The sequence below is a fragment of the Nyctereutes procyonoides genome, unplaced genomic scaffold, assembly GCF_905146905.1.
Source record: "Nyctereutes procyonoides isolate TBG_1078 unplaced genomic scaffold, NYPRO_anot_genome, whole genome shotgun sequence".
In the NCBI taxonomy this organism is placed as follows: Eukaryota; Metazoa; Chordata; class Mammalia; order Carnivora; family Canidae; genus Nyctereutes; species Nyctereutes procyonoides.
In genome coordinates, this window is record NW_026575125.1 from 104,085,611 (window position 1) to 104,223,352 (window position 137,742).

General features: G+C 42.9%; 1 protein-coding gene and 1 pseudogene across 1 annotated transcript; one reads left to right on the forward strand and one right to left on the reverse strand.

The window, feature by feature from the left end:
• Nucleotides 1–46,737: 46,737 nt before the first annotated feature.
• LOC129518098 (alpha-1,6-mannosyl-glycoprotein 2-beta-N-acetylglucosaminyltransferase-like) lies at nucleotides 46,738–97,413 on the forward strand (annotated as a pseudogene).
• Nucleotides 97,414–120,202: 22,789 nt separating this feature from the next.
• Nucleotides 120,203–130,853, reverse strand: MMGT1 (membrane magnesium transporter 1). Its single transcript, XM_055338863.1, has 4 exons — nucleotides 130,548–130,853; nucleotides 126,695–126,747; nucleotides 124,638–124,741; nucleotides 120,203–123,161 (listed from the first exon to the last, which is right to left on the reverse strand). Exons 1-4 carry the CDS (start codon nucleotides 130,624–130,626, stop codon nucleotides 123,002–123,004), a joined length of 396 nt encoding a protein of 131 aa, XP_055194838.1. The 5' UTR covers nucleotides 130,627–130,853; the 3' UTR covers nucleotides 120,203–123,001.
• Nucleotides 130,854–137,742: the final 6,889 nt, after the last annotated feature.

Consider the following 137,742-nt stretch of genomic DNA (forward strand, 5'->3'; position numbering starts at 1 on the left):
CACCCGGGTTGAAATTCTCTGCTTTTCGAAATAAATGCATTTTGGTGGCAACATAAGTGAGTTTTATTTTTAAGATTAACTATTTTCACCTGGCAAGACAACGTCCTCCCACTTTTTAGTCTGTAGGATGCAATTTAGTAAGGAATCGTTTCCTTTGGTTCTCAAGAGTGCAAGCCATGGACTGAAGATCAGCCCAGGATTAACTCTGCTTCGTGTCCCGCCCAGCTGTCCCACCTAGAGGAACGATATGCTCTCTGGAGACTCGGTTTTCTCAGGTGTTAAGTGGAAATCTAGACCCTGCCTCATAAGGTAGCTGTGGGGTGGAGATGAGCAGGAAGGCAGGTAGTCAAAGCTCACCCTGACACGTTTTCCGTGTTCTGTAAATGTTCTGCTCAGGCTTGGTCCTGCCTAGAGGAGGCAGTCATGGCACAGCACCTGGGAGAGGCTACAGGCTCTGGGGCAGAAAGAAGTTCGCGGTGGGTCATTCGCTGATTGTCAGTGATCTAATGACAGTGACACTACCAAGGGGTCAGGCTGGATGGATCCTCTCCTTCAATCATGAGGTGTACATGGGGCTCCTGCACAGTTTTGGGTGATGGAACCTGACGGGGAAGGACATAGGACTGCAACTACACAAGACAGCGAGGAGGATTATGTACCCAAGGTTTGGCTTTTTCCCAGCACTCTCGTGATTTTTATTAAAGCCAAAGGAAAACTTTACAAGTCAGTTCAGGCAGGACATCTAATGGTGGGTCCATAGTAAGTAAGGTGGGAATCACCCGCTCGGGCCGAGCCCTATGACCAGCTCACAGGCTATGTCATGCAAAATGAATAAGAAACGGAGAGTGCATAGGATGCTGACTGGCTAGACAGTGGAGACCATGACTCTGGATCTCTGGGTTGTGACTTCAGGCCCCTCACTGAGTGTAGACATTACTTAAAAAATAAGATTTATTAAAAAAAAAAAAAGGTGTTGCCCGGGTATGTAGGTCACTTAAGCGGCCCACTCTTGACTTCAGCACAGGTCATGATATCAGGGTTGTAACACTGAGCATCTCATCAGGCTCTGTGCCAGATGTGGACCTGCTTAAGAATATCTCTCTCCTCCTTCTGCCACTTCATGCTCACCCTCTCTTAAAAAAAGCGGGAGGGGGGGGGCTCGTTTCTGTAGAAGACAATTATAAATACCAGCTACAGGCCTGTGACATGCTGAGGAGCCAAGATATAGTATAACCTGATGAATTAATAGTGCTGTCCCACTTCAGAAGGAAAAAAATAAACCGCAACCCATTCAAACTAAATACTTAGGGCAAAAGCCCATGTTTTAATAACAGAAACTTACTACATTCAAGTTGCAAGGCTTTTTCTCAGCCACAAGAAGGCAATTTTCTTAGCAAACTCCTGCTAGGAAGCATCAACAATATCTGGTTGCATCCCAGGACAGCCCTGCTTTCTCATTGATCACTTCCTTGAGGGGAGTTCAAATTTGGGGTGTGAATATCTTTGTTGAGGAAGTGGTCTGACTCAAGTGTGTCGAGTACGTCTTGATTCTCAAGGTGACTGATTACGTCTTGTCTTTGAAATCTGAAATTAAAGAGACAAATCATTAGCCAAGGGAAACCCAAAGAACCTATGAAGCAGAACTCTCTGTAGAAAATTCAAGGAGAAGTCCCATTTACATGAGAACAGGTAAGGGACATCTTCAAGGTTAGGGACAATCCAGCAAATACAAGGAGTACCGGTTATGGGTCTAGGCCCACCTCAACTTTGGTGTGAAGAGCAGACCCATGGAGCTTGGAAGAAAGAGTGAGACTCAGGTAATATCAATCTAAAACTGGAAACAACATGAACTCTGAGTGAGGACCAGAGTTTCAGAAATGCCAGGTGGGCATGACCCTACCCCTCACCCAGCACCATACTGGGCCCGCTGGGAAAAACACTGGACAATTCCTCCTACACTCACCTCGCTGCTTCCTTCATGGCATATACGACATATTTTCTCCACAGTTCTGGAGGAACTTGCGCTCCTTCAAGCAATTTGAGCATTTTTTTCATATTAAGAATATATATTCTTTTAAAAAAAGACCTTCAGCATTGCAAAGTACAAAGAGGATGTAGAACTCAATCCTGGTATCTCAGGAATCGTTCAAGTGGTAAAATGTTACAGAGCATGTGGGTTTTCGTTGGTTGCATCCTGATACCCGAACACAGCCACCAATAGAACTCTGACACCCAGTAACCAATTAAGGAATACAGAACAGCAACAACAAAATGTTTACTGGGACATTTTAGTCCAAATAAAGAGGAACCATTCTAATTGTGAAAACCCACTTCTGGCAAAGGTTGAGCCTCAAGAGGTCAGTTGAATGTAGTCTAAATCATAGGATGAGAAAGATTTCCTCTGCTTTCATGGAGAGAAATTCTTATCCTACTTATGTCCTCCAAACTGTTGAATCGCCTTCTTTAATTGCTCTTTGATTTCGATATTGATTTCCATTGGCATTGGCAGTTTATCTGGCAGAACTTCTGACACAGACATTGCTCTCACCCTGGGGTCATCTGCAGAGAGACAACTGGTAATGATTCCTCCCACCAGTGCATTACTACCAGGTTTGTGAAGCAGCCCACCCTTGCCGTCACTGGTTAAGTCACGAGACAAAGAATCCAACGGACTGTGTGGAATACCATCTCCTGCCATATGCATAAGTTCTGGAGGAAACAGATTTTGACAAACAGCCATGAGTGGAGTTTGACCACTTTCCCTCCCCTCCCCGTGGATACTGTGAAAGACAGATGCATCTGGAGACCAGGTCCAATATGGAGCTGCAATCTCATGGAATTCAACAAACCCACACGTGCTCCACGTCTCTAAAGTTTTCATTTCATAGGACGATGCTATAACAGATAGACGTATCAGACTTGAAAAGTTGCCTCAGGAAAAATAATAGAACAAGGAAACCTCTTATATTCCTGGCACTGTGCATACACACAGAAACCTGATGGAACACTATAACCAATTAAGAAACATTCACAGAGCCCTGGCGCTCATGATGTAATGTCCGCTTGATTCCCTCAACAAAGGGAAGAGCTGAATGTGTCACTCGATGTCAGGATGTCTGATATTGGCACTATATCACCAAAAATCCCAGGCAGTAAATGATGCTCCTCATCTCTCTATTCTGTCTCAGGAGATCAATTGATTTCTACACCTAGTGCAACACCTCTACTTCATTTCTTCATCCTCCTGTGTGCCGAGCATCAAGCCAAAACTGGCAGTCGGCAGTGAACGAGACAGAAGAACAAGTGAACAAGAAGAAACCCACCTTTTTGGAATGTATAGACCCATGCGGAAGTCAGGTGGTAGGTGTAAAGCGAGCAAAGGGAGTAATGCAGTTTGAGTTTCTGTCAGGGAGTAAGTAAGCAGAGATGTGACAGATAGCAGGAGGGGAAAGCCCCCATGAGCACGTGGTCAGGCAGGGCACTCTGAGGAGGTGACCCCTAGACAGAGCCAGGAGCAGGAGACATAGCCGACCTATGCACACGCAGAGCAGGACTTCCAGCTGCAGTGGGGGATATGCAGGGACCCTAGGATGGAATGAGCCAGGGTTCTTTTTTTTTTTTTTTATTTACGATAGTCACACAGAGAGAGAGCTAGAGAGAGAGGCAGAGACACAGGCAGAGGGAGAAGCAGGCTCCACGCACCGGGAGCCCGACGTGGGATTCGATCCCGGGTCTCCAGGATCGCGCCCTGGGCCAAAGGCAGGCGCCAAACTGCTGCGCCACCCAGGGATCCCGAGCCAGGGTTCTGAAACATAGGACAGAGAGAGAAACAGCAAGAAGGACACAGAGAGGACAGGTGAATAAAGGAAAGGATGGAAGGGCCATATCCTGCAGCGCAGGCGGACCGGTGTTGGGGCCTCAGATTCTGTTTTGAGTGCAGGGGGGAGCTGATGACAGACTAAGGATACACATGTCATCATCTAATTTCTGTGTGGACATGGTGACTCTGGTCACATGGCAACAGATGGGCTCCTAGGGTCAAGTGGGAAAGCAGGACATAAGCTCAGAAGCTAGTGGAGCATGTGGCTGAGGGAGGAGGCAGTGTGGAATGAGGGGCAGTGTAACATGGGAATCAAGGGTAATAACAGTATTAAGAGTCTTGATAGAAAGAGAGCACAAAGAAGAATGAAAAGGCATGTTCAATAAGGAGAAGGAAACACGTAGACTGTGGAGTTTGGGAAGCCAGGAAACTTTCCAGGAAGGGCACAATGAACACCTGGTCCAGTGGGGCTGAGAAACTGATGGCACATCACCCAGGGCTGGTGACCTTGATGGGAAGTGTTCCCATGGTGTGGAGGAGCTAGGACAGAACTCCCCCGGGTCGGGAAGGAAGGGGAGGGGACGACAGGCATCCTCACCATCTTCCAAGGACATGGCTGAGCCCCTGGGGTGGGATGCTCCCTCGCTTCCCTTTTTTGCTGACAGCAGCGTCATCCTCAGTGTTCTCTTACATGGAGGTGGAATGATGGGTTTTCCAGGACGTTTCATTTGGCTTCGAGCCCCGACAGCAGACTCCTCTGCTTTATCAGTCATCAGTTCCTGAGGAGCATCAAGAAACATGTTCCAGATACATAAAAGATGGCGGAAGAGTAGGGTCCCCAAGTCACCTGTCCCCACCAAATAACCTAGATAACCTTCAAATCATCCTGAAAATCTACGAATTCGGCCTGAGGTTTAAAGAGACCAGCTGGACTGCTACAGTGAGAAGAGTTCACGCTTCTATAAGGAAGGAAGACGGGGGAAAAAAGAAATAAAGAAACAAAAGGCATCCAAGGGGGAAGGGCCCCGCGAGGAGCCAAGCTAAGGCCGGGGCGAGTGCCCCCAGAACAGGAAAGCACCGTCCCGGAGAAGCAGGAGCTGCACCAATCTCGCCGGCGGAAAGGCACTTGCAGGGAATTAGAGCAGGACCCCAGGAGGTCGGGGATGCCCTCAGGCTCCCTGGGACACTAAAAGACACCTGCGCCCCGGGGAGAATGCGCTGAGCTCCCTAAAGGGCTGCAGCGCGCACACGACTAGACCCGGGAGCAGCTTGGTGGGGCTTCGGCGGCGGCGCCTCGGAGAGGGGGCTGTGCGGCCCCGGGAACAGCTCGGAGGGGCTCGGGCCGAGGCTTCGTGGAGAGGGGGCTGCCCGGCCGGGAGCGCGAATCCAACAGCGCAGGCCCCGGGCACAGGGCGCCGGGGACACAGCCCAATATCCGACCTCCCCCCGGGACAGGCAGAGGCCGGGAGGGCCCAGGACAGCAAGGACGCTCCTGCCCCAAGCTGAGCAGATCGGCGGCCCGGCTCCTGGAGCATGCAGGCCCCCGCAGACGGAGAGCTCTGGAGCATTCACTGCAGGAGCTGAATCCAGGGCTTCAGAGCTGGCCGCCGCCACAGGGGTTTTTCCTCCTGGGGCCTCACGGGGTAAACAACCCCCACTGAACCCTGTACCAGGCAGGGGGCAAAGCAGCTCCCCCAAGTGCTAACACCTGAAAATCAGCACAACAGGCCTCTCCCCCAGAAGACCAGCTAGACAGAAAAGGTCCAGGGGAAGTCAAGTGACTTAAAGTATACAGAATCAGAAGATTCTGCCCCGTGTTTTTGTTTTTGTTTTGTTTTGTTTTGTTTTTTTTGATTTTTGATTTCTGTTTGCTTCCCCCACCTTTTTTTCTTTCTCTTTTTCTTCTTTTTTTCTTCCTTTTTTCTTTTTTCATTTTCTCTTTTCTTTCCTTCTTTCTCTCCTCTCTTTTTCTCCTTTTCCCAATACAACTTGTTTTTGGCCACTCTGCACTGAGCAAACTGACTAGAAGGAAAACCTCACCTCAAAAGAAAGAATCAGAAACAGTCCTCTCTCCCACAGAGTTACAACATCTGGATTACAATTCAATGTCAGAAAGCCAATTCAGAAGCACTATTATAAAGCTACTGGTGGATCTAGAAAAAAGCATAAAGGACTCACGAGACTTCATGACTGCAGAATTTAGATCCAATCAGGCAGAAATGAAAGATCAATTGAATGAGATGCAATCCTAACTAGAAGTCTTAACGACGAGGGTTAACAAGGTGGAAGAACGAGTGAGTGACATAGAAGACAAGTTGATGGCAAAGAGGGAAACTGAGGAAAAAAGAGACAAACTATTAAAATACCATGAGGATACATTAAGGGAAATAAATGACAGCCTAAGGAAGAAAAACCTACGTTTAATTGGGGTTCCCGAGGGCGCGGAAAGGGACAGAGGGCCAGAATATGTATTTGAACAAATCATAGCTGAAAACGTTCCTAATCTGTGAAGGGAAACAGGCATTCAGATCCAGGAAATAGATCCCCCTTAAAATCAATAAAAACCGTTCAACACCTCGACATTTAATAGTGAAGCTTGCAAATTCCAAAGATAAAGAGAAGATCCTTAAGGCAGCAAGAGACAAGAAATCCCTGACTTTTATGGGGAGGAGTATTAGGGTAACAGCAGACCTCTCCACAGAGACCTGGCAGGCCAGAAAGGGCTGGCAGGATATATTCAGGGTCCTAAATGAGAAAAATATGCAACCAAGAATACTTTATCCACCAAAGCTCTCATTCAGAATGGAAGGAGAGATAAAGAGCTTCCAAGACAGGCAGGAACTGAAAGAATATGTGACCTCCAAACCAGCTCTGCAAGAAATTTTAAGGGGGACTCTTAAAATTCCCCTTTAAGAAGAAGTCCGGTGGAACAATCCACAAAAACAAGGACTGAATAGATACCATGATGACACGAAACTCATATCTTTCAATAGTAACTCTGAACGTCAACGGGCTTAATGACCCCTTCAACAGGCGCAGGGTTTCAGACTAGACAAAAAAGCAGGACCCATCTATTTGCTGTCTACAAGAGACTCATTTTAGACAGCAGGACACCTACAGTCTGAAAATAAAAGGTTGGAGAACCATTTACCATTCAAATGGTCCTCAAAAGAAAGCAGGGGTAGCCATCCTTATATCAGATAAACTAAAATTTACCCCGAAGACTGTAGTGAGAGATGAAGAGGGACACTATATCATACTTAAAGGATCTATCCAACAAGAGGACTTAACAATCCTCAATATATATGCCCCGAATGTGGGAGCTGCCAAATACTATCAATCAATTAATAACCAAAGTGAAGAAATACTTAGATAATAATACACTTATACTTGGTGACTTCAATCTAGCGCTTTCTACACTCGATAGGTCTTCTAAACACAACATCTCCAAAGAAACGAGAGCTTTAAATGATACACTGGACCAGATGGATTTCACAGATATCTACAGAACTTTACATCCAAACTCAACTGAATACACATTCTTCTCAAGTGCACATGGAACTTTCTCCAGAATAGACCACATCCTGGGTCACAAATCAGGTCTGAACCGATACCAAAAGATTGGGATCGTCCCCTGCATATTCTCAGACCATAATGCCTTGAAATTAGAACTAAATCACAACAAGAAGTTTGGAAGGACCTCAAACACGTGGAGGTTAAGGACCATCCTGCTAAAAGATGAAAGGGTCAACCAGGAAATTAAGGAAGAATTAAAAAGATTCATGGAAACTAATGAGAATGAAGATACAACCGTTCAAAATCTTTGGGATGCAGCAAAAGCAGTCCTGAGGGGGAAATACATCGCAATACAAGCATCCATTCAAAAACTGGAAAGAACTCAAATACAAAAGCTAACCTTACACCTAAAGGAGCTAGAGAAAAAACAGCAAATAGATCCTACACCCAGCAGAAGAGGAAAGTTAATAAAGATTTGAGCAGAACTCAATGAAATCGAGACCAGAAGAACTGTGCAACAGATCAAGAAAACCAGGTGTTGGTTCTCTGAAAGAATTTAGAGATAGATAAACCATTAGCCAGCCTTATTAAAAAGAAGAGAGAGAAGACTCAAATTAATAAAATCATGAAGGAGAAAGGAGAGATAACTACCAACACCAAGGACATACAAACGATTTTAAAAACATATTATGAACAGCTATATGCCAATAAATTAGGCAATCTAGAAGAAATGGACGCAATCCTGGAAAGCCACAAACTACCAAAACTGGAACAGGAAGAAATAGAAAACCTGAACAGGCCAATAACCAGGGAGGAAATTGAAGTAGTCATCTAAAACCTCCCAAGACACAAAAGTCCAGGGCCGGATGTCTTCCCAGGGGAATTCTATCAAACGTTTAAAGAAGAAATCATACCTATTCTACTAAAGATATTTGGAAAGATAGAAAGAGATGGAGTACTTCCAAGCTCGTTCTATGAGGCCAGCATCACCTTAATTCCAAAACCAGACAAAGACCCCACCAAAACAGGAGAATTACAGACCAATATCCCTGATGAACATGGATGCAAAAATTCTCAACAAGATACTAGCCAATAGGATTCAACAGAACATTAAGAAAATTATTCACCATGACCAAGTAGGATTTATTCCCGGGCACAAGACTGGTTCAACACTCATAAAACAATCAGGTGATCCATCCTATCAGCAAGAGAAAAAACCAAGAACCATATGATCCTCTCATTAGATGCAGAGAAAGCATTTGACAAAATACAGCATCCATTCCTGATCAAAACTCTTCAGAGTGTAGGGATAGAGGGAACATTCCTCGACATCTTAAAAGCCATCTATGAAAAGCCCACAGCAAATATCATTCTCAATGGGGAAGCACTGGGAGCCTTTCCCCTAATATCAGGAACAAGACAGGGATGTCCACTCTCACCACTGCTATTCAACATAGTACTGGAAGTCCTAGCCTCAGCAATCAGACAACAAAAAGACATTAAAGGCATTCAAATTGTCAAAGAAGAAGTCAAACTCCCCTCTTCGCCGATGACATGATACTCTACATAGAAAACCCAAACGCGTCAACCCCAAGATTGCTGGAACTCATACAGCAATTTGGCAGTGTGGCAGGATACAAAATCAATGGCCAGAAGTCAGTGTCATTTCTATACACTAACAATGAGACTGAAGAAAGAGAAATTAAGGAGTCAATCCCATTTACACTTGCACCCAAAAGCATAAGATACCTCAGAATAAACCTAACCAAGGAGGTAAAGGATCTAGACCCTAAAAACTATAGAACACTTCTGAAAGAAATTGAGGAAGACACAAAGAGATGGAAAAATAATTCCATGCTCATGGATTGGCAGAATTAATATTGTGAAAATGTCAATGTTGCCCAGGGCAAGTTACACGTTTAATGCAATCCCTATCAAAATGCCATGGACGTTCTTCAGAGAGTTAGAACAAATTATTTTAAGATTTGTGTGGAATCAGAAAAGACCACGAAGAACCAGGGGAATTTAAAAAAGAAAACCAAAGCTGGGGGCCTCACAATGCCAGATTTCAGGTTGTACTAAAAAGCTGTGGTCATCAAGACAGTGTGGTACTGGCACAAAAACAGACACATAGATTAATGGAACAGAATAGAGAATCCAGAGGTGGACCCTCAGCTTTATGGTCAACTAATATTCGATAAAGGAGGAAAGACTATCCACTGGTAGAAAGACAGTCTCTTCAATAAATGGTGCTGGGAAATTGGACATCCACATGGAGAAGAAGGAAACTAGACCACTCTCTTTCACCATACACAAAGATAAACTCAAAATGGATGAAAGATCTAAATGTGAGACAAGATTCCATCAAAATCCTAGAGGAGAGCACAGGCAACACCCTTTTTGAACTCAGCCACAGTAACTTATTGCAAGATACATCCACGAAGGCAATAGAAACAAAAGCAAAAAATGAACTATTGGGACTTCATCAAGATAAGAAGCTTTTGCACAGCAAAGGATACAGTCAACAAAACTAAAAGACAACCTACAGAATGGGAGAAGATATTTGCAAATAACATATCAGATAAAGGGCTAGTTTCCAAAAGAAAAAGAAAAAAGGTAGAAAAAAGAAAGAAAAAGAAAGAAAGGGGAAAAAAGGGTGGGGGAAGCAAACAGAAATCAAAGAGAAAAAAAAAACACGGGGGAGTATCTTCTGATTCTGTAGACTTTAAGTCCCTTGACTTCCCCTGGAACTGGTCCGTCTAGGTGGTCTTCTGGGGTAGGGGCCTGTTGTGCTGATTTCCAGGTGTTAGCACTTGGGGGAGCTGCTCTGCCCCATTCCTGGTGCAGGGCTCAGTGGGGGTTGTTTACCCCGTGAGGCCCCAGGAGGAACAGCCACAGTGGTTATGGAAGCTCTGGAAACCTGGATTCAGCTCCCACAGTCACTACGTCACTACGGGGCTCTCAGTCTACAGGGCCTGGAGGCTCCGGGGCGGGGCCACTGATCTGCTCAGCTCGGGGCAGGAGCGTCCTCGCTGTCCTGGGCCCTCACGGCCTCTGCCTGTCCCGGGGGAGGCCAGATCCTGGGCTGTGTGTCCCGGCGCCCTGTGCTCCGGGGCCTGCGCTGTGGGATTCGCGCTCCCTGTCGCGCAGCCGCCGCTCTGCGGAGCCGCTCGAGCCCCTCCGAGCTGCTCCCGGCCGCGCAGCCCCCTCCGCACGGAGCCTCCTCCTCTGCCCGAGCCCCTCGGAGCTGCTCCGCGTCCCGCCTTGCGCGCTGCAGCCCTTAGGGAGCTCGGCGCACTCTCCTGCGGGCGCAGGTGTCTCTTAGTGTCCCAGGGAGCCCGAGGGCATCCCCGCCCTCCTGGGTCCTGCTCTAACTCCCTGCGGGCCCCTTTTCGCCCGGGAAGGTTGGTGCCGCTCCTGCTTCTCCGGGACGGGGCTCTCCTGTCCTGGGGACACTCGCCCCGGCCTCAGCCCGGCTCCTCGCGGGGCCCCTCCCCCTCGGAGGCCTTTTGTTCCTTTATTTCTTTTTCCCTGTCTTCCTACCTTGATAGAAGCGCGAACTCTTCTCACTGTAGCATTCCAGGTGGTCTCTCTCTAAATCTCAGGTCGAATTCGTAGATTTTCAGGATGATTTGAAGGTTATCTAGGTAATTTGGTGGGGACAGGTGATTTGGGGACCCTACTCTTCCACCATCTTGCCCCTCCTCTCTCGAGAGAGTTAGGAGTCTTAATGTTCTGTCTCGCTTTCTGATATTTCCCACACATTTCTTCTCCCTTCCCTTATATTCCCTTTCACTCTTATTTATATTCCCCAAATGAATGAGACCATATAATGTTTGTCCTTCTCCGATTGACTTACTTCACTCAGCATAATACCCTCCAGTACCATCCACCTTGAAGCAAATGGTGGGTATTTGTCGTTTCTTTTTTTTTTTTAATTTTTTTATTTATGATAGTCACACACAGAGAGAGAGAGAGGCAGAGACACAGGCAGAGGGAGAAGCAGGCTCCATGCACCGGGAGCCCGACGTGGGATTCGATCCCGGGTCTCCAGGATCGCGCCCTGGGCCAAAGGCAGGCGCCAAACCGCTGCGCCACCCAGGGATCCCGTATTTGTCGTTTCTAATGGCTGAGTAATATTCCATTGTATACGTAAACCACATCTTCTTTATCCATTCATCTTTCGATGGACATCAAGGCTCCTTCCACAGTTTGGCGACTGTGGACATTGCTGCTAGAAACATTGGGGTGTAGGTGTCCCGGCGTTTCATTGCATCTGAATCTTTGGGGTAAATCCCCAACAGTGCAATTGCTGGGTCGTAGGGCAGGTCTATTTTTAACTCTTTGAGGAACCTCCACACAGTTTTCCAGAGTGGCTGCCCCAGTTTACATTCCCACCAACAGTGTAAGAGTGTTCCCTTTTCTCCGCATCCTCTCCAACATTTGTTGTTTCCTGCCTTGTTAATTTTCCCCATTCTCACTGGAGTGAGGTGGTATCTCATTGTGGTTTTGATTTGTATTTCCCTGATGGCAAGTGAAGCAGAGCATTTTCTCATGTGCATGTTGGCCATGTCTATGTCTTCCTCTGTGAGATTTCTCTTCATGTCTTTTGCCCATTTCATGATTCGATTGTTTGTTTCTTTGGTGTTGAGTTTAATAAGTTCTTTATAGATCTTGGAAACTAGCCCTTTATCTGATAGGTCATTTGCAAATATCTTCTCCCATTCTGGAGGTTGTCTTTGAGTTTCGTTGACTGTATCCTTTGCTGTGCAAAAGCTTCTTATCTTGATGAAGTCCCAATAGTTCATTTTTGCTTTTGTTTCTTTTGCCTTCGTGGATGTATCTTGCAAGAAGTTACTGTGGCCGAGTTCAAAAAGGGTGTTGCCTGTGTTCTCTCTAGGATTTTGATGGAATCTTGTCTCACATTTAGATCTTTCATCCATTTTGAGTTTATCTTTGTGTATGGTGCAAGAGAGTGGTCTAGTTTCATTCTTCTGCATGTGGATGTCCAATTTTCCCAGCACCATTTATTGAAGAGACTGTCTTTCTACCAGTGGATAGTCTTTCCTCCTTTATCGAATATTAGTTGACCATAAAGTTCAGGGTCTACTTCTAGGTTCTCTATTCTGTTCCACTGATCTATGTGTCTGTTTTTGTGCCAGTACCACACTGTCTTGATGACCACAGCTTTGTAGTACAACCTGAAATCTGGCATTGTGATGCCCCCAGATATGGTTTTCTTTTTTAAAATTCCCCTGGTTCTTCGGGGTCTTTTCTGATTCCACACAAATCTTAAAATAATTTGTTCTAACTCTCTGAAGAAAGTCCATGGTATTTTGATAGGGATTGCATTAAACGTGTAAATTGCCCTGGGTAACATTGACATTTTCACAATATTAATTCTGCCAATCCATGAGCATGGAATATTTTTCCATCTCTTTGTGTCTTCCTCAATTTCTTTCAGAAGTGTTCTATAATTTTTGGGGTCTAGATACTTTACCTCTTTGGTTAGGTTTATTCCTAGGTATCTTACGCTTTTGGGTGCAATTGTAAAAGGGATTGACTACTTAATTTCTCTTTCTTCAGTCTCATTGTTAATGTATAGAAATGCCATTGATTTCTGGGCATTGATTTTGTATCCTGCCACGCTGCCAAATTGCTGTATGAGTTCTAGCAATCTTAGGGTGGAGTCTATTGGGTTTTCTATGTAGAGTATCATGTCATCGGCGACGAGGGAGAGTTTGACTTCTTCTTTGACAATTTGAATGCCTTTAATGTCTTTTTGTTGTCTGATTGCTGAGGCTAGGACTTCCAGTACTATGTTGAATAGCAGTGGTGAGAGTGGACATCCCTGTCTTGTTCCTGATCTTAGGGGAAAGGCCCCAGTACTTCCCCATTGAGAATGATATTTGCTGTGGGCTTTTCATAGATGGCTTTTAAGATGTCAAGGAATGTTCCCTCTTTCCCTACACTCTGAAGAGTTTTGATCAGGAATGGATGCTGTATTTTGTCAAATGCTTTCTCTGCATCTAATGAGAGGATCATATGGTTCTTGGTTTGTCTCTTGCTGATAGGATGAATTACATTGATTGTTTTACGAGTGTTGAACCAGCCTTGTGTCCCGGGAATAAATCCTACTTGGTCATGGTGAATAATTTTCTTAATGTACTGTTGGATCCTATTGGCTAGAATCTTGTTAAGAATTTTTGCATCCAAGTTCATCAGGGATATTGGTCTGTAATTCTCCTTTTTGGTGGGGTCTTTGTCTGGTGTTGGAATTAAGGTGATGCTGGCCTCATAGAACGAGTTTGGAAGTACTCCATCTCTATCTTTCCAAACAGCTTTAGTAGAATAGGTATGGTTTCTTCTTTAAACGTTTGATAGAATTCCCCTGGGAAGACATCCGGCCCTGGACTTTTGTGTCTTGGGAGGTTTTAGATGACTACTTCAATTTCCTCCCTGGTTATTGGCCTGTTCAGGTTTTCTATTTCTTCCTGTTCCAGTTTTGGTAGTTTGTGGCTTTCCAGGAATGCGTCCATTTCTTCTAGATTGCCTAATTTACTGGTGTAAAGCTGTTCATAATATGTTTTCAAAATCGTTTGTATTTCCTTGGTGTTCGTAGTGATCTCCCCTTTCTCATTCATGATTTTATTAATTAGAGTCTTCTCTCTCTTCTTTTTAGTAAGGTTGGCTAATGGTTTATCTATCTTATTAATTCTTTCAGAGAACCAACTCCTGGTTTTGTTGATCTGTTCCACAGTTCTTCTGGTCTCGATTTCGTTGAGTTCTGCTTGAATATTTATTAACTCTCTTCTGCTGCTGGGTGTAGGATCTGTCTGTTTTTTTTCTCTAGTTCCATTATGTGTAAGGTTAGCTTTTGTATTTGAGTTCTTTCCAGTTTTTGAATGGATGCTTGTATTGCGATGTATTTCCCCCTTAGGACTGCTTTTGCTGCATCCCAAAGATTTTGAACGGTTGTATCTTCATTCTCATTAGTTTCCATGAATCTTTTTAATTCTTCCTTAATTTCCTGGTTGACCCTTTCATCTTTTAGCAGGATGGTCCTTAACCTCCACGTGTTTGAGGTCCTTCCAAACTTCTTGTTGTGATTTAGTTCTACTTTCAAGGCATTATGGTCTGAGAATACGCATGGGACGATCCCAATCTTTTGGTATCAGTTCAGACCCGATTTGTGACCCAGTATGTGGTCTATTCTGGAGAAAGTTCCATGTGCACTTGAGAAGAATGTGTATTCAGTTGAGTTTCGCTGTAAAGTTCTGTAGATATCTCTGAAATCCATCTGGTCCAGTGTATCATTTAAAGCTCTCGTTTCTTTGGAGATGTTGTGCTTAGAAGACCTATCGAGTATAGAAAGCGCTAGATTGAAGTCACCAAGTATAAGTGTATTATTATCTAAGTATGTCTTAACTTTGGTTATTAATTGATTGATATATTTGGCAGCCCCACATTCGGGACATATGTATTGAGGATTTTTACGTCCCCTTGTTGGATAGATCCTTTAAGTATGATATAGTGTCCCTCTTCATCTCTCACTACAGTCTTCGGGGTAAATTTTAGTTTATCTGATATAAGGATGGCTACCCCTGCTTTCTTTTGAGGACCATTTGAATGGTAAATGGTTCTCCAACCTTTTATTTTCAGGACTGTAGGTGTCCTGCTGTCTAAAATGAGTCTCTTGTAGACAACAAATAGATGAGTCCTGCTTTTTTATCCAGTCTGAAACCCTGTGTCTTTTGATGGGGTCATTAAGCCGTTACGTTCAGAGTTACTATGAAGTATGAGTTAGTCATCATGATATCTATAGTCCTTGTTTTTGGATGTTCCACGACTTCTTCTTAAAGGGGAATTTTAAGAGTCCCCCTTAAAATTTCTTGCAGAGCTGGTTTGGAGGTCACATATTCTTTCAGTTCCTGCCTGTCTTGGAAGCTCTTTATCTCTCCTTCCATTCTGAATGAGAACCTTGCTGGATAAAGTATTCTTGGTTGCATATTTTTCTCATTTAGGACCCTGAATATATCCTGCCAGCCCTTTCTGGCCTGCCAGGTCTCTGTGGAGAGGTCTGCTGTTACCCTAATACTCCTCCCCATAAAAGTCAGGGATTTCTTGTCTCTTGCTGCTTTAAGGATCTTCTCTTTATCTTTGGAATTTGCAAGCTTAACTATTAGATGTCGAGGTGTTGAACGGTTTTTATTGATTTTAGGGGGGATTTCTCTATTTCCTAGATCTGAATGCCTGTTTCCCTTCCCAGATTAGGAAAGTTTTCAGCTATGACTTGTTCAAATACATATTCTGGCCCTCTGTCCCTTTCGGCGCCCTCGGGAACCCCAATTAAACGTAGGTTTTTCTTCCTCAGGGTGTCGTTTATTTCCCTTAATCTATCTTCACGGTCTTTTAATTGTTTGTCTCTTTTTTCCTCAGTTTCCCTCTTTGCCATCAACTTGTCTCCTATGTCACTCACTTGTTCTTCCACCTCGTTAACCCTCATCGTTAGGACTTCTAGTTTGGATTGCATCTCATTCAATTGATTTTTAATTTCTGCCTGATTGGATCTAAATTCTGCAGTCATGAAGTCTCGTGAGTCCTTAATGCTTTTTTCTAGAGCCACTAGTAGCTTTATAATAGTGCTTCTGAATTGGCTTTCTGACATTGAATTGTAATCCAGATTTTGTAACTCTGTGGGAGAGAGGACTGTTTCTGATTCTTTCTTTTGAGGTGAGGTTTTCCTTCTAGTCATTTTGCTCAGTGCAGAGTGGCCAAAAACAAGTTGTATTTGGAAAAGGAGAAAAAGAGAGGAGAGAAAGAAAGAAAGAAAAGAGAAAAAGAAAAAAGGTAGAAAAAAAGAAAGAAAAAGAAGAAAAAGAAAGAAAGGGGAAAAAAGGGTGGGGGAAGCAAACAGAAATCAAAGAGAAAAAAAAACGGGGGAGTATCTTCTGATTCTGTAGACTTTAAGTCCCTTGACTTCCCCTGGAACTGGTCCGTCTAGCTGGTCTTCTGGGGGAGGGGCCTGTTGTGCTGATTTTCAGGTGTTAGCACTTGGGGGAGCTGCTCTGCCCCCTGCCTGGTGCAGGGCTCAGCGGGGGTTGTTTACCCCGTGAGGCCACAGGAGGAACAACCCCAGTGGCGCGGCCAGCTCTGGAGCCCTGGATTCAGCTCCCGCAGTAACTACAGAGCTCTCAGTCTGCAGGGGCCTGGATGCCCGGGGGCGGGGCCGCTGATCTGCTCAGCTCGGGGCAGGAGCGTCCTTGCTGTCCTGGGCCCTCCTGGCCTCTGCCTGTTTCAGGGGGAGGCCGGACCTGGGCTGTGTCCCCGTTACCATGTGCCCGGGTTCTGTGCTGTTGGATTCGCGCTCCCCGCCGGGCATCCCCCTGTGCGCAGAGCCTCTTCCTCTACCCGAGCCCCTCCACGCTGATCCGGAGCCACACAGCCCCTTCCGCATGGAGCCTCTTCCTCTGCCTGAGCCCCTCCGAGCTGCTCCTGGGGCACGCAGCGCCCCCTCCGCGGACCCGCCGCCCGAGCCCCTTCGAGCTGCTCCGGTCCCGCCGTGCGCGCTGCAGTCCTTTAGGGAGCTCAGCACTCTCCCCAGGGCGCAGGTGTCTTTTAGTGTCCCAGGGAGCCTGAGGGCATCCCCGCCCTCCTGGGGTCCTGCTCTAATTCCCTGCAAGTGCCTTTCCGCCGGGAAGATTGGTGCAGCTCCTGCTTCTCTGGGACGGAGTTTTCCTGTCCTGGGGGCACTCGCCCCCGGCCTCAGCCTGGCTCCTCACGGGGCACCTCCCCCTTGGATGCCTTTTGTTTCTTTAATTATTTTTTCCCCGTCTTCCTACCTTGATAGAAGCGCGAACTCTTCTCACTGTAGCATTCCAGCTGGTCTCTCTTTAAATCTCAGGCCGAATTCATAGATTTTCAGGATGATTTGAAGGTTATCTAGGTAATTTGGTGGGGACAGGTGATTTGGGCACCCTACTCTTCCGCCATCTTGCCCCTCCTCCTCGTTCTTAAGTCATTAATGTCATTTCTGCCCAGTATAATTATTGTATTATATTTAAAATGTAAGTAAATTTTTCATTTAAAAAGTCTAAAAACGTATCCTTTTAATATTGGGGGAAATTCATGAGCTGATAGTAAACAGTATATGGATATCAAAGGGCCTAGAATAGCTGAGACTGACTTCAAGCAAAAGAACCAGTTTGAAGGTATCCCCTGCCAGACAGCCAACTTGCTGGAAAGGAGGAGCAATGAGAACTCTGTGGTATTGGAGCAAGAGTGGGTGGATCCACCAGTGTGACAGGACAGAGACTCTAGAAATAAATCTGAAAACAGCAGTTCCTAGATTGCTGACAACAGGGCCGGTAAACCATTGTGATCCATTCAATAAGTCCACTTGCTCCCTATGGGGAACTGCGCCTCTGCTCTGACCTGCTTCCTGTCCATACGACATCAATTTCTGATGACTAGATGATCTAGAATTAAATTTAGGATGCTACCTTCATGGCTTTCGAGTAGGCAAAGCTTTTAAAAAGAATAAAAGCCCTGACCATGAGGAATCGATTGATTAGACTTAATTAAAGAAATCTGTTCATCCAAAGGGCACTATTAAGAGAGTGACATTCTAGACACCTGGATGGCTCAATTGGTTAAGTATCTGCCTTTGGCTCAGGTCATGATTCCATGGCCCTAGGATTGAGTCCAGCATTAGTCTGCCTCCTCACTGGAGAGTCTGCTTCACCACTGCCCCACTTCTCTGCTTGTGCACTCTCTCTGTGTCTGTCTCTCTCTCACACACCCCCACTTGCCCATGACCTCTCTCCCAAATGAATAGTCATAAAAAGAAAGAATGAAAGAGAGAGACAGACAGACATTGGGCATTGGGTGGCTCAGTTGGTCAAGCATCTGACTTTTGATTTCAAATCAGGTCATAATCTCAGGGTGGTGAGATCAAGTCCCACGTTAGGCTCACCCTGGGTGTGAAGCCTACTCATGATTCTCTCTCCATCTCTGGCCCTCCACCCTGTGTGCCCACACTGCCTCTCTCTCTCTCTCTCTCTCTCTCTCTAAAAAAAAAAAAGAGTGACAAAGCAAAACAAATCATCAGAAGACAAAGACTTTTTATATTTGAATATCCGTGACTATAAATATATGTTGAATTACAAATCAATTTCAAAAATATTAATATAGAGATGCCTGGGTAGCTCAGTGGGGTTGAGCATCTGCCTTCAGCTCAGGGCATGATCCCGGGGGCAGGAATCAAGTCTCATATCAGATTCCCCGCAGTGAGTCTGCTTCACCCTCTGCCTGTGTCTCTGCCTCTTTCTGTGTGTCTTTTATGTATAAATAAATAAAATATTTTTAAAAACACTAAAATATAAATATCTCAATAAATTGAGGGTAAAAGTTCTGGAAAGGCTCTTCATAAAAGACATACATGAATGGCCAATAAACCACATTAATCACCACAAAATGCACATTTAGACATAATGAGAGGTCCCTGCACACCCACCAGGGTGGCTGAGATTTAAGACTGCCTATATAGCAAGTGTTTGTGACTATATAATGCAATGAGCTCTCATATATTGTCATTCCCAGATTCTCATCTTGATACCCAAAATCATACTTAAAAATATAGATAGATAGAACCTAGCAAGACTGAGATACACAAATCAAGAGAAGTACTCCACCCCAGGCTGAGACAGAGCATCCAAGTAAGAACAAACCACCCCAATGTGCATTACACCACCCAACTAAGACCTCACTGCAAAGGCTGGGACAGACCACACCAAGGAGAATCCACCCCCAAGGCAGACACAGAGTCCCCAAAATAAATGCTCCCCAGCCAGGGCTGAGATACACTAGCCAAAGAAGAGTAGCCCCCCCGCCCACCTAAGGGAGATGAAGTGCCCAAGGAAAGCACCTCACCTAGGGCTGAGAAGGGGCACTGAAAGCACAGCCCCCCTTCTGGGCAGAGATGGACCTTCCCAGGGAGAGTCTCTGCTCCCTAGACCTCAGAGGGAGCCCCAAGAAAGAGCCCAAAGCCCCAGTTCTGACAAAGCACCGTAGGTGAAGATCTCTCCCTGACACCACTCAGATGGAGCCTCCTAGGGGGAACTTCACTCTGATCTTAAAGCATCCAAGGACCAGCACCCCCACAGGACTTGACCGAGCACCCAGAAAAGTCTTCCCTGGACTCAGAGACCTCACCAGGGACCAGCCGAACACCAGAAAAGCCCAGCAACATCATGGCTGACACAAGCACCCAAGGAAGTGTCTCCTTGTTCTGAGCTAAGCACCAAGGAGAATGTCTCACAGGCTGAGATAGAAACCCTCAGGGAGAGGAACCCAAGGGCTGGGGTAATGCACCCCAGGAAACATTTCCCTCACAGAGCTTGAATGGAGCTCTAGGAAACACCCTCACTCCCCAGGTAGAATTGAGATAATCACCCAAAGATGCATCCCTCCCAGTGCTGAGAGAATTCCACAATGAAAGTCCCTTACAGAACTCAGAGACACCACCAAGGAGCAGCCTTGTCTCCAACATGGCTGAGATAACCGGCCCAGGACATGCCTTCTCCTGAGTTTAGATCACAACCCAAGCAAATGTCTCCCCAGGCTGAGGTAGATCCCCCAGGAAGATACCACAGCTAAGGGAAGGCACCTCCAGGGCACAGAAAGCCCCCAAGGAAAAGAATCCACACTCCCAGTGGGAAAATCCTCACCTTGTTCCAGGAGCCTGTGAGCACCTCACATAATGGCAGTAAAGTGGTGGTGCCTCTCAGGTGGAACTTTCTAGAATATGCCCAATGGGAGTTCCTGGAAATATGCCCCCTAGGGAGTCTGGGAGTGGTGTGCACAGGAAGGTGTCATGGGAGAAGACTCTGATGTATTATTACTGCTCCAAGGAGTGTAAGGTAAGCTGCAGGCCATGGGCTGCTGCTCGCCACACTGCCCTGCAGCAGCCCGACACCGAGAAGCTATGTGTGGTGCACAGCTTGGTGTTGGAGGAGCTTCCTGCCTCCCCAGGAGCCTGCTGTGCCAGCTGCCCTGATCCTGGAAGCAAGTCTTCCTGGCCACTTCTCAGGCTCCCTCTGCAGGCAGAATTTGGTCACACAGGCCACATGAAAAAAACATTTATAGGAAGCAGAACAATTTTTACATAACAGCCAAGGGCTGAGTTTGAAGCTCATAGTGGATAAATCCCAAACCGACCCACTGTTTTAACAGAAAAAGTGGAGTATTGTTTGATCATTAGAGTCATGAGGAAAAACTAAAAGCATTTGGTTAAAAAAATGTCTACACAAATCTACTCTTAGGTTATTCTTGGGGGAGAAACATTTGAAGTACTTACTGCACATAAAATGAAAGCAAGACAAGATTGCTCGCCATCATCCCTTCTACTCATAATCCCTACAGGGGTTCCATCTGGCACTTTAAGATGGTGAACAGGGCTATGCTCATAGAGGGAGGTCTCAGACTGCTCAGTGATGGACAAGCCCCAGGACTGGTGTTTTCAGGGAGTCACCCGACACGTCTACTACTGATAATTGTCTAGGAATAGAGATTTCTGGGGGGGGGGGCTCCAGTTCGTTTTGTTCCTCCAGTGGCTGACAGGTCGCTGGTGTTCAGAGCTATTGTGGATGTGAGGTCATTGGCTTCAGGGCTGCCATGGAGCTGAGCAGAGAGCACTGAGAACAGTGCTCATCACAACAGCACAAAGCTCACTGTCTGTCCTGGGATCAAGGTATCTTTCTTGAGTGAATGCTCTTCCAGTTGTTGCCAGCCTTGAGTTAATTAGCAGAGTCCTGAAACCACTTATTTACACAGGTTTTGCCAGTGTTCTCATTACTTGTATTTTGGAATGGATTTTCACAGGCCCTTCCTCCACCAACCCTGAAATGCTTCTTCATATATGCTACATAATAAACTAAGTATAAATCCAGTTAATGAAACTGCAAATTATTTATACTGCTTCTCTTTTTATTTTGGAAGAAAACTAGTATAGCAGTGCCTGCATATTTTGAAAGCTATCTGTCAACCAGGCCTCCCATGTCCACCGAAGACAAAGTCAGGGTTCCAGCAGTGAGGAAGAAAGAGGAGTGAACATGGGTAGACAGGTGGCAGTCCCTCCCCATGCAGAACCACGCGGAATCAGGAAGGGGACCAATTGTCTGCATGTCCTAGTGCTCTGACAGAAATGGAGCAGGAGAACTACTGAGAGTTTTACTTTAGTTAGGCTGATGATGGGGGTGGCATTTCAGGAGAGAGGGTAAGCGTGACAAGACGTGGGAAGTGGAGTTGAGGCAGCAGAAGTCCAGCTACAAAGGCCCACAAATGGGCACAGACTGCCAAGTGCTGGGAACCAGGAGGATAGGGTGGCTGCAGTGCATGGACGGGGGAAAGGGGGAGGTCCGAAGTGTGCTTGAACATATGCTAGGCTCTTTTCTTCTTTTTTTTTTACATTCTAACTAGTTTATTGGAGTATAATTACATAGAGTAAGCTGTTCATATATGAAATGTACAATTTGCTGAATTAAAGTGCCATGTTTGAATTACATGTACATAATTTTTTTTAATAATAAATTTATTTTTTATTGGTGTTCAATTTGCCAACATACAGAATAACACCCAGTGCTCATCCCGTCAAGTGCCCACCTCAGTGCCCGCCACACATTCACCCCCACCCTCCGCCCTCCTACCCTTCCACCACCCCTAGTTCGTTTCCCAGAGTTAGGAGTCTCTCATGTTCTGTCTCCATTTCTGATATTTCCTACCCATTTCTTCTCCCTTCCCTTCTATTCCCTTTCACTATTATTTATATTCCCCAAATGAATGAGAACATATGTTTGTCCTTCTCTGATTGACTTATTTCACTCGGCATAATACCCTCCAGTTCCATCCATGTTGAAGCAAATGGTGGGTATTTGTCATTTCTTTTTTTTTTTTTTTTTTTTTATAAATTAATTTTTATTGGTGTTCAATTTACCAACATACAGAATAACACCCAGTGCTCATCCCGTCAAGTGTCCCCCTCCGTGCCCGTCACCCATTCACCCCCACCCCCCGCCCTCCTCCCCTTCCACCACCCCTAGTTCATTTCCCAGAGTTAGAAGTCTTTATGTTCTGTGTCCCTTTCTGATATCTCCCACACATTTCTTCTCCCTTCCCTTATATTCCCCTTCACTATTATTCATATTCCCCAAATAAGTGAGAACATACACTGTTTGTCCTTCTCCGATTGACTTACTTCACTCAGCATAATACCCTCCAGTTCCATCCACGTTGAAGCAAATGGTGGGTATTTGTTGTTTCTAATGGCTGAGTAATATTCCATTGTATACATAAACCACATCTTCTTTATCCATTCATCTTTCGATGGGCACCGAGGCTCCTTCCACAGTTTGGCTATTGTGGACATGGCTGCTAGAAACATCGGGGTGCAGGTGCCCCGGCGTTTCATTGCATCTGAATCTTCGGGGTAAATCCCTAACAGTGCAATTGCTGGGTCGTAGGGCAGGTCTATTTTTAATTCTTTGAGGAACCTCCACACAGTTTTCCAGAGTGGCTGCACCAGTTCACATTCCCACCAACAGTGTAAGAGGGTTCCCTTTTCTCCGCATCCTCTCCAACATTTGTTGTTTCCTGCCTTATTAATTTTCCCCATTCTCACTGGTGTGAGGTGGTATCTCATTGTGGTTTTGATTTGTATTTCCCTGATGGCAAGTGATGCAGAGCATTTTCTCATGTGCATGTTGGCCATGTCTATGTCTTCCTCTGTGAGATTTCTGTCCATGTCATTTGCCCATTTCATGATTGGATTGTTTGTTTCTTTGCTGTTGAGTTTAATAAGGTCCTTATAGATCTTGGAAACTAGCCCTTTATCTGATACGTCATTTGCAAATATCTCTAAAAACTATAGAACACTTCTGAAAGAAATTGAGGAAGACACAAAGAGATGGAAAAATATTCCATGCTCGTGGATTGGCAGAATTAATATTGTGAAAATGTCCATGTTACCCAGGGCAATCTACACGTTTAATGCAATCCCTATCAAAATACCATGGACTTTCTTCAGAGACTTGGAACAAATTATTTTAAGGTTTGTGTGGAATCAGAAAAGACCCCAAATAGCCAGGGGAATTTTAAAAAAGAAAACCATCGCTGGGGGCATCACAATGCCAGATTTCAGGTTGTACTACAAAGCTGTGGTCATCAAGACAGTGTGGTACTGGCACAAAAACAGACACATAGATCAATGGAACAGAATAGAGAACCCAGAAGTGGACCCTCAACTTTATAATCAACTAATATTCGATAAAGGAGGAAAGACTATCCACTGGAAGAAAGTCAGTCTCTTCAATAAATGGTGCTGGGAAAATTGGACATCCACATGCAGAAGAAGGAAACTAGACCACTCTCTTGCACCATACACAAAGATAAACTCAAAATGGATGAAAGATCTAAATGTGAGACAAGATTCCATCAAAATCCTAGAGAAGAACACAGGCAACACCCTTTTTGAACTCGGCCACAGCAACTTCTTGCAAGATACATCCACGAAGGCAAAAGAAACAAAAGCAAAAATGAACTATTGGGACTTCATCAAGATAAGAAGCTTTTGCACAGCAAAGGATACAGTCAACGAAACTAAAAGACAACCTACAGAATGGGAGAAGATATTTGCAAATGACACATGGCTCTTTTCTTTTTTTTTAATTTTTTATTTATGATAGTCACAGAGAGAGAGAGAGAGAGAGAGAGAGAGAGAGAGAGAGAGAGAGGCAGAGACATAGGCAGAGGGAGAAGCAGGCTCCATGCACTGGGAGCCCGACATGGGATTCGATCCTGGGTCTCCAGGATCACGCCCTGGGCCAAAGACAGGCGCCAAGCCACTGCGCCACCCAGGGATCCCGCATGGCTCTTTTCAACTGTCCCTTCAGTTGTTGCATTTGTCAGTCTGTCGTGGTTGAATGATTTATACTGTTTAAAATCATTTAAACTGTTTAAAGCATTTAAAGGAAAGTTTATACAGTCTACTACCGACTGCACAAACAACTTTTTTCTCAAAGCCTTATGTGCTGGTTTTGAACCGTGGAAAGAATCATGCTGTACTTGGAAATAAAAGGGGATCTTCCCATGGAATGTATGAAACTTAATAAAGCAAGACCTCACGAAATTGGAGTCATGGGGCCAGTAGGGGGAGCTCTCACGCCCTACAGCTGGTTACAATTGCAGACCCAGAGGAGGAATGTACCTTGCAAGTGCATACTACTTCAGCTGCTATTTTACTATCCCAGCAGGAGGAAGAAAGTTTCATCCTCCTCCAGCAACAGACCAGCCAATGAGAAGCCGCTATAGTTTCAAATCCCAGTTTACTCCAGTGGACTTTTTGTTTATTAGGGCCCTTCCAAATGCCCATTCTCTCTATAAAAGGGCCATCCTCTCCTTTGTTTTCCAGACCTGCCTATGGTTTTGTTATAGATTTATGTCCTAGATCGCAATTCTCTGCTATTCTCAAATAAATGCATTTTGCTGGCAAAACAACTGACAGCTTTATTTATTTTTATTTTTATTTATTCATTTGAGAGAGAGCAGGAGCAGGGGAAGGGGCAGAGGCGGAGGGGGGGGGGATGCAGGCTACCCGCTGAGCAGGGAGCCTAATGCCAGGCCAATCCCACGACCTGAGCCAAAGGCAGACCTTCAACCTCTGAGCCACCCAAGCACCCCAGCCCCCAACAGTTTTATTTTTAAGGTTAACGACTTCTTCACTTGGCAGGGCAAAGTCCTTGCACTTTTTAGTCTTTAGATCTCAATTTAGTAAGGAATCCAGTTTTCCATTGTGAAGCACAGGAATAGTGCTGCTCCTTTCTCAAGAGCACACGCCATGGACTGAGGGACACTCGGGGTTAACGCTGGCTTCAGCTCCCAGCCAGCTGTCCGACCTGAAACAAGGACATGCTCTCTGGGGGCCCAATTTCTTCAGGTGACGAGTGGAAATCTAGCTTCTGCCTCATAAGATGACTGACTATGAGGTGGAGGGGAACAGGAACGTAAGAAACCAAATCCCACCCTGGCCCATTTTAGGTGCTCTGTAAATGTTCTGCTCAGGCTTGGTGCTGCCTAGAGGAAACAGGTATGGCCTAGTACCTGGGAGAGGCTACAGGTTCTGGGGCAGAGAGAAGTTCACCATGGGTCATTCACTGGTTGTCAGTGATCTCATCTGGGGAACAGATAGAGTGTAGACTCCCCGGTGGGCCAGGGATTAGAGGAGGGACAGACATGGACCTTGTGTGACAAGGTAGCTCTTCCTGGGAGTCCTCAGGGCTGAAGAGCTGAGGTAGAGGCTGAGGCACATGAGAGCTAGACCCACCCTTCCCTGGGACCTCCTGTCAGGGAGAGACAGTGAGTGGAGAATGTTCCGGATCCAGAGTCAGATGACAAATAAGGACCAATGGCAGACTGTGGGCCAGGGGCAGCCAGAGGCTGTGCCATCGGGGGCAGCATTGGAGGAGTGGAAAGAACTTGGCTTCAAGCCAGATCTGACTCTGAGTGTTTGGTCCGGGTCCACCCATATTTGTTCATGACCTGGAGCTACGGACCTAACCTCTCTGTGTTTCCACATCCCCTCCTGCAGACTGAGGCCCCTGACGGCATCAACCTCCTAGGCTGGGGTGAGGATTAAAAATAATTCATTAGGTATTTGCTAGAAACCGTCCAAGTGCCAGCTGCTTAACTAGGTGGGAAAGAACAGCAAACTGGACTCTCTTCCCATGGCTCTTCCATGGGACACTAGACAAGCAGAGCAACTGTCAGGTAATGGTGAGTAGTCTGCAGAAAGTTGAAATGGGGTGGAGAGATGCCAAAGGACCGACAGTAATTTTGATGTGGTGGCCTCCCTGAGGAGGAGACCTCCAACGTAAATCAGAGTACAGGGCCTTGGCAGTTAGTGCTTTCTGAAGGGTCCTGGCCTCTGCAGAATACCCTCTTCCCCAAGGTCGGAGGAAAATGAACAGGCATGTGCTTCAGTAGGTCTCTGTGGGGCTTGAGGCCCATGTCTATGGCTTTCAGCTGCTCCTGATCTCCTGTTCCTGAATTCCTGCCCTGCTCCAGCATCAGATGAGGAGACCGTGGTCCTACAGAGACTGCCAAGTGAGCAAGTACCATTGCATGAGATGGTTTCCCTGTAACTAACCTATATCAGCACACATATACATGTCAACACATGTGCTCATGTACCGGTACAGACACATATGGGTATTGTCTCCTGCTGGTTCTCTTCTTCTGGCTGAAGACTCACTGATATATGTTCCTAGATTCCTACCATGTGGTGTTCCTAGAACAGAATCTAAAACATGACATCTGTGAGTTGTTTCTGGGTTTCTGTAATTCTTTCTCTTATCTGATTCATGGAAAGGTATTGTTGACCCATGGTCCAATGGTAAATGGCATGGTAGCTCGTGGCCAGAAATGACAATGGAGTTTCTCAAAGGATCATCCTTAGAGACCTGTAGTCAAGTTCAAGGGTCTGGGTGACCTGGTGTGTGGTAGCCATGGGCATTGTGGTCAAAATGAGTATAATGGGAGTGAATGGTTGCTTCTAAACGTGCTAACCTGAGGGGAAAACGTACATGCTCAGGTTCTTAAAATCCAAGCTTGAGAGACACAGAAAGGACCTGAAATATTCTGTGATTGCCTTGAAAACAAACCATTCTCTCCTGTAGCTCAAGGGCTGAGATTTGGGGAAACCCAATAAAAAAACAAAAACTAATCCTGCAAGTATCTGAAACACAGTGCACATTCTATCCCAACTTCACATGGCCTTTCCATTAATTTTACCATGCCAGCTGGGAATGAATGGGATCCTGGGACTTATAATAGGTCATATATGCAGAGTATGGTTAAACTGGGTCTCCTGAACCCCCAAAATTATGTGAAATGTCTTTGCAAAGAGAAACATACTTTCCACTGCTATCTGAAGAGGTAATTTCCCCACTGCAGAAACTGACGGTCTCACTCGAAGTGAGTGCCATGGAAGGCACTGCTGATCCTGCTCAGAAGCTAAACCCACCACTTGTCATTCAAAACTCTAACTACACTCAAGTTCCCACACGCCCCAAAAATGTGACCCATGAGGAGCGGCAATATTCACCAAAAAATCTACATGATTTTTTCTTATATGTTTACTCAAAAGCATGGAGAATTTGTGTGGAAATTTTTTAAAGAGTGATGTATGAAGGTAGAAGGAAAATGAGTGTGAAAGAGATCAAATTCATTTATATTGAATCATTAAGGGAGGATATGAGTTCCAAGTTTCCGTTTTCAGAGTTAGGGATGCCTCTCACAGTTTGCTTGGTTGGTTGACTGAAATAAGTCCAAAGATGGCTATTATACATTAAGGAGAAATGCAAGAACTTCCTTGGTGGACAGCAGAGGAATTGCTGAGCAATTGTGAATATTGTTAAGCAGATGAAAGTATTAAAGTTCATCACACAGAAGGGCTCACCTGGGTTAGGAGGACCAGAACATATGACATTCCTTAGGGCTGTGGTACACTATTTTCTAAGGGGATCCCAGGCATCAGTAAAGAGCTCTGTGCGGATCTTTTCTTCTCTGTTGGTCAGAAATGAATGTGGGCTTGCCCTTGAGGAAGAACCATGCTACACTGTGAAATATTTATGCTGTTGTTTTTCCAACCTTCTCCCAACAGATATGTGGCCAAGTACTAGCATGACAATGCACGGTGGAAAGGTTAGTAATCAGAATTCTTGAAGATTACTCAATACTGGATCTGAATGACACTAATTCCAGGAGACCCAAAGCATCACTGTGGTCCAGCAGTCAGAGAGAGGGGCATTGGAGGTCAGGTCATTTTTTAAAAAAAGATTTTATTTATTTATTCATGAGAGAGAGAGAGAGAGATGCAGAGACAGGCAGAAGGAAAAAGCAGGCTCCACGCAGAGAGCCCAATGTGAGACTCGATATTGGCACTCCAGGATCACACCCTGGGCTGAAGGCAGGCGCTAAACCGCTGAGCCATCCAGACATCCCTGGAGGTCAGGTCATTAATGTAATTTTACCTCTGTACTGTCTCTCAGTGGTCTCAGGTTTTCCCCTAATCTACCCAGTGGTGATTTGGAAGATGCATGATGGTAATTCTGAACATATCCTTTCATCTTACCCATTTGGCCAGTGCAGAACTTACAGATCTTGGAGAATGACTGCCAATTATAAACTTGGTTGGTTGTTTACTTAAATTACAGCTGCTGTTTCACTTGTGGCTCCATTGCCTTAGCCATCAACACATCCCTGGGCATCTGGTATATCTATTTGATTGAGCGAATGCTTTTTGCTCTTTTAGGAAGTATCACCAGAAAGAGTATGCCTTCAGCTAGAAAGGGCACCATCACTTCCTACCTCAGGCTTATATCAATTCTCTGAGCTAATGTCAGAAACCATTCCTTAGGGACCTTGATCACTTTTACCTTACAATGGACATGACACTATTCCTTTGCATTTATGACATTATTCCTATTAAGAAGGAAGTAGAAATTAATAGACACATTGGCCACACACTTGGAAGATATAATATAGGAAATAATTCCCACGTAAAATCAGAGGCCTTGCAACTTATTGAAATGTTTAGAGATTTAGTAGTCCAGGGCATGTCAAGACTATGCTTCTACAGTGAACAGCAAATTGACGAATCTCAATTTTCTTACCATTAAAAAAGAGACACAGCAAAGAGTTGGCCTACCAGGTGCTGGTGATAACATATATATTTATGGTTTTGTGGTACTATGACCCACTGACAAGTGACCTGAAAACTAGCTAGCTTGAAGTGAGGCCCAGAAGAAGAAAGTTCTCTGACCCTACACCTGCAGCATCATGAGGAGTTCCCTGTAACCACCTGACTGGAAAAGAAAAAAGCATCATGCCAGATTTTCAGTTCTGACTTTCCAATATGAAGGCACTTGTCCATATTAGTTTTCTAATACTGCATAATAAGTTACCTCATATTTAGCAGTGCAAAATGACACAAATGTATGATCAAGGAGTTCTATAGATCAGAAGACCAGGGAGGATTGATTGGGTTCTCTGCTTAGGGTCTCACACAATTGAAGTCAAGGTGTTGACCATGCTGGGTCATTAACTGGAGACTCAGAGAGAGAAATTGCTTCCAGCCCTTTCACGTTATTGGTAGGTTTCTAGTTTCTTAATGTTGTAGGACTGAGGTCCCCGTTTCCTTGCTGTCTCTCAGCCAAGGCCACTCTGAGCTCCTAAGACCACCCCCGTCCCTCTTTAGGTGAATGCCTCCATCTCTCAAGCAGTAATGGTGCATCCTGGACATGGAATCAGGGATGCAGATTATGCAGGGACCATAAACATGAACTTGCACTCACCAAGACTGACCGTGTTGCAGATACTGCTGACTGCTCCATCTGCCAGCCAAACAGACCAAGAGTGAGCACCTGATATGGCATCTACCCCCAAGTGGTCAATCAGCTACCTACCAGTTGGCTGGTGGATTATTTTGGTCTTCTTTCATCAGGGAAAGGTAGCTCTTTGTATTCAAATGGACATTTATTCTGGATATGGATTTTCCTTCCCACCCATATATTTTTGAGATATTATTCAAAATATCTAAATATCAAAATATCTAAATCTAATATGAGATCTAAATATTCACATATTTAGAAAATGCTTTATCTACTGTCATGGTATTCCACACAGCATCACTTATAAATAAGGAAATTTCTTCTCAGGACATATGCTCATGGAATTCAGTAGGTTTATTATCTACCTCATTATTCTGAAGTGGTAGTTTCAAAAATATAATGGAATGATCTTTTAAAGCCACAGTTATGGTTCTAACTTGGCAGTAGTATCTTGAGGGGCTGGAGTAATATACTTTAGAGGATGTCAATGCTCTACTTCATTTGCCAGTATATGGAGCTGTTTCTCCCATAGCTATAATTCACATCTTCATTAATGAAGGGATGGTAATGCGAGGGGCTCCTCTCACTATTACTCTTAGGTATCCAATAGCCAAATTTTGCTTCCTGTCCTCACAACTTTAGGCTTCCCTGCACTGAAGGTCTTTTTCCAAAGGAGAAATGTTTTCCACAAGAGCCCTAACAATGACTCCATTGAAATGGAAACAGACACTGCCAAGGGGTCAGGCTAGATGGCTCCTCTCCCTCAATCATCAGGCAAACATGGGGCCCCCTGCACAGTGTAGAGAGATGGAACCTGACTGGGAAGGACACAGGACTGCAACTACACAAGACAATAAGGAGGACTGTGTCAGGATGTCAGGATGTTTGGCTTTTTTTCAGCACCTCATGTTTGTCATTAAAGTTAAAGGAAAATAATTACAAGTCAGTTCAGGCAGGACATCTAATGATGGGTTCATGGTAAGTAAGGTGTGAGTCATCCCCTCAGGCTGAGCCCTATGGTCAGCTGAGGGGCTGCGTCAGGCAAAACAAATAAGAAATAGAGAGTCTACAGGGTGCTGGCTGGCTCAGTTAGTGGAGCATGCGACTCTTGATCTCGGGGTTGTGAGTTCAAGCCCCATGCCAGATATAGAGATTACTGAAAATACAGAATTTAAAAAAAAAGAAGAACTGGATAGTGTAGAAGACAGTTATAAATACCAGCTACAGGCCTTTGACCTGCTGAGGACCTAGGATATACTATAAGCTGATCATTTAAAGTGTTCCCACACTTCAGGGGGAAAACAAACAAACAACAAATTATCCTTTTAAATGCATAAAGAATTTTACTAACAGAAACTTATAACATTAAAGTTCCAATGCCTTTTCTTAATCTCAAGAAGATAATTTTATTAACTAACATGTGCTAGAAAGCATCAACAATATCCGGTTCCATTCTAGGACAGCAAACTGGTTCTGGTTACTCACTGATAATTTTGATAACAGAATTATAAGTTTGGGGTATAATTTGTCTTTGTTGAGGAAGTAGTCAGATTCTAATTTTTCTAGTACCTTCTCCAGGTGCCTTATTAAGTCTTGCCTTTTAAATCTGAAAATAAAGAAACAAGTCATTAACCAAAAGACACCCAAAGAACCCACAATGTGGGAAGCTCTGTGGGGGAGAGAAAGGGGAGCTTACAATCTACATGGGAATATAAAATGGACCATCATGGTAAGGGATGAATCCGTAAACAAAGAATGCCAGTTCACAGTCAACACCTACCTCAAACTCCAGTATGAATAGAAGTCTCCTTGAACTTGGAAGAATGAGACTCAGACAATATCAATCTAAACAACTAGAGACAACATGAACTCCGAATGAAAATGACCAGGGTTTGAGAAATGCCAGGCAGGGCCTGATCCCACCACATGCCCAGCATTGCACTGGGCCCAATGTGCTATAGAGTTTCTCTCTATACCCACCTTGCTGTTCCCTTGACGGAAAATACAACAAATTTTTTCCCGCAATTCCAGAGGTCCTTGCACTCCTTCAAGCAACTTGAAGACTCTTTCATATTCTGGAGATATTCAAAAAGAAAACCTTCAGTGTTTATAAAGTATGAAGAGGAGATAGAACTCAACCTTGGTGTCTCAGCAATCATCCAAGGGCTAGAATGTTACAGAGCACATGTGCTCTCAATGCTTACATCTGGACACCCAAACATAACCACCAATGGAACTCTGGGACACAAAAACCAAATAAGAGATGAAAAAAAGAACAAAAAGGTATACAGGGACATTTTAGTCAAAGTAAAGAGGAATCATCCTAAATTATGTGAAAACCCAAGTCTGGCAAAGGATGAGCCTCAAGAGGTCAGTTGAATCTAGTCTAAATCAGAATGGGAAAGACCTCCTGTAGTTTCACTGATAAAAATTCTTAACCTACTTTGTCCAAAACGTTGAATTTCCTTCTTCAATTGGTGTTTCATTTCAGCACTGATTTCCACTGGTATCTGCAATTTATCTGGCATTTCTCCTGACACAGACATTCCTGTGACCTTGGGGTCATCTGCAGAGAGACAGGTGGTAATGATTCTTCCCACCAGTGCATTATTACCAGGTTCCTGAAGCAGCCCACCCTTGCTGACACTGGTTCAGTCATGAGGCAAAGAATCCAACTGACTGAGTGAAAAGCCATCTCCTGCCATATTCATAAGCTCTGGTGGAACAGATGTTGACAAGAAGCCATCAGGTGGGGTTTGACCACTTTCCCTCCCCTCCCCATGGATATTGTGAAGGACAGGTGCATCTGGAAACCAGATTGAATGTGGAGCTGCAATCATGTGCTTTTCAACAATCCCACACAGACATCCATGTGCTCCACAGTCTCTAAAATTTTCATTCATAGCAGGAGGCCAAAACAGATAGATGTATTAGACCTGAAAATTTGACCTCACAAAAAATATTACAACAAGGAAGTCTCCTATATTCTTGGCACTATGCATACACACAGAAATGTACTTGGACACTATAACCAATTAAGAAACATTCGCAGAGCCCTGGCACTCATGACTTAATGTCACCTTGATGCCCTCTACAAGGTGAAAAGTTGAACATGTCACTTGATATCAGGATGCCTGATATTGGCACTCCATCACTAAAAATTCCAGCCAGTAAATGATTATCCTCATCTGTCTTTCCGTCTCAGATCAGTTATTTTGTACACCAAATCCGACACCTCTATTTCATTTATTCATCCTCCTCTGGGCCAGGCACCATGCCAAAAGCTGGGAGATTGGCAGGGAATGAGACAAACACAACAGACAGAAATGATCCCTACCCTTATGGAACTTAAATCCTCATAAGGAAGTCAGATGGTATGTGTAAAATGGGCAAAATGAATAACACAGTTTGACATTGTGTCAAGAAGGAATTAAGCAGGGATGTGATGGAGAGCAGGAGGGGAAGCCTCCATGAGTGCCTGGTTAAGCAGGGCCCTCTGAGGAGGTGACCCCTGGGCAGAGCTGGGAACAGAAGACAGAACCGGCCTGTGCACACAAAGAAGAGGAGTTCCAGTGGCCATGAGGGCCATGCAGGGCCCCTAGGAGGGGACGAGCCAGGGCCAGGAACCAAACGATAGAGACAGAGACAGCAAGGAGGACACAGAGAGGACATGTGATGGCAGGAGAGGATGGCAGGGCCAGGTCATGTACCATGTGTAGATAACGGTGGGACTCAGGAATGATGACAGTATTAAGAGGAAAGAGAGAAAAGCAGAAAGAAGAATGAAAAGGCATATTCAAAAAGGAGAAAGAAACCAGTAGAGTGCAGAGTTTGGGAATCCAGGAAAGTTTCCAGGAAGGACATATGAACACCTGATCCACTGTGGCTGAGAAATTGATGGCAGTATCACCCAAAGCCGGTAACCTTGATAGGAACTGCTCCCATGGCGTGAAGGAGCCAGAGGCCAGACTGCCCTAGGTCAGGTCTGGAAGGGGAGGGGAGGACAGACATCCTCACCTTCCAAGGACATGGCTGAGCCCCCAGGGTAGGATACTCCCTCTCCTTCCTGTTTCATTGACAGCAGCTCCATGCTCATCATTCTCTTAGATGGAGGAGGACTAATGGGTTCTCCACGACGTTTCATTTGATTTTCAGGCCCAACAGCAAACTCCTCTGCTTTATCAGACATCTTTCCTGAGAAGTATCATGAAACATGTTCCATTAGTCACAAAAATGCTACCATGCCAAAACTGCATTCTACCTATGTATATGCAACATGCATCTGCATCATTAATATGAATGTTCCTAGAGGCCAAGTTTTACTGGGCCCCACAAACACTTTGTTCTCTGGAAATCCAGCCTAATTTCCATCCAGTCTATGTGGAAAACAGAAGAAACTAATTTACAAGTGTAGTCCAAAGGCACACACTGTACCTGACCAATCAGTTTGCTTACAAAATGTGAACCTCTCAGCCAGTTTAAATAAACACATGATTACATCTTTGAGGAAGTATAAACCATTCTGTGAAAACTGTTATTAGGAGAAATAACTCCATTTCCTTTCCTGATTTGATTTAATTTTTAAATGTATTTATTTATTTACGATAGTCACAGAGAGAGAGAGAGAGGCAGAGACACAGGCAGAGGGAGAAGCAGGCTCCATGCACCGGGAGCCCGATGTGGGATTCGATCCCGGGTCCCCAGGATCGTGCCCTGGGCCAAAGCCGGGCACTAAACCACTGCGCCACCCAGGGATCCCTCCTGATTTGATTTAAATGAATATTATCAGTATTGACTGAGTCTTCACAGAATGCTCCTTGTAGAGGGTAAAGGGACATGAGTTGGAAATCTTTAACCCAATTGCTTCCAATGGCAGGGAGTTCAAACATGTCAGTATAGAAACCATGTGATGGGCACTTTTCAATGTTGCTAATAGATAAAATGGGACATATCAGTATGACAGACTAGCTGAAAGGTTTTCTCATCCTAGAATAACCCCTACATTTGCCCCAACATTTTGGTATCAACTTGCGGTCAACACCTGTTCTGAACTATGGACAGTTCTCATTCAGAAGAGTGCAAAAGGGGGAAATGATTGTCATGGAGCTTTTCATACCAGCCAGGTCCTCTAATGGTTTCCTTGTCCTGACTTATTTAGTATTTCACTAAATACTAATTGAGAGCTATAATTGTGGCAAAAACTCAGGGACAAGGTAAGGAGAAGATGTGCAGTCAGAAGGGATCCACAAGCCCAAAGATTCTAAGGATTGGTGGGAGAGGTTGGCCATACAGGTGCTTCTCCCGGGTTACTAGCAGACAATCTTCAGTATCTGTTCATGAATATTCTCTTGCTTTAAACAGACCATCTTATGACAGTGCTGAGATGAGGAGGGAGTGGTCAGCATCATGAGCTTCCAGAAAAAGAACTGAAGGTCACTGAAATCCCTGACAGGAGGCCTCAGGTGCAATGGTCAGCCACATTCAAAAAGAACCCAGGAAACAGGAATGACTATCAAAGCATTTCAGTCTGCTCACTACTTCCCTCACCCTGCAACTGATACGCTTGTTTATCAGTAGATCTCCTGTAAAGGTGGTGAGTGCAAATCCATTTTTCTGAAAACTATCATTCCCTGAAAACTCCTTTAGTAACATTCTAACTGCAAAATGCTAATTGCATTTAACTTTAAATACAAAATTTTAATTGCAGTTGAAGCGAAAATGTTGACAATCAGGGCCTGGACTAAAGTGGCTGTGTGAGGACTGAGCAGCATGGGAGCCTAATCTGTTCTCAAACCTGACTCCAGCCCAAAGCCCAATCCAGAGAACATCCTTCCTTTGCTTTCTCAACACTTCTGGCTGGCATCTTCCATTGTATCAGCTGAGATAAAATAGAGACACTTATAAAAAAATAGAGCTTACCAAAATTTTACTAGAGAAGAAGGAGAAAGTCTGACAAATCCCGTATCTGACAAAACAATTACAAAAAAGTAAAAACCTCCTATCCTGAAGACTTCCCTGATGAGTTCTCCAAACATTTAGAGCAAAATAATATCAGTGTTATACAAACTCTTGGACTAGTTCCCAACTCATTTTATGATGCCAATATAAAACATGACACCAGGGCAAGATGGCAGAAGAGTAGGGTCCCCAAGTCACCAGTCCCCACCAACTTACCTAGATAACTTTCAAATCATCCTGAAAACCTACGAATTCGGCCTGAGATTTAAAGAGAGAACAGCTGGAATGCTACAGTGAGAAGAGTTCACGCTTCTATCAAGGTAGGAAGATGGAAAAAAAAATAAAGAAATAAAAAGCATCCAGGGGGGAGGGGCCAACGAGGAGCCGGGCTAAGGCCCTGCAGCAAGTGCCCCCAGGACAGGAAAGACCCCCCCCCAGAACCAGGAGCTTCACAAATCTTCCCAGAGGGAAAGGCACTCGCAGCGAGTTGGAGCAGGATCCCAGGAGGGGCGGGGATGCCCTCAGGCTCCCAGGGGAACTAACAGAGGGCCTGTGCCCTGGGGCGGGGGAAGTGCTCCACACACCACTGAGCTCCCTAAAAGGCTGCAGCGCCCACCCAGCTGGGCCCGGAAGCAACTTGAAAGCGGCTCCAGCAGAAGCTTCATGTAGAGGGGGGCTGTGCCGCCCCAGGAGCAGCTGGGGCAGCGGCTTCATTAGAGGCTCCACATGGAGGGAGCTGCACGCCCCGGAAGCATGATTCCAGCAGCGCAGGCCCTGGAGCACAGGGCACCGGGGGAACACAACCCAAGATCCAGCGCTCCCCCGGGGGACAGGCAGAGGCCGGGAGGGCACAGGACAGCAAGGACTCTCCTAATGCTGGGTGGCCCGAGCTGTGCAGATCAGCGGCCCCCAACCCCAGAGCATCCAGGCACCTGCGGATAAGGAACTATCATAGTTACTGTGGGAGCTGACTCCAGGGCTGGAGAGCTGGCCATCTCCACTGTTGTTGTTCCGCCTGGGGCCTCACAGGATAAACCACCCCCACTGAGCCCTGCACCAGGCAGGGGGGCTGAGCTGTGGTCATCAAGACAGTGTGGTACTGGCACAAAAACAGACACATAGATCCATGGAAGAGAACAGAGAATCCAGAAATGGACCCTCAACTTTATGGTCAACTAATATTTGACAAAGCAGGAAAGACTATCCACTGGAAAAAAGACAGGCTCTTCAATAAATGTGCTGGGGAAACTGGACATCCACATGCAGAAGAATGAAACTGGACCATTGTCTTACACCATACAAAAAGATAAACTCAAAATGGATGAAAGATCTAAATGTGAGACAAGATTCCATCAAAACCCTAGAGAATACAGGCAACACCCTTTTGGAACTTGGTCACAGTAACTTCTTGCAAGATTCATCCATGAAGGCAAGAGAAACAAAAGCAAAAATGAACTATTGGGACTTCATCAAGATAAGAAGCTTTTGCACAGCAAAAGATACTGTCAACAAAACTCAAAGACAACCAACAGAATGGGAGAAGATATTTGCAAATGACATATAAGATAAAGGGCTAGTTTCCAAGATCTATAAAGAACTTAGTAAACTCAACACCAAAGAAACAAACAATCCAATCATGAAATGGGCAAAAGACATGAACAGAAATCTCACAGAGGAAGACATAGACATGGCCAACAAGCACATGAGAAGATGCTCTGCATCACTTGCCATCAGGGAAATACAAATCAAAACCACAATGAGACATGACCTCACACCAGTGAGAATGGGGAAAATTACCAAGGCAGGAAACCACAAATGTTGGAGCGGATGTGGAGAAAGGGGTACCCTCCTGCACTGTTGGTAGGAATGTGAACTGGGGCAGCCACTCTGGAAAACTGTGTGGAGGTTCCTCAAAGAGTTAAAAACAGATCTGCCCTACGACCCAGCAATTCCACTGCTGGGGATTTACCCTAAAGATACAGATGCAATGAAACACCAGGACACCTGCACCCTGATGTTTATAGCAGCAATATCCACAATAGCCAAACTGTGGAAGGAGCCTCGGTGTCCATCGAAAGATGAATAGATAAAGAAGATGTGGTTTATGTATACAATGAAATACTACTCAGCCATTAGAAACGGCAAATACCCACCATTTACTTCGACATGGATGGAACTGGTGGGTATTATGCTGAGCAAAATAAGTCAATCGGAGAAGGACAAACATTATATGTTCTCATTCATTTGGGGAATATCAAAAATAGTGAAAGGGAATAAAGGGGAAAGGAGAAAACATGAGTGGGAAATATCAGAAAGAGAGACAGAACATGAGAGACTCCTAACTCTGGGAAACAAACAAGGGGTGGTTGAAAGGGAGGTGGGTGGGGGGTGTGTGACTGGGTGATGGGCACTGAGGGGGGCACTTGATGGGATGGCACTGGGTGTTATGCTATATGTTGGCAAATTAAACTCCAATAAAAATAAATAATTAAAATAAATTAAAATAAAATAAAATAAAATAAAATAAAATAAAATAAAATAAAAAGAACCTGATACCAACATCTGACAAGGACATGAGAAGAAAGGAAAATTACAGAATGATGTGGGAGGGACAAGATGGCGGAAGAGTAGGGTCCCCAAGTCACCTGTCCCCACCAAATTACCTAGATAACCTTCAAATCATCCTGAAAATCTACGAATTCGGCCTGAGATTTAAAGAGAGAACAGCTGGAATGCTACAGTGAGAAGAGTTCGCGCCTCTATCAAGGTAGGAAGACGGGGAATAAAGAAATAAACAAAAGGCATCCAAGGGGGAGGGGCCCCGCGAGGAGCCGGGCTAGGGCCAAGGCTGGGGCGAGTGCCCCCAGGACAGGAAAGCCCCGTCCTGGAGAAGCAGGAACTTCACCAATCTTCCCGGGCAGAAAGGTGCTCCTACGGAGTTAGAGCAGGACCCCAGGAGGGCGGAGATGCCCTCAGGCTCCCTGGGACACTAACAGACACCTGCGCCCAGGAGAGAGTGCGCTGAGCTCCCTAAAGGGCTGCAGCGTGCACACAGCTGGATCCAGGAGCAGCTCGGAGGGGCTCAGGCGGCGGCTCTGCGGAGAGGGGGCTGCCTGGCCGAGAGCGCGAATCCAACAGCGCAGGCCCAGGGACCACAGGGCGCCGCGGACACAGCCCAGGATCCGACCTCCCCCTGGGACAGGCAGAAGCAGGGAGGGCCCAGGACAGCAAGGACCCTCCTGCCCCAAGCTGAGCAGATCAGCGGCCCTGCCCCTGGAGCCTCCAGGCCCCTGCAGACTGAGAGCTCCATAGTTACTGCGGGAGCTGAATCCAGGGCTCCAGAGCTGGCCCCGCCATTGTGGTTGTTCCTCCTGCGGCCTCAGGGGGTAAACAACCCCCACTGAGCCCTGCACCAGGAAGGGGCAGAGCAGCTCCCCCAAGTGCTAACACCTGAAAATCAGCACAACAAGCCCCTCCCCCAGAAGACCAGCTAGACAGACAAGTTCCAGGGGAAGTCAAGGGACTTAAAGTCTACAGAATCAGAAGATACTCCCCCGTTTTTTTTTCTCTTTGATTTCTGTTTGCTTCCCCCACCCTTTTTTCCCCTTTCTTTCTTTTTCTTCTTTTTCTTTCTTTTTTTCTACCTTTTTTCTTTTTCTCTTTTCTTTCTTTCTTTCTCTCCTCTCTTTTTCTCCTTTTCCCAATACAACTTGCTTTTGGCCACTCTGCACTGAGCAAAAGGACTAGAAGGAAAACCTCATCTCAAAAGAAAGAATCAGAAACAGTCCTCTCTCCCACAGAGCTACAAAATCTGGATTACAATTCAATGTCAGAAAGCCAATTCAGAAGCACTATTATACAGCGACTGGTGGCTCTAGAAAAAAGCATAAAGGACCCAAGAGACTTCATGACTACAGAATTTAGATCTAATCAGACAGAAATGAAAGATCAATTGAATGGGATGCAATCCAAACTAGAAGTCCTAACGATGAGGGTTAACGAGGTGGAAGAATGAGTGAGTGACACAGAAGACAAGTTGATGGCAAAGAGGGAAACTGAGGAAAAAACAGACAAACAATTAAAAGACCATGAGGATAGATTAATGGAAATAAATGACAGCCTGAGGAAGAAACCTACGTTTAATTGGGGTTCCCGAGGGCGCCGAAAGGGCCAGAGGGCCAGAATATGTATCTGAACAAATCATAGCTGAAAACTTTCCTAATCTGGGAAGGGAAACAGGCATTCAGATCTAGGAAATAGAGAGATTCCACCCCCCTAAAATCAATAAAAACCATTCAACACCGCGACATTTAATAGTTAAGCTTGCAAATTCCAAAATATCAATCAATTAATAACCAAAGTTAAGACATACTTAGATAATAATACACTTATACTTAGTGACTTCAATCTAGTGCTTTCTATACTCGATAGGTCTTTCTAAACACAACATCTCCAAAGAAACAAGAGATTTAAATGATACACTGGACCAGATGGATTTCACAGATATCTACAACTTTACATCCAAACTCAACTGAATACACATTCTTCTCACGTGCACATGGAACTTTCTCCAGAATAGACCACATACTGGGTCACAAATCGGGTCTGAACTGATACCAAAAGATTGGGATTGTCCCCTACGTATTCTCAGACCATAATGCCTTGAAAGTAGAACTAAATCAAAACAAGAAGTTTGGAAGGACCTCAAACACTTGGAGGTTAAAGACCATCCTGCTAAAAGATGAAAGGGTCAACCAGGAAATTAAGGAAGAATTAAAAAGATTCATGGAAACTAATGAGAATGAAGATACAACCGTTCAAAATCTTTGGGATGCAGCAAAAGCAGTCCTGAGGAGGAAATACATCGCAATACAAGCATCCATTCAAAAACGGGAAAGAACTCAAATACAAAAGCTAACCTTACACCTAAAGGAGCTAGAGAAAAAACAGGAAATAGATCCTACACCCGGCAGAAGAGAGTTAATAAAAATTTGAGCAGAACTCAACAAAATCGAGACCAGAAGAACTGTGGAACAGATCAACAAAACTAGGAGTTGGTTCTCTGAAAGAATTAATAAGATAGATAAACCATTAGCCAGCCTTATTAAAAAGAAGAGAGAGAAGACTCAATAAAAATCATGAATGAGAAAGGAGAGATCACTACCAACACCAAGGACATACAAACGATTTTAAAAACATATTATAAATAGCTATACGCCAATAAATTAGGCAATCTAGAAGAAATGGACGCATTCCTGGAAAGCCACAAACTACCAAAACTGGAACAGGAAGAAATAGAAAACCTGAACAGGCCAATAACCAGGGAGGAAATTGAAGCAGTCATCAAAAACCTCCCAAGACACAAAAGTCCAGGGCCAGATGGCTTCCCAGGGGAATTCTATCAAACGTTTAAAGGAGAAATCATACTTATTCTACTAAAGCTGTTTGGAAAGATAGAAAGAGATGGAGTACTTCCAAACTCGTTCTATGAGGCCAGCATCTCCTTAATTCCCAAACCAGACAAAGACCCCACCAAAAAGGAGAATTACAGACCAATATCCCTGATGAACATGGATGCAAAAATTCTCAACGAGATACTAGCCAATAGGATCCAACAGTACATTAAGAAAATTATTCACCATGACCAAGTAGGATTTATTCCCGGGACACAGGGCTGGTTCAACATTCATAAAACAATCAATGTAATTCATCATATCAGCAAGAGAAAAACCAAGAACCATATGATCCTCTCATTAGATGCAGAGAAAGCATTTGACAAAATACAGCATCCATTCCTGATCAAAACTCTTCAGAGTGTAGGAATGGAGGGAACATTCCTCGACATCTTAAAAGCCATCTACGAAAAGCCCACAGCAAATATCATTCTCAATGGGGAAGCACTGGGAGCCTTTCCCCTGAGATCAGGAACAAGACAGGGATGTCCACTCTCACCACTGCTATTCATCATAGTACTAGAAGTCCTAGCCTCAGCAATCAGACAACAAAAATACATTAAAGGCATTCAAATTGGCAAAGAAGAAGTCAAACTCTCCCTCTTCGCCGATGACATGATACTCTACATAGAAAACCCAAAAGCCTCCACCCCAAGATTGCTAGAACTCATACAGCAATTTGGCAGTGTGGCAGGATACAAAATCAATGCCCAGAAGTCAGTGGCATTTCTATACACTAACAATGAGACTGAAGAAAGAGAAATGAAGGAGTCAATCCCATTTACAATTGCACCCAAAAGCATAATTCTTTTTTACGATAGTCATACAGAGAGAGAGAGACACAGAGACACAGGCAGAGGGATAAGCAGGCTCCATGCACCGGGAGCCCGACGTGGGATTTGATCCCGGGTCTCCAGGATCGCACCCTGGGCCAAAGGCAGGCGCCAAACCGCTGCGCCACCCAGGGATCCACCAAAAGCATAAGATACCTCGGAATAAACCTAACCAACGAGGTAAAGGATCTAGACCCTAAAAACTATAGAACACTTCTGAAAGAAATTGAGAAAGACACAAAGAGATGGAAAAATATTCCATGCTCATGGATTGGCAGAATTAATATTGTGAAAATGTCAATGTTACCCAGGGAAATTTACACGTTTAATGCAATCCCTATCAAAATAACATGGACTTTCGTCAGAGACTTAGAACAAATTATTTTAAGATTTGTGTGGAATCAGAAAAGACCCCGAATAGCCAGGGGAATTTTAAAAAAGAAAACCATCGCTGGGGGCATCACAATGCCAGATTTCAGGTTGTACTACAAAGCTGTGGTCATCAAGACAGTGTGGTACTGGCACAAAAACAGACACATAGATCAATGGAACAGAATAGAGAATCCAGAAGTGGACCCTCAACTTTATGGTCAACTAATATTCGACAAAGGAGGAAAGACTATCCACTGGAAGAAAGTACAGTCTCTTCAATAAATGGTGCTGGGAAAATTGGACATCCACATGCAGAAGAATGAAACTAGACCACTCTCTTGCACCATACACAAAGATAAACTCAAAATGGATGAAAGATCTAAATGTGAGACAGGATTCCATCAAAATCCTAGAAGAGAACACAGGCAACACCCTTTTTGAACTCGGCCACAGTAACTTCTTGCAAGATACATCCACGAAGGCAATAGAAACAAAAGCAAAAAATGAACTATTGGGACTTCATCAAGATAAGAAGCTTTTGCACAGCCAAGGATACCGTCAACAAAACTAAATGACAACCTACAGAATGGGAGAAGATATTTGCAAATGACCTATCAGATAAAGGGCTAGTTTCCAAGATCTATAAAGACCTTATTAAACTCAACACCAAAGAAACAAACAATCCAATCATGAAATGGGCAAAAGACATCAATAGAAATCTCACAGAGGAAGACATAGACATGGCCAACAAGCACATGAGAAGATGCTCTGCATCACTTGCCATCAGGGAAATACAAATCAAAACCACAATGAGATACCACCTCACACCAGTGAGAATGGGGAAAATTAACAAGGCAGGAAACCACAAATGTTGGAGAGGATGTGGAGAAAGGGGAACCCTCCTGCACTGTTGGTGGGAATGTGAACTGGGGCAGCCCCTCTGGAAAACTGTGTGGAGGTTCCTCAAAGAGTTAAAAATAGACCTGCCCTACAACCCAGCAATTGCAGTTTTGGGGATTTACCCCAAAGATACAGATGTAATAAAACGCCGGGACATCTGCACCCCGATGTTTCTAGCATCAATGTCCACAATAGCCAAACTGTGGAAGGAGCCTCGGTGTCCACTGAAAGATGAATGGATAAAGAAGATGTGGTTTATGTATACAATGGAATATTCCTCAGCCATTAGAAATGACAAATACCCACCATTTGCTTCAACGTGGATGGAACTGGAGGGTACTATGCTGAGTGAAATGAGTCAATCGGAGAAGGACAAACATTATATGTTCTCATTCATTTGGGGAATATAAATAATAGTGAAAGGGAATAGAAGGGAAGGGAGAAGAAATGTGTGGGAAATATCAGAAAGGGAGACAGAACATGAGAGACTCCTAACTCTGGGAAACGAACTAGGGGTGGTGGAAGGGGAGGAGGGCGGGGTGAGGGTGAATGGGTGACGGGCACTGAGGGGGGCACTTGACGGGATGAGCACTGGATGTTATTCTGTATGTTGGCAAATTGAACACCAATAAAAAAATAATTTATTTTAAAAAGAAAAAAGAAAAAAAAAGAAAGGAAAATTACAGAATGAGATTTTTTCCCTTAAAATAGATAAAAAAAAACTCTAAACAGAAGATTACAAACAAAAAACATGAATAGATCAAAAAGACAGACATCATGTCACGATGTAGTGTCTTCTATGAAGGCAACATTGGCTTAAAATTTGAAAATCATTCAGTGTTAAGTATATTTAGGGAAAAAACAAGAACAAATTCCATTATTAATTTTATAGGTGGGTCCAAGTTCAAGAGTTACTCATGATTAAAAATTATCAGCAAGTTAAAATAGAAGTCAGTTTCCTTAACCTAATAGAGAGTATCAACCTCAAAGAATCCTTCAGCAAATGTTACTTAATTGTAATAAACCACTTTTTACCTACATTTACATCCAAGCCAAGGATGTCCACTATTCATTCACGGATATATGGGAGTCATAAAAAGTGCAGCAGTACTAAGAAAATATATTAAATACAAATTTTGGAAAGGAGGAAGCAAAAATGGTACTCACAGATGGCATTTTTTTGAACATAGAATATCCAAAAGGATATAAAACAATTAGAGTTAATAGGTGAACAATAGCCAAGTTACTGGGTGTAGACGCAAGAACCAACAACCATATCTATTTCTGTGCAATAACAAAAATAGTTAGAGAAAGAAGTTTAAACTACCATTGAAAACAGTGTTAAGAACATCAAAACCAAAAGAGTAAATGTAATGAAAGCTGTGCTGGAGCACTACACATAAAACATAAAACTTCACCAAAATGTGTTAAAGACCTCAGTAAATGGGGAGATAGAAATTTTGTGTGGATTGCAAGACTCATTACTAATCATTATTGTCATTTCTGTCCAGAATAATTATTGCAACATATTTAAAATGTAAATAATTTTTATTTAAAATTGAAACTTTTGGGTGGGAATTATTGAGCTCATAGTAAACAGTACATGAATATCAAAGGGCTTAGAGTAGCTGAGACCATCTTTAGTCAAAAGAACCAAGCTGGAAGATGCACAGTGCCAGGGAGCTGACTCTGTGGTATTGGAGTAAGGGTAAGCAGAATCACCAGTATGACAGGACAGAGAGTGTAGAAATAAAGCTGGAAATAGCAGTTGCTACATTGCTGATATTGGGGCCTGCAAAACTTTGTGGTCCATTCAGTACATCCACCTGCTCCCTATGGGGAACTGTGCCTCTGCTCTGACCTCCTTCTTGGCCATACAACATCACTCTCCAACAAATAGGAGATATAGAAGAAAACTTAGGATATCACCTTCATGGCTTTCAAGTAGGCAAAGCTTTTGAAAAGAATAAAAGCCCTGACCATGAGGAATAGATCAATTAGACTTAACTGAGAATTTCTGTTCATCTAAAACACACTATTAAGAGAGTGACATCGCGGGGGGGGGGGGCGCCTGGGTGGCTCATTTAGTTATGGGCACGACTCTTGATTTCAGCTCATGTCATGATCTCAGGGTTGTGGGATCAAGCCCCATGTTGGATTCCAGGCTGGGCATGGAGCCTACTTGAGATTCTCTCTCTCCCTTTCTTTCTGCCCCTATTCCCTGCTCATGTGCATGCTCTCTCTCTCAAAAAAAAAAAAATACAAAATGACAAAACAAAACAGATCAGCAGAAGATGCACAAAATTAGGTATTTAAATACATGTAAATCTAAATATATGTTGAACTACAAATCAATTTTAAAAATAGAAATATTGGGACGCCTGGATGGCTCAGCGGCTGAGCATCTGCCTTCAGCTCAGGGCGTGATCCTGGAGTTCTGGGATCGAGTCCCACATCAGGCTCTCTGAATGGAGCCTGCTTCTCCCTCTGCTTATGTCTCTGCCTCTCTCTCTCTGTGTCTCTCATGAATGAATGAATGAATGAATGAATAAATAAATAAATTTGTAAACAATTAAAATTAAGTATAAGTAAATAAAAATACAAATATCACAGTAAAATATGGGTAGAATCCTGGAAAGGCTCATCATAAAAGACATACATGAATGGCCAATAAACCATATTAATCACTACAAAATACATTTAGTCATAATGAGAGATCCCTGCACACCCACCAGAGTGGCTGAGATTTAAGACTGCCTATATAGCAAGTGTTTGTGACTATATAATGCAATGAACTCCTATGTATTGTCATTCCCAGATTCTCACCTTGATGCCCAAACTCATACTTAAAAATTTAGATTGAACCCCTGCAAGACAGATACACAAATCAAGAGAAGTACTCCACCCCCGGCTGAGACAGAGCATCCAAGTAAGAACAAACCACCCCAATGTGCATTACAGCACCCAACTAAGACCTCACCACAAAGGCTGAGACACCCATATCAGGGAGAATCCACCCCCTAAGGCCAACATAGAGCCCCCCAAATGCTCCCCAACCAGGGCTGAGATACCCTAGCCAAGGAAGTGTAGCCCCTACCCCCTACCTGAGGGAGATGAAGTGCCCAAGGAAAGCATCTCACCTAGGGCTGAGAAGGGGCACTGAAGGCACAGCCCCCCTTCTGGGCAGAGATGGACCTTCTCAGGGAGAGTCTCAGCAACCCAGACCTCAGAGGAGCCCCAAGAAAGAGCCCAAAGCCCCAGTGCTGACAAAGCACCCAAGGTAAAGTTCTCAGACGGAGCCCCCCAGGGATATTTCCCTCCAGTCTTAAAGCATCCAAGGACCAGCACCCCACAGGAGGTGACCAAGCACCCTGGAAAGCCACACGGGACTCTGAGACCTCACCTGGCATCAGCCGAACACACCCAAAAAGCCCAGCGTCATCATGGCTGACACAAGCACCCAAGGAAGAGTGCCCCCTGGTGCTGAGCTAAGCACCAAGGACAGTGTCTCACAGGCTGAGGTAGAAGCCCTCAGGGAGAGGAACCCAAGGGCTGGGGTAATGCACCCCAGGAAACATTCCCCTCACAGAGCTCGAATGGATCCCCCGGAAACACTCCCCACCGCTCACCCTCTCGGCCTCCCCTGTGGCAGCCACCCCGCCCCCGCCCTGCTCCTCGCCACCAAAACCCAAATCCCCGAAACCTTGAACCAAATGCCGCCTCTGTATAGGACTAAGATAATCACCCAAAGTCGCGCCCCCACACGGGTCCTGAGAGAGTTCCACAAAGAAAGGCCCTCACAGAACTCAGAGACAAAACCGAGGAACAGCCTCCTCTCCAACATGGCGGAGATAACCTGCCCAGGACGTGCCTCCCCCTGAATTCAGATCACAACCAAGCAAATGTCTCCACAGGCTGAAGTAGATCCCCCGGGAACATACCACAGCCAAGGAAAAGGCACATCCAGGGCACAGAGAGCCCCCAGGGAAAAAGAATCCACACTCCCAGCGGGAAAACCCTCACCTTGTTCCAGGAGCCCGTCGAGCACCTCACACAACGGCAGTAACGCCTCTCAAGTGGAACTTTCTAGAATGTGCCCTCTGGGAGTTCCTGGAAATACGCCCCCTGGGGGGTCTGGGAGTGCTGTGCACCGGGAGTTGCCATGGGAGAAGACGCTGATGTATTACTACTGCCCCAAGGAAAGGAGAAAAAGTGAGTGGGAAATATCAGAAAGGGAGACAGCACATGAGAGACTCCTAACTCTGGGAAACGAACTAGGGGTGGTGGAAGGGGAGGTGGGCGGGGGGCGGGGGTGACTGGGTGACGGGCACTGAGGGGGGCACTTGACGGGATGAGCACTGGGGGTTACGCTACATGTTGGCCAATTGAACACCAATAAAAAGTAAATTTATACTACTGCCCCGAGGAGTGTAAGGGAAGCTGCAGGCCATGGGGAGCGGCTGACCACACTGCCCTGCAGCTATCCGTCCTCTGAGAAGCAGTGTGTGGTGCGGAGCCAGCTGCTGGACAAGCCGGGGGCCTCCTCAAGAGCCTGCCCTGCCAGAACCAGGAAGCAAGTCTTTCCTGCTGCGTTTTAGGCGTCCCCTGCAGGCAGAACTCGGTCACACAAGCCACAGGAAAAAACATTTAAAGGAACCAGAACATTTTTCAACCGGTTAAGCTAGAATTGTGAATTTGGAGCTAAGAGGGAATAAATCAAAACTGGTGTCCCGTATTTTTTTTATTTTTTATTTTTTATTTTTTAATTTATTTTTTATTGGTGTTCAATTTGTTCGGTCTCCATTTCTGATATTTCCCACCCATTTTTTTCTCCTTTCCCCTTTATTCCCTCTCACTATGTTTATATTCCCCAAATGAATACAATGGCACTGCTGGGGATTTACCCCAAAGATACAGATGCAGTGAAACGCCGGGACACCTGCACCCCAATGTTTCTGGCAGGAATGTCCACAGTAGCTAAACTGTGGAAGGAGCCTCGGTGTCCATCGAAAGATGAATGGATCAAGAAGGTGTGGTCTCTGTATACAATGGAGTATTCCTCAGCCATTAGAAACGACAAATACCCACCATTTGCTTCGACGTGGATGGAACTGGAGGGTATTATGCTGAGTGAAGTAAGTCAATCGGAGAAGGACAAACATGATATGGTCTCATTCATTTGGGGAATATAAAAAATAGTGAAAGGGAATAAAGGGGAAAGGAGAAAAAAAATGAGTGGGAAATATCAGAAAGGGAGACAGAACATGAGAGACTCCTAACTCTGGGAAACGAACTAGGGGTGGTGGAAGGGGAGGTGGGCAGGGGGTGGGGGTGACTGGGTGGTGGGTACTGAGGTGGGCACTTGACGGGATGAGCACTGGGTATTATTCTATATGTTGACAAATTGAACACCAATAAAAAATAAATTTATTTTTTAAAAAAGAAGCATCCAAACTGACTTATTCTGCATATGGAAGAACCGGGCTCTGTGGTGGCTTCTTATCATCCAGAGAACTTTCACTTCTTTGCTAATTTGACTGTATCTACTGGCTCTCCTCACCAAAAAGTACTCTTATCCATGACACTTGGTATACAATTGCAGGGGGCTATCCTGGTTTAAATTTGTTTATTTTATTTTTTTTTAAATAGGCTCCACACCCAGCATGGAGCCCAGTTCGGGACTTGAACTCATAACCCTGAGATCAAGACTTGAGGTGAAATCAAGAGTCAGAGGCTTAACCCACTGAGCCGCCCAGGCAACTCTAGATTTGCTCATTTTATCTACAGCAGAGCAGAATAAGGTGGGGGGGGGTAGTTTAAGCAGACACAAGTTATCCTGGGTACTATTCTGTTTCATTATTTTTCTGTAAATGAGAAATTCTATACTCAACTCACAAAGGGTCCTATGGAATAGTGTTTAGGGTGCAGCCTCCAGACTCAGGCCTAGATGCAACCCCTTTACTTCTGACTAACTGGAGCAAACTATCTAAATTCCCTTTCTTGGTTTTTACATCCATAAAATGTACATATAAACAGTATCTTCTTCCTGTGGCTGTTTTGAAAATTAAGAGGGCAGGAGTGTGGGTAATGGAGGGTGTGTGCTCACTTCCCTAACAGACATAGACTTGCACCTGAACAGGTGTGGGGATTCAGTGAGAACTAGCTTTCACAGTATTAAAGTACTACCTAATAACCTATTCATTATGCAATAAATATCTTCGTGTAAGTCAGACTTGCGATTTTCTTTTTTTTTTTTTAAGATTTTATTTATTTATTCAGGAGAGACACAGAAAGAGAGGCAGAGACATAGGCAGAGGGAGAAGCAGGCTCCACATGAGGAGCCTGATGCGGGACTTGATCCCAGGACCCCGGGAACATGAGCCAAAGGCAGATGCTTAACCACTGAGCCACCAGGCACCCCAAAAACTTGACATTTTCTTAATCAACCAAAGTCCTTCACGAAAACTTGTCCATTTTCAGCAAATCGGATATCCTTTGGTTTAACCAGTGTAAAAGGCCCCTCTCGGGAATATCATAAGCATTTCTGTATGTCTGAGGATTCAAACCCTGCTTTAAATAAAGCAAATAAAAAATATAAATAAATAAATAAATAAATAAATAAATAAATAAATAATAAAGCAAATAATTTCAGTTCCTCCTGAGCTTTTCATTTCTGTATTAATATTTGACCCTCTTAAAATCTTAGTGAATGATTCTACATTTATTATGATTGACTACAATAGCATTCTGCCAGTGGAAGCTGTCCACTTGCTGGCCTTGTTCTGAGTTCTAACGCACCCACAAAGCATTAAAGTCACCGGAAATATCTTTTTCCAAGTGTGTCATTTCAAACACCAAATCCTGAGGTGTATGCCTGGGCAGCCTTGTACATCTGTAATCTAGATACATTCCTCTGGCAGCAATGAAGGTGAGGGGTAGGCATCTCCACCAGGAAGCAATGGGTGATCCTGCCAGGAGGGAAGTTAGCAGAGAGCTTCCAGCTGTGGTGCGTTAGAGATCTGCTGCAGCACTTGAGCTGAGGCCATGTTCTTCCCAGGCTGTCCCCAGCCAGTGACTGAGAAAGATGGGGGACTTTAGGCACTGGCCAGCTGTCCCACGTGGGTCTCCTCTATGGGAAATCATGGGACCAGAGGTCCCCACAGGCCTGGCCAAGACTCTCTCATAGCTGCACTGCTGCTCAAGATTCTTCATACCCAATCCTCTGCCTTGTCCTCTCACAGATGTTAAATCAACAGTATGACCTGAAGGCTCTCCCTACCTTCTCCTGTCCTCTCTCCCCTTTATCCTTCACAGACATTACCCCCACACACACCAAATATGCCTTGTACATTTAATTCCTTATTGACATCTGCTGGCAAAAGGCTCCACCTGGTACAATTCCTAAATTAATCAACAATTACTAAATCCAAAATAGGATGGATAGTCACTACCATGAACCTAAAAGCAATATGAAAGACATAAATATATCACACAAGCTCAAGCAAATACTAATTATTCACGTCATAATCTGTCTTGTAAATATGTTTTTGGAAAGTCATGTCTCTCTGTTTCAGGAATTAAACTCTTCTCTCTATTCCTAAATGTAGAATATTTCCAGTAAGATAAGGGAGTTAATATGCTGCACATCTATTTCATTTCTAGAAACTCCATGATCAACTATCAGTGCCAAAGTTCTCTGGGAGTCAGACTACTCTGATTATCATACCAGCTCTGATGTTCATTATGAGAACTGCCTGCTTGGTCTTTGGCTGGTAAGTGGTGCCACTTGGCTCTGGCTCCTCAGATTCCAATCATGACCATTGTACTTATGGATGTTAGAACTTTCCATAGAGCTCTTCAAAGATGTTGGGACTCCCATTATAATTAATTTTTCTCAGCCTTGGTGAAAGATGTGTCACCTGGAATGTCCAGAGGTAGATGAGCAAATATTAAATGAAAAATACACTCTACCTCGGTGTCCATCAGCAGATGAATGGATAAAGAAGATGTGGTTTATGTATACAATGGAGTATTACTCAGCCATTAGAAATGACAAATACCCACCATTTGCTTCAACGTGGATGGAACTGGAGGGTATTATGCTGAGTGAAATAAGTCAATCGGAGAAGGACAAACATTATATGTTCTCATTTATTTGGGGAATATAAATAATAGTGAAAGAGAATATAAGGGAAGGGAGAAGAAATGTGTGGGAAATATCAGAAAGGGAGACAGAACATGAGAGACTCCTAACTCTGGGAAACGAACTAGGGGTGGTGGAAGGGGAGGAGGGCGGGGGGCGGTGGAGGTGAATGGGTGACGGGCACTGAGGGGGGCACTTGACGGGATGAGCCCTGGGTGTTATTTTGTATGTTGGCCAATTGAACACCAATAAAAAATAAATTTATTATTAAAAAAAATAAAGAGGTTACTAAGGCCTTAAAAAAAAAATGTGAACTGGTGCAGCCACTCTGGAAAACTGTGTGGAGGTTCCTCAAAGCATTAAAAATAGATCTGCCCTATGACCCAGCAATTGCACTGCTGGGGATTTACCCCAAAGATACAGATGCAGTGAAACGCCGGGACACCTGCACCCCGATGTTTCTAGCAGCAATGTCCACAATAGCCAAATTGTGGAAGAAGCCTCGGTGCCCATCGAAAGATGAATGGATAAAGAAGATGTGGTCTATGTATACAATGGAATATTCCTCAGCCATTAGAAACGACAAATACCCACCATTTGCTTCGACGTGGATGGAACTGGAGGGTATTATGCTGAGTGAAATAAGTCAATTGGAGAAGGACAAACATTATATGGTCTCATTCATTTGGCGAATATAAAAAATAGTGAAAGGGAATAAAGGAGAAAGGAGAAAAAATGAGTGGGAAATATCAGAAAGGGAGATAGAACATGAGAGACTCCTAACTCTGTGAAACGAACTAGGGGTGGTAGAAAGGGAGGTGGGCGGGGGATGGGGGTGACTGGGTGACAGGCACTGAGGGGGGCACTTGATGGGATGAGCACTGGGTGTTATTCTGTATGTTGGCAAATTGAACACCAATAAAAAAAAAAGAAAAATTCACTCTAATATAATTTCCCAGAACCTTTGGATACCTCACGCCACAATCCACCAAGGAAGTTCTTACATTTCTCCTTAATTTAGAGTAGGTCACTGTTGGTCTTATTTCACTCAACCAATCAAGCAAACTACTGGAGCCAGCCCAAAAAGCAAAAATATTTAATTCCCAACCTCATTTTAATAATTCCAAATTAGGGGCACCTGGGTGGCTCAGTCAGTTAGGTGTCTGCCTTCAGGTCAGGTCATCATCCCAGGATCCTGGGATCAAACGCAGAGTTGGGCCCCCTGCTCAATGGAATCTGCTTCTCCCTCTCCTTCTGCTCTTCCCCTCCACTACTGTTCTTGCATGCGTGTGCTCTTTCTCTCTCTCAAATACATAGATAAAATCTTTTTTTAATTCCAAATTAAGAAATTTGGCTTGATCCAACTTTATATTTTTTCCACTTTCATCCTCTACCCATAAGGACCATTCCCAAACAATTACTCCCAGTTGCTGGCTATATGTATTAGAACAAAAAACTTAGTTTTTCTGTTATTGCACAGTCTCAGTGGGTAACAGGGTGTGCCTCACTCTCTGTACCTGTCAGGACTTGAGTCTAGTTATAGTTCTAGAAGCAAAAAGGGATGGAAGGTGCAACTCCTGAGGAGGATCTGAGTGTCCTGGAAGGGGACTAGCTCAGAAAACCTAGGTCAGGTTCTTCAGAAAAAGAGAAAATTAATCTTCTTGTGCATGAGTGGTAGAGTGCTTACTAGCAGAGAACACTCACAGAACTTAGGGGGTCAAGGCAAACAACTTCATGGGAATGGACGAATATACCCCAATTATAATGTCAAGATTCTGTTCCTTTCTACTCTGTGCCCTAATAGTAATAGTAGACATCCTATGAATTTGGGATTCAATGTGTTGTAATTCAGTGTTGTGGATTGAATGTTTGCATCCCCCCAAATTCATATATTGGAATCCTAACCCCTAATGTAATAGAGATGGGGCATTTAGGAGGTAATTAGGTCATAAGAGTGGAGCCTTCATGAGGGCTGCTAGGTGGGGAAACCAGAAAGAGGTCCCTCATCAGAACTTGACCTTGCTGCCACCGTGATCCTGGACTTTCCAGACTCCAGAAATGATAGCAGTAAATGTCTCTTGTTTAAGCTTGTTGCCAGTATTCTAGGATAGCAGCCCAAATTTAGACATTGATACCCTTAGAGGATTATACTTTGGGTCTGGTTTTCCCAAATCTCAGTAGTGTAATTACTGGACATAATGGCTCCTTTGAAGGCAAACTGAGAATCCTGCAGGTACTATCTTAGACCTTGAGCTGGAAATGTGAGAACTCGTGCTCATCATTGTCTTTCTCTGATCCTCAAACACATTTAAGAAGCCACCAACTGACTCTGTGATACTTTTCATTGTATCTAGAATGTTCGAAGGTAGCAAACACTTGGTAACCCAAAGCCTGGTTTTTTACAAGCACTTGATTAAAGGGAGATAAAATTTGTAAATTGAATGACTCTTTGCCACTTCCTGTCACACACTATAAGTAGACTCTTTAACACTGGAAACAGGGGTGCTAATGCTTTAAATCTAAAGGGATTAAAAAGATATTCCAGAAACTGCAGGACCAATTCAGAGAATTATCCTTAAATTTAGCCTTCTCTGAAACCTCTCTCAGCACCAGAATCAGTATCAGCCACAATCAGAGAAAGTAAAACCAATAGGACATATACATATATGTGTATGTCTATGTATGTACACATATATTCATATATAATACATAACTTTAAATATACATAATATATCATAAAAGGAGCTGTTACATGGAGTTGGCCTTATATGGTATTTGGAGGTAGTCACATTGTCTGTAAGGCTATTGTCTCACATAGAATGCTGAAGCAGAGTGAACATTCAAGAAGGGGAGACCAGGCCAGGCTGGCACCTACAAGCACCAGCTGGAACTGCACACCGATTAACAGAACCCCATGGCCATTATTGCCTCTGACCTTACAGGCAAGGGTAACCTATAGAAGCAGAGGCTTTGGAAGGGAATGGAACTCACACTCCCAGGCCTGGAGTCAGAGAAGCTAAAGTCACATCCGAGGAAGAAAGAACAACCAGTTAGGTGAATCAACAGATTAATCACAAAGTGCAGAAGCCACAAAACGGTCACTGCTCCCCTCTGTCCCTGAAAATCCCCAAGAATCTCCCTTGCGTTCTCCTCTACCCAGAAACACACAAGAGTGGATACTGTGGCAATTGCACTTCAGCCCAGCCACCTCATCATATGACAAAGGCATGGGATGGCCATTGTTTGAAGGCAGACACGTGGAATTCCTACAGCAGAGAAGGGACCCCAGAGTAGGCAGCTAAACAGGCATATTCATCGATCACTCTGGGAACATACTTATCCTATGACCAGGTGGAATTTGCCACAGTGGGGCTTTGAGGTAGGTGAGCTGCTTATCTGGGCAGTTTTGTTTAACCTTCCTATTGTTCGTTTATCAGCTGGCATTTAGGTGAGCCCTCACAGCAGATTTGATCTTACCTTTCTTAACATAAACTAGCAAGATTGCCTGATGTGCTATATGAACTATTAAGCATGACAGTTCAGTTTCCTATACTTTAGAGTTAAAAAAAGATACCCTAACTGGGGCACCTGGGTGGCACAGTCGGTTAAGCACCTGGCTCTTGACTTCAACTCAGGTCATTATCTCAGGATCATGAGATCAAGCCCCACGTCAGACTCCCCACTCAGCATGAATCCTGCTTAAGACTCTCTTTCCTTCTACCCCTTCTCTCTCTCTCTCAAATAAATAAATAAAACTCTTAAAAAATAGACCCTAACTTCTGAAATGACTGCTAATTATGGAGGTTTTTGCAGAGTGATTTTGGAGGTGCTTTTAAGATGGGAAATTAGTTGTGAGATTCCTTTTTTTCCTCTTAAATTTTATCTATTTATTCATGAGAGACACGCAGAGAGAGGCAGAGACACAGGCAGAGGGAGAAACAAGCTCCATGCAGGGAGCCTGACTTGGGACTCGATTCCAGGTATCCAGGATCACACCCTGGGCTGAAGGTGGCGCTAAACCGCTGAGCCACCCCGGCTGCCCAGTTGTGAGATTCCTAGACATGCTATTCTTATTGCTGCTGTAGCAACATTTAATTTGTCAGAGCAGTTGGTGAGGACTTATTCTTTCTGGGCTCAACAAACCAGATTTTGTACTAGAGGAATAGGGTGGAGGCACGGATGAGTGTGCTTATAGAAATATTGCCCCAAGTGATCAGAGAGGCCACATCTCAAACACACAACTCTCGTGGGTATGGGCAAGAAGCAATATATGCACTAGGCAGCGTGCAGACTTGACTTCCAGACTCTGCTCTGGCTCTAGCTGCCTATGACCTTGGGTGGGTCCTTCTCTTCTTGGGGGCTCATTTGTGTGTCTGTAAAATGGCAATCTGGGGACAGATGATGTCACAAAGTCCTTGTGGCCTGGACATTCCTGTCTGGGGAGATGGCTTTCCCTGCCCACAACACTGGTGCATCTCTATGACACCTTTCTTATTTTGAACACCTTTATTCTAGAGTCTGAAAATCACCTTGCTGGGAAACAAAGTTCCTGTGAGGATTTGAGGTAATCCCCAGGCACTTGTTATAATGTTTCCTTCATTCAACAAATGTTCCTAGAGGGTTTTCTAACACTGGGTACTCTGGTAGACATTGAGGGAGAAAGAAGTGAAGAAGATCAGATGGTCTGTACTCCACACATCTACACTTTAGGAAGCGCATGACTTAGGAGTATGCTGCACTGGCAGAAAATCTGCCCTGAGCATGAAGGTGGTTAAGCATGAAGGTCTCACACAATGTGAAGTTCACAGGCTCAGGCAGAGCAGGGCCAGGACTAGGTTGCAACAAGTGAAGTGCTCCACATACAAAATCTTAGGAACCACTGAAGCACTTGGCAATCAAAATGCATAACGAGATCCCTGGGTGGCTCAGTCTGTTAAACATCTGCCTTCAGTTCAGGTTAACGATCCTGGGGTCCTGAGATGGAGCCCTGCTTCAGGTTCCCTGCTCTGTGGGGAGCCTGTTTCTCCTTCTCCCTCTGCCTGCTTCTCTCCCTCTCTCTCTCAAATAAATAAAATCATTTTTAAAAAAGATGCGTAAAGGTTTACCAACATTTTTTTAGAGTACCCGAAGAACAAGTTTGGAGACAAATTTCAGAGGTTACTATTCAAACTTCACTGTGTGTCATGATCTGGTCCCTTTAAAATCCATTCAGCCTCATCCCTCAACAGCCTCAGCCTCAAACTTGAGGCTCCTTGTGGTTCCTGAAGCTCACCACGCTATTAAGAGTACTTAGTAAGTTATTTACATTTTATTCATTATTAAACTTTGACTTTTCAAAAATTAAATTTGATGAAACATTTCCTGAAAAAATATCCTTTACTGGCAAAAATGTTACCAGAAAACTTTTATACTTTATTCACTTAAAACGATTACGGGGTACCTGGGTGGCTCAGTGGTTGAGCCTCTGCTCAGGTTGTGATCCCAAGGTCCTGGGATTGAGTCCTTCATCAGGCTCCCTAAGTGGAGCCTGCTTCTCCCTCTGCCTATCTTTCTGCCTTTCTCTGTGTCTCATGAAGAAATAAATAAAATCTTTAAAAAAATAAAACAATTATGAATATTATAATGATTGCCCACTTAATTTTTATTAGAGAGAGAGGGTCCCAGACAGGTTTCATGCCCAGTGCAGAACCTGATGAAGGGTTCGATCTCATAACCCTGAGATCATGGACCTGAGCTGAAACCAAGAGTGGAAATTTAACCAAATGAGCCACCAGAAACCCTGGTGCTCACTTCACTTTTAGAAATTTATTTTTCATGAGTTTTTTTAATCACAAATGTCAGAAACCTGGTATGTAATTTTCTGTCTGTAATTATTGATCTTTGTATTTTATAAAATTTCTTGTGTGTATCTAGGTATTTAATATTTTAATTCAGATGCCTATAGATAGTTGATATAAATTACTTAGGTACATATTATATGCTACATTTACTCTAGGTTATAGTGATTTAAAAATATATTTGTAAATTATACTACAATTATTTAATGGAAATAAGGCATCAAAAAAGAACATGGTGCAATGTTTAGGAAAAGAAGTGAAAATTTGTGAAAATTATAGAAGTCAGCCAGTTTTACGTTTGACAGGAAAAATGTATCCCAGCTACTGAAAATGAATGAGCTCTTATCATCAAATCCAGAACAAACTATAGAATCTTCTTTGAATTGTGAGAAAAAAATGAGGGGAAAAAAAAGAAAAAAGAAAAAAAAATGAGGGGCATCTGTGTAGCTCAGTTTGGCTCAGGTCATGATCCCAGGATCCTGGGATGGAGCCCTGAATCAGGTTCCCTGCTCAGCAGGGCGCTTGCTTCTCCCTCTTCCTCCTTCCCAGCTTGTACAGTCTTCTCTTTCTCTCTCTCGCTCATTCTCTCAAATAAATAAATAAATAATTTTTAATGAAAGGAAGTATTAGATATTTTAGGAAGTACTGAACATGAGGGCAAGCAAGAGAATAAAAAGGTACCATTTAATAAATTGCAAAAGTACTACAGCTTCTAATTTTAATAAAACAAAAATATTTTACTCGAATGTGGAATGAAACCAGAAAAACATGCAGATTTTAGAAAATCTATTTTCCATGATGAACGAAGATTTTTAAAGGACTGGTGTATAAGAAAATATTCTAATGGTGAGTTGATTCATCATGACTGGATCGTTGATTCCAAAGAATGCTTGCCTTTATGTAGCATTCCATACAACTTTTTAGCAGTCATGTAACACATTCAGATATTTGAAACTCCAAAAAAGTTTTCAAAGATTGGAATGATTGGAACAGAATTTGGAACCACAAGAATTCCATTTTTCATCATGATACTTTTCCAAAATAGAAGTGTATTAAGACGTGTCTGTGTGTGTGTGTGTGTGTGTGTGTGTGTGTGTGTGTGATCTCACAGGCTCATCCCTGGCTGTAAAGGAGTCTGAGGAGGGGAATATTTATTGAAGGACACAATGGCCACCCAAGACAAAGTCAGGGTTCCAGCAGTGAGAAAAACGGGGAGTGAATACAGGTAGACAAGTATTCATCCCTCCCCACGTAGAACCACGCAGAACCAGGAAACGGACCAATTGTCTGCACATTCTAGAGCTCTGACAGAAACAGAGCAGAAGAAGAACTACTGAGGGTTTTACTTTTGTTGGGCTGATGATGAGGGTGGCATTTATGGAGAGGAGGGAAAGGGTAACAAGACATGGGAAGTGGAGTTGAGGCAGCGGGAAGTCCAGCTACAAAGGCCCACAAATGGGCCCAGGCTGCCATGTGCCAGGAACCAGGAGGCCAATATGGCTACAGCTCAGGAATGGAGAAAAGGAGGGGTCCCAAGTGTGTGCTTGGACAGATGCACAGCACTTCTCAACTATTTCTTCTGTGACTGCACTTGTCAGTCTGTTGCAGCTGAATGTTAAAGGTCATGATTAAAACAGTTTAAACACAGGTCTGGACAGCCCACTGCTGCACACATAAGGAACTTTTGCTAGAAAGATCACTCTATTCCCCCTTTGATGTTCCCTGATCATCACTTTTAGTGATTACATGAATTGGATAATGAACTCGTGGAAAGTCAACTAGAAGCAGATCATAAGGTATAAGTAGAAACTTGATGAACGCCCAAGGGCACAAGACTGTGGAACCCTGATTTTTGATCTTCTGAGATGATCTGCATGTTATGTAAAACTCTTTCCTTAAACATCAGGGTCAGTTGTCATGGAAGCAGGGCATGGAGATCAGAACATGGGGCGAAGGTCACCCCTCCTCAAGTCTCCTTAAACCACCTCTGGGTCCAAAGGCCCAGATACTTGTCTGTCCTCCATCAGTAACAGTTGGCCTTACTCCTTCCTGAGTGGGTCACCATGCCTGTGCCCTCATGTCCTTGGCCTGAATCTCCTCACAATAGAAGGACTGAATAATCTATTCCACAGAACCTAAGGAGGAACGGAAGAGGTCAGAGATTTCCAGTGTGTTCAGGACCTGGACACAGTGGCACCCAGAAATTTGTGGGTTCATGCTGAGGGTGATGAAGAGTGATTGCTGGGCTCCTTAATGCTGTGTGACCACTACATGGGGACAGACTCTGGGGAACCTGGTACACAAGGAGACACTCAGTGCAGAGAAGAGCGCGGCCACAGGCCCACATGCTCTTGGGAAGCAGGAACATTGTCCCAAAGGAGATGTGGGCTTTAGCTCTCAGCAGATTCTCTGCTGTTACTGAACTGGTTTTCTGAGTCAGTCCCCTTAAAAGGACACTGTTGTCCTAGGTGCAGGTAATCAGAAGTAAGCCCATCCTTTCTTCCTTGATCCACTCCATGTTGTAGAAATTGTCTTCCTAGTAGCATTCAGCCTTCTGTGCTGGTCTCTGAAACCAGGGAGGCCTCATGCTGTACGTGGAGATGAAAGGGGGTCTTGCCATGAACTATATAGGAAAATTAATAAAGGAAACTTCCCTCAGAGGCTGTTATGCCCTACCTCTGTGGCCAACCGTGAATCCAACAGGATGAGAGGTACCTTGAAAATGCATACTACTTCAGCTACTGCTTTACTGACCCAGCAGGAGGAAGATTTTCCTACTCTCCCCAGCAACAGCCCAGCCAATGAGACAGAATACCAGTCCAGCTGATGAGAGACAGTCACAATACCAATGAGAGACAGTCACAGTTCAACCAATGAGGGACCATCACAGCCCAGCCGGTGAGAAGCTTCTCTACTTCCAAATCCCGGTTTACTTCAGTGGACTTCTGGTTTAAAACTGCTACCCCTTCTCTATAAAAGAACCTTCCTCTCCTTAGTTCTCTGGACTTGCCTATGGTTTTGGTATAAGGTGCTTGTACTGAATTGTAATTATCCGCTTTTCCCAAATAAACATATTTGCTGGCAATATAACTGACGGTTTTATTTTTTTTAAAGATTTTATTTATTTATCCATGAGAGACACAGAGAGAGGTAGAGATACAAGCAGGGGGGAGAAGCAGGCTCCTCGCAGGGAGCCTAACGTGGGACTCGATCCCAGGACTGCAATGACACCCTGAGCCGAAGGCAGACGCTCAACCGCTGAGCCACCCAAGCACCCCAGCCCCCAACAGTTTTATTTTTAAGGTTAACGACTTCTTCACTTGGCAGGGCAAAGTCCTTGCACTTTTTAGTCTTTAGATCTCAATTTAGTAAGGAATCCAGTTTTCCATTGTGAAGCACAGGAATAGTGCTGCTCCTTTCTCAAGAGCACACGCCATGGACTGAGGGACACTCGGGGTTAACGCTGGCTTCAGCTCCCAGCCAGCTGTCCGACCTGAAACAAGGACATGCTCTCTGGGGGCCCAATTTCTTCAGGTGACGAGTGGAAATCTAGCTTCTGCCTCATAAGATGACTGACTATGAGGTGGAGGGGAACAGGAACGTAAGAAACCAAATCCCACCCTGGCCCATTTTAGGTGCTCTGTAAATGTTCTGCTCAGGCTTGGTGCTGCCTAGAGGAAACAGGTATGGCCTAGTACCTGGGAGAGGCTACAGGTTCTGGGGCAGAGAGAAGTTCACCATGGGTCATTCACTGGTTGTCAGTGATCTCATCTGGGGAACAGATAGAGTGTAGACTCCCCGGTGGGCCAGGGATTAGAGGAGGGACAGACATGGACCTTGTGTGACAAGGTAGCTCTTCCTGGGAGTCCTCAGGGCTGAAGAGCTGAGGTAGAGGCTGAGGCACATGAGAGCTAGACCCACCCTTCCCTGGGACCTCCTGTCAGGGAGAGACAGTGAGTGGAGAATGTTCCGGATCCAAAGTCAGATGACAAATAAGGACCAATGGCAGACTGTGGGCCAGGGGCAGCCAGAGGCTGTGCCATCGGGGGCAGCATTGGAGGAGTGGAAAGAACTTGGCTTCAAGCCAGATCTGACTCTGAGTGTTTGGTCCGGGTCCACCCATATTTGTTCATGACCTGGAGCTACGGACCTAACCTCTCTGTGTTTCCACATCCCCTCCTGCAGACTGAGGCCCCTGACGGCATCAACCTCCTAGGCTGGGGTGAGGATTAAAAATAATTCATTAGGTATTTGCTAGAAACCGTCCAAGTGCCAGCTGCTTAACTAGGTGGGAAAGAACAGCAAACTGGACTCTCTTCCCATGGCTCTTCCATGGGACACTAGACAAGCAGAGCAACTGTCAGGTAATGGTGAGTAGTCTGCAGAAAGTTGAAATGGGGTGGAGAGATGCCAAAGGACCGACAGTAATTTTGATGTGGTGGCCTCCCTGAGGAGGAGACCTCCAACGTAAATCAGAGTACAGGGCCTTGGCAGTTAGTGCTTTCTGAAGGGTCCTGGCCTCTGCAGAATACCCTCTTCCCCAAGGTCGGAGGAAAATGAACAGGCATGTGCTTCAGTAGGTCTCTGTGGGGCTTGAGGCCCATGTCTATGGCTTTCAGCTGCTCCTGATCTCCTGTTCCTGAATTCCTGCCCTGCTCCAGCATCAGATGAGGAGACCGTGGTCCTACAGAGACTGCCAAGTGAGCAAGTACCATTGCATGAGATGGTTTCCCTGTAACTAACCTATATCAGCACACATATACATGTCAACACATGTGCTCATGTACCGGTACAGACACATATGGGTATTGTCTCCTGCTGGTTCTCTTCTTCTGGCTGAAGCCTAACTGATAAAGATCTCATACTGAGAGTGGTTTCAGAGAAATAGAATCTTAAGGATGAGTTCTCTGATATTGTTCTGGGTTTATGGGATTTCTTCTTTAATCTGATTATATTTAAAGGCATTGGTGACTCTATTTCTGACAGTAAAATAGCACTGGTGGTCTGTGGAAGAAGTGACAACCGAGTTTCTCAAATTATGACATTTAGATCCCTATAATCAAGAACCTACAGAAAGAATCCAAAGGTCTGGGTAAGAAGTAGATGTTACCTGTGAACATTGTAGTCAAAATAAGAAGTATATTGTGGAGGATTGGTTTCCTCTGAGTCAGCTAGGGAATATAGGGAAAGAGAATAATGTCCCCATGTCCATCAAGTCTCAGCTCAAGGTCCACATAAAGTATCTGAAAGCTTCAGGGCGCCTGGGTGACTCAGTCGATTAAGTGTCTGCCTTTGGCTCAGGTCATGATCCCAGGGTCCTGGGATGGGGCCCCATGTTGGGCTCTCTGCTCAGCAGGGAGCCTGATTCTCCCTCTCTCCTCAGCTCCCCTTGTTTGTGTTTTTGCTTTCTCTGTCAAATAAATAAATAACATCTTTTTTAAAAAAAGATCTGAAAGCTTCTATGAACTAGCCATGAAATAAATCATTATCTTCTGTAGCTACATGGCCATGATAGGGGAAAACCAAAATCAAAGTCTAATCCTGTGATTTTCTGTATTGTAACACAATATGATTTCCCACATTCTCGGAGTTTTTTCACATAATGTTAGGGCAACTGATTGAGAATGAATGGGATCCTGAAATTTGAAGTGGAACATGTGCACAGCCTAATGAAGCTGGGTAATTTGAACTCCTAAATTCTCTGGGGTGCCTTTGCCTATAGAAGCAGCTTGCCCCTGCTGTCTGAGGAGGTATTCCCTCTGTCTGAAGAATCTGTAATCATTTTGCCTAATGGAGCAGATTTGCAGAGCTCTGCTAATCCTGCATACAAGCTACATCCACCACCTCCCTTTCCTTCAAAACCCTGTAACAGGCCTCAAATTATCACAGGCCAAAAAAACGTGAATTATGTGTGGCCCATGAGTAGGTGCAGAATTTCTCAAAACTGGGTCTCCTGGGTGGCTCAGTCGGTTAAGCATCTGCCATCAGCTCAGGTCATGATCCCAGGGTCCTGGGATCGAGCCCCTAGTCAGACTCCCCACTCAGTGGAGAATCTGCTTCTCCCTCTGCCCCTTCCACTCATGCTCTCTCTCTCAAATAAATAGAATCTTTAAAAAATAACTTATCAAAACTAACTGCATGATTTTTTCCAAACAAATGGTAAGATATCTTGGCAATTTGCATGGAAAAATACTTGAGTGTAGAGTATGAAGGAAAATAAAGTTAAGGCAGATCGAATTTATTGATATGAAGTCATTAAGCCAACGCTCTGGATTCAATGTTTTTGCTTGAACAGATAGGGATGGCTCTAAGAGTTTGTATCGTTGGTTGATTGAAATAAGTCACAAAGGTGGCCTATCCTTAATTCAGAAGAAATGCAAGAGCTCCCCTGGTATACTGCAGAGGAAGAAATCCAAAGCCTTAAAGAGAATGGGAATTTAGAGTGAATTTATCATGTAAGATATGTTCATTCAACTCAAGAGTTCCAGGAGATACAACAGCCACCAAGGCCATGGTAAATTGCTTTCTTAGGGAAGCCCTGGCATCTGTAAAGAGCTCTTGAAACAGTTCTTCTCTTCTCTGTTGGTCAGAAATGACTGTGGGGTTGCCCTTGAGGAAGGACCATGCTATGCTATACTGCCAAATATTTATGTTATTAATTGCTATCCCAACCTTTCCCCAATGGACCTCTGGCCAATTACTAGGGTGACAATGCATAATGGAAAGGTTAGTAATCAGAATTCCAAGAGATTATTCAGTATTGACTCTGAACTGACCCTAATTCCGGGAGACCCAGTACATCAGTAATGTTCTCTAGTTAGATTATTGGCTTATGAAAGTCAGGTAATCCATGTGGTTTTATCTCAGTTTCCTCCCACAGTAAATTTAATTAGTCAATGAACTCATGCTCTGGTCATTTCCTAAGTGTCAGAGTCCATAACTAGAACAAACATATTCAGTAAGTGGTGGAGTTTCCACATTGGCCCCCTGACCTACGGAATGAGGGCTATTGTGGTAAGAAAGCCTAAATAGAAACCACTAGAGTGCCTTAACTATAAAAAATAGCAAACCAAAATTAATACCACATTCCTATAGGGATTGGAATGATTTTGTCACTATCAGAATTAGAAAGATGCAGGGATCCCTGGGTGGCGCAGCGGTTTGGCGCCTGCCTTTGGCCCAGGGCGCGATCCTGGAGACCCGGGATCGAATCCCACGTCGGGCTCCCGGTGCATGGGGCCTGCTTCTCCCTCTGCCTGTGTCTCTGCCTCTCTCTCTCTCTCTCTCTGTGACTATCATAAATAAATAAGAAAAAAAAAGAATTAGAAAGATGCAGAGTTGTGATTCTTATGACATCCCTTTCAACTTCCATTCTTGTCCTAGGCAGAAAATATGGATCTTAGAGGAAGAGAGATGATTATCATCAACCTAACAGTGGTCATTCCAATTGCAGCTGCTGTCCTGCATGTGATTTTGTTGCTTTGGCAATCAACACATCCCCAGGCACCTGGTATACAGCATTGATTTGGCAAATGCTTTTTTCCTTCTTCAATAAATATCACCCGCAGGAGTTTGCCTTGAGCTAGAAAGGGCAGCAATGCACCATCACTTCCTACCTCAGGCTTATATCAACTCTCTGAACTTACGTCATAAACTAAACCTTAGTAACTTTGATTAGCTTTCCCTTACACCAGTCATGATACTATTTTTGGCATTGATGACATTATTCTGGTTGATAAGGAAGTAGAAACTAATATAGACACGCTGGTCATACACTTGAATGGCAGACTATGGTAAATAATTCCCACACAAAATCAGGGACCTTTCAAATGAGTGAAATTTTTAGTGATCTAAAAATTTGGGAAATGTCAGGATAGTAGCCATTAGTGAACATAAAGTTCCTACATCTTGCTCTTCTTACTACCAAAGAGGAACACAGCAATGAGGTAGCCTATTAAGATGGTAGTTGTAACATATAACTCATTGTAGTGTGCTACTATGATCCACTGAGAAGTGATCTGAACACTTGCTACCTTGTAATGGGACCCAGAAAAAGAGAAAATTCAGTGATCCTGCACCTATGGCTTCACAGGGAGTTCCCTGTGACCAGATGACTAGAAAAGAAAAAAAAAAAAAACATTGTGCCTGATTTTCAGTTTTTCCTTCACAATAGCCATCCACCATCGAGTTAGTTTTCTATTGTGTAACAAATTACCCCAAATTAACAGCTAATAGTGCAAATATTTTAACAAGCAGTTCTGTAAGTCAGAAGACAAGGCAGGCTCCATTGGTTTCTCTGCTTAGGGTCTCACTGAAGTCAAGGTGTAGACTATGCTGGGTCAGTAGCTAAAGACTCAGAGAAAGAAACTGCCTCCAAGTTCATTCAGGTTATTGGCAGGTCTAAGATGTAGTACTGAGGTCCCCATTCCCTTATCATCTCTCAGATGAGGCCACTCTAAGTTCCTAGGATCATTCACACACCTTCTTCAAAGTGGTAATAGTACATAATTGTCATGGTGGCTATGAGGGAGGTTATTCATGGGCTCAACAACATTAACTTCCATTCACCACAGCCCAACTCATTACAGCCACTGAAGACTGTGTAATCCTCCAGCAACACATCAACACTAAGCCGCCACTATATCACCATATCTTAAGAGTGGTCAGTCAGCTTCCAGGTAAAAAAGTGATTACTTGGGTCTGATTTCATAATTGAAGCAGTGCTTTGTTCTAACTCAAACAGTTATTCTGGATATGGATTTTCTTCCCACCCAGAGTTCTTATAGGAAACCAACAATTTTAGTCTTAAAATGTCATATCCACCATCACAGTATTCTACACTGTATCTTGTTCAAGAAGGAAATTCACTTAACAGGAAATTAATTACAGCAATGGGATCATGCTAATGAATTTCACTGGTCTTATGTTCACTTTCATCTTGAACTGGTTGGCTCAGTAAATAATAGAATGACTCTTGGAGCCTCAGTTATAATTCTAGCTTGATGTCAATTCCTTTTGGAGCTGAGGCAACATAATCTAGGAGGTAATGATGCTCTATCTTAGTGTCCAATATGTGATGCTGTTTCTCCCATAACCACATTCGTGTCTTCAGCAGTGAAGAAATGGCAAAGTGAGGACCTCCTCTCACTTACTCCTCCATATCCAGTAGCAAAATTTTGCTTCCTGTCCCTACAACATTAAGTTCTGCCAGACTAGATAGAGGTTTTTGTTCCAAATGGAGAAATTTTATCAACAGGTGACCCAGCAATGACTCACTGAAATGGATTTTGAGACTGCTAGTTAACCACTGTGGATTGCTCGTCTGTCTCAATCAACAGATAAAAAGGGGGTTTCTGAACCGGCTGGGGTGATAAACTCTATCAAAGGAAGTTGAGTTCCTGCTAAGTAGCAGCCTACGATAATGTGGAATGTCTACAACACTTCCTAATACTTCCATGCTTTGTGGTTAAAGTATGTGGAAAACTACAACAATCCAAGTCAGGAAGGACATCTAATGGTCCAGATCCTTCAGTAAAGAAGGATTAAGTCACCCATTCCCAGGCCAAGCACCATGACCAGCTGAGCTGCAGTCTCAGGGCAAAGGGATTTTTTTTTAATTTTTTTAAAATTTTTATTTATTTATGATAGTCACACACAGAGAGAGAGAGAGGCAGAGACACAGGCAGAGGGAGAAGCAGGCTCCATGCACCGGGAGCCCGATGTGGGACTTGATCCCGGGTCTCCAGGATCGCGCCCTGGGCCAAAGGCAGGCGCCAAACCGATGCGCCACCCAGGGATCCCCTCAGGGCAAAGGGATTAAAAAATTGGTGGAGATGCCTTGGTGGCTCAACCAACTGGGCAGTTGCCTCTTGATTTTTGCTTGGGCCATGATCTCAGGGTCCTGGGATGGAGCCCCATGTCAGGCTTGGTGCTCAGTGGGGAGTCTGCTTGAGGATTTCTCTCCCTCTCCCCCTTCCCCCACTCACATTTCTCTCTCAAAAAAAATAAATACATCTTTTAAAAAAATAAAAGTCTTTTTTAAAAAAGAAAGAACACTGTAATAAACACAGTTATGACCATGCAAACTGCTGCAGAGACTAGGACTGTACATAACCTGAATGACTTGATATCTCCCACCTCAGGTGGGAAAACACAAATTATCCTTTCAAACGAATGCTTAGGGCAGAAGCCTAGCTTTCACTAACAGAAATTCATAATTTTTTATGATTTTATTTATTCATGAGAGACAGAGACACAGGCAGAGGGAGAAGCAGGCTACATGCAGGGAGCCTGATACAAGACTTGATCCCTGGACTCCAGGACCACACCCTGAGCTGAAAGTAGAAGCCCAACCACTGAGCCACCCAGGTGTCCCAGAGATTCATAATATTTTTAAAGCTTCATCTACTTTTTCTTAGTCTCTGGTAGGTAATTCTTTTAAATATTGCATGCTAGGAGGCTAAGCAATATCTCATTCCATTCTAGAAGACAGCAATCTGGTTCTTGTTTTTCAATTGTTAAGATAACAGGATTATATGTTTGGGCTATACTTATCTTTCCTAAGCAATTGGTCAGATTCTACTTTTTCTAGTATCTTTTCAAGGAGTTAGTAAAGTCTTTTAAATCTGAAAATAAAGAGACAAACCATTAACCAAAAGACACCCAGAGAACCTATGTTGGAGGCTCTGTGGGGGATAGAAAAGGGAGCTTACAATCTATATGGGAATAGAAAATGGACCATCATGGTAAAAGACAAAGCATCAAATACAAGGAGTGTCAGCTCACTGTCAATGCCCACTTCAAACTGACGTGAACAGAAGTCTCCTTGAGCTTGGAAGAACGAGTGAGATTCAGATAATGTGAATCTAAATAACGTGAACTCTGAGTGAGGACCAGGATTTGAGAAACGCCAGGCAGGGCCCGACCCCACCACTCTCCCAGCACTGCACTGGCCCTGCTGTGAAACATACCAGAGTTTCTCTATATATACCCACCCTTCTGCTTCCTTGATGGCAAATTCAACAAATTGTTTCCTCACTTCTGAGGTCCTTGCACTCCTTCAAGCAATTTGAATATTTTTTCATATTCTGAAGATATTTATAAATAAAAACCTTCAACATTTCTAAAGTACAAAGAGGAGGTAGAGTTCAATCTTGGTGTATCTGATGCCCCAGCAATCATTCAAGGGCTAGAATGTTAGGGCACATGTGCTTTCCACGCTTACATCAAGACACTTGAACCTATCTACCTATGGAATTCTGGTAAACAATAACAAACGAAGAACTGAAAAAGACCAAAAAAGAAATTACACTGGACATTTTAGTAAGAATGAAAATGAGCTATCCTAAATTATAAATTATATAAAAGCCCAGTTCTGGCAACAGATGAACTTCAAGAGGTAAGTTGAATTTTTGCAAGTCATTAAACAAGAGAGACTTCCCATGGGTTTTTGTTTGGTTGGTTGGTTGGAAGTTCTTATATTACTTCTTATAGTACTTACTTCATCCATACTGTTGAATTTCCTTCATTAATTGATGTTTTGTATCAGTATTGATCTCTTCTGGACTTTTTTTTAATCTCTTCTGGACTTAATGATGATTTATTCGGCATCATTGCTGTGACCTTGGTGTCATCTTCAGAGAGACAGCTGGTAATGCTTCTTCCCACCAGTGCATTACTACCAGGTTCCTGAAGCAGCTCAACCTCGTGGACACTGGTTAAATTATGAGGCAAAGAATCCAACTGACTGTGTGGAATACCATCTCCTGCCATATTCACAAGCTCTGGAGGAACAGATTTTGACAAGAATCCATCAGGGGGATTTGACCACATTCCCTCCTCTCCTCGTGGATAGTGTGAATGACAGGAGCATGTGGAAACCAAATTTAGAGACTGCAATGCAATTAGGTACAGAAGTGTTTGAAAAAACCCACACAGACATTTTTCTACTCCGTGGTTTCTAAAAATTTGTATTTCATAGTAGAAATATAGGCCAGAGAAAAATCTCACACCTGACACATTTGCATGGAGAAGTCAAATGGTACACGTAAAATGGGCAAGAGAAATAATACAGTTTGACTTTGTGTCAGGAAGGAAGTAAGTAGGGATATGATGAAAAGCAGGAGGGGAAGCCTCTACTAGTGTGTGGTCAGGCAGGGCCCTCCGAGGAGGTGACCCTTGGGAAGAGCCAGGAGCTGGAGACAGAGCCAGCCTGTGCACATGCAGAGGAGGAGTTCCAGTGGCCATCAGGACCCCTGATGGTCCATGTAGGACCCATAGGATGGGACGAGCTGGGGCCAAGGAGCAAAGGACAGAGACAGAGACAACAAGGAGGAGACAGAGAGGACAGGTGATGGCAAGAGAAGATGGCAGGGTCAGATTCCTCCAGGGTGTATAGACCAGCATCGGGAGATCGGATTCTGTTCTGAGTGCACCAGGGATGTGATGATGGGCTTCAGGATGGACGTGTCACAAACTGATTTCTGCGAGAACATGGTCACTCTGGCTGCATAGTTAGACAGTATGAGTCAGACCAGAGCAAGAATGATTAAGTGCATAAGAAGCTACTATATTGTTGGGGTGCCTGGGGGGTTCAGTGGGTTAAGCGTCTGACTCTTGGTTTCAGCTTAGGTCATGATCTCAGAGTCATGGGATCAGACCCATGTTGGGCTCCATGCTCAGCGGGGAGTCTGCTTGAGATTCTCTCCCCCTGCCCCTCCTTCTGCTCATGCACATGCTCGCTCTCTCTCAAATAAAAAAAAATAAATCTTTTAAAGAAAGAACCTCCTGTATTATCTTGGTGAAAGATCATGTCAGAGAGAACTAGAGGGAGAGACAGAAATAGTTGGATTCAGGAATTTTTACAATATTTACAGGTGAAAAGGAAAAGCAGAAGGAAGAATGGGAGGGGGTTATCAATATGGAGAAGGAAACCAGTAGAATGCAGAGTTTGGGAAACCAAGAATGTTTCCAGAAAGGACAGAGTGAACACCTGGTCCAGTGTGGCTGAGAAATTGAGGGCAGGCAGCATCAGCCAGAGCCAGTAACCTTGATGGGAAATGCTCCCGTGGCGTGGAGGACCCAGAGACCAGGCTGCTGTGGGTCAGGTCAGATCAGGAAGGGGAGGGGAGGCTAGGCATCATCACCATCTTCCAATTACATGGGTGAGCCCCCGGGGTGGGATGCTCCCTCTCCTTCCTTTTTCATTGACAGCAGCTCCATGTTCAGCATTCTCTTAGACGGAGGAGGACTCTTGGGTTCTCCACAACGTTTCATTTGGCTTTTGGCCCCGACAGCAGATTAATCTGTTTTATGGGTCAACACTTCCTGAGAAGCATCACGAAACTTGGTTCATTAGTGACAAAAATACAACCATGCCCAAACTGTATTCTACATATGTATATGCAACATGCATCTGCGTCATTAATACAAATTTTTGTAGGGGCCAAGTTTTACTGTGCCTCACAAACACACTGTTCTCAGGAAACCCAGCCTAATTTCCATCCAGTCTGTGGGGAAAACGGAGGAGGCTAACATAGCAGATTGTGCAAAATCAAACATGTTATAATCATAATTAATCAGAGTGCTTAGGGAATGATCAGCTCTCATCAACCAAAAGTGGATAAAACTATGATTACCTCTTTGAAGAAGTATAAACCAATCTGGGTTAACCCAGTAGGAGAAATAATTCCTCTTCTTTGTCCTCTTTTTAGGAGGGCATTACAAACCTGCTAGCAAGAGTGACAAGACAATAGAAGAAGAGAGAACTATAGGCCAAGATCTCTCCTGAACTTAGACATAAAAATCCTAAACGAAAGATTAGCAAGTAACACAGTAGCACCTAGAAGGATGCACATCTTGTCTTGGTAGGGGGTACATGACAGGAAGCAATATTGGTCTGAAATTTGAAAAGCAACGTCATGTGCCAAATTAACCAACAAACGCAAACAGGAAAAACTTTATGATAATTTTTATAAATGGATTAAATTTCAACACCTATTCATGATAAAACCACTAGCAAATTAGAATACAGGGCAACTTCCTTAATTTTATAAAAGCACATTTATGAAAAAGAAAAACAACTATACTAAATATCATACTTAATGCTGAAATATCAAACTGTTTTTCCCTGAGTTTGGAAAAAAGACAAGGATGTCCATTATGTATTCAATAATTTCCTGGAGGTCAAAAAAAAGTGCAGTAGCACTAGGAAAGTATAATAGTTATAAATTTTGGAAAGGAAGAAGAAACACTGTCATTATTCACAGATGACACTGTTCTGTATATAGAATATGCAAAAGAATATAAATCATTAGAGTTAATAAGTAAATTTAGTCAAGTTATTAGGCATAATACAAATCATTTTTTCTTTTTCTGCAACAAATAATCAGAAAAAATTAATGCCAACATCAAATATCTAAACCTAACAAAATCTGTGCTAAAGCACAACATGAAAAGTATAAAACATCATTGAGAAATTGAAGACCCTAGGAAATGAAAAGAAATACTTTTTCTTTTTTTTTACCAAACTATCAGAGGTTTAATCAAACTGCCAGGTTTTAGGCTATGATCAGGATTAATACAAATTCAGTTCTATTTCTGAAGTTTGTCTCTCTATCTAAAATTCTTTTTTTTGTATATTTTTTATTGGAGTTCAATTTGTCAGCATATAGTATAACACCCAGTGCTCCATCCATGTCGAAACAAATTTGTCGTTTCTAATGGCTGAGTAATATTCCATTGTATACATATACTACATCTTTTTTATCCACTTCAAACGGTGGTGATTGAAAACACTACAAGAGGCTCAGGTTTATGATATAATAGTATTCCTTGAAACTAGAACTGGACCAACTCTCTATGGAACAAGACCTGATTCTGAATGGTACAGAGTGAGTGTCTGTGTAAGGAGATCAGAGACACAAGATAGAGCTTAGAAAAATAAAACAAGGCTTTTAAAATGCAGTCTCTGGGTACAGAATAGCCCTGCACTGTGACTCATTGTGAAAAGGGGGGCAAAGGAGATGAGCCCTGCAGTTGCTCCAGGTTTCTGCTTGGAGACCGTTTCTGAAATATGCAGGAAAGCAGAAGCCAAGATGAGCAGGTGACAGCACTTGGTTGAGGAGACACAGACTGAGGTTCAGGAATGTGAGGTGGCTGAAAATTTGTGGAGCAGAAAATTGGCGAGAGGGGAAGAAGCGAAAGTGAGCAAGAGCCAGAGATGTGCAAGGAAAGCCCTGAAGTCTTATGCGGCACTAAGAAGGCAGAAACTTGGTGAAGGAATGACTGGGAAGCTGTGAGCCCAGCAACACCCAGAATTCGTACAGAACGGAGTTGTGACCACACAGGGTAGAGAGTCCTAGTTCAAAGTGTTGGATAGAGGCCCTCAAAAGTTTACACCTCAGTAATAGGACTCAGCTAGCTTAGAGAAAAGGTTGCTCTAGACTTATCCTAACAAAGCTTCAAAACAAGCTCTGAAAGTTTCAGGTGGATCCACACGTGGCCAAACAGCCTCCTGGAAGAATTTCCAGCACCTCTGAAAGAAACACAACCAAATCCAGCACTCAGCAATAGAACATTCGCAAAGGACAGCATCAGTTGGAAAGTATAAGAAAATCAGACAGTAGAATACGCAGGAAAATGTGACCCATAGCCAGGAGAAAAAGCAACCAATAGAAATGTGAAGACTTGGAGGGAGGGGCAAGATGGCGGAAGAGTAGGGTCCCCAAGTCACCTGTCCCCACCCAATTACCTAGATAACCTTCAAATCATCCTGAAAATCTATGAATTCGGCCTGAGATTTAGAGAGAGACCACCTGGAACGCTACAGTGAGAAGAGTTCGCGCTTCTATCAAGGTAGGAAGACGGGGAAAAAGAAATAAAGAAAAGGCATCCAAGGGGGAGGGGCCCCGCGAGGAGCCGGGCTGAGGCCGGGGCGAGTGTCCCCAGGACAGGAGAGCCCCGTCCCGGAGAAGCAGGAGCTGCACCAACCTTCCCGGGCGGGTGGAAAGGGGCTCGCAGGGAGTTGGAGCAGGACCCAGGAGGGCGGGGATGCCCTCGGGCTCCCTGGGACACTAACAGACACCTGCGCCCCGGGAGAGTGCTCCGAGCTCCCTAAGGGCTGCAGTGCGCACGGTGGGACCCGGAGCAGCTCGGAGGGGTTCGGGCGGCGGCTCTGCGGAGGGGGCTGTGCGGCCGGGAGCAGCTTGGAGGGGCTCGGGCAGAGGAAGAGGCTCTGCGGAGGGGGATGCGCGGCGGGAGCGCGAATCCAACTGCACAGGCCGGGAGCACTGGGCACCGGGACACAGCCCAGGATCTGTCCTCCCCCCGGGACAGGCAGAGGCCGGGAAGGCCCAGGACAGCAAGGACACTCCTGCCCCGAGCTGAGCAGATCAGCGGCCCCGCCCCAGAGCTTCCAAGCCCCTGCAGACCGAGAACTCTGTAGTTACTGTCAGAGCTGACTCCAGGGCTTCAGAACTGGCCGCCACCACTGGGGTTGTTCCTCCTGGGGCCTCACGGGGTAAACAACCCCCACTGAGCCCTGCACCAGGCAGGGGGCAGAGCAGCTCCCCCAAGTGCTAAGACCTGAAAATCAGAACAACAGGCCCCTCCCCCAGAAGACCAGCTAGAAGAACGGACAAGTTCCAGGGGAAGTCAAGGGACTTAAAGTATGCAGAATCAGAAGATACTCCCCGGTGGATTTTTTATTTCTGTTTTTTTTTTTTTGTTTTTTTTTTTTTGTTTGTTTTTTGTGTTTTTGTTTTGTTGGTTTTTTTTTTTTTTTTTGCTTTTTGATTTCTGTTTGCTTCCCCAACCATTTTCTTTTTGCTTTCTTTCTTTTTCTTTCTCTTTTTCTTTTCTTTTTTTCTTTTTTCTTCCTTTTTTCTTTTTCTCTTTTCTTTCTTTTTTTCTATCCTCTCTTTTCCTCCTTTTCCTAATAAACTTGTTTTTGGCCACTCTGCACTGAGCAAAAGGACTAGAAGGAAAACCTCACCTCAAAAGAAAGAATCAGAAACAGTCCTCTATCCCACAGAGTTACAACATCTGGATTACAATTCAATGTCAGAAAGCCAATTCAGAAGCACGATTATAAAGCTACTGGTGACTCTACAAAAAAGCATAAAGGACTCAAGAGACTTCATGACTGCAGAATTTAGAACTAATCAGACAGAAATGAAAGATCAATTAAATGAGATGCAATGCAAACTAGAAGTCCTAACGACGAGGGTTAACGAGGAGGAAGAACGAGTGAGTGACATAGAAGACAAGTTGATGGCAAGGAAGGAAACTGAGGAAAAAAGAGACAAACAATTAAAAGACCATGAGGATAGATTAAGGGAAATAAACGACAGCCTGAGGAAGAAAAACCTACGTTTAATTGGGGTTCCCGAGGGCGCCGAAAGGGACAGAGGGCCAGAATATGTATTTGAACAAATCATAGCTGAAAACTTTCCTAATATGGGAAGGGAAACAGGCATTCAGATCCAGGAAATAGAGAGATCTCCCCCTAAAATCAATAAAAACCGTTCAACACCTCGACATTTAATAGTTAAGCTTGCAAACTGCAAAGATAAAGAGAAGATCCTTAAAGCAGCAACAGACAAGAAATCCCTGACTTTTAATGGGGAGGAGTATTAGGGTAACAGCAGACCTCTCCACAGAGACCTGGCAGGCCAGAAAGGGCTGGCAGGATATATTCAGGGTCCTAAATGAGAAAAACATGCAACCAAGAATACTTTATCCAGCAAGGCTCTCATTCAGAATGGAAGGAGAGATAAAGAGCTTCAAAGACAGGCAGGAACTGAAAGAATATGTGACCTCCAAACCAGCTCTGCAAGAAATTTTAAGGGGGACTCTTAAAATTCCCCTTTAAGAAGAAGTTCAGTGGAACAATCCACAAAAACAAGGACTAAATAGATATCATGATGACACTAAACTCATATCTTTCAATAGTAACTCTGAACGTCAACGGGCTTAATGACCCCATCAAAAGGCGCAGGGTTTCAGACTGGATAAAAAAAGCAGGACCCATCTATTTGCTGTCCACAAGAGACTCATTTTAGACAGAAGGACACCTACGGCCTGAAAATAAAAGGTTGGAGAACCATTTACCATTCAAATGGTCCTCAAAAGAAAGCAAGGGTAGCCATCCTTATATCAGATAAACTAAAATTTACCTCGAAGACTGTAGTGAGAGATGAAGAGGGACACTATATCATACTTAAAGGATCTATCCATCAAGAGGACTTAACAATCCTCAATATAGGGATCCCTGGGTGGCGCAGCGGTTTGGCGCCTGCCTTTGGCCCAGGGCGCGATCCTGGAGACCCGGGATGGAATCCCACGTCGGGCTCCCGGTGCATGGAGCCTGCTTCTCCCTCTGCCTGTGTCTCTGCCCCCCCCTCTCTCTGTGACTATCATAAATAAATAAATAAAATAAAATAAATTAAAAAAAACAATCCTCAATATATATGCCCCGAATGTGGGAGCTGCCAAATACTTAAACGAATTATTAACCAAAGTCAAGAAATACTTAGATAATAATACACTTATACTTGGTGACTTCAATCTAGCTCTTTCTACCCTCGATAGGACTTCTAAGCACAACATCTCCAAAGAAACGAGAGCTTTAAATGATACACTGGACCAGATGGATTTCACAGATATCTACAGAACTCTACATCCAAACTCAACTGAATACACATTCTTCTCAAGTGCACATGGAACTTTCTCCAGAATAGACCACATACTGGGTCACAAATTGGGTCTGAACCGATACCAAAAGATTGGGATCGTCCCATGCATATTCTCAGACCATAATGCCTTGAAAGTAGAACTAAATCACAAGAAGTTTGGAAGGACATCAAACACGTGGAGGTTAAGGACCATCCAGCAAAAAGATGAAAGGGTCAACCAGGAAATTAAGGAAGAATTAAAAAGATTCATGGAAACTAATGAGAATGAAGATACAACCGTTCAAAATCTTTGGGATGCAGCAAAAGCAGTCCTGAGGGGGAAATACATCGCAACACAAGCATCCATTCAAAAACTGGAAAGAACTCAAATACAAAAGCTAACCTTACACATAATGGAACTAGAGAAAAAAAGCAGACAGATCCTACACCCAGCAGCAGAAGAGAGTTAATAAATATTCGAGCAGAACTCAACGAATCGAGACCAGAAGAACTGTGGAACAGATCAACAAAACCAGGAGTTGGTTCTCTGAAAGAATTAATAATATAGATAAACCATTAGCCAACCTTCCTAAAAAGAAGAGAGAGAAGACTCTAATTAATAAAATCATGAATGAGAAAGGGGAGATCACTACGAACACCAAGGAAATACAAATGATTTTAAAAATATATTATGAACAGCTTTACGCCAGTAAATTAGGCAATCTAGAAGAATTGGACACATTCCTGGAAAGCCACAAACTACCAAAACTAGAACAGGAAGAAATAGAAAACCTGAACATGCCAAAAACCAGGGAGGAAATTGAAGCAGTCATCTAAAACCTCCCAAGACACAAAAGTCCACGGCCGGATGGCTTCCCAGGGGAATTCTATCAAACGTTTAAAGAAGAAACCATACCTATTCTACTAAAGCTGTTTGGAAAGTTAGAAAGAGATGGAGTACTTCCAAATTCATTCTATGAGGCCAGCATCACCTTAATTCCAAAACCAGACAAAGACCCCACCAAAAAGGAGAATTACAGACCAATATCCCTGATGAACATGGATGCAAAAATTCTCAACAAGATTCTAGCCAATAGGATCCAACAACACATTAAGAAAATTATTCACCATGACCAAGTAGGATTTATTCCCGGGACACAAGGCTGGTTCAACACTCGTAAAACAATCAATGTGATTCATCATATCAGCAAGAGAAAAACCAAGAACCATAGGATCCTCTCATTAGATGCAGAGAAAGCATTTGACAAAATACAGCATCCATTCCTGATCAAACTCTTCAGAGTGTAGGGAAAGAGGGAACATTCCTCGACATCTTAAAAGCCGTCTATGAAAAGCCCACAGCAAATATCATTCTCAATGGGGAAGCACTGGGAGCCTTTCCCCTAAGATCAGGAACAAGACAGGGATGTCCACTCTCACCACTGCTATTCAACATAGTATTGGAAGTCCTAGCCTCAGCAATCAGACAACAAAAAGACATTAAAGGCATTCAGATTGGCAAAGAAGAAGTCAAACTCTCCCTCGTCGCCGATGACATGATACTCTACATAGAAAACCCAAAAGCCTCCACCCCAAGATTGCTAGAACTCATACAGCAATTTGGCAGTGTGGCAGGATACAAAATCAATGCCCAGAAATCAATGGCATTTCTATACACTAACAATGAGACTGAAGAAAGAGAAATTAAGGAGTCAATCCCATTTACAATTGCACCCAAAAGCATAAGATACCTAGGAATAAACCTAACCAAAGAGGTAAAGGATCTATACCCTAAAAACTATAGAACACTTCTGAAAGAAATTGAGGAAGACACAAAGAGATGGAAAAATATTCCATGCTCGTGGATTGGCAGAATTAATATTGTGAAAATGTCCATGTTACCCAGGGTAATCTACACGTTCAATGCAATCCCTATCAAAATACCATGGACTTTCTTCAGAGAGTTAGAACAAATTATTTTAAGATTTGTGTGGAATCAGAAAAGACCCCGAAGCCAGGGGAATTTTAAAAAAGAAAACCATCGCTGGGGGCATCACAATGCCAGATTTCAGTTTGTACTACAAAGCTGTGGTCATCAAGACAGTGTGGTACTGGCACAAAAACAGACACATAGATCAATGGAACAGAATAGAGAACCTAGAAGTGGACCCTGAACTTTATGGTCAACTAATATTCGATAAAGGAGGAAAGACTATCCACTGGAAAAAGTACAGTCTCTTCAATAAATGGTGCTGGGAAAATTGGACATCCACATGCAGAAAAATGAAACCTGACCACTCTCTTGCACCATACACAAAGATAAACTCAAAATGGATGAAAGATCTAAATGTGAGACAAGATTCCATCAAAATCCTAGAGGAGAACACAGGCAACACCCTTTTTGAACTCGGCCACAGTAACTTCTTGCAAGATACATCCACGAAAGCAAAAGAAACAAAAGCAAAAATGAACTATTGGGACTTCATCAAGATAAGAAGCTTTTCCACAGCAAAGGATACAGTCAACGAAACTAAAAGACAACCTACAGAATGGGAGAAGATATTTGCAAATGACGGATCAGATAAAGGGCTAGTTTCCAAGATCTGTAAAGAACTTCTTAAACTCAACACCGAACAAACAAACAATCCAATCATGAAATGGGCAAAACACATGAAGAGAAATCTCACAGAGGAAGACATAGACATGGCCAATACGCACATGAGAAAATGCTCTGCATCACTGGCCATCAGGGAAATACAAATCAAAACCACAATGAGATACCACCTCACACCAGTGAGAATGGGGAAAATTAACAAGGCAGGAAACAACAAATGTTGAAGAGGATGCGGAGAAAACGGAACCCTCTTACACTGTTGGTGGGAATGTGAACTGGTGCAGCCACTCTGGAAAACTGTGTGGAGGTTCCTCAAAGAGTTAAAAATAGACCTGCCCTACGACCCAGCAGTTGCACTGTTAGGGATTTACCCCAAAGATTCAGATGCAATGAAACGCCGGGACACCTGCAGCCCGATGTTCCTTTTTTTTTTTTAATTTATGATAGTCACAGAGAGAGAGAGAGAGAGGCAGAGACACAGGCAGAGGGAGAAGCAGGCTCCATGCACCGGGAGCCCGACGTGGGATTCGATCCTGGGTCTCCAGGATCGCGCCCTGGGCCAAAGGCAGGCGCCAAACCGCTGCGCCACCCAGGGATCCCAACCCGATGTTTCTAGTAGCAATGTCCACAATAGCCAAACTGTGGAAGGAGCCTCGGTGTCCATGGAAAGATGAATGGATAAAGAAGATGTGGTTTATGTATACAATGGAATATTACTCAGCCATTAGAAACGACAAATACCCACCATTTGCTTCGACGTGGATGGAACTGGAGGGTATTATGCTGAGTGAAGTAAGTCAATCAGAGAAGGACAAACAGTGTATGTTCTCATTCATTTGGGGAATATAAATAATAGTGAAAGGGAATAGAAGGGAAGGGAGAAGAAATGTGTGGGAAATATCAGAAAGCGAGACAGAACATTAAGACTCCTAACTCTCGAGAGAGGAGGGGCAAGATGGTGGAAGAGTAGGGTCCCGAAATCACCTGTCCCCACCAAATTACATAGATAACCTTCAAATCATCCTGAAAATCTACGAATTCGGCCTGAGATTTAGAGAGACACCACCTGGAACGCTACAGTGAGAAGAGTTCGCACTTCTATCAAGGTAGGAAGACGGGGGGCGGAGGGGAGAAATAAAGGAACAAAAGGCCTCCGAGGGGGAGGGGCCCCGCGAGGAGCCGGGCTGAGGCCGGGGCGAGTGTCCCCAGGACAGGAGAGCCCCGTCCCGGAGGAGCAGGAGCTGCACCAACCTTCCCGGGCGGGCGGAAAGGGGCTCGCAGGGAGTTGGAGCAGGACCCAGGAGAGCGGGGATGCCCTCGGGCTCCCTGGGACACTAACAGACACCTGCGCCCCGGGAGAGTGCGCCGAGCTCCCTAAGGGCTGCAGCGCGCACGGCGGGACCCGGAGCAGCTCGGAGGGGCTCGGGCGGCGGCTCCGCGGAGGGGGAGCGCGGCTCCGGGAGCAACTCGGCGGCGGCGGCTCGGGCATAGGAAGAGGCTCCGTGCGGAGGTGGCTGCGCGGCGGGGAGCAGCTCGGGGGGCTCGGACGGCGGCTCCGCGGAGGGGGCTGCGCGGCGGCGGCGGCGGCTCCGGCAGAGGAGGAGGCTCCGTGCGGAGGGGGCTGCGCGGCCGGGAGCAGCTCGGAAGGGCTCGAGCGGCTCCGCAGAGCGGCGTCTGCGCGACCGGGAGCGCGAATCCCACAGCGCAGGCCCCGGAGCACAGGGCGCCGGGACACAGCCCAGGATCCGGCCTCCCCCGGGACAGGCAGAGGCCTGGAGGGCCCAGGACAACAAGGACGCTCCTGCCCCGAGGTGAGCAGATCAGCGGCCCAGCCCCGGAGCCTCCAGGCCCTGAGGACGGGACGGAGAGCCCCGTAGTGACTGCCGGGGCTGACTCCAGGCTTCCAGAGCTGCCATGGCCACTGGGGCAGTTCCTACTGGGGCCTCACGGGGTATACAACCCCCGGTGAGCCCTGCAGCAGGCAGGGGCAGAGCAGCTCCCCCAAGTGCTAACACCTGAAAATCAGCACAGCAGGCCCCTCCCCCAGAAGACCACCTAGACGGACCAGTTCCAGGGGAAGTCAAGAGACTTAAAGATACTCCCCCGTGTTTTTTGTGTTTTTTTTCTTTTTTCTTTCCTTTTGATTTCTGATTGCTTCCCCCACCCCCCCTTTTTACACCTTTCTTTTTCTTTCTCTTTTTCTTCTTTTTCCCCCTTTTTTTCCTTCTTTTTCTTTTTTCTCTTTTCTTTCCTTCTCTCTCTCTTTTCCCAATACAACTTTTTTTTGGCCACTCTGCACTGAGCAAAATGACTAGAAGGAAAACCTCACCTCAAAAGAAAGAATCAGAAACAGCCCTCTCTCCCACAGAGTTACAACATCTGGATTACAATTCAATGTCAGAAAGCCAATTCAGAAGCACTATTATACAGCTACTGGTGGCTCTAGAAAAAAGCATTAAGGACTCACGAGACTTCATGACTGCAGAATTTAGATCCAATCAGGCAGAAATTAAAAATCAATTGAATGAGATGCAATCCAAACTAGAAGTCCTAACGACGAGGGTTAACGAGGTGGAAGAACGAGTGAGTGACATAGAAGACAAGTTAATGGCAAAGAGGGAAACTGAGGAAAAAAGACACAATTAAAAGACCATGAAGACAGATTAAGGGAAATAAATGACAGCCTAAGGAAGAAAAACCTACGTTTAATTGGGGTTCCCGAGGGCGCCGAAAGGGACAGAGGGCCAGAATATGTATTTGAACAAATCATAGCTGAAAACTTTCCCAATCTGGGAAGAGAAACAGGCATTCAGATCCAGGAAATAGAGAGATCCCCCCCTAAAATCAATAAAAACCGTTCAACACCTCGACATCTAATAGTGAAGCTTGCAAATTCCAAAGATAAAGAGAAGATCCTTAAAGCAGCAAGAGACAAGAAGTCCCTGACTTACATGGGGAGGAATATTAGGGTAACAGCAGACTTCTCCACAGAGACGTGGCAGGCCAAGAAGGGCTGGCAGGATATATTCAGGGTCCTAAATGAGAAGATCATGCAACCAAGAATACTTTTTCCAGCAAGGCTCTCATTCAAAATGGAAGGAGAGGGATCCCTGGGTGGTGCAGCGGTTTGGCGCCTGCCTTTGGCCCAGGGCGCGATCCTGGAGACCCAGGATCGAATCCCACATCGGGCTCCCGGTGCATGGAGCCTGCTTCTCCCTCTGCCTATGTCTCTGCCTCTCTCTCTCTCTCTCTCTCTCTCTCTGTGACTATCATAAATAAATAAAAATGTTTAAAAAAATAAAATAATAAAATAAAGTACTCTGATTTAAAAAAAAAACAAAATGGAAGGGGAGATAAAGAGCTTCCAAGACAGGCAGGAACTGAAAGAATATGTGACCTCCAAACCAGCTCTGCAAGAAATTTTAAGGGGGACTCGTAAAATTCCCCTTTAAGAAGAAGTTCAGTGGAACAATCCACAAAAACAAGGACTAAGTAGATATCATGATGACACTAAACTCATATCTGTCAATAGTAACTCTGAACGTGAATGGGCTTAATGTCCCCATCAAAAGGCGCAGGGTTTCAGACTGGATAAAAAACCAGGACCCATCTATTTGCTGTCCACAAGAGACTCATTTTAGACAGAAGGACACCTACGGCCTGAAAATAAAAGGTTGGAGAGCCATTTACCATTCAAATGGTCCTCAAAAGAAAGCAAGGGTAGCCATCCTTATATCAGATAAACTAAAAGTTACCCCGAAGACTTTAGTGAGAGATGAAGAGGGACACTATATCATACTTAAAGGATCTATCCAGCAAGAGGAATTAACAGTCATCAATATATATGCCCCGAATGTGGGAGCTGCCAAATACTTAAACGAATTATTAACCAAAGTCAAGAAATACTTAGATAATAATACACTTATACTTGGTGACTTCAATCTAGCTCTTTCTACCCTCGATAGGACTTCTAAGCACAACATCTCCAAAGAAACGAGAGCTTTAAATGATACACTGGACCAGATGGATTTCACAGATATCTACAGAACTTTACATCCAAACTCAACTGAATACACATTCTTCTCAAGTGCACATGGAACTTTCTCCAGAATAGACCACATACTGGGTCACAAATCGGGTCTGAACTGATACCAAAAGATTGGGATCGTCCCCTGCATATTCTCAGACGCCTTGAAATTAGAACTAAATCACAACAAGAAGTTTGGAAGGACCTCAAACACGTGGAGGTTAAGGACCATCCTGCTAAAAGATAAGAGAGTCAACCAGGAAATTAAGGAAGAATTAAAAAGATTCATGGAAACTAATGAGAATGAAGATACAACTGTTCAAAATCTTTGGTATGCAGCAAAAGCAGTCCTGAGGGGGAAATACATCGCAACACAAGCATCCATTCAAAAACTGGAAAGAACTCAAATACAAAAGCTAACCTTACACATAAAGGAGCTAGAGAAAAAGCAGCAAATCGACCCAACGCCCAGCAGAAGAAGAGAGTTAATTAAAATTCGAGCAGAACTCAACGAAACTGAGACCAGAAGAACTGTGCAACAGATCAATAGAACCAGGCGTTGGTTCTTTGAAAGAATTAATAAGATAGATAAACCATTAGCCAACCTTATTAAAAAAAAGAGAGAGAAGACTCAAATTAATAAAATCATGAATGAGAAAGGAGAGATCACTACCAACACCAAGGAAATACAAACAATATTAAAAACATATTATGAACAGCTCTACGCCAATAAATTAGGCAATCTAGAAGAAATGGACGCATTCCTGGAAAGCCACAAACTACCAAAACTGGAGCAGGAAGAAATAGAAAACCTGAACAGGCCAATAACCAGGGAGGAAATTGAAGAAGATATCAAAAACCTCCCAAGACACAAAAGTCCAGGACCAGATGGCTTCCCTGGGGAATTCTATCAAACGTTTAAAGAAGAAACCATACCTATTCTACTAAAGCTGTTTGGAAAGATAGAAAGAGACGGAGTACTTCCAAATTCGTGCTATGAGGCCAGCATCACCTTAATTCCAAAACCAAAGACCCCACCAAAAAGGAGAATTACAGACCAATATCCCTGATGAACATGGATGCAAAAATTCTCAACAAGATACTAGCCAATAGGATCCAACAACACATTAAGAAAATTATTCACCATGACCAAGTAGGATTTATCCCCGGACACAAGGCTGGTTCAACACTCGTAAAACAATCAATGTGATTCATCCTATCAGCAAGAGACAAACCAAGAACCATATGATCCTCTCATTAGATGCAGAGAAAGCATTTGACAAAATACAGCATCCATTCCTGATCAAAACTCTTCAGAGTGTAGGGATAGAGGGAACTTTCCTCAACATCTTAAAAGCCATCTACGAAAAGCCCACAGCAAATATCATTCTCAATGGGGAAGCACTGGGAGCCTTTCCCCTAAGATCAGGAACAAGACAGGGATGTCCACTCTCACCACTGCTATTCAACATAGTATTGGAAGTCCTAGCCTCAGCAATCAGACAACAAAAAGACATTAAAGGCATTCAAATTGGCAAAGAAGAAGTCAAACTCTCCCTCTTCGCCGATGACATATACTCTATACTCTATACTCTACATAGAAAACCCAAAAGCCTCCACCCCAAGATTGCTAGAACTCATACAGCAATTTGGTAGCGTGGCAGGATACAAAATCAATGCCCAGAAATCAATGGCATTTCTATACACTAACAATGAGACTGAGGAAAGAGAAATTAAGGAGTCAATCCCATTTACAATTGCACCCAAAAGCATAAGATACCTAGGATTAAACCTAACCAAAGAGGTAAAGGATCTATACCCTAAAAACTACAGAACACTTCTGAAAGAAATTGAGGAAGACACAAAGAGATGGAAAAATATTCCATGCTCATGGATTGGCAGAATTAATATTGTGAAAATGTCCATGTTACCCAGGGCAATCTACACGTTTAATGCAACCCCTATCAAAATACCATGGACTTTCTTCAGAGACTTGGAACAAATTATTTTAAGATTTGTGTGGAATCAGAAAAGACCCCAAATAGCCAGGGGAATTTTAAAAAAGAAAACCATCGCTGGGGGCATCACAATGCCAGATTTCAGGTTGTACTACAAAGCTGTGGTCATCAAGACAGTGTGGTACTGGCACAAAAACAGACACATAGATCAATGGAACAGAATAGAGAACCCAGAAGTGGACCCTGAACTTTATGGTCAACTAATATTCGATAAAGGAGGAAAGACTATCCACTGGAAGAAAGTCAGTCTCTTCAGTAAATGGTGCTGGGAAAATTGGACATCCACATGCAGAAGAAGGAAACTAGACCACTCTCTTGCACCATACACAAAGATAAACTCAAAATGGATGAAAGATCTAAATGTGAGACAAGATTCCATCAAAATCCTAGAGGAGAACACAGGCAACACCCTTTTTGAACTCGGCCACAGTAACTTCTTACAAGATACATCCACGAAAGCAAAAGAAACAAAAGCAAAAATGAACTATTGGGACTTCATCAAGATAAGAAGCTTTTGCACAACAAAGGATGCCGTCAACAAAACTAAAAGACAACCTACAGAATGGGAGAAGATATTTCCAAATGACGTATCAGATAAAGGGCTTGTTCCAAGATGTATAAAGAACTTATTAAACTCAACAGCAAAGAAACAATCAATCCAATCATGAAATGGGCAAAAGACATGAACAGAAATCTCACAGAGGGGGGCAAGATGGCGGAAGAGCAGGGTCCCCAAATCACCTGTCCCCACCAAATTACCTAGATAACCTTCAAATCATCCTGAAAATCTACGAATTCGGCCTGAGATGTAAAGAGAGACCAGCTGGAATGCTACAGTGAGAAGAGTCCGCGCTTCTATCAAGGTAGGAAGACGGGGAAAAAGAAATAAAGGAACAAAAGGCCTCCGAGGGGGAGGGGCCCCGCGAGGAGCCGGGCTGAGGCCGGGGCGAGTGTCCCCAGGACAGGAGAGCCCCGTCCCGGAGGAGCAGGAGCTGCACCAACCTTCCCGGGCGGGCGGAAAGGGGCTCGCAGGGAGTTGGAGCAGGACCCAGGAGAGCGGGGATGGCCTCGGGCTCCCTGGGACACTAACAGACACCTGCGCCCCGGGGAGAGTGCGCCGAGCTCCCTAAGGGCTGCAGCGCGCACCGGAGCAGCTCGGAGGGGCTCGGGCGGCGGCTCCGCGGAGGGGGCTGCGGGGCGGGAGCGCGAATCCACCAGCGCAGGCCCCGGAGCACAGGGCGCCGGGACACAGCCCAGGATCCGGCCTCCCCCGGGACAGGCAGAGGCCGGGAGGGCCCAGGACAGCGAGGACGCTCCTGCCCCGAGCTGAGCAGATCAGCGGCCCCGCCCCGGAGCCTCCAGGCCCTGCGGACGGAGAACCGAGAGCCCCGAGCCCCGTAGTTCCTGCGGAGGCTGAATCCAGGCTTCCAGAGCTGCCATAGCAACTGCGGCTGTTCCTCCCTGGGTCCCACGGGGTAAACAACCCCCGCTGAGCCCGGCAGCAGGCAGGGGCAGAGCAGCTCCCCCAAGTGCTAACACCTGAAAATCAGCACAGCAGGCCCCTCCCCCAGAAGACCAGCTGGACGGACCAGTGATACTCCCCCGTGTTCCAACACAACTTGTTTTTGGCCACTCTGCACTGAGCAAAATGACTAGAAGGAAAACCTCACCTCAAAAGAAAGAATCAGAAACAGCCCTCGCTCCCACAGAGTTACAAAATCTGGATTACACTTCAATGTCAGAAAGCCAATTCAGAAGCACTATTCTACAGCTACTGGTGGCTCTAGAAAAAAGCATTAAGGACTCACGAGACTTCATGACTGCAGAATTTAGATCCAATCAGGCAGAAATTAAAAATCAATTGAATGAGATGCAATCCAAACTAGAAGTCCTAACGACGAGGGTTAACGAGGTGGAAGAACGAGTGAGTGACATAGAAGACAAGTTAATGGCAAAGAGGGAAACTGAGGAAAAAAGAGACAATCAATTAAGGGACCATGAAGACAGATTAAGGCAAATAAATGACAGTCTGAGGAAGAAAAACCTACGTTTAATTGGGGTTCCCGAGGGCGCCGAAAGGGACAGAGGGCCAGAATATGTATTTGAACAAATCCTAGCTGAAAACTTTCCCAATCTGGGAAGGGAAACAGGCATTCAGATCCAGGAAATAGAGAGATCCCCCCCTAAAATCAATAAAAACCGTTCAACACCTCGACATCTAATAGTGAAGCTTGCAAATTCCAAAGATAAAGAGAAGATCCTTAAAGCAACAAGAGACAAGAAGTCCCTGACTTTCATGGGGAGGAATATTAGGGTAACAGCAGACTTCTCCACAGAGACCTGGCAGGCCAGAAAGGGCTGGCAGGATATATTCAGGGTCCTAAATGAGAAGAACATGCAACCAAGAATACTCTATCCAGCAAGGAAGGAATCTTCCATTCAAAATGGAAGGAGAGATAAAGAGCTTCCAAGACAGGCAGGAACTGAAAGAATATGTGACCTCCAAACCAGCTCTGCAAGAAACTTTAAGGGGGACTCTTAAAACTCCCCTTTAAGAAGAAGTTCAAGTAACTCTGAACGTGAATGGGCTTAATGACCCCATCAAAAGGCGCAGAGTTTCAGACTGGATAAAAAAACAGGACCCATCTATTTGCTGTCTACAAGAGACTCATTTTAGACAGAAGGACACCTACAACCTGAAAATAAAAGGTTGGAGAACCATTTACCATTCAAATGGTTCTCAAAATATACCCTAAAAACTACAGAACACTTCTGAAAGAAATTGAGGAAGACACAAAGAGATGGAAAAATATTCCATGCTCATGGATTGGCAGAATTAATATTGTGAAAATGTCAATGTTACCCAGGGCAATTTACACGTATAATGCAATCCCTATCAAAATACCATGGACTTTCTTCAGAGACTTAGAACAAATTATTTTAAGATTTGTGTGGAATCAGAAAAGACCCCAAACAGCCAGGGGAATTTTAAAAAAAGAAAACCATATCTGGGGGCATCACAATGCCAGATTTCAGGTTATACCTCAAAGCTGTGTTCATCAAGACAGTGTGGTACTGGCACAAAAACAGACATATAGATCAATGGAACAGAACAGAGAACCCAGAAGTGGACCCTGAACTTTATGCTCAACTAATATGCGATAAAGGAGGAAAGACGATCCACTAGAAGAAAGACAGTCTCTTCAATAAATGGTGCTGGGAAAATTGGACATCCACATGCAGAAGAATGAAACTGGACCACTCTCTTGCACCATACACAAAGATAAACTCAAAATAGATGAAAGATCTAAATGTGAGACAAGATTCCATCAAAATCCCAGAGAAGAACTCAGGCAACACCCTTTTTGAACTTGGCCACAGTAACCGGAGAAGGACAAACAGTGTATGTTCTCATTCATTTGGGGAATATGAATAATAGCGAAAGGGAATATAAGGGAAGGGAGAAGAAATGTGTGAGAAATATCAGAAAGGGAGACAGAACATAAAGACTTCTAACTCTGGGAAATGAACTAGGGGTGGTGGAGGGGGAGGAGGGTGGGGGGTGGGGGTGAATGGGTGACGGGCACTGAGGGGTACACTTGACGGGATGAGCACTGGGTGTTATTCTGTATGTTGGTAAATTGAACACCAATAAAAATTAATTTATAAAAAAAAAAAAGAAATCTCACATAGGGAGACATAGACATGCCCAACATGCACATGAGAAAATGCTCTGCATCACTTGCCATCAGGGAAATACAAATCAAAACCACAATGAGATACCACCTCACACCAGTGAGAATGGGGAAAATTAACAAGGCAGGAAACCACAAATGTTGGAGAGGATGCGGAGAAACGGGAACCCTCCTGCACTCCTGGTGGGAATGTGAAATGATGCAGCCACTCTGGAAAACTGTGTGGAGGTTCCTCAAAGAGTTAAAAAGAGATCTGCCCAACAACCCAGCAATTGCACTGCTGGGGATTTACCCCAAAGATACAGATGCAGTGAAACACTGGGACACCTGCACCCTGTTTCTAGCAGCAATGTCCACAATAGCCAAACTGTGGAGGGAGCCTCGGTGTCCATCGAAAGATGAATGGATAAAGAAGATGTGGTTTATGTATACAATGGAATATTACTCAGCCATTAGAAATGACAAATACTCACCATTTGCTTCAACATGGATGGCGTGGAGGCTATTATGCTGAGTGAAGTAAGTCAATCAGAGAAGGACAAACATTATATGTTCTCATTCATTTGGGGAATATAAATAATAGTGAAAGGAAATAGAAGGGAAGGGATAAGAAATGGGTAGGAAATATCAGAAAGGGAGACAGAACATAAAGACTCCTAACTCTGGGAAACGAACTAGGGGTGGTGGAAGGGGAGGAGGAGGAGGGCGGGGGGTGGGTGTGAATGGGTGATGGGCACTGAGGGGGGCACTTGACGGGATGAGCACTGGGTGTTATTCTGTATGTTGTCAAATTGAACATCAATAAAAAAATATTATAAAAAAAAAAGAAATTTGAAGACTTTGATGAAATGGATTACTTCGGTGAAGGTGTAGATTTCCAGAACTGACCTGAAAAGGAAAACAGAAAAGAAACAGAAAATCTGCATAGCTTTAGGTCTATTTTTAAAATTTTAATTTGTAAATAATTTTTTTAAAATTTGTAATCGGAAAACTTTCCACAAGATACCCTCCAGGCTCAACTGTCTTCTCTGGTTAATCAGTGAAACATGTATTGAAGAAAATACCACTCCTACCCAAACTCTTCCATTAAATGGGAGTGGAAGATAAAAAAAAAAAAACCCCAGTGCTCATCCTATAATGTGTCCCCCACAGTTCCCGTCACCCAGTCACCCCATCCCCCCGCCCACCTCCCCTTCCTCTACCCATATTTGTTTCCCAGAGTTAGGAGTAAGAGAAATACTTTTTGCATGGGTTAAAACACTTGTTACTAATTATTGTCGATTCTTCCCCAAGTGATCTGTACCAATCCCACTTAAAATCCCACGATGTTACTTAAAAAAAAAAAAAAGACGAGCTGAGGGGCACCTGGGTGGCTCAGTCGGTGGAGCATCTGACTCTTTTTTTTTAAGATTTTATTTATTTATCCATGAGAGACAGAGAGAGGCAGAGACACAGGCAGAGGGAGAAGCAGGCTCCATGCAGGGAGCCTGACGTGTGACTCAATCCCGGGTCTCAAGTATCACGCCCTGGGCTGAAGGCAGCGCTAAACCGCTGAGCCACCAGGGCTGCCCAAGATTATGCTTTTAAAAATGCAACAAATATTCATGAGAATAGGTCTCCAGCAGAGATCTACTTTGTACATTATTCCTGGAAGAGAAACATTAGAAGTATTGCACATAAAGTCAAAGCAAGACAAGATTGCCCACCATCATCCCTTCGATTCAACACGTCTACAGGAATTCCTACCTTGTACCTTCAGGTAGTTAATAGTCTATTCACTCAGAATGAGTCCTCAGACTGCTCAGTGATGGACAAGCCCCAGGAGTGGTACTTTTCATGGAGTCACCAGGCACGTCAGTTAGTGACAATTGTCCAGGAATAGAGATTGCTGGGGAGCTCCAATCCGTTTTGTCCTTCCAGTGGCTGACAGGTCACTGGTGTTCAGAGCTACTGTGGTTGTGAGGTCATTGGTGTCAGGGCCACCAGGGATCTGAGGAGAGGGCCCTGGGAATAGTGCTCATACAGTAGCCCAAAGCTCACTGTCCATCCTGGGGTCTAGCCATCTTTCTTGAGTGAATGCTCTTCCATTTGTTGCCAACCTTGGGTTAATTTCCAGAGTTCTGAAACCATTTATTTAGATAGCATTTGCCCTGTTCTCATTGCTTGTATTCTAAAATGGATTTTCGCAGACCCTCCTCCAACAACTCAGAAGTGCCTCCTCATATGTTACATATTAAACTAAGTATAAATCCAGTGCATCAGACTGTAAATTATTTATACTGTTTCTCTTTTTGTTTTGGAAAAAAACTAGTATAGACAGGGCCTGCGTATTTGGAAGAACTATCGATAATCCAGGCTTCATGTATCACTTCTCCAGCCAACTGGTTTTAGTGAAATCCACATGAATGTATGTGATCTGTGATCTGATGTGTATATGAATGTATCCCCATTCAGATAGGGTATTTACTCATTTTTTTATTTTGTATGACAAATTACCCCAATTTAGCAGCTTCAAAAATTATACCAAATTTAGTGCCTTGAAACAATATTTGTTCTTTCTTCTCTCATAGTCCTGTAGCTCAGAAGTCTGGATGGTTTTGACTTGGTTCTCTGCTTCAGGGCTTAAAAGGCCAAAGTCAAGATTTTAGCCACTGGGTTCTCATCTGGAATGTCTGGGGTTAAATGCACCTTCAAATTAATTTGGATTGTTGGCCGAATTCAAGTCTTTTGTGCAGATCCTGCGTTTCTCACAGGCTGTTATGTAGGGCTCTGCGTCATCTCTAGAGGCCACTATCAGGCTCTTTTCATGTGGTTCTGTCCATCTCCAAGTCAGCAATGACACATCAAATTCTTCTCATGCTTTCTAATGACCTCCGCCAGTTGCTGGTGCTACCAGCTGGAGGAAATGCTGCTTATAAGGCTCAGGAGGGTAGTTTGGTGTTCTCAGTAATCTCACTATAAAGGTCAGATGATTTGTAATTTTAGTTACATCTGCACCAGTCACTTTTGTTCTGTAATGTAATGATGGGAGAACACCAGAGGGCAAAGGGCATGGGGAACATCTTAGAATTCAAGCAAGAGAACGGAGTTAAGGTAGCCATGGTTTTGGAGCCACTTCCTTAATGAAAAGCCCTTGTAGCTTCAAGACCTGATTGGATAGATCTTGTACACGCCACTTCCATTTGAAAAGGGGTGCTTTTGTACATACCCACTGCTGTGACTTGGTGAGTCAGAAAGCACCCTGTTTAGACAGACAGCTCAGGTGGCACGGGGACACGGTGTACCCTGGTCAAGCATTCAATCCTACTAGCCCAGTAGTAAGCCCAATGTTGTTCAAAAGGACCAGAATGATGTTTCTTGTGTCCGGGAAATTAGTGCCAGTTCAGAGCTGGGGTCCTGTAATCACGGACAAATCTGAATGTTTCTCATCCCCAACATACAGCCAAACTAGTAAAAGATTGCAGGCCCCTTTGGGCATGAATGGGAGAGAGGTAATAACGGAAATTTTATGTGAGTTTTTGGACCTCTAACAAAATCTGGGCTTTGATTAATTCGGGGACCCTCAGTCATTAGTGGGAGTAAGGAGAAGTATGTCTGCACTGCAGGAGATCCTGCAGGGCACCTCTCAATATTCCCATGTCATTTCCTATGGTCAGCAGAAACTACACCAAGCTAATTCATTCAGGACTGCTAATGTCCATGAACCTCAGGAGAGAAAGTTTGGGTTACCCCCTTAGGAAAAGGAGCATCCCATGAAAAGTGCCTTTGAGGGTAAGAGAATGTGCAAGGTGGAAGAAGTAATCACATAATCATGTGCAGAAAAAAAAGGACTGTGATAATAATGAGTATTTACTTCTTTATATTCACAGGAATTTACTCACATATATATTAAGCAAATAATTTTGGCTTTGACACCCTCTCATCCCCTTATCTTGTAACACAAATGTGTTACTTTTTTTCAGTATTTAAGGTATAGGATTTTTTAAAGATTTTATTTGTTTACTCATGAGAGACACAGACACAGGGACACAGGCAGAGGGAGAAGCAGGTTCCATGCAGGGAGCCCGATACGGGACTTGATCCCGGGCCTCCGGGATCATGCCCTGGGCCGAAGGCAAGCACTAAACTGCTGAGCCACCCAAGCAACCCAAGGTATAGGATCTCAAACTGGGAAGTGAATTGGGTAGCAGAAGAATGAACGAGATGAGAAAATATAGGACTTAGTGCCCTTTTTTAGGGAAGGGTTAGAATTTTCTCTGTTGTAGGTGAGAGAGATGTGTCATGTTAGGCAGAAGTATGACTTTGCGTTGTCTGTAGAGATTAAGTATGGTTTAAGGAGATGGGCATGGATGCCAAAGTGACAATGGTATCACTTGTAATGTGTCGATTTGCCTAGGCCAAATTACATCACCTGCAATCCCCTTTCCAGTATATATCCGGTTAGAGTATGCCACAGGCAGATTCTTTGGAGATTGGGGATGGTGTTTGAGAAGCAGCAGCCGTTTTGTAGCTCACACACATTGTTGCTGATTGATCTTACCCGGTGAAGTAGCAGCTGGCTCTGCAATTTCTCTTCTTTCCCCTTGATCCTCCTTCAGCTGCTCTATCTTCTGGGCTAGGTGTGTGGGCTTAGCTCCATGTAAAGGGCCCTCCTGGCTTCTGTGGGTTATGATCCTCACCAAGGCCAGAGGCAACAAGGATGAGTATGTACTTCAATCTGTCCTTATGCTTTCCAGATCATGTTTGTGGGTCCCAACCTATTTATTGCTTCCCGACTCTTAGTAGAGGTGACAAAAGCCTTATAGAGCCTACTTCCACAGTTGTGTAAGGCCACTTTTCTTTAACAAATCTATCTATCCATCCATATTCATCTATGCCCCTCACTCTTTCTGCAGCTGGCTGAATGCTAAGGGAGGGAGATGACCAAACCCTTATTAATCCCATTATACCACCTGCTTCTAGACTTGTGAGATTTCCCTCTGTGCTGATATCTTGAACGTTGCCCTGTTTTGAAATCCATCTTTTTAAATCATTCCACTGTTAAGTTCAACATTTCAGTACTAAACATGAACAAATACTATTGATGACAATGAGAGATGTTTCAAAGTCCAAATTCTTACGATCTCTTCTTAATTTTTTAAAAGAAAATGGTAAATTTATTTTTCTATGAGAGAATGACAAATCATAGGAAAGATATAACTGGAAATTTCTCTAGCATAATTTCATTAATGAAATTGTGAAAAACCAATAAGATGTATTATTTATATATATATATAAAGACAAAGTCTTGTTTATGTAAAACATCGGTCAAATTAATAAGAGCATAACGCTGCCAAATATAAACTTTTGTATAAATGTGAAAGGAAAACTTTACAATATCTTGTTTTTCTTTTAGTGTTTCTTAAAATTATTATTTTTAAAAAATAAAAAGTTGCACACATTTAAGTTTTACAACACAATGTTGGATACACGTATACATCGTGAAATGGTTATTACAGTCAAGCTAATTAACATCTCCATCTCCTCACATAATTTCTTTGTGTTTGGGGGGTGGTGAGAGCACCAGAAATCTACTCTCTCAGCAAATTGCCAGGATTTGATACAGTATTAACTATCCTCACCATGCTGCACATCAGATCTCTAGACTCATTTATCCTATGTAGCCACAACTGTACCCTTTGACCAACATCTCCCTCTTTTGGTGTTTTAAAAGCATAGAATGTGCTAGTTATCCCGCACATGGTCTTCCTTTCCTACTTGCCTGACCTGCTCCAAAATATACCTTAAGGGACTGCTTGAGCCAGTTCCACATAGCAACCAAGTTCATTATATATAGACTCCTATATGTAATATACATACACACATTAAAATCTCCCATTAGTTCTGTGTTTCTGGTTGAAGGCTGACTGATACAGATTCTGGTACTGAGAGTGCTTCCAAAGGAACAGAATCTTAACAGAGTGTTCTCTGGAGTGCCTGAAGGGCTCAGTCAGTTAAGTGTGAGCCTTTGGCTCAGGTCGTGATCTCAGGGTCCTGGGATCAAGCCCCACATCAAGCTCCCTGCTCAGCAGGGAGTCTGCTTCTCCCTCAGTGTTCTCCCTCCCTCAAATAAACAGATAACATTAAAAAAAAAGTGTTCTCTGAATTTGTACTGGGTTTTCTGGAAGACATCTCTAATTAGATTGGAAGGCTTTAATGACCCTGTTTCCAACAGTATAGTGGGCACTATTAATCCACAGCAGGAAGTGGCAAAGCATTACTGAAATTTTCACCTTAAGATACCTATAATCAAGTACCTATAAAAGACAAGTCTCTAGGTGACCAAGTATATGATATGTTAGAATATTTTCATCAAAATAAGGAGCATTATGGAGTTGATTTGTTGTTTCTTTCTTTTTTAAAAAAAAATGAGATAGCATTTATTTTTTATTTGACAGAGAGACAGAGCAGAAGAAGAGAGAGCTGCAGGCAGAAGGAGAGGGAGAAGCAGGCTCCCCACCGTGCAGGGAGCCTGTTGCAGGGCTCAATCCCAGGACCCTGGGATCATGACCTGAGCCGAAGGCAGACACTTAACTGACTGAGCCATCCAGGCACTCCTGATTTGTTGTTTCTAATTGAGCTTCAGAACTTTGAAGGAGCTGAAAAGTTCTGTAACAGGCTTGAAAGACGTCATTATTTCTTGTAGCTGTGGGCACAAGATTTGAGGAGTCCAGATCCAAAGTGTCATCTTCAAGTGGCTGAATTACAACACAAATTAAATTCCGAACCTCACAGGTCTCTTCTGTGCATGTTAGGGTACTGACTGGGAGAAATAGGATACTGGAAATTGGAATGGGAATATATGAGCGCATGCCAATGGGTCTGGGTCCCCAAATCTCTAAATTATGTGAAGTGTCTTTGCCAGTAGAAGCATCCCTTCCACTCTTGCCTGAGGAGGTTATTTCATATTTGCCTGAAGAACCTCTAAGGGTCTCACCTGAGATAGTGACCTGACAGGGCTCTGCTGATCCTCCTCTGTAGCTCCCACCACCACTTCTCACTGCTCTTTAACCTATCTATACCTAGACCTGAGTGCCCATGAGCCAAAACAGTGAGTTAAAAAATGAGACCCACGAGGAGACATGATATTCACCCAAAGAACAGCACAACTTTTCCAATAGACATATAGTAGCCTGGGGTAAATGTGTGAGAATGGTTCTGAAGGGTGGGGTAAGGAGGTGGAAGCAATACAATGTTGGATCTTGTTCATGTACAAATTTTTGTGTGGACACATGCTTCTATTTCTCTTGAGTATATACCTAGAAGTGAAATTGCTAGATCATTTGGTAACTTTATGTGTAGTTTTTCTTTTTTTTTAATGAAATGCCAGCCTTTTCTGCCAAAATGCTGCATCATTTTGCATTCCCACCCTCAGTGTTGGAGGGTCCCAGTCTCCTCAGGACACCTGTTAAACACCTGTTAACAGCTATCCCGGTGGGTGTGAAGTGGGATCTCATTGTGGTTTTGATTTCCAGCTCCCTCCTGACTGATATGTTGAGGATCTATTCACGTGTTTAGGACTGTAAAAATGAGGTCCCCATTGCCTTGTTGGGTGCCAGCCAGGGGCCACTGCCAGCTCCTAAGTCCTCCTGCACACCTTCCCGCCCTCCTGGCGCAGACCCCTACACCTGGAAAGTGGTAAGGCCTGGCAAATCCTTCTTGAATTCCTCTTCTGCTCCCTGATCTAGCGAGCTGCCTGCCTTTAAAAGACTCAGCTGTGTGTGTAAGGCCCAGCCACAGGCCCATCCCAGGAACACTGGATATAGAGAGCTTCTGCCAGCTGCAAAAGCCCATCACAGGAGGTCACCGCCAGGGTGGGAGGAGGCTGCGGGGCTGCTGCAGCAGCGAGGACCAGGAGGCGAGGGCGCTGAAGGCCAAGGTCGCAGAGCGGAGGTGCAGTCCTTTGGCAGTGGGGCGCCTTCCCCGCGGGCCCTGCGGACCCCCTAGCTCCGGTTCCCAGTGGCTGCGGCGCTGGCTGCGCTGCAGCTGCCAGGCGGGGACGTGCGGGGCTTCCAGGCACCCCCTCCTCCAGGGCTGGGATGAGTCAGCGAGGGCAGCCTCGGAGTCTGAGGACTGCCTCTTCAGTTTCTGTCTGGTCCCGCCGGTGTCTGTCCGGGAGCCATCCAGTTGTTCCCTAATGAGTCTCTGGGCAGTGACCTGAGAGATTGCCCCACAGAAAAATACAGCTTGGAAGATGGGGTGCTTCACGCCCAGTTCCCCCACTTCTTCGGCCACTGGGGAGGGGCCAAGTTCTCCTAAACCAAACATCAGTGGGGGAGCTGCATTTTGTATAGGAAACGGTAAAAAATACTCAAGACCGTGTGCCTGAGTGGCTCAGTGGTTAAGCGTCTGCCTTTAGCTCAGGTCGTGATCCCGGGGTCCTGGGATCAAGTCCTGCATCCGGCACCCCTCAGGGAGCCTGCTTCTCCCTCTGCCTATGTCTCTGCCTCTGTGTGTCTCTCACGAATAAATAAAATCTTTTAAAAAATACTCAGGACTCTGCTGGATTTACACTTATGCTAGACAAGGATCACTACTTAGCCTCAGGCTTTTACTGTGTCTTCAAAAAGGTAGGAGAGTTAGAGCAGCAAGAACGTCCTGAGTGCGATGTTCTCTCTTTAGGGGCCCAGTTTCTCTGGCACTGCTGATGAGCTGACCATAAAAACTTGGTAAGCCACCAAGCACAATATGGGGCTGGCCTTGACCCAGGATGCGTATCAGCAGCTGAGTGAACGCAGACACTTTCTGTACTGATGCTGATTATCACTGGGACCAGATTCTTCAATATTTGACAGTACCCTGGCTGCCAACCTTTTAGAAAGTGCAGTTCCCCAAGTTCCTAGCATTTTTCATGCTGGAGACCGGTATGCACCAGAAGAAAACCTGTAGGCCATCCACCCAGAATGCCCAAATTGAGTCCCTCTTACATAATAACAAACAGCACATGTTTCCAGAAACTATTTCAGTGAGAAGTTTATTATGGCCGCCATTTCCCCACCCAGGAAACAGGGATGGGGGTGGGGGGGTATTAGGGACCATGAGCTCTGTAAAAGCTATAGAAGACAGCAGTGAAAAATCACAATTACAAAAGCAAAAGTGAGTCTTCTAGTTCACATATTAGTCTAATCGGGACTAGAAAAGGTCTTATAAAAGGTATTCAAATATAAGTCTACTGTTCCAGTTATATCTGATTAAGATTTAAAACTTAGGTTTTCCAGAGAACCCAGAAGTGGACCCTGAACTTTATGGTCAACTAATATACGATAAAGGAGGAAAGACGATCCACTGGAAGAAAGACAGTCTCTTCAATAAATGGTGCTGGGAAAATTGGACATCCACATGCAGAAGAATGAAACTGGACCACTCTCTTGCACCATACACAAAGATAAACTCAAAATGGATGAAAGATCTAAATGTGAGACAAGATTCCATCAAAATCCCAGAGGAGAACTCAGGCAACACCCTTTTTGAACTTGGCCACAGACACCGGAGAAGGACAAACAGTGTATGTTCTCATTCATTTGGGGAATATGAATAATAGTGAAAGGGAATATAAGGGAAGGGAGAAGAAATGTGTGGGAAATATCAGAAAGGGAGACAGAACATAAAGACTTCTAACTCTGGGAAATGAACTAGGGGTGGTGGAGGGGGAGGAGGGCGGGGGGTGGGGGTGAATGGGTGACGGGCACTGAGGGGTACACTTGACGGGATAAGCACTGGGTGTTATTCTGTATGTTGGTAAATTGAACACCAATAAAAATTAATTTATAAAAAAAACTTAGGTTTTCATTTGGGGGTTGTATTTTATTTCATTTTTTGAAGATTTTATTTATTTACTTGAGCGAGAGAGAAAAAGTGAGCATGGGGTGGAGAGTGCAGAGGAAGAAGCAGGCTCCCCAGCAAGCAGGGAGCCCCACTACACTTGCGTGGGGCTCAATCCCAGAACCCTGAGATCATGACCTGAGCTAAAGTCATATGCTTAACCAACTGAGCCACACAGGTGCCCCAGAGGGAGGGCGTATATTTTAAAATTCAACCCCTATAAAGGTAATCATTGATAGTAAGGGAGAGGAGGGGAAACCTTATTGAATTGCATCCCTTAATCATTTTATCTAGAACATTGTACACTTTTCCACTTTCAAAGCCTATTTTAAGTACAGCAAAATTTATATAAAAGTGTCACAGCAGTAAAAAGTATTACAATGAAATTGTTAGAGTATTAATGGAACATGCTGTTTCACTCCTGACACAGTTGTTTGGAAGGGATTGCTTCTGGTTTTAGAATTCAAAAAATATGTTTTTAGACACTCTGTCAGAGAGTTATTTTCAATATTACAGATTCCTGTACCATTGTGTTAATATTTGCCTGTGCTTTGGTATCTTCATAAAACATACTCTCATTTGGAGTATGTTTGATTGATGATATTTAAACATTGTTTTCACCTCATGGTAGAAATACCATTGTGCTGTTTTCCTTTCAATGCTACCAAAATAAAATAATCACTTTTGCAGTAAAAAAAAATCTCACCACAGTAATGCTCATATTAGTGTTCAAATAAACCAGAAGACTGGAATATTGGGGGAGGAGGGGTGGCAGTGCATAATTAGAATCACAGGCCAAAAGTGGACAGCTGCTGCACTGCAGTCCCACCTGGGACAGCCATGAAGGACACTGGTGAAGGGTAAGCCTCCCAGAGGGAAAATTTTGAGCAGTGTGCCTGCTTGTTCGTTCTGCCTGGAGGAGAGATGACCAGAAGTATGAGTGTATAGCCATGAATAGGCCATGTCTGAGTAATTACCTGAATGGTCAGGGACTTTGAAAATACATGACTGAAAGTTTGTGATAAGGAGGTCTAAGGAAGAGGTATGTGGATACACCTGTCTGAACAGACAAATGATATGAAGATAAGTGTGTCCCATGGGTGATCAGCAAAGAATAATCTTACTGGTGCAGAAGTTTAATAATCTGATGGCTAGGGGACCCACTATGTAAATATCCATCAGGCCCTTCCCCAGCAGTCATGTCAGAATCCAGTGGGCTCAAGAACCAAGTGACCAAGTGGCAGGGATAGAAGTTATACTCAGCAACATGGGCCTCCACTCACTGATCTCACTACAGCCATTGCTGAATGCCCAATCTGCCAGGTGCAGATGCCAGCATGGAGCCCCTGGTATGACACCAGTCTCCAGAGTGATCAGCCAGCTACCAGGTGGCAGGGAGTTCACCATGGAACACTTCTATTAAGGAAAGGGCAGTGCTTTGTGCCTATTCAAATAGACACTTACTCTGGATATGGATTTTCCTTTCCACCTATAGCGCTTTTGCGACACCGATACTTGTAGATTTAAAAAATGCCTTATTCACCACCAAGGTATTCCAAATAGCATCACTTCTAAGCAAGGAACCCATAAGTGGCAGTAACTTGATGGTCTGGAGAAAGCCTCTTGGAGATGGTCATGATCTAGCTAAGTATTTATATGCACAGATATATGGTGCTGTTCCTCTTATCACATGGATTTATGGATCCTGCAATCAAGGTATGGAAATGGGAGTGCCTCTCCTATTACCCCTAGCAAAACCATACGAAATTTTTGCTTCCTGTCCCCACGACAAGAGCTCTAGCTCTTCTGGGATAGAAGTCTTCATTCTAAAGAAATAAATGCTTTCACCAGGGGCTAAAACAATTACTCCATTGAATAGGAAGTTGAGACTTCCAGCTGACCACTTTGGACTCCCCAGACCTCTCAATTAACAGGCAAAGAAGGGCTGTACTCTACCAACTGGGGTGACTGAACCTATCAAAGAAAATTGAGTTCCTACTACAAAAGAGCTATGGAAGAGTATGTCTGATATGTCTAGAGAGCTTCTTGATACTCCCATGTTTTGTGATTAAAGTCTATGAACAGCATATGTATATTGCATCATCATGATGTACACTTTAAATATCTTACACTTTTATTTGTCAATGAAGTTGAAAAAAAGTCAAAGGATAATTATAATAACCTGAGACAGAACATCTAATGGTCAAACCATTCAAGAATGAAGGTTTGAAGGGCACTTGGATGCCTCAGTCGGTTGAGCATCTGGCTCTTGGTTGCAGCTCAGGTCATGATCTCAAGGTCATGCCCTGCATGACCTGAGATCAAGCCCTGCATTGGGCTCTGCAGTCAGCATGGAGTCCACATGAAATTCTCTGCCACTCCCTCTGCCCTTCCCCCTCCCTGCTCTCTCAGGTCTGCACATGCACATTCTCTCTCTCTCTCTCTCTCTCTCTCTCTCTCTCTCTCTCATAAATGAATAAATGATTGAATGAATGAAATGTTCAATTCATCTCCCCAGACAAAGAATCGTGAGGAGCTAAGGTGTGGCAGAGGACAATGGTAGTGAAAGAAGACAGTTGCCAGTGCCAGCAACATGACCTGCTGCAGGTACCAGGACTATAGTAGGATTTCATCTAGAGAGTTAACATCATACCCTTCCTCAAGTGGGAAAACAAATAAGAAAGCAAACTATCGTTTCAAAGGATATTCTTAGGGCCAAAGCCAAACTTTACTGATGGAGAATCACAACTATAAAAAGCTCCATTGCTTTTTCTTAACCTCTGGAAGGCAATTCCCTTGAGTGCCACATTCTAGGAAACCAGTTATATCCAGCACCACTCTACAGCACAGCAAACTTATCCTTGTTTCTCAGAGATAGTTGTGATAACGGGTTATGTTTCTGCTGTAATTAACTTTGTTGTGAAGATGGTGAGAATTACTTTTTCCAGTAACTTCTCAAGGTTGTGAATCTTTTTTTTTAAACCTGAAAATAAACAGAAATGTCATTAACCAAAAGGTGCCTAAAACACCTATGCTGTGCAAGACAGTGTGGGGGATACAAAAAGGAGCTTACAATGTGCATGGGACTATAAATGAATCTTTATGGAAAGTTGCAGAACACTAAATCAATACATAAAAATAAGTTTCATTTCTGTACACTAACAATGAAAAATCTGAAATGGAAATGAAGAAAACAATTCCATTTATAATAGCATCAAAAAGAATAAAGTACAAATGGACGAAAGACCTAAATGTGAGACAGGAATCCATCAAAATCCTAGAGGGGGACACAGGCAGCAACCTTTTGACCTCAACTACAGCAACTTTTTACAAGACACATATCTAAAGGCAAGGGAAACAAAAGCAAAAATGAACTATTGGGACTTCATCAAGATAAAAAGCTTCTGCACAACAATGGAAACAGTCAACAAAACTAAAAGGCCACCTACAGAATGGGAGAAAATATTTGCAAATGACATATCAGATAAAGGATCTGATAAAGGATCGTATCCAAGATCAATAAAGAACTTATCAAACTCAATACCCCCCCCAAAAAAAAACAATCCAGTCAAGAAATGGGCAGAAGTAATCAACAGATCTTTCTCCAAAGAAGAGCTACATGTGGCCAACAGGCATATGAAAAAATGCTCCACATCACTTGTCATCAGGGAAATATAAATCAAGACCACAATGAGATACCACTTTACACGGGTGAGAATGGCTAAAATTCAAGAGAGAAAACAACAAATGTTGGTGAGGACATGGAGAAAGGGGAACCCTCTTCCACTGTTGGTGGGAAGGCAAGCTGGTGCAGCCACTCTGGAAAATAGTGCAGAGGTTCCTCAAGAAGTTAAAAACGACTACCTAAAACCTAGCAATTGCATGACTGGGTATTTACCCCAAAGACACAGATGTATTGAAATGAAGGGCACCTGCCTTCCAATGTTCATAGCAGCAATGTCCACAATAGGCAAACTGTGGAAGAAGCTGAGATGTCCTTCAACAGATGAATGGATAACAAAGATGTAAGATATCACATCAACCATCAGAAAGGATGAATACCTACCATTTACATCAATGTGGATGGAACTGAAGGGTATCATGCTGAGTAAAATAAGTCAATCAGAGAAAGACAATTACATGGTTTTCATTCATATGCATAATACTGCAAAGGACCATAAAGGAAGGAGGGGAACTGAATGGGGAGAGATCAGAGAAGAAGACAAACCATGAGAGACTCTTAACTCTGGGAAACAAACTGAGGGTCGCTGAAGGGGGAGGTGGATGGGAGGATGGGCTAAGTGGGTGATGGGCATGAAGGAGGGCATGTGATGTGATAAGCACTGGGTGTTATACGTAACTGATGAATTACTGAACATTACATCTGAAACTAAAGATGTACTATATGTTGACAAATTGAATTTAAATTAAAAAACAAAAGCCTTTATTTAGAGACAGCTATATAAATAAAAATTAAAGACTGTTTTATTTAAAAATGAAAGAATAAAATACTTAGAGGGCGCCTAGGTGGCTCAGTCAGTTAACCATCCAACTCTTGGTTTCAGCACATGTCATGATCTCAGGGTCCTGGGATCAAGCCCCACATTGTACTCCATGCTCAGCAGGGAGCCTGCTGGAGATTCTCTCTTCCTTTCCATCTCCCTCTGCCCCTCCCCCTGCTCATGTGCGCTCTCTCTCTCTCTCTCTCTCTCTCAAATAAATAAATTCTTTTTTAAAAAAGAAAATACTAAAAAAAATACTTAGAAATAAATCTAACAAAAAGGTGAAAGGCTTGTACATTGGAAACAATAAAATACTGCTGAAATGGGGCACCTGGCTGGCTCCATCAGTAGAGCAAGTGGCTCTTGATCTAGGGGTCATGAGTTGGAGCCCTATGTTGGTTACAGAGTTTACTTTGAAAAGTTGCCGAAAAGATTAAGATGACACAAATAAATGGGAAGACATCTATGTCCATGGGTTGGAAGATCTAATATTGGTAAGATGGTTATACTGCCCAAAGTAATCTATACAGTTCAATCCCTATCAAAATTTCCATGGCAATTTGTGCAGAAATAGAAAAATGCATGCTAAAATTCATATGGGATCTCAAGAGACACTGAGTAACCAAAACTATTTTTTAAATAACTTTTTATTTACTTATGATAGTCACACACACACACACACACACACAGAGAGAGAGAGAGAGAGAGAGAGAGAGAGAGAGAGAGAGAGGCAGAGACACAGGCAGAGGGAGAAGCAGGCTCCATGCACCGGGAGCCCGACATGGGATTCGATCCTGAGTCTTCAGGACTGTGCCCTGGGCCAAAGGCAGGCGCCAAACCGCTGCACCACCCAGGGATCCCAGCCAAAACTATTTTGAAAGGAAAGAATAAAACTGGAAGACTCACGTTCCTGATTGTCAAATGTATTACAAAGTTTCAGTAAGTGTGGTACTGGCAAAAGATACACAAATAGACCAATAGAAAAGAGTAGAGATTCTAGAAATAAATCCTTGTATATATGGTCAAATGCTCTTCTATAAGAATGCCAAGACCACTCAATGAGGAAAGGAGTCTTCAAAAAATGTTATTGGGTGGGGTGGGGGGCACCTGGCTGGCTCAGTTAGTAGAGCATGTGACTCTTGATCTCAAGGTCATGAATTCAAGCCCCATACTGGGTGTAAAGCTTACTTTTAAAAAAATTTTAATGGTACTGCAAAAACTGGATACCCACACAAAAAAGAATTAAGTTGGGCCCTTATCTTACACAATAAATAAAGATTAACTCAAAATGCATTAAAGACCTACATGTAAGACCTAAAAGTATAAAACTCTTGAAAGAAAACATGGGGATGAGAGACTCCTAACTCTGGGAAACGAACAAGGGGTGGTAGAAAGGGAAGTGGGCGGGGGATGGGGGTGACTGGGTGACAGGCACTGTGGGAGGCACTTGATGGGATGAGCACTGGGTGTTACTCTATATGTTGGCAAATCGAACACCGATAAAAAATAAATTTAAAAAAAAAGAAAGAAAGAAAACATGGGGGGAATGCTTCATGACATTGGACTTGACAAAAAATTCTCTCTATTTTAAAAGATTTATCTATTCATTAGAGAGAGCAGAGTAGGGGCAGAGGGAAAGAATCAGGAAGCAGAGTACCCACTGAGCATGGAGCGCAATGCAGGGCTGGATCCTACAACTCATGAGATCATGGCCTGAGCCAGCACCAAGAGCCGGACACTCAACCGACTAAGCCACACAGGTGTCCCAATAATTTCTTAGATATAACACCAAAAGCCAAAATAGACAGTGTTGTATGTAGAGAAGGTGTGTGCAAGGGAGGGAGGTCAGGAGTTCAGTTTAAACACATGGAATGGGTCGAGTTTTAAATTCTCTTAGACATGCAAATGGAGATACCATGTACGCATTTGAATTTGAGTCTGGAGTTCAGGAGCAAGTTATAATCTAGAGGTATCCATTTGGGAGTTTTTTGAAATACACATAGTCATATTTAAAGTTCCAAGTCTATGTGGGATCATCTAGAGAGAGAGTATATTCAAGGGAAGAAGGCCTAGGATCTGGATTACTGGCCCTACAAAATATTCAGTGATGGGAATGAAAAGAAACAACCAGAAAAGTAGAATGAAAAAGAGTGCCAGTAAGGGGGAAGAAATGAGTAAAATGTGGTTTCTGGAAGCCTCAGAAGGTTTTCATGGAGGATTGAGTGAATGACTGTGTCAAATACTGCTGAGAAGTTAAAGACAACATGCAGCAGACACCAGGGGGTTGACAAGGACAGTTTTAGTGGAGCAGAGGAGGCAGAAGCCAGACCACACTGGGTTAGAGGATGAACAGGAGGTGAGGATGTGCAGAGAGTGAGTGCAGGCCCATCGTCCCATTGAGCCCAGCATCTCCTACTGCCCCAGAGACCTGCTTCGTCCTACTAACCCTTGCAGCAACTCCAAATGGTTGCAGCTATTAGATACTTTCCCTTCTACTTCCAAACATGCTTATATCTATTTCTCAAAGACATAATTACCTTCTTCCTTCCTATTTCATTAATAGCAAGGCCATACTCTACCTTCTCTTAGATGACAAAGTACTGTTGGGTTCTCTAGGACTTTTCATTTTGTTTTCAAGCCCTGCGGCAAACTCATCTGTTTCATCAGTCATCATTCCCTGAAAAAAATCAATCAACATATTCCATTAATGATAACAATGCAACCATTGCAGAGTTGGAAAGTCTACATATGTGTCTAAAATCATGCATTTGAGGAGATCCCTGGGTGGCGCAGCGGTTTGGCACCTGCCTTTGGCCCAGGGCGCGATCCTGGAGACCCAGGATTGAATCCCACGTTGGGCTCCCGGTGCATGGAGCCTGCTTCTCCCTCTGCCTGTGTCTCTGCCTCTCTCTCTCTCTCTCTCTGTGTGACTATCATAAATAAATAAAAATAAAATAAAATCATGCATTTGTGTCATTAAAATAAATTTTCATCATGCGGCAAAAATTTACCATTCACCAAGACATGATCTGTTCTCAGAAATGCAACTTAATTTTAATCCAATCTAAGTGGAATGAGGAAGAAGTGAAAATACAAAGTGTTGTCCAAAGCCAAACATGATACCACCATGATTAATCAAAATGTTTGGGGAATGAGTGACTCTCATCACCAAACACATGGTTACCCATTGAAGAAGTGTAATCCATTCTGTGTCAACCCTCATTAGGGGAAAACATTCACGTGTGTGTGTGTGTGTGTGTGTGTGTGTGTAGGGGTCTCTTTATATTTTAAACTAATCATTAACAAATATTGATTACCACTTACCTAATGCCGCACATAGATGGTGAAGGGTAGGGTAGTTTAAAAATTTAAGTCCCCAAACACAGAGAGAGTCAAATATGTCCACCTAGGTGCCTGGTTGAGAGGGGTGCTTTTCGATGTCGGGGGATAAGGACCAGAAGTATAGGTTATCTTTTAAAAAAAAGGTTATCTTTAAGCTGTTATCAGTCGAGAATAACCAAAACTATGCCCCCTGTTATTTGAACAAAACCACAAGAAAGAATTTTTCATGCAATTTGCATTTCCCACAATAGAAGAGTGCGAAGACATTTTATCCAGCATTTACTAGCTGCCGGTGACTATTCTAAATGTTTTATTTTTTATTTTTTTAATATTTATTTATTTATTCATGAGAGGCACATACAGAGAGAGAGAGAGAGAGAGAGGCAGAGACACAGGCAGAGGGAGAAGCAGGCTCCAATCAGGGAGCCCGACGTGGGACTCGACCCCAGAACCCCATGACCATGCCCTGGGCCAAAGGCAGGCTCTAAACCGCTGAACCACCCGGGGACCCCTCTAAATGTTTTACATGTATTAACTCACTTAATCCTTTGCAGAGCCCTGTGAACTAGGTGGGATTATCATCCTCATTGTCATAAATAAGAAAACCAAAGCACAGAAAGATTAAGGGAAACTCTAATCAGTTGAAGACTGGGGTAAGGTGGAATACCGTCAAGTCTAATTTTTGTGAGACAAGGATTATTGCCTGTCTTGTGCCTTTGTACCAATGACCTCTTTTACAAGTGCAGATATAATGTGTCTCTCCCATCCTCAGCAGGGCTGTGATACAGCCCCAGAGAAAAGATACTCTTCAGGGCTTAGAAAGAACACCTAAGGAAAAGCACCCCTCCTAGTACTGAGTTATAGCACCAAAAGAAGCATCCTCACCAGGGCCGAAATATAGCACCCAAAGAAAATCCCTCTACTGCATAGCTGAGACAGAGTGTCTAAGGGAAACCCTTCCCCCAGTGCTGACATAAACACCCAAGAAAGAGTGCCACACCTGCGCTGAAATAGAACACCCAAGGAAAAGTCCTCTCCAGGACTTAGAGAGAAAGCGGAAGATCCCCCCACCCCCAAAAGGGGTGAAGTCTAGGTCCTGTTGGAGAAGCCGAGCTATGACTCAGTACATGGCAGAAGATTTTTGTGGTGCTGGAAACCCACCCTCCAGAATTAGAGCTGTAGCACTCAAGGGAGAAAACCCTTGTCTATGGCTCAGAGCAAACATTGAAGGAAAACTCCTCCCTTAACATGGTTGAGATAGAGGGCCTTAGGAAGATATCCTCCCTGCTTCGCCTCAGATAGGGCACTCAAGTGAAAGCCCCCTCTCTCTCCATGTCTAAGAGTGCATTCAAGGAAGAGCCCCCACCCCAGGACAATGTAAAGCACCCATAGAAGAGTTTCCCTTTATAGGGATTAGATACAGAATCTAAGAAAAAGCCCCAAACCCAGGGCTGAGGTGAAGCAATCAGGAAAGGAACTCCCCACTGCAGGGTTGATAAGCAAGGGAAGTCCCTTCCCCCAACATAGCAGAGATAGGGAGCACCCATGGGAAAGTCCTCCCCCAGTACTGAGTACCAAAGAAGAGATCCTCCTCACTGGACTCAAATAAAGACCCCTCATCAACGCAGCTGAGAGTGCCCCACGGAGAGTTCTCCTCCAGGGCTAAAATAAGACACCCTCACATAGCTAAAGGCAGAAGAGCCAAGGAAGAGTCCCCCACCCCATGGCTGATCTATAGTACCCAAGGAAGAGTTCTCCTTCCCGGAATTGAGATAGATTAACCAAGGAATAGTACCACCCCCTGGGCTGAGAACACCCAAGGAAGAATTCCCTTCCAGGGCAGAGATAAAGTTCCCAAGGAAAAGTATTCCCATGCCAAGAGTTGAAATCTTATTGAAGGGGACTAGAAGCAACTCAAAGGATGGCAGTCAGGTTGTGGTGCCACACCGGTGGAACTTTCTACAAATTTCCCCTCTGACAGCAGCCAGAAATCAGCCTCAGGGGTATCTGATAATGTTGTACCCATAGATGACACCCTGGAAGTACTCTGGTGTATTACCGCTTGGGAGGGTTTAAAGAGAAGCTGTTGGCCAAGAACTGCTGCTGGCCACAATGCCCTGTACCAGTTGGGCACTGAGAAAGTGGTGTGGGGTGCGGAGGGAGCCTGGTGCTGGAAAAGCCTCATGCCCAGCAGGGGTCTGCTATGCTAGCCAACGGAACCTGGAAGCAAAAATTTTCCCTCTGCCATGTCCCTGGCGCCCCCTATAGACAAGCTTCAGGACAAGTGCCACAAGAAAAAATTTAAAGAAATCAGGCCGTTTCCACAGAGCAGGCCAAGCAGGTGAATTGGGAGACAAGAGTCAAGAGATCCAGAAACCAGTACACTGTATTTAACAAACGAGCCAAGTCATACAAATAATCCTAATCAATGTAGAAAACTTAAGTGATAAAATGTGATCACTATTCATGAGGACAAAATTAAAAGCATTTGCTGAGGAGGGAATCTACCAGATTATTCCTAGTGGTGCACAGTATTCCTAGTCATGAAAATTAGAAATATTCTTTGTAAGATCAAGAACAAGACAAGAGGGGCGCCTGCGTGGTTCAGTCTGCTGGGCATCTGACTCTTGATTTTGGCTCAGGTCATGATCTGATGGGTCACAAGATGGAGCCCCACATCAGGCTCCTGGGTCAGTGAGGAGTCTGCTTGAGATTCTCCCTCTCTGCCTCTTGCGTGCCTCTCTCTCTCTCTCAAATAAATAAATCTTTAAAAAATAAAATAAAAAAGAAGGTCCACTATCACCACCTCTATTCAACATTGGACTACAAGAATCCCTAGCTTGCACATTGAGACAATAAAAGATAACTTATTTAACTAAACTAAAATCTCAAAGTAGTCTGTAGACAAAGAATTTAACAATGAGGCTAGATGTAAAATAAACATATACAAACTAATTGCATTTCTATATAACAGCCACAAGAAATTTAGAAATGTAAGTTTTTAAGCTATTGTTAAAATTAGCAAAACTAAATAAGGAATAAACATATAAAGATAGAAATATACATAGCATATATGGGATACGTATATGACAGAGAAAGTGTGTGTGAAATGAATATAAATGTGTGTGAAACGGTATGCAGATAATTATGAAATTTTATTGGAAGACATCAGACAATATTTAAAGAGATGGCTACACCATAAAAACCATAAATAGGAGACTCGGTCTCCACTTCCTCCACCACTCAATTTAAAGTACAAATCTATCACAATTACAATGTAAACCCCAACAAGGTTTTTCATGAAACTTGACAAGCTGATTCTAAAATTTAAATGGAAAGGTAAATGCCCCAACATAGCAAAGACACACATACAGAAGAACAAATTAGGGGGATCTACCATACTATCCCAAAACTTACTAGCTTTTAGTAATAGTGTGCTAGAGATGCAGAAGTATATACATCGAACAAAGCTGAGCCTAGAAATCGTCTCATGCACAAGAGGGAATTTGATGCATTTCACAGATAACATTTCAGATCACTGAGGAAAGAACAGACTTTTTTTCTTTTTGCAATATAGGGCACTGGGACAATTAGCAATCTATGTGAAAAGTAATGCAATTGGGTTTCTTCTTCACACCATATACAAAAATGAAACAATTTTAGATAACTACTTACATTAAAAAAACAAAACTTTAGAATAAATTTGAAAGACTTCAAAATAGGGAAAGATTTCTTAAAGAAGACATAAAAATCACTAAACATAAAAGGTTGATGTAATGGTATTGGTAATACTCTCATTTTTAAGTTTGATGGTAAGTTTACAAATGTCACTTTTATTAAGTTTCATCTATATAAATGCCCCATATATTCTTGTATGGATGAAATTACATCATAAATGTTTGACTGGAAGAAGAAAGGTGCATAAAGTATGGTAGAGAAGGAGGTCAGTGCCCTTAATAACCACAGAAGAAATAGGGGCACCTGGATGGCTCAGTTGGTTAAGTGACTGACTCTTGGTTTTGGCTCAGGTTGAGAGCTCAGGGTATGAGATCAAATCCTGTGTAGGACTCAGCACTTAGCATGGAGTCTCCTTGGGACTCTCCCTCTCCCTTTGCCCCTCCTCCCACTCTCTCTTTATCTCTCTCTAAAATATATAAACAAATCTTTCAAAAAATAACCATGGGAGAAATAAATCCAACTTTTAGCAGAATTCTAGTCTTACTAGTGAACCTATAGTTTGAAGAAATTATTAAAAAGGCAGGGTTAACATTAAAGAAAATCATGAAAAACAAAAATCCTAGCAAGCTGTTATTTTTTTGTATATTTTTTATTGGAGTTCAATTTGCCAACATACAGTATAACATCCAGTGCTCATCACCAAGTCCCCCCCGCCCCCTACCCACTTCACCATCCACTATACCTTGTTTGTTTCCCAGAGTTAGGAATCTCTCATGTTCTGTCACCCTCTCTGATATTTCCCACTCATTTTCTCACATTTCCCCTTTAATCCTTTTCACTATTTTTTATATTACCCTTATGAATGAAACCATATAATGTTTGTCCTTCTCCGATTGACTTTTTTCACTCAGCATATATCCTCCAGTTCCATCCACGTTGAAGCAATGGTGGGTATTTGTCATTTCTAATGGCTGAGTAATATTCCATTGTATAAATAGACCACATCTTTATCCATTCATCTTTCGATGGACACCAATGCTACTTCCACAGTTTGGCTATTCTGGACATTGCTGCTATAAACATTGGGGTACGGGTGCCCCTTGAATTCACTATATCTGTATCTTTGGGTAAATCCCCAGTAGTGAAATTGCTGGGTTGTAGGGTAGCTCTATTTTTAATTCTTTGAGGAACCTCCACACAGTTTTCCAGAGTGGCTGCACCAGTTCACATTACCACCAACACTGCAAGAGGATTCCCCTTTCTCCACATCCTCTCCAACATTTGTTGTTTCCAGTCTTGTGAATTTTCACCATTCTCACTGGTGTGAGGTGGTGTCTCATGTGGTTTTGATTTGCATTTCCCTGATGGCAAGTGATGCAGAACATTTTCTCATGTGCTTGTTGGCCATGTCTATGTCTTCCTCTGTGAAATTTCTGTTCATGTCTTTTGCCCATTGCATGATTGGATTGTTTGTTTCTTTGCTGTTGAGTTTAGTAAGTTCTTTATAGATCTTGAATACTAGCCCTTTATCTGATACGCCATTTGCAAATATCTTCTCCCACTCTGTAGGCTGTATTTTAGTTTTGTTGACTGTTTCTTTGGCTGTGCAGAAGCTTTTTAACATGATGAAGTCCCAATAGTTCATTTTTGCTTTTGTTTCCCTTGCCTTCATAGAGTATCTTGCCAGAAGTTGCTGTGGCCAAGCTCAAAAAGGGTGATGCCTGTGTTCTCCTCTAGGAGTTGGATGGATTCTTGTCACATATTTAGATCTTTCATACATTTTGAGTTTATCTTTGGGTATGGTGTAAGAGAATGGTCTCGTTTCATTCTTCTTCGCGTGGCTGTCCAATTTTCCCAGCACCATTTACTGAACAGACTGTCCTTTTCCCAGTGGATAGTCTTTCCTGCTTTGTAGAATATTAGTTGACCATAGAGTTGAGGGCCCATTTCTGGGTTCTCTATTCTGCTGCATTGATCTATGTGTCTGTTTTTGTGCCAGTACTACACTGACTTGATGATCACAGATTAGTAGTACAACTTGAAATCCAGCATTATGATGCCCGACTCTGGTTTTCTTTTTCAATAGTCCCCTGGCTATTCGGGGTCTTTTCTGATTCCACACAAATCTTAAGATGATTTGTTCCAACTCTGAAGAAAGTCCATGGTATTTTGATAGGTATTGCATTGAATGTGTACATTCTGCCCTGGGTAGCACTGACATTTTCACAATATTAATTCTTCCAACCCATGAGCAAGGAATATGTTTTCCACCTCTTTGTGTCTTTCTCAATGTCTTTCAGAAATGTTCTGTAGTTTTGAGGGTATAGATCCTTTACCTCTTTGGTTAGGTTTCTTCCTTGGTATCTTATGTTTTTGGGTACAATTGTAAATGGGATTGACTCCTTAATTTCTTTCTTCAGTTTCATTGTTAGAGTATAGAAATGCCACAAATTTCTGTGCATTGATTATGTATTCTGCCACATTACTGAATTGCTATATGCATTCTAGCAATCTTGGGGTGGAGTCTTTTGGGTTTTCTATGTACAGTATCATGTCATCTGTGAAGAGGGAGAGTTTGCCTTCTTCTTTGACAATTTGAATACCTTTTATTTCTTTTTGTTGCCTGATTGCTGAGGCTAGGACTTCTAGTACTATGTTGAATAACAGTGGCGAGAGTGGACATCCCTGTCATGTTCCTGATCTTAGGGAAAAGGCTCTCTGTTTCCCCATTGAGAATGATATTTGCTGTGGGCTTTTCATAGATGACTTTTAAGATGCTGAGGAATGTTCTCTCTATCCCTACACTCTGAAGAGTTTTGATCAGGAATGGATGCTGTATTTTGTCAAATGCTTTCTCTGCATCCATGGAGAGGATCATATGCTTCTTGTGTTTTCTCTTGTTGATATGATCTATCATGTTGATTGCTTTACGAGTGTTGAACCAACCTTGCGTCTGGGGGATAAATCCCAACTGGTCACGGTGAATAATCTTCTTAATGTACTGTTGGGTCCTATTGGCTACTATCTTGTTGAGAATTTTTGCATCTGTGTTCATCAGGGATATTGGTTTGCAATTCTCCTTTTTGGAGGGGTCTTTGTCTGGTTTCGGGAATTAAGGCCTCATAGAACGAGTTTGAAAGTATTATGTCCCTTTCTATCTTTCAGAACAGCTTTAGTAGAATAGGTATTGTTTCTTCTGTAAACGTTTGACTGAATTCCCCTGGGAAGCCAGCTGACCCTGGACTTTTGTGTCTTGGGAGGTTTTTGATGACTTCTTCAATTTCCTCCCTGGTTATGGGCCTCTTCAGGTTTTCTATTTCTTTCTGTTCCAGTTTTGGTAATTTGTGGTAAGCTGTTATTTTTTACTGGATACCTGATTCATCCCATGAATGCAAAGATGGGTCAACATTTAAAAAGCTATTCTTATAATTTACCACCTTAATAGGTAAAAGAAGAAAAAAATATATGAATATATCAATATATACAAAAAAAGCAAATAACAAAATTTAATATTTATTCCTAAATTTTAAAAAGAATGATAACAAAGAGTAGGACATAAGGTTAATATGAAAATGTCAATTGCTTTCCTAAATACTAATAATTAAAATTGGAATTTGAAATTCAAAAAACAATACCATTTGCAATACCACCAAAATAATGAAATACATATAAATTAAACAAAATATGTACAGGATCTCTACGTGGAAAAGAACAAGAAATAGGGGCACCTTGGTAGCTCAGTTGGTTATAATAAAGAGATACTTCATGTTCACAAATTGGAATGATTCAATATTAATATCAATTCTGTCTAACATTATCTATAGATTCAAAGCAATTCCAATCAATGTCTTAGCAAGTTATTTGTAGTTATTGACAAACTGGGTGTAAAGATTACAGGGAAAGAAAAGACCCTAAACAGCCAACACAATACTGAAAAATAAGAACAAAAATTGAAGACTCACACTAGCCAATTTCAAGACTTCGTATAAAGCTACAGTAGTCAAGATAGTACGGTATTAACAAAAGAGTGGATATTATAGATAAATGGAATAGAGTCGACAAACCAGAAATAGAGCCACACGTATATAGTCAACTGATTTTTGGCAAAGGAGCAAAGACAATTCAATGGAGAAAGCACAGTATTTTCAACAAATGGTGTTGAAAGAATTGAGTGTCTGCATGGAAAAAAAATGAACCTAGATACAGATCTTTCATCTTTCACAAAAATTAACTCAAAATAGATCGTAGGCCTAAAAATAAAGTGAAAAACGATAAAACTTCTATAAGGAAACAGGAGAAAAATCTAGGTGACCTTGGGTTTGAAAATGAACTTTTATTTTTTCAATTTTTTAATTTAAATCTTAGTGAACATACAGTGGAATATTGATTTTAGGAGAATTCAGTGATTCACTGCTTACATACAATGCCCAGTGCTCATCACAGGTGCCCTCCTTTATCCTTATCACCCATCTAGCCCATACCTCACCTACCTCCCTCCAGCAACCTTGTTTGTTCTCCACCATTACGAGTTTCTCATGGTAGAGCGCCTGATGGCTCAGTAACTTAAGCATCTGACCTTGATTTCATGTCATAATCTCAGGGTCATGATCTCAGGGTCATGAGATCAAGCTCCACCTGGAGCCCCACATCAGGTTCCATGCTCAGCAGGGAGTCTCCTTGAAGATTCTCTCTCTGCCCCTCCCCCTGCTCTCTCTAAAATAAATAAATCTTTTTAAAAAGAGGCTCTTATGGTTTGTTTCCCTCTCCTTTGGGAAATGAGCTTTTAAATTCAAAACAAAAGCATGATTCATAAAAGAAATTTGATAAGTTGGACTTTACTAAAATTAAAAACTTCACTGTGATACACCGTCATGAGAATAAAAAGACAAACCACAGACTGGGAGAAAATATTTGAAAAACACACATCTGTAAAAGACTTGTATTCAAAATATACAAAAAAAACTCAACAATAAGAAAACAAACACCATAATTTGAAATTGGGGAAAAGATCCAAATAGATACTTCACCAAAGACAGGAGACAAATAAGCATATGAAAAGATGTTCAACATCATTTGTCATTAGGGAACTGCAAATTAAGATAAAATGTCATGGAGTGCTTGGGTGGCTCAGTCAGTTTTGCGACTCACTCTTGATTTTGGCTCCGGTCATGATCTCAGGGCTATGGGATGGAACCTCATGTCAGGCTCTGCACTTAGCAGGGTGTACTTGAGATTCTCCCTCTCCCTCTGCCCATTTCCCTCACTCTCTTTCTCTCACTAAAATTAGTAAACAAATTATAATCAATCCAATCAATCAATCAATCGAGATATCATTACACACCTGTTAGAATAGCTAAAACCTAAAACATGATCATGCCAGTTGCTGATGAGGATGCAGAGCAACAGGAATTTTCATTTATTGTTGATGGGAATACCAAATGGCATAGCCACTTTGGAAGATAGCTTGGCAATTTCTTAGAGCTGAACATAATCTTACCATATGATTCAGCAATCATGCACCTTAATATTTACCAAACTAACATGATTATGTCCACACAAAAACATGCATGCAAATATGTTTTTTGGGTTTTACCCGCATGCAAATGTTTAAAGCAGCTTTATTCATAATCTTCGAAAACGGGAGATGTCCTTTAATAGGTAAACAAACTGTGGAATGTTCATTGAATGGACTATTATTCAGAGATTTTAAAAATTAGGTAAGCCTCAAACAGACGTGAAAGAACCTTAAATGCATATTGCTAAGTAGAAGAAGCCAGTCTAAAAAGGCTACCTAAAAAAAAAAATAAAATAAATAAAATAAAAAGGTTACCTACTGCATGATTCCAACCATATGACTTTCTAGAAAAGGCAAAACTATAGAGACAATAAAAAGATCAGTCGTAAACTGGAGCCCCAGGGAAAGGGACAGGGTTGAGTAGGTGAAGCACAAGGGATTTTTAGAGCTATTGAAATTATTCTATATGATAATGCAATTGTGGATACATAACATTGTAGATTTGTCAAAATCAATTTAACTTTAGGGCATGAAAAGTGAGCCCTGGTGTATACAAATTTTTAAAAATCATTTAAAAGATTTTAAGATGTGACAAAGCTATCTGTATTACAAATTTGTGAAACAAACACACTGAAGGGGCAGGGGTGCTGACCTAATTAACTTTGGAAATGAGTGAGGTCTGTAAAACTAATGGCAAACAGATACATAATTGCTGCTCTAGTTTGAAATGTCTTCCATGGGAGTACAGGGTAATGTTTCTGGAAGTGTATATACTGGATTTAAACAATTCAAGTAAATGGGCAGCAGATGGTGGGAACCAGGTTTCTTAGTGTGGGAGTAGAAGTCTGCAAATCAGCAGGAGAGGTGGTTAGAAAGATTTATGTGGTGATGGATGGAACATCAGTATGAACTTGCATTCCACTTAATAGAAATACAGGGGATCCCTGGGTGGCTCAGCAGTTCAGTGCCTGCCTTTGGCCCAGGGCGTGATCCTGAAGTCCTGGGATCCAGTCCCGCATCAGGCTCCGGCATGGAGCCTGCTGCTTCTCCCTCTGCCTGTGTCTCTGCCTCTCTCTCTCTCTCTCTCTCTCTCTCTCTCTGTGTGTGTGTGTGTGTATATATATATATATATATATATATATAATGAATAAATAAAATCTTTTAAAAAATAGAAATACAGAGGTTACATCCAGAAATATTCATATATGTGCGTGTATATGCACAGGTTAGCGCACACACGTTTCCTTGCCCTGTGAGCTGAAAGGGCCTCGAAGCAACAAAACCCCTGCAGCACTGGGCACAACCAGGGCCCAGATCCTGATTTCTAATACTATCCTTCCATAAAAGGCACCAGGTTCCCTGGAGAAAAGGCTGATTCTAGGACTGGGGAAGGAAATATACACAATGAGCCTGGAATATCTTGTAGTGCCAGAAAAGAAGACCTGAAAACAAAACAAAGAAGTCCACTCTAATGGGAGTATGTCAAAGAGACACAGGAGTCCAATGAAAAAGTTACCAGTGTCCAGAACCGGAATAATTTCAACCTCAAAATAAAGTAGTGTTACATGATAACCCAGAGTATTAAAAAAAGCCCAAATTCATATGAATACATGATTGAATAAATCAATAAGTGGGAAAGAAGAAACATCTCCTGTGCAGAAGAATGCCAAATAATTGATGTAGATACTTCATCCTCAAGGAGGTGGAGCATAACTCCCCACTCCCTAAGTGTGGGCTATGCAAAGTGACTTCCTTCCAAAGAATACAGTATGGCAATGGGGAAAGAGCAGCTTTACAGTGGAGAAATCTGACAAACACTAACTTAGGTGATCAAAAATAAGATCAACAGTGTTAAGTCACGTTAATAGATATGTACTCTTGGGACGCCTGTGTGGCTCAGTGGTTGAGCATCTGCCTTCAACTCAGAGTGTGATCCTGGAGTTCTAGGATGGAGTCCCCGCATCGGGCTCTTCGAAGGGAGCCTACTTCTCCCTCTGCTTATGTTTCTGCCTCTCTCTCTCTGAGTCTCTCAAGAATAAAATCTTTTAAAAAAGATAGGTACCCTTGATGTAATAACAATAGCACACATAATCCCAGTATAATAATGGTAAAAACATCAGACAAATCCCAACAGAGGAACATTTCACCAAATACCTGACCAGTATTCCTCAAAGCTGTCAAGCTTTGGGCGTCTGGATGGCTCAGTGGTTTAAGCATCTGCCTTCGGCCCAGGTCATGATCCTGGGGTCCTGGGATGGAGCCCCACCTCCAGCTCCCTGCTCAGTGGGGAGTCTGCTTCTCTCTCTGCCCCTCCCAACTCATGCTCACTCTGTGTCAAATAAATCTTAAGAAAAGTTGTCATCAGTAACAGGGACAGTATGAGAAACTGTCACAGCCAAGAAAAACCTAAGAAGATATCACAGTTACACGTAAAGCAGTATCCTGGATGGAATCCTGGAATACAAAAAGGACATTAAGTAAAATCTGTGAAAACTTGAATATTAACTGTAGTTTATAATAATGTATCAATATTGGTTCCTTGCTGGTATCAAATGTCTCATGGTAACATAAGATATTAGCAGTAGGGGAAACTGAGTATGGGACACGTGGGAACTCTGCGCCATCTTCCCAATCTTTCTGTAACTCAGAAACAGTTCTGAAAAATAAAGTTTACTTTGAAAATATTTTTAAAAGAAGAGGTAGGGGGACTGTTTAAGAGACTGGAAAGACAGACTAACCCATGTAATTTGTGAACCTTGGTGGAGGATGGCATGAAAGTCATTCTGGGGACACATGGGGAAATTTGAATATAATATTGGATGGTTCACTATTTTCTTCAGTGTGAGAGTGGTATTGTGGTTAAACAGGAAATGTCCTCATCCTTATAGGAATGGGGCACTGACATAGTTAGGGATGTCATGGTGTCATGAGGTGTGATTTTGAAATCCACACTTACCATAAACTATCCAGGAGGGGACAAAAGCACATTTGGAGACAACAAAAGCGAAAGTGGCAAAATATTAGGTATGGTGACTAAATGAAAAGTATATTGGCATTCCTGATATTACTCTTTCACGATTTGTGTAAGTTAGAAAATTTTCAAAGTAAAATTTTAGAAATATATGAGTAGGATTCTACAAATGGACAAAATGATACCAAAGTCCCTCAGGAAATATAAACATGCATGAATAACTAGGAAAATATCCTGAAAATAATAATAATGTGGTATGGACTAGCAATGTGAAATATGAAAGCATATAGCAACTTAAAATAATTGAAAGACTGGTAATCTTTATAACAGACTGCAGAGCTCAGAAACAGATCGAACTTTATATGGAAATTCAGTGTATGAATGAAGATGGTATTTCAAATTAGTGTGGGGAAAAAAGTAAAAAAGTGGGGTTGGAGTTGGGATAACCAGATAGCCATTTGGGGAGAAAAATGTCGAATTCTTACCTTATCCTTCTACCTAAATAAAGTCCAAATGAATCAAAGATTTAAAGGTTAAAAAAAAAACTTAAAAGTACTGGAAAAATACATTGAATTTATTCTTAAATGTAAAGAAGGCCTTTTTAAGCAAGGCACAAATCCCCAAAGCCATAAAGACTGATAAGTTTAGCTACATAAATAAGTAAATAAATAAATAAATAAATCTCAGGAAAATATTCTTAAACATATGACAATGGACCAATTTTCTTAGCTTACAAAGAGCTCATACAAATCAATAAAAAACAAATCATCTAATAGAAAACAGAACATGACCACACAATTCACAGAAAATGAAATATAAGTAACCAATAAGCATGAAAATGTGTTCCATATCCTTCATTAACATGCAATATAGCTAAAGTAAGATGCAAGATATCATTTATTCAGTTTCAGATGATCAAATGTTTAATCCAAAGCCCAGTATCAACGTGGGCCTTGGAAATAATTATTCTTACAAATTATACGTGGGAGAATAACTGGGCCAAGATTCCTGGAGAACAATTTGGCAATAACTACTTAAGTGCAAATGAAAAGTACCCTTTGACTAGCAATTCAATTGCTAAGATTAACTCTGCGGGTATAATCTCCTTATATGTACAAGTATGTTCACTGTAAAATGGTCTAGCAATAGTAAAATATTGAAAACAATCTGAGATCCCATCATTGTTTGAACATTTGTAACACATTCATACATTGGAATACCACAGTCATTAAAAATAATGAGGTATTTCTGTATATCCTGATACAGAAAGATCTTGTAAGACACAGCAAAAACAGCAAGGTACAGAAGAGTATATACAGTTTGACTCCATTAACGTAAAATTTCTTAAATATATATTCACTGGCAAATAATTTTCCCCCCAAAGAATATACAGGGCACTCTAAGCTGGTTACCTTTGGAGAGAAGCATTAGGCACAGAAGGGAAGAAGGCAAGTTTTAATGACATGCCTTTCTGTACCATCTGATTTTTTTGTTTTTGCCATGTGCATATATCATCTTGATTTTTCCCTTTTTTAGACAATACTTGATTTGTAGGTTACTTTGAGATACTCCTAGGTAGATCTGAATATTGCTAGTGCTATTTGTCAAACTACTCAAGATACATGCCAAGTTTGACAAACCAGAACCTCCCCTTGGGTTTTCATCAGACTCTGGATTTGCCCCGTGATACTTTTGAATCATAATGATTTTCTGTTAAATCTAAACTTATAACAAATTTGTGATGGAATGATTGGATGCTGATATTCAAGGACTAAAATTCTTCTACCCCAAAGGTCCTTTGATAAATATAAATGAGATTACACATTCTATTTTGACACTAAAAAAACCATAAAATTGCAATTTGACTTTACATGTACAATAAAAAGTATCTATTGAATTTAGTAGAACAGCATCACACTGGGAGAAAAAAATACAGTCATAAGATTAGCTCTTACATTTTTCTGGGGACAGAGAAGCAGAAGAGAATGGGATTTTAAAAACAAAAACAAAAACAAAAACCACTACCAAAAACAGGGTGAGACAATCATTTATTTATTGGACAGGGCAAGGCCATTTAAAGAGAGGAAACATATCCAAAAGAAGGTGTTTAGCTTGGTGTTACAGGCATCGATGTTCACAACAAACAACACTACTCAATACATCATGGAAACAGGCCACATACAACCAGGAGGATGCTGTCATGCCACTCAAAAATAAGCCACAGTGCTTAGGAAACAATCATTAGGGAATTACAGAGCATCATGGTCTCCAGTCCACCGATCTGCATTTTCTGTGGCTGGGCCATTAGCCCATAGCATTGGCTGGTTCCCTAGTTATTAAAAAGTCTCTTCCTATGTTCTAGAGAGCCTTCAATAGCAAACACTTCTGAACGTCACTAAAATCACAGTCAACTGGAGGCTTAACTAGCTCACACCACTACATTTTTTTTGGACTACACTAGGTAGTCATAACTGTCTCAAAATATTATAAATAAAATTCTGAATTTAATCCATTTAGCACTGTTACGATGCACCCAAATCACCTTTAGTCCTATGATACATACTTGAAAAAGAAAACAGAATCCATTGGAGGAAATTATAAAGAAGAAATTTGGAAAGCTCACCTGGCCCGAGGTATACAAGCTGCTAGCAAAGTCAGACACACCTGAAAACAATGTCAATTATCTGCCAAATTATCGGGCATCAGGACTTTCCTGACTGGGCAAAGATTCAGTATCCATTCTAGAGACTAGCCAAAATATTATAAATAGTAGTATATCATGAGTGCTTGGTTATGAGGAAAAACTATTTGGCCTAAGATTGACTAAGAAACTGATCACAGTTCTCAAAGGGAGAAGTTCTTACTCCACATAGAACAAAACTCTACTTGGGAAGCCAGTCACTAAAGACCAGACATTGTGCGAATCCATTCCTATTAGATGACCACAATAGGCAAATCTATAGAGGCAGATAGTAGATTAGCGGCTGCCTGGGGCTGGGAGGTGGAGGGATATGAGAGGCGCCCACTAAAAGGTACAGCATTTCTCATGGGGGTGATAGAAATGTTCTAAAATTCATTATGGTAGTGGCTGTACAACTTTGCGACTATATTACAAAACCACGGAACTGTACCCTTTAAATGGCTGCACTGAAAGTATGCGAATAATAAAAAAGGAAGGCAGCCCTCAAAGAGAAGAGGCTCTTGCAAATCAAGTCATACCTGAAGAAATGGTAGACAAGCCTGATAGAAGGAGCTTCTCATACAATATTTTGATTTAATTATCACCACATTAACCCCTGATTCCATTTTTCACGCTTTTCTACATTATCTCAGGCTATCAGATTTCTAACATTGTTCTCCTTAGAGATCAGAGTCAGTGTTCCACAGACAGACTGGGTTGGCAAAACAAAACTAAACAACAGTAAAAACTCAATGACCAAAGAGTCTCATGCTTTAGGACTGTTTGTTACCAGGCAAAACAGAAGAGCTGAGGTTCATTTCTAAGAGGAAAAAAGCCATCAAGCAGAAGGACATCTTATGACTCTTGCCAAAAGCATATTGCTTTTCAAGTCTGCATAGTTATTCCCTTTGCACCTATATGACTCAACAAAAGCAATGTTTCCTTGCCTGCACAGTTCAACAAAAGCAATCTGCTCTACAAAGAAATGCTAAGCTCCCTGCAGATCAAAGAGCTAGCCAAATTTCCCTAAACCCAAAATTACTGTTTCTAGAAAAAGTCTACTCTGTCCCCTCATCCTCACCTTCAGCAGCATCCAACAAAGATGGAAAAGCTCTCAGCCTGCTAACAAATCCAAAGCTGAAAAAGTTTCTTAAATGATCTTGTTTTTAATTGAAGATACTAGTTCCAAATATTTAAAATATATTTGTTCCAATGCCTTTGAAGCCTATCTTTGATGAGAAGTTTCCTTGAGTTTTACTAATTCACTAGTTTAGTATGCAATAAAATAACAGAGACTCTGAATAAGTTAAACTGGCTAATGACAAGTAGTCAGTTTTCTTCAGTGCTTACTATTCTTCTACACAGGCAGGATAATTAATGAAATCATGAATGGTCTTTTTGGTCTATCTTCAACTATTCTTTAACTACATAATCAATTGGGGAAATCTTTGACAGAGAAATGAAGAGAACACAGTAGCTTTACAGCAAGTTGAATTTGTTAAATATATTTATGACAAAGAATTTCTGACACAAGAGTTGCTCACTGCACACAGAACCCCAGAGAAGTGATGAAACAAGACAGTCGATGTTAGAAGGTATATGGGAGTGGGGTGGGGCAAGAAGTCATGAGAAATTAGAAACTGGCAAGCATCTGCTGAAGCAGAGCCATTTTTTAGGGGGCATAAGAAAAACTGATAAGCCACCATTTTGGTCTCTTTAGAGAAGTTAATTTGTCATTAAGAACCAAAGACGTTTTAACTTTCATTCATGCTGCAAAATGCAGTAGTCACATTATTTCCAAAAGGATCCTAAGAACTCAAGTGCAAAAGAAATCTAAGAAAATAAATAATTACAAAATCATCAACATTTTTCAAATGTGTTCAAAACAGTAACTTTACAAAAGATATGAATTTGTTTTAAATGGAAAGAAAGAATTCTCTCTATGAAAGATCAAAGACTCATTTCACAGATAACTTATACTCCATGAATGATCTGATTAACAGTGTACAAACAAGGGCCATAGACTTTTTTTAGTTAGGTCTGAAAGATCAATATAATATAAATACTGATGATGGGGGGGAGTGTTTTATACCCCAAACTCCAATATTCCAGCTCTGTGTCCTGTCCTGTTATCATAATTTGTAAAAATCTTAACGACGCAGTGATTCAAGTTTTCGTAACTTCAAAGATGTGTTGGAGGACAATGCATCTTGATTTGAAGAGCTTGTTGTATCCGAAGGCCGGAACAGTACTCGACCACGATGATTAAATACATAAAATGATGGATGATTCCTTAATGTGTCAAATGTCCTTAAAAGAAAAAAAAACAACAACAAAGCATCCACTTCAGATAAACCTGTACAAAAGCCTATTTGAAAACAAGCAGGCTTCTAATGAATTATGAATTTGTTATAGATTATAGTCTTAACCAAGTTTAAATCCATGAAATCAGACTATAGGTGGTAAGCATACTGTGTCTCGTTTTTTTTTTCCTGTACAAGGTAAATAAGAAACCTGGAAAGCAACATAAAGCTCTCAGTACATAGATTGTACCTTTGATTATTCGCATTTGGCCCTCACTATTCAAGCAATATGATCATTTCACAGATCTGTTTCCAAGAATCTTTCAAGTACAACAAAAAACTCCTTTTGGCCCTTCAGTACCTACTGTTGTCCAAACTCATATATTTTGCTACCACCTACTAAATTTATATATTTTGCTACCACCTACTTAATGCCATTCTGTTTTACTTCTTTCTTTCCTGGCCCTTTGCCTGTGATTCTTGGTAGACTCTTTGTAAGAACTACAGTGGGTGGTGATAGTAGAGTATCCTTTCTTCTTTCCTAGTGAGATATACATAGTCAAATAAAGTTCACAAACACCTAAGTGTATGGCTTTTAGTATTCGTTTGTTTAACATAATTTTCCTGGAAAAAAAAGAGCAGAATTCTGCCTTGTTAAAAAACTCAAATCTTAAAGTCAACCCACCTAAAATTCCAAGTATACTCCCACATAAAACAGGAAGTCTGACATGTGACTATTTAAAATGTAAATTAAAAAGTAAAAATAGCGAGGGGGTGAGTTTCCTCTAACAAATAAATGTTTATTGTGAACCCTTCTAAGAACACATTGTAAAGGGTTAAAATTTCCAGGCTCAAGAAGGTAGGTAAAGTCCAGGGATGGATTTGAACAGAGCTAAAGGATAATTTTATGAAAGTAGGAAATATGGAAAAGAAAAGCAAGCCAAGTTCAAAAAAATAGCTTAGAAGAAGTACAGGAGAAAACAGAAAGCAGGACAAGTACACTGTAATCCACGAAACAGAAAGGGCCAGCGAGCAGTTTATGTCACAGTCTAGGTTCAAGTGATTGAGGAAAACAACCAAAACCCCCTATTCTTCCAAAGACTAAGCTGGGACATGTGGATAAAAAGAGGGGAAAAAAAGGAAGGGAGGGTGGAAGGGGAGGGAAGGAAAAAAGAAAGGATGAAAGGAAAACATTTCTGAGGGACTATCTTCCTATTTGTCTATTCCCTTCCAACCATCTGGCCGATAAATAATTTTAAGCAAATATAATATGACATCTAAGGTCAATAATCTGTCATTCAACTTCCATTTTTCTATCATATCAAACACTGCCTCAATATTTTGACCTCATTATTTACACAAACTGCATCATCGAATGTAAAAACAAAATCAATTTTTATGTACCAAAAACAGACATTTTAAATTACATTAGTGAAGCAAAACCCCTATGAAACAAAATGCCTATGAAAAGAGAAAGACTTACTTATTTTTTAGTTCTGAAGTGGCATCCATGTCTTTAAACTCTCCTGCAATATGAACTATACCATAACAGGTAACTGCAAAGGCCAGAAGTGTCTGAAGAACTATCTGTGAGTATAAAGATTGAGATTATCAAATAACATACAAATATTATCATAAAAATTTACAATTTTCCCTCCATCTCATTTTAGCCTCTGACAGGTATTTCTCCCAGATCCTATCAAGGAGTCAATTCTCACTTTAAATAATTTGAACTCAGACACAATAAAATCTTCTATAAACTCTGTGGATCAGCTGCAAAAATACTTGTAGGTTTTGCCCAAATAGCAAACAGGTACTGAGCCATTCAGAACTCAGTTACCAACTATTACCTGTTTGCAAGAGCAACTAAGAATTTGTTAATATATTATTGTTAAATATCACTGAGCATAAAAAGAACATCCCTGGACCCACCAGCCAGCTTAAGAAATAAAACTACCAGTACCTTTCCAAGTCCCACATACCCTCCCCCAAAGTCAACTACTGTACTGAACTATATATAAATGCTTTAAAGGCTTTTCTTTATAATTTTACCAGCTATGTATGTACCTCTAAAATGTATATTGCTTACTTTTTCCCACTTTTGAACTTTTTTGTAAGATTCATCCCTGTTGTAGTATTTCCTTGTAGTCCATTCATTTTCATTGTGTTTTATATTTCATTATATGAAAATACCACAATTTATTCATTCCACTGCTGATGGCTATGTGGGCTGTTTCCTGTGTGTTACTTTTACAATGCCAATATGGATATCCTGGAGTAGGTCTCCTGGCAAATGGGAGTAGAATCACTTGGGGAGAGTATACACACTTTCAACTTCATTAGGTAATACTGAAACGTTTTCCAAAGAGGTTGTGCAAGCAAAGACTTGCAATGTTTGATGTTAAACAAACTGGGATTATAGGCACAGTTGATTTTCTTGATTGTGATTTTTCCGTATTTTTCAAATCTCCCAATTTGTAAACAGAAGCAGCTATTTTAAACATATAAATGAGTATATGGGTGGTGGTAGGGGACGTAATCTATTACAAAGCAAAGGTGATACAGGAGAGTGGCTTAATAGTCTCATCCATCATAACTTTCATTACAAACTAAAGTCAAAATTAGCCACAAGCTCTTACTCTAACTTTCTAAATTAAAACTAATATTACATGTTATACCAGTTTACACATTCCCGCCACCAGCATACCAAGACCTATTTCATACAATGCAATCAAAAGCACCATTAACAAGAATGTGGTAAATTGTGAAGTTACGTCAAGATAAATTGTTAAGTAATAAAATGCAAATTATAAAATTGTACATGTATACACATAGATAATAACTTTTCAAAAGAAAAGCTGTTTTCATTAGGTAAAACTATACATAATGTAAGTAAGTATAGTGCTGTTTATTCATTCACAGGAGGAAAGCTGAACTACTGACATACTACTCCAAGCTGGTAGGAGTAGCAGCAGAACTGCTGAGCAGTGAGGTCACTTCTTTTTTTACTGTATGGGGTCAGTTTTTCTTTTTACACTTACTGTTTGCTTCTATTGCAGAGAAATAACTATTTTGTCATTTAAAATCCATTAAAGATGAAAAATAGTGAGTGAAGATCACATATCATTTCAGTTTAAAAAAAAAAAACACTTCCTTGTTTTTTTTTTTAGTTTTGCCACCGACATATATGTCCCCCAACAATGTTTAGTTTTGCTTGTTCTTAGACTTTACATAAAAAGGAACTTTGCTAGGAAAAAGTCAAGTAATCAACTCAGACTATGAACAGAGCAACTTCTAGAATGACTACTTAAAACTAAAGTTTTAGAAACCAAACAGAAATATTTTTTAGAAACCAAAAAAAAAAAAATCTTTTGTTTCCAAATCTTTGGGTTTTACAATGAGTGACAAAGAGTAAAGTAGTGAACAGATATTACTTCATGTCTGGAAAATTTTAAGAGAACAAGAACCAGTAAAAAAAATAATAAGCTATGTGGCTAATTTTTAAAATATATTTTAACGGAATATAAATGACCAACTTACATCTATTGGCAGTGATTCATCTTCCTTTTCTGTTAATCGCATATAAGAACGATCTATAAACCAGAAGCATACCATTAAGGAAATTGTAGCCCATTTTTCTTTCTTAAAATGCAAGCAAATCAATATATCAAAGAAGCAGCTGACTTATATGCTACATAAAGTAATGCTAATCCCGGATTCCTCAAAAACCTCTATCTTCTAAGGCAGTCAGCCTGATCTTGAACTATTTTACTTTTATCATGACCTGCTTTGTCACCTTATAAAACGTAGTAAAAGTCAAAGGTGAACAAGTACGAGGAAGAAATACCTAAACATTTTTTTTTCCTTTCGGTACTATGGGAAAACTAGAATCCTCTAAAAATAAGTTTCTTTCACTAAGTGGTCAAAGAAATCACAATTATGTAAAAATGAATAAGCCGACAGAAAATCTCAACTCTGAAATAGCACCACCATCACACAATATGGACAAAGTAAGATTGGTATGGATGTTTCTTCCTGAGAGAATAAACTGGGGCAGTGGTCAAATAGGAGAAATTCCAGGACATCAATTTCTGCCTCTCCGATTAAATTATAATTCTGCTGCTGCCTTAGCCTCGGGAAGCAGCAAGGTATAAAAGGATGAGGATTTGGAAGCTGATAAACCTGGATCATAAAACCAGCTCCTCAACTTACTGGCACTGACTTTATCTCACTGAACCATACGACATCCTCATGCATTGTAACATGTATCTCAATTGCAGAGTGTTAAAATGTAGGAGTGGGAGGGGAAGTGTGTCTTAGAATCAAAGAAATACAGTATCTTTCTCCTAAGCTTCTGCAACAGTAAAATGGGGATAATGTGAAGATTAAATTAGACACATGGTAGCCATTCTGCCATAATAAAGTTCATTACAGCAAAGAAGAGCATGCCATAGTACAACAGTATGCTATCTACTGCTACAGTTCAGACATGACACAACTAGCTTCAAAGGTAAATATCAATCTTTTCCCAACATAAGCATTATAAAGAGGTCCCACGGCAGTGACAAATGCCCCAAGGCATCCGCATCTAAACAGAAACACAAAATCCTAATTCTCAAAAAACCTTGCACAATCCCTATTTAACAATGTGCTGTGGACTAAAAAAAAAACCCAAACTGCTGTGAGTGAACACGTGGTGACTTTTAAAAGAGAATGTGTTTAGAGACATTTCTGAAGTTTTATCTCACAAGTTTAACATAAGGACCAGTGTAAAAGAAACATCAATCCAATACCAAAAATAGGTTTGGCTAACTTCCTACTGTTTGTTCAGTTCCTAGACAGCCTTCTTCTTTGCACACAACCTAATCTGACTCTAACACTACCTCTAACCAGGCATTTCCTCATCTGGAAATGAAGCGGTTGGACTTCAATGAGTAAAGTACTGTAAATTTTTACAGCTGAAGTCAACTGTGGAAAATGATGCAGTACTCCATACTATCCTAATCTCCTCTAGGGTAGTGCTTTTCAAATGACTGTGCAGACAAATCACCTGGGGATCTTATTAAACTGCAGATTAGGATTCAAAAAACTCTAGGGTGGAGTCTGACTTTCTGCTTGTCTAACAAGCTCCCAGGTGATTCTCCCAAAGCTGGTCCATTGAACTGCAAGCAGAAAGGCTCTAAGATACTTTCCTTAACCCCCTTGCCCCCCACCTCCCACCCTGGGGCCTGTCTCCAAGCATCCTTACATGCTTAGTGTAGCATTTCTATCGCTTTGTTGTGATTATTTATTGATTTTACTTGTTTCTCCACTTGACTTTGAACTCCCTTGGGGCATCACTGTACCTCTAGCACCTAAGCACAAGCACAATTTCAGCCACTTACACGAAACGGAATTTCATAAAGCAGTGTAGCACATAGGCTCTAGAGTCAAACTGCTTGTCTTTGAATCCTGGCCCCACCATCATCTCCGTAAGTGTGCAAGTTTCCCAGCTATGTGTGTCTTGACTTCATCTTTCAAAAGCGATGACAATAGCTACCTCACAGTGCTTTTGGTAGGACTGAGTTAGATATTACATGTAAAGCGCTTAATTCGGTGACACGTAGCAAGCACTTAATAAAGGTCAGCTATTACTATTGTTATTAAAGACTGGAGCTTTGAAGAAACCATCACAGGATAGAAAAGACTGGGGAAACATGACAACCAAATGTAATGTGACACCCTGCATTGATTCCTGAATAGAAGACCTTATTGGAAAAACTGGTAAAACCCAAATAAAAGCTAGACTTTAGTTAATAGTATCATACCAGTGTCGGTTTCTTAGTTGTGACAATATACCATGGTAATATAAGATGTTACCAGTGCGGGGAAACTGGGTGGGGGTATACAGTAACTCTGTACCATCTTTGCAACTTTTCTGTAAATCTAAAATTTCAAAATAAAAACATTTAAAAAATAAAGCTAAGTTTCTGTCAGACAAATGTCAATACACGTATGTAAAACATAAAGTAACTGGATCATTTTACTTGTATATAATAAAACAAATGGTTTTATCTTGAAAGAAAATTAGAGCTTTGAAGGAATTCACATTTCATTTTCTATTTTATTCCTACACTTGGAAAGTAATCTAGCAAATGAATAAAGTTCAACTTTGAATTCACTTCCTTCATTCAACCAATTTATTGAGTACCCACTGTGGGGAACATTGTGCTAAGCACAAAGATCGCAGTAATGAACAAAATGGGCTGCCCTCGTGGGCTCTATAGGCTAGGACAGAGGTTAGCAAACTTTTCCTGTAAAGAGTCAGATAAATATTTTGAGCCATGGAGGCCATAGTGTCTCTGTGTCGATTACTCAACTCCCCACTTTGAAAGCAGCCAGACAATACCTAAATGAATGGGTGTGGCTGTCTGCCAAGAAAACTTCATTGACGGACATTGAAACTTGGATTTTATAGAATTGTCATGGATCATAAAATGATTTTCTTTTGCTTTTTCCCCCGACAAATTAAAAATGTGAAAACTTTCTTAGCTCACTTCAAAAACAGGAGAGAGACTGCATTTGGCCCACCCACCAGAGTTTGCTGACCCCTGTTCTAGTAGAGAAGGAAGACCTCAAAAGAGATCAGCTGTCTCAAGACTGCACTACCTCCTCTGCTGGACTCCAAGTTTCTTCTTGATGATACAATTGTACTCGTATGTTAAAGTACTTTTACTTTTTTTTCTTTTAAACTTCTCAATCACTCTGTGACACAGAAAAGGCAAGAATTAAAATCCACCTCAATGAAGGCTCAGAGAAGGGACATGACTTGCCCAAGGTCACACAGATTTAGCGGTAAAACAAGTTTTTCAGAACCAGCCCTCCAGACTCCCAGTCCAGTGCTCTTTCTTCTGTACCACAGTGCTCCCATGAGGCAAACGGTCATTTAACTTCTCAGTCTTAGCCTGGACAGCCCAGAAGTGCCCAAATACTGTCCACCTAGCTGTCATCGGACCACGAGCATCCGAGGTCCTCAATCTGACACTTTGCCTGCTCAGCCCCACGTTGGATCTGACATCACCTGTCGCGGATTCCCAGACAGACTCCCTCTCTGGCCACCCTGCGGCCCGACAGACTCCCTCGTTGCCCACCCTTCAGCCCGCTCGGAGCTCTCTCCCAGACACCCCCTTCCCCTTCCCCTTCCGCCTCTGCCGCAGTCTCAGATGCCCATCTCAAACTCAGACTCGGAGCCTTCCACCGGGAAGCCCCGCGCCGCTTCTCGGAGTCACCCCCAACTCTAAGGGCTCAAATGATCATTCCTGGGACAATTCAGTCCTACACTCCCTCAGGGTGCGCCCACACACCGTCCCCGGAGTCCCGCACAAGAGCGGCCGCGGTTCCCACCGGCACTTACGCTGCGCAGCGGAAAAGGCCGCGTGGGCTAGGGCAAAGAGGCCGACGCCCACCAGCCCCTTCCACAGTGACGGCGCCATGATTCCGGAGGAGCAGCAGCCCAACAAAAGAGGCGAAGGGCGGCGGAGCTGTTCCTTCTTCCACTGGCGGGTGTCCGCGCAGCGCAGAGAGATGACGTCACCGAACCTCTGGGCGCGAAGCGCCTCAGAGGTGGAAAAAGCAAAGAGCTGTGAGAAAGCGGAAGCAGGAATGCCGGGAAGAAGGGGAAAGCTACGCGGAATGAGGTCCGCGAGTGACCAAGAGCCGAGCCTGCGCCGCGCGGCCTCTTCGCGAGGGGCGGAGCTAAGCGGAGAGCGCACTGAAGGAGGTGAACGCGGATCAATGAGGAAGCGGAGCGGAAGGGCGCCAGCAAATGAGCGTGGGCCGCGGGGCAAGGGGCAGGGCCTGCGGAGAGGTTCGGGCGGGGCCGAGGGGCGAGGCCTAGGGGCAGGGCGCCGGGAGGGCTGGAGGCGGAGGTTCAAGGCCGCGGCGCCAGGTCTCTACCCCTAGCAGGGGGTTTTGTTTGCTTTGCTTTGCTTTTCCTTCCAGCTGGGCTCTTTGTTTTCTGCCGGCCTGTCCAGTGCTCCAGCCCTCTGGGAGCCGACACTGCTGAAGGAGGCAAGAGTGTGAAAGCGAAGAGGTGGGTGGGATGGAGAGGAGAGCAACCCGGGATTTGGAACCCCAAACACGTGGCACGCGTGGGATGCTCCGTAAAAGTTAGTTCTCTTCTCCTTACCTTCAAAAGGTCTTGAAGAGAGACTCGCGCCCCAAGGGGGTGTGGTGCCGCGCGGGAGGGTTTTGTCATGAAGAGAGCCAGTTTACATTAGGGAGAAATGAAAGGGGAGGAATAAAAGGACGCGCACAATGCCGGCTCGTCTCGTCTATCTCTGATCAGGAAAAAAAAAAGTGTACCCCCCTTTCTCGATTTTTGTCTCCATCTCCTAAAATGCACACATTCATTAGTGAGGCTCTCCCCTTCTTTCCACTCTGCTCTCTTTTGGCGAGCTCACTTCTTCATTCCCACCGCTTCAGCCACTGTGGATAAGTGATTCCAAAGCGACATCTCGATCTCAGATATTTCTCTTTGGCTCCAGACCTGCTAATTACTTATTTCAGTCCTGCGACACTTCAAACTTACAGCCAAGACGGAATTCATCCATTTTTCTAAACGCTGCACCAACTCTTCCAGTGCCCCCTGACTGATTGACACAGCGTTGTAAGGTAAATGCCCTCAGCCCTGTCAGGATTCTACTTTTTCCGGCAACAATTTTGCTGGCTCTCATTTGCTCAAAGATGCCTATCCTGGACACCCCCTTTAAATTTCTAATCTTCCCATTCCTGGTCCCCTTCGCCTGCTCCATTTCTCTATCACCTTCTGAAATATTCTATGAGTTATCCTTTGATTATGTTTGCTGTCTTATTATTGTTCACTGTCTCTCCTTCCTCATTGGAATGTAAGTTCGGAGAGGACAAATATTTCTGTCCATACCTATAACACTGCCTGTCACATATGGTAGGCATTCAAGGAATGTTTGCTGAATGAATTATGGGAAGAAGTGGCGCGAGTGATGTGTCCTTGTTTGAAAGGATCTCTATGGTCTTTCCATTATTTTTGAATTGGGTTCAGAAATCACTGTGACTTGCATACACTCAAATTTTGATGACCCCTTGATTGATGATAAACATTTTCTGATATAGTTGAGCTTCCTCAATGCTGACAAGAAATTAGAAAATTAAAATATTAGAAAATAAAGAAGGCATCCAAGAGCCTTCAGATTTCCTCAATGTATATAGTTTTTGTCCTCCATCCCATTTTCCAGACCTTTAATTATGGTCACTATCTTTCTCTGGGCCCACTCCAATTCTTTCACCTCTAAGCCAAGATTTAACGCAGTACTCAATCAATGTCAAGTACAGTGTAATGTACTGTACTAGGAATGTAGGAGTATTTATAAACCTCACAATCAGGAAGAACCAGGAAATGATCTTTCTGTACTTGACAGGTCCTTCACCCCTGGGAAGTGGTGAGATAGAGAAGATAATTGACCAAAAAAAAAAAAAAGTCTTAACACTTGACTTTAGCTTTGATGATGGTAAAATTGAAAATAGCTTTTTCAGGCATCCTACTAAATTATCTCTGCTAATATTAATTTATCCAAAACAGAAAAATGATTATATGGTTTCTTAAGGGAGCTGGGATCTGATTCCTTTGTTTTGAAAAGATGAAGTTACAGGAAAAAAAAGAGAGCCAGTAAGGAATCTGGTATTTGTATAAGCCACCAATACATCATCCTAGTCTTCAGGGAAGTAGCCAGTCATTGAATTTTGTTTTTTCCATTACACTCTTTTTTTTTCCTCCATTACACTCTTAAGGCAAATGCTCCCATTCTTTTCTTTTGAATATCTTACCCATGTACAGAATGCAAAAGAAATGAGGATAGTTTCACATTTTCTAGAAATAAATGGTTAGCTCCTATTCAGGGATTGGGATTTAAATGGTCTCATCTGTAGATATTAACATGAAGGGAAGCCAAGATATTCATAATCATAGTTACCAAGGATTGTATCATTTAAATAAATACCTTGGGTCCGTTCATACATTGTTTTGTAGGTTGGAGTTCATCCCGAATGTACAAGGTACAGCTAGGGGCAGCACTGTTTTCATGAGATCTTAGAACAAAAGTCAAACTTCATTCGAAAGAGCATTTAAATTCCTAGGTAACCCCAGAAGTGCCTTTAGTTTCCCTAGAGAAACAACCATTTCCAATATGCACAGAGGATACATGATGTGGGTTGGTTAAGAGCTGGGATAAGGATCTCTAAAGTGTTTCCTACCCAGATGCTATTTATGAAGACTCATCATATCTTCCCAGGAGGGTCTGTCGAATAGAGAAAGCGCTGCAATCCCAAATTGTCTTCAAGTTAATTAAGTTGGTTACATGCCACCCAACTAGGCGAGTGACTTCATACACCACTCAGATGTGCCTCCATTTCTCATGCAGATTCTCCCTCTTTCCAGCACACTCTTCTTTCCTACCTAGTTCAAAAATCCACTTTCCCTAGGAATATGTTGCCATTACAGTTATCTATAAGAGGAATATATCGATTATAGGTACTAAACCATTCTTCAAACCATTTATACTTATTCCAACCCCCTGGGTAATGAATTCTAGAATTTCACTACCTACTGGGTAAATGGGTATTTTCAACATTTATATCGAAGTTGCATCACTTCTTTTTTATTTCTTTACAAAAATGGTGTATGTTCAGTGTAAGTTCAAACAGTGGAACAATGTATACCTCTTAAATGCATCTCAAGTTGTGCCTGGCATCTCAAGTTTTGAATCTCAGTAAACAAGACTGTGGTCACTTGATTCATATCTTAAGACTTGTTTACTGAAAGACTTATACTACTGTGGATAAAAGCATATGCTCCAGAATCAGATCAGGTTTGAATCCTGGCTTCTCCCTTACTCTCTGGAAGACTGGGCAAGTTACTTAACTTCACTGTGCCTCAATTTCCTCATCTGTAAAATGGGGATAATAATAGTACTTACTTGGTAAGATTGTTGTTAGGATTGAATGAAATGATACATATTTGTTGTTTAGAATAATCCCACACAAGAGGCACCTGGCTGGTTTAGTCAGTCAGCAGAGTGTGCGACTCGATCTCTGGGTTGTGAGTTCGAGCCCCACGTTGGGTGTGGAATAATCTCACATGGTGACTATTCAGTAAATGTTAGCCACTATTATTACTACTGCTGCTACTGTAGATTCTTCTAGCTATTTTTCCAGATTAAAGGGGTTCTTTATCCCTTTAATCTCATAAAAATCAATTGCTTCTCCTCTTTGGTTATTTTAATTGCTCTTCTCTGGACCATTTCTAGATTTACTAATATCTCTTTTGGGGTTTCATTACCATATCTGCACAAAGCATACTGGGTTACTTGTCTGGGGTTAATATTATTTACTTCAAGTAGCCTTGACACTGCAAATGACACCAAAAGTGTTATTTGCTTTTTTAGCACACTGAGCTGGTATATTCAGGAAATAAATGTAAAACTCGAGGGCTATACTGGGTCCTAACTGATATTTGGGGGTTTTGTTGTTGTTTGTCTTTGTAGAGAGAGTGAGAGTGCACAAGCACACACACAGGGAGGGGGCAGAGGGAGAAGAAGAGAGAATCCCAAGCAGACTCTGGGTTGAGTGAGGAGCCCAACATAGGGCTCAGTCTCATGATCCTAAGATCATAACCTGAGCCAAAATCAAGTGTGGGACATTTAACTGACTGAGCCACCCAGGCACTCCTCTCAACTAATATTTGTGACCCATTCTTTCTCCCACTTCTTATTTTTTTTAGAGTAGGCTCCACACCCAGCATGAAGTCCAAGGCAGGGCCTAAACCCATGATCCTGAGATCAAGACCTGAGCTGAGATCAAGAGTCCAACGCATAACCAACTGAGCCACCCAGGTGCTCCCTCCCACTTCTTGAATATAGACATTCTCTATACCACTGCCCTAAAACTGAGTCTCTTTCTACCCTCTATTCTTTGGAGAACCCATGAACTCCCATATCTTCGATCTCGTGCACACAGCTCACACATCTTTCACTGGTCCTGACTTCACTCATGAATTACAGACCCTCCACTTGAATATCCCACCACTCCCTTAAATCCAGTCTGCCCAGAGTCGAGCTGTACCTCCTGGTTACCATTTTAATGCTCTTAGTAGCCCCACGTTTTCCAGTTCTGCAGCTTCAAAACTTTGGAGCAGTCTTCCTTTAAAAAAAAAAAAGTTTGTTTGTTTGTTTGTTTATTTATGAGAGACACAGAAAGAGGCAGAGACACAGACAGAGGGAGGAGAAGCAGGCTCCATGCAGGAGCCCAGTGCCGGGCTTGGAACTCCAGCACCACATCCTGAGCCAGAGGCAGACCCTCAACCACTGAGCCACCCAGGTATCCCATGGAACAGTCTTCCGATTGGTCTTCCTCAAGCATTCCCCATCTACTCACCCAATCAGTTGCCATGATGGGTCAATCCTACCTCTGCATCAGCTCCTGCACCTATCCTCCCTTGTCACTCTTCCATTCCTACTGCATCTGGTAAGTTAAGGTCTCCTGTCTTTTTAGCAAGACCACTTTTCTAAACCATCCTTTTTTTTCATTTTCTGACCTCTTAACTGGCCTCCCCTCCTGTCCATCTCTCTGCATTTCATTCATCCCCCCTTTTTCTTAAAAGATTTTATTTATTCATGAGAGACACAGAGAGAGGCAGAGACACAGGCAGAGGGAGACGCAGACTCCTTGTGTGGGGAGCCTAATGCAGGACTCTATCCCAGGACCCCAGGATCATGCCCTGAGCCAAAGGCAGAAGTTCAACCACTGAGACATCCAGGTGTCCTTCATTCCCTTTTCTGCTGCCAAATTAACATTGGGGAAATTTTGACCAGGGAAATTAATGAGTTAAAAATGTCTGCCACATAAAGGCCTCCCAACGTTTGGCCTCAGCTTCGTTTTCAGACCTTTCTCTCAATACAGGAATTAATCAATTTTAATTAATTCCATGTTTATCGGGCACATCCAGTGAGCCAAGGACTGTGCTAACCACTGAGCTAAACTTATCTACACTTTACAGTGATCACATATTTATTGAGCACTGACTGTATACCCAGGACTATAAAGTCCTCTTTCAGTTTAATCCTTGAACTGGATCAATGTCCCTAAGAGAATTTAGTGTCATCTGCAAACATGGAGATTTCCATGGTCCTCAGTGAAATTTGAGAGACATTCACTGATGCTCAGGTATGTTTTAGGGAATACCTATTTTGGTTAGACCTTATGCTAGATGCTGTCAATAAAGAAATAACAAATTCCTGGTTCCTGCCCTCAGGATACCAATGACTTGTGGAATAACAAGCCTGCAAATCAAGCCTGATAATACTTCAGGAAGGCTAAGAGAGAGAGTTGCCCGGGGGGGGGGGGGGGTTGTGGGAGTGCATACATGGGGCCCCAAAGTCAGCCTGAGGGCCTCCTGGAAAACGGAGTGACCTTTATACTGAGTTTTGTCAGAGGAGCAGAGGTTAAGTGAGGAAAGGGTTGAAGCACATTCAAGCAGAGGGAGCACACGGAAGGGCACGTGCAGATAGGAAATGACATGAAGCCTTCAGGAAACTACAGAGTTCAGAACGGATTAAGCAAAATACATTTAAGGGAGAAGGGTCACCTAGGAGATGAAGAAGCAATCGGGAGTTGGGGCTTGTGGAGCATCATGTGCCAGGCTAAGGAGCCAGAACTGAAGACAATGTGGTCACTGGATGGTTTGGAGCAGGGCTGCGCTGTCTATAATCAGATTTGTGCTTCAGATAGATCCCTCTAGTACAAGTATGGAAGGATGATTGGTGGAGACCAAGGTAGAAGTCAGCAAACCATTCCTGTAAAGGACCAGACAGTAAATAGTTTAGGCTATTTGCAGACTCTACAGTCTCTTTGGCAACTACTCAACTCTGCCTTATAGTGCAAAAGTCGCCACAGACCATAGGTAAACAAATGGGCACATCCGTGTCCAATAAACCTTTACTAATGGAGGCAGAAATGTGAGTTTCACATCATTTTCATGTGTCACAAAATCTTCTAATTTTTTTCAGCCATTAAAAAAATGTATAAAGCATGCCTACCAAAACAGGTGGCAGACTGGATTCCATTGGGTGTACATTGCGAATCTCTAGACTAGCAGATGGGAGTGTAGCCAACCCTTTTGAGAAGCTCATCTCTGAGGGGGAGAGAAAACTAATGTGGTAGTGGAGGAAGGTGTAGACAAAGGCCTGTTTTCTCAGAAGAGACCTGGAAGTGGTTTTGGGGAACAGGAAGAGATAGTGGGCCAGTTTTGTAATAAATAGGTCATGGAGATGAAAGGTACAGCATAGGGAATATAATCAGTGGTATTGTAATAGCGTTGCATCGTGACAGAGGGCAGCTACACTTGCAATGAGCACCGCATAATGTAGAGATTTGTGGAATCACTATGTGGTACACCTAAAACTGGTAATGTAACACTGTGTGTCAACTAGCCTTTGATAAAAAGAAAGCTAGTGGATAAAGGAGCCATTAGAAGATGGTGGAAGGAGATGATGATTGGAGTCGATCCTGGAAGAGGCAGG

What these genes read in the sequence shown, in the direction of transcription:
- MMGT1 (XM_055338863.1), bottom strand. Translation starts at nt 130,626, where the DNA reads ATGGCGCCGTCACTGTGGAAGGGGCTGGTGGGCGTCGGCCTCTTTGCC. An exon ending in ATGAATCACTGCCAATAGAT is followed by an intron (nt 124,742 to 126,694) that starts GTAAGTTGGTCA and finishes TTATACTCACAG; the next exon opens with ATAGTTCTTCAGACACTTCT. An exon ending in ACTTCAGAACTAAAAAATAA is followed by an intron (nt 123,162 to 124,637) that starts GTAAGTCTTTCT and finishes TTTTCTTTTAAG; the next exon opens with GACATTTGACACATTAAGGA.